The 144,179-nt window shown below is 40.6% G+C and overlaps 5 protein-coding genes and 1 long non-coding RNA gene across 12 annotated transcripts in view; 3 read left to right on the top strand and 3 right to left on the bottom strand.

Annotated features, from left to right (window-relative positions):
- Positions 1 to 5,075, top strand: part of LOC114550297 (NACHT, LRR and PYD domains-containing protein 12-like) — an 8,230-nt gene extending 3,155 nt beyond the window's left edge. The window contains exons 5-12 of one of the 4 annotated variants that reach the window (XR_003691672.1): positions 170 to 343; positions 447 to 620; positions 778 to 951; positions 1,565 to 1,735; positions 1,937 to 2,110; positions 2,458 to 2,504; positions 3,515 to 3,636; positions 3,854 to 3,929. Coding sequence is in view for 2 of the 4 variants with exons in the window: in XM_028570965.1 (XP_028426766.1) it covers positions 170 to 343; positions 447 to 620; positions 778 to 951; positions 1,565 to 1,735; positions 1,937 to 2,110; positions 2,458 to 2,504; positions 3,854 to 4,446 (1,507 nt within the window). In the remaining 2 variants the exon portion in view is untranslated. Of the gene's footprint in view, positions 1 to 169; positions 344 to 446; positions 621 to 777; positions 952 to 1,564; positions 1,736 to 1,936; positions 2,111 to 2,457; positions 2,505 to 3,514; positions 3,637 to 3,853 lie in introns of all 4 variants that reach the window. The other 3 variants (XR_003691673.1, XM_028570965.1, XM_028570966.1) reach the window with 3 other exon arrangements.
- Positions 5,076 to 10,706: 5,631 nt separating this feature from the next.
- On the top strand, positions 10,707 to 19,254 carry LOC114550300 (angiopoietin-related protein 5-like). Its single transcript, XM_028570970.1, has 7 exons — positions 10,707 to 10,813; positions 11,021 to 11,095; positions 11,269 to 11,296; positions 11,428 to 11,519; positions 11,951 to 12,068; positions 14,215 to 14,400; positions 18,430 to 19,254. The coding sequence occupies exons 2-7, from the start codon at positions 11,027 to 11,029 to the stop codon at positions 18,726 to 18,728; spliced, it is 792 nt and encodes a 263-aa protein (XP_028426771.1). The 5' UTR covers positions 10,707 to 10,813; positions 11,021 to 11,026; the 3' UTR covers positions 18,729 to 19,254.
- LOC114550301 (uncharacterized) lies at positions 15,699 to 19,203 on the bottom strand. Its single transcript, XR_003691674.1, has 4 exons — positions 18,406 to 19,203; positions 17,274 to 17,349; positions 15,992 to 16,062; positions 15,699 to 15,874 (listed from the first exon to the last, which is right to left on the bottom strand). It is a non-coding gene; the product is annotated as an uncharacterized LOC114550301 (long non-coding RNA).
- A 9,556-nt stretch (positions 19,255 to 28,810) lies between the features above and the next one.
- LOC114550526 (NXPE family member 3-like) lies at positions 28,811 to 40,069 on the bottom strand. The gene is made up of 7 exons (XM_028571336.1): positions 39,974 to 40,069; positions 33,972 to 34,418; positions 32,374 to 32,669; positions 30,250 to 30,320; positions 29,787 to 29,789; positions 29,486 to 29,680; positions 28,811 to 29,409 (listed from the first exon to the last, which is right to left on the bottom strand). The coding sequence occupies exons 1-7, from the start codon at positions 40,067 to 40,069 to the stop codon at positions 28,856 to 28,858; spliced, it is 1,662 nt and encodes a 553-aa protein (XP_028427137.1). The 3' UTR covers positions 28,811 to 28,855.
- An 11,706-nt stretch (positions 40,070 to 51,775) lies between these two features.
- On the bottom strand, positions 51,776 to 57,296 carry LOC114550525 (NXPE family member 3). Its single transcript, XM_028571335.1, has 6 exons — positions 57,255 to 57,296; positions 56,640 to 57,086; positions 55,672 to 55,967; positions 53,522 to 53,624; positions 52,800 to 52,977; positions 51,776 to 52,723 (listed from the first exon to the last, which is right to left on the bottom strand). The coding sequence occupies exons 1-6, from the start codon at positions 57,294 to 57,296 to the stop codon at positions 52,170 to 52,172; spliced, it is 1,620 nt and encodes a 539-aa protein (XP_028427136.1). The 3' UTR covers positions 51,776 to 52,169.
- A 9,264-nt stretch (positions 57,297 to 66,560) lies between these two features.
- Positions 66,561 to 131,076, top strand: LOC114550038 (anoctamin-4). 4 transcript variants are annotated; one of them, XM_028570478.1, is made up of 30 exons: positions 66,561 to 67,008; positions 71,133 to 71,207; positions 83,031 to 83,249; positions 93,234 to 93,434; positions 94,880 to 95,028; positions 95,308 to 95,457; positions 96,521 to 96,621; positions 98,175 to 98,219; positions 98,307 to 98,438; positions 98,651 to 98,757; positions 100,426 to 100,481; positions 100,680 to 100,801; positions 101,125 to 101,259; positions 101,784 to 101,880; positions 103,107 to 103,167; positions 110,491 to 110,573; positions 113,107 to 113,373; positions 113,562 to 113,702; positions 116,465 to 116,629; positions 117,606 to 117,642; positions 117,768 to 117,879; positions 118,917 to 118,974; positions 120,694 to 120,791; positions 120,940 to 121,082; positions 123,175 to 123,327; positions 123,434 to 123,581; positions 124,233 to 124,352; positions 125,577 to 125,682; positions 128,408 to 128,611; positions 129,787 to 131,076. In XM_028570478.1, exons 1-29 carry the CDS (start codon positions 66,783 to 66,785, stop codon positions 128,597 to 128,599), a joined length of 3,699 nt encoding a protein of 1,232 aa, XP_028426279.1. In that variant the 5' UTR covers positions 66,561 to 66,782; the 3' UTR covers positions 128,600 to 128,611; positions 129,787 to 131,076. The 4 variants fall into 4 exon arrangements, with proteins under 4 accessions (XP_028426279.1, XP_028426280.1, XP_028426278.1 ...); XM_028570479.1 differs by having other exon boundaries at positions 128,408 to 128,634; XM_028570477.1 differs by having other exon boundaries at positions 128,408 to 131,076.
- The last annotated feature ends 13,103 nt before the right edge of the window (positions 131,077 to 144,179 follow it).

Below are 144,179 nucleotides of genomic sequence, written 5' to 3'. Positions count from 1 at the left end.
ACAATACAACCCTGCCAAAATCAGCAACGACATCTTATGGTGAAAGACTTGTGGTTTATGTTTACTGCTTTTTTTGCGTTCACATTCTATTGGATTATATACAATCTTCTCGCTATTTGTTTTTAGGTCAGATTATTAAAAGAGCTTTTTTTCCCCCTCCTTTTTTCAGATTACATAAATGTAAACTGGAAGGAGACTGCTGTGAGGTACTGGCAGTTGCTCTCAGCACAGAGACTACCCAACTCAGAGAACTGGACCTGAGTGCTAATGACTTCCAGGAAGCAGGAGTCAAGGCTCTGTGCGCAGGACTCTGCAGCCACCACTGCAAACTACAAACATTGAGGTTAGACCTTATTCTTGCTGACAAACTTAAATCACTCACTTGCCATGGATTTAATCACATTTTTAAGTAAAAGAAATCCCATTTGATGTATATTCTTTTACAGGTTCAACCGGTGCAAGCTGAAAGAGAACTGCTGTGCCAATTTGGCTACAGTTTTGAGTTCAGGTGCATCGCACCTGAAATCTCTTGACCTGAGCAACAACGGCCTGAAGGATTCTGGTGTATCTCTGCTTACTGCTGGACTGAGGAGTCCACACTGTAGTCTGGAAACACTACGGTCAGTGCAATCCTTTCAAATAAAGATCATGACTGTGGTTGTCCTGGCTACACTATTATTACAGTATGAGTTTGTGGAGCGTGAACTGATCAGGTGTCATCACTATGCCACATGTAGTGTGCTGTACATTCATTTGAAATTTCCGTCCACCTGTCAGGCTCAGCTGGTGTGGCCTTACACAGAAATGCTGCAGTCACATTGGCTCTGCTCTGAGCTCTGACTCTACCTCCATCAGAGAGCTGGACCTGAGTGGAAACAACCTGCAGGGTCCAGGCATTCAGCTGCTGTGTGCTGGACTGAGAAGTCCACACTGTAAACTGGAAACACTAAGGTCAGGTCATGTAGGTTCAGTTGACAACAAATAATACAGTTGCTTACATCTGTGTAATGACACAGTTCTACATGCACTTTCAGTTTGTTTTCAAGCAACAGTACATGACATTTCAATTAGAAAAAAACTGTTTAATTCCTGCAAGGTTCAGATCATTTTAAACTTACCACCTTAGTAGAAGCCACTGGAACAAACTAGGAGCGTAAATCACACGTTTTATTACGATCAATATGTCAATTCTTTGGACAATGATACAATACTTACTGATATCACAAAGTTGAGACAATACATAAACCCATTTAACACAATCAGTTACATTTATATATATATATATATATATATATATATATATATAAATATAATATATATATATATATTTGAAAAGCAATATGATTTGACAATTACTAAAATCTTCAGACATTTATATTAAAAACTTAAACTTTTTAATAAAAAAATGTATATAAAGTGGGAATTTCAAAATAAGACATCCTAAAGATATATATCGATATTTTCACTTTGCATCGATAATATTGGATCGCTGAGGACTGAAGCGATATATCGATACATATTGATGTATTGACACCCCTAGCACAAACCATATCTTCACCTGCAGGTTAAATGAGTGCAATCTCCAGAAATGCTGTGCGGATTCGGCCTCAGTCCTCAGCTGCAACACCTCTCACCTGAAGGAGCTTGATCTGAGTGGGAACGACCTGCAGGACTCTGAAGTGAAGCGGCTCTCTTCTGGATTGGCGAGTCCGGCCTGTAAACTGGAGACGTTAAGGTAAACTGGCTTTACGTTCAAAGTGACATAATCTTTACTTCCTCAATCAACTCATTATTTTGCAAGTTATTATATAATTATACGACTTAAAAACTAGAAATTTAGTGTAGAAAAGTTGAGGGTTGGAGATTTTCAGGATTGTTTTTGGGAGGCAACTATTGTGTTTTTTGATGAATTTTGAATACCCTGCCTCCACACCAGGCTTTCGTTCTGCGGAGTCACAAAGAAAGGCTGTATGTATTTGGCTTCAGCGCTGAGCTCCAACCCTTCTCACCTGAAGCAGCTTGACCTCAGCTACAACTACATGCAGGACTCGGGAGTGAAGCTGATCTCTGTTCATTTGGACGACCCGCTGTGTAAACTCGAAAAATTCTGGTAAAACAAAACAATCTACTAAGGATTTAGTGTCTTTGGGGATTCCTTGTTTTTTCTTAGAATAAGAATAAGTCTTGTGGTTTAAAGTTTCATTTACTGATCAAGTTCCCTTTATAGGAGCTTCTATCGCCGCGTAATGCGGTCATCCGGCAAAGTTTGTTTCAGAGCAAAAGCACATGATGAACTGCAGGGAACAGAAAGCAACATGTTCACGTGGACTGCCCATGAAATCAAAATTCAAAACGCATGTCAAATATAGCCTATATTTTATGTAGAATTTGGTTACTTATCACTTATTCTAAAACATCATGTGTCGATTAATAATGAATATATCCTCTTGTCTACAGTGTGGACAATAATGCAGAGTGCTACCTGAAATCAACATTGAAAAACTGTAAGTGCAGTATTCTATTTATATTACTTCCATTGACTTAACTTCACCAAACCGCAACAATCTGTAATGTGGGCAGAAGACGATACTCAAAAACTTTTATTTGTAGTTGTTGGCAGGAGCAGGCTAAGATCAGTCTCTGAACCGGCAATGTCACTGCTGAATGCTTGCCAAATAGAATTGCAGTAACTGGACACTTAAACAAAACCTTACCTACCACAGTTCCTTTTTATCAAATAAATGATTCTAATAATTAAAATTAATGCATCAATTCCTGTTTCAACATGTGGTTAACCCTCACAAAGAGTCTTTGAATTGACAAAGTAAAACCTTTTTCTTAAAATGGTTACCTTTTTCCATCTGGGTTCAGTTGTAGTTTCAGTTATGTTATGACTGTGTGCACATAAACGTGACATGAATGCTGCCATCGTTCAGTCTTTCCACTTGTTTTTGGCTTGACATGTTATGTCACTTGTCCAACAGATGGCAGGATAGAGGTCTATTTACAACGGAGTGTGGGTTCTGTGATTTCTTTCCTTCTCTCTCTCTTCATTTCTTTCAGTGTCTATTTGTTAAGATTAGACAAAGTTCAGGCTTTGACCTCATCACGACCCCAGACCCTCAGGGGTCATGATGAGTTGAGGTTTGGAATTTGTGAGTATAATAATTTGAAAATGTGCTCGTTAACCCGATACGCAAAGCACATTATAACTGAAATGCTAGGGTTTTTCTGCATTATTCTATAGGATGTTGAGACCTAATTTTGTAGAGGCACCTTGAGTTAAAATCTGTGGCGGGCCGTGTATTTTACACCTGGGCCTTCAGTACTATTCTACAGCAATTAAACCACCTTTGAATGAACTCAACATGACAGTGAAAAATGCTGATGGGTGGCAAGGCCAGCTAGAAAGCTCTATCCTGTCAATGAATACGCCCGACAGGGCAAACTCGAAATTTGATTTGCTAAAGACCATGACAATCAACAACACTGTCCCTATTTGCTTTACCAACAGAGGGATTCACTGGAAATTCTGAAGGCCTCAGAGTAGATTTTTCACCCGGAGACAGGACAGGGAGAAATCTGACTGGATAAACCGAGGGAGAGAGTAGCACTGAAATTACAGTAATTGTACTTGTGAGAATGGATTTTGTAAAATACATATGAAATAAATAATATAAAGGCTATATATTTTAGACATACATATACACACATATATATATATATATATATATACACACATATATATATATATATATACACACACACATATACACATATATACATATATATACATTTTTTTTAATATTGATTAAAAAGAGAACACTGAAAAAGTCTTGTCTGTTTTGTACAGATGCATGTACACTCACGTTGGACACAAACACAGCTGCCAGATCTCTCTTTCTGTACGATGGAGGAAAGCAGGGGACGTGGGTCAGGGAGAGACAGCAGTACCCAGATCACCCAGAGAGGTTCGAGAGCGTCTCACAGGTGTTGTGTCACCAAGGCCTCACCAAACGCCACTACTGGGAGGTGGAGTGGCGAGGACGCTGGGTGGATGTTGCCGTGGCGACGAAGGGGATCCGTCGGAGGGCGAGCTCTAACCTCTGCGGTTTTGGCTACACAGATCAATCCTGGAGTCTGTTCTGCTCTGAGGATCACTACAGCGCTCACCACGACCACCAGCCTGTGGAAATACCAGCACCTCCGTCTCGCTCCCACAAGGTGGGAGTCTATCTGGACTGGCCGGGTGGCACCCTGTCCTTCTACAGCGTCTCCTTTGCGACGCTCAGCCACCTTCATACGTTCTACAGCAACTTCATTGAGCCTCTCTACCCAGGGTTTGGGATGGAGGAAGATGACTGCTCTGTAACTATTTCTACAGTGGAGGGCTTGCAAGAACTCATTTCTCGGTCAGCTAGTGCAGAAAGAATTGACGAATTCTGAGTGCAGGTCCATTTGGGCAATTGAAGGAAATTGTGTTTTTCTGAAAAAGAAAGATATGTGATAAACAAGGAAAAAAAAAAAAAAAAAAATCTGTATTCTCACTTAGGTTGTCCAAGTTATATTTAAAATCAAACATGAAGGACAAAATATATATTATGTGAAAACATGGACATCGGAAAAATAATGTGGATTGGTAGCATCTTTCATTAAAAAGGTTTCTGTTAAACAGCCAATTGTAAACTTCCATCTATAATCTTCCAACCTGCACATAGATGCACTAAACACAAAAGTATAGCTGAGTCTCATATGAGAGACAAAAGTCTGCACCAAATGTCACGGCAATCCATCCAATAGTTAAGATATTTTACTCAAAGATCCAGGGATCATCAAAGCCATTAGGATACATCTGGGGACCATGAATATCAAAACTTGGTGCCAATCCATTAAGCAGGTGAAGAGGTATATCCACGGGAAGGGTACGACATAAGCAATGGCCTGATGGCCCGGGGCCACTATGTTGGGCAAGTTGATCGGCCAGTTACTGGCCTGTTCGGGGCAGTGAAATTGTTTGTGACAATCAAAGTCTGTTATTTGTAATGTGATGCTAACATTAAAGGTGCTCTAAGTGATGCGTTTTTTAGGCTACAACATTTTTTGTCACATACAGCAAACATCTCCGCACAATGAACCATAACCAGGGCTCCAGACTAACTTTTAGCCTTGGTTGCACTGGTGCACCAGCTCAAAATTTAGGTGCACCCAAATTTTTCCTTGCGTTGCCATTAGTGCTGAATGGCGATACACGATATATAGCTCTGTATTTCTTTTTTCACAAAGTGGGCTAAATGTTCAGTTTTAAGTCAAAGCCACTTTTCACAAGCTCTTTTATTAAAACAGATTGTGATTAAAATAAAATGCAAAGACAGGGTTTCCTTTACCAGTTTTAAAATATACAGCTGCAACACATGTAAATGAAAGTTATCTGAAATAAATAGCCCTATCTATCTATCTATCTATCTATCTATCTATCTATCTATCTCTGAGAAAGCTCCTTCACTTGTTTTCAACAATAATGGACTGATTAAAAGAAAAAGAGGACACCCGGATAGCTCAGTTGGTAAATTTAGAGGTTTGTCTCTGACCTGCGGCCCTTTCCTACATGTCATTCCCCCCGCTCTCTCCCCTTTCACGTCTTCAGCTTTCCTATCAAAATAAAGGCCGAAATCTTTAATAAATAAAAAAAAAAAAAAAAGAGGGAGACAGAGGAAGAGAGGGGGAGTGCGATGGACTGAAGCGTATGCTACAGCGCGACGGCTGACTCATTATGAATGGGTCAAGCACAGGTCAAATGCGCTTTGACGGGTCAGCGGCATTACACCCGTCTTGTGTAGACTATGAAATGTCTGTATCGTCACTGTGCTGCATTTTTATGAACTATGATCCAGCAGGCTCCGTCTTAACCGCTATTACTCAACAAACTGAATTTAGTTGCATTTAATAACTTCTGTGTTTTTCGCTGTGGAGGACGCAATAACCAGTGGAAACACTGGTACCAATACAGGTTTCCCTCTCATACTTTAACAATATACAGCTGTGTTAACAATTAAAACAGTAGACAAATGTAAGCGGGTTTGGACCGGCAGCGATGTGTCTCTCCATGTTGCAGTGTGTGAGTGAATGGGGGCGGCGCTGCGCGGAGGAGAGATCCAAACACAGGCACGGCTTTCCAGAAGGAATGGATCATGTAACGCAACATTAAACCATAAAGATATAAACGACATTGCTTTGTTCGTTGAGAGGCAGTGGATGCGAGGACGTTAGGTGCACCGGTGTGACCTAGGAAAAATCTTAGTCGCACCCTTACAAATTTTGGTCGCACACTAGAGCCCTGATAACAAACAGTGTTCCAGCCAATAACCGACAAGGAGGAGTTGGTTGAGTCATGAATGCGCATTGTGGAAGTAGCCTACTGGCTAACCCCAGATTTCCATTGGATGCGTAATGGCTGCGTAACGGCGGCGGAGTCATTAGGTTTCCATTAAAGTCAGTGTGTGCATTTCCACTGACTGCATAATGGCTGCGTAACGGCGGCGGAGTCATTAGGTTTCCATTAAAGTCAGTGTGTGCATTTCCACTGACTGTATAATGGCTGCGTTCCGACTCCGGCACAGCTCCGACGGTCCGCAGCCATCCGGAGCAGATACGCAGAGCTTCTATTTTTGCCGGATGCCGGAGAGCTCCACAGCAATTCAGCACACAGCAAATAGTGTGGGACAGGAAGTCGAGCACAGAAGCAAAATAAAACATCCGGTTAATTTTCAAAGTAAAATACACCGTGCTCACGGCGGACCATATTTCCCTGCACTACACCTTGAAAACACAGCACAGAGTTGTTTCACCTCTACTCCTACGGATGGAAACTAACTGTTGTTGGTTTTGTGGTTCTATTCTACGTGAATTTGCGACTAAAGCTGTCAGTCATGGCCGCAGCCACGCCAAATCCGGACCTAGTGGATATTTGACGGACGGCAGAGCACGCAACAGACACACAGCGGAGCAGTTATACATCCTGTGGAAATCCCGAGTAATGCTGCTGTAGTGATGGCTCGACCAGCTCCTTCTTGTCGGTTATTAGCTGGAAAACGGTTTATGTTTGGTGGTTGTGGTGGAAGTTTCTATGTAGCAGAGTGAGTAAAGATGTCTTCAATAACAAAAGATGGAGGAAAATCAAACTGTCTGTTTTATTACTTTCAAGCAAAAACAACTTTCACAAAACAGAGTGCAATGTGGAAGAGTCATAAGTATTATTGCTTGAGAGTGGACAGCTGGTTTCACCGCACTGCTGCACAGTGCAGAGAAAGAGCTCTTCAAAAAACATGCAGAAAGTTGGCATCCTTTATACACAAAAAGAGGAACACTCCAAGAGAAATCACCCACATAGTCATAAGTTCAACCTTTAAAAACAGGAATCGTCTAAGTGTGCTTGTGTCTGGGATGTGATAATGTCTCACAGCCATCCTACTCTTACAGCCTGGACATGCCGTCTTCATGACCTTAGGTCAAACCACAGAACACATCTGTTACGCAGATGCTGACGCGATTAAATATAACAAATATTTCCGTTTGCTCTTAGTAACCTTTTTCAGTACAACAATGTTCTTGTTAAAATTTTCCATTACGGGGCGACCTCTAGCTCACCCAGTAAGAGCGTGCGCCCCATGTAGGCTGAGGCCTTTGCAACGGCCCGGGTTTGAATCCGACCATGTGGCCCTTTGCTGCGTGTCATCCCCCATCTCTCTCCCACCTTTCCTGCCTATCCACTGTCTCTCTGAAATAAAAAAGGAAAAAAGCTCCCAAAAACATAATCTTAAAAAAAATAATTTGGCGTTTGTGGATCCTGGGCTGTCTACAGAGACCATGTTTTTTTTTACAGTGTGTTCAGGGGGCAGGCAGCTCGCGGATTGGGAGGAGAGGTTTGCTGTATGTGACAAAAAAAATGTTGTAGCCTAAAAAAACGTGTCACCTCACTTAGAGCACCTTTAAGAGAAGCACTAACGTTCATTAGAAATGGAATTCACTAACCAACAAATGATCGCTGTCACCCACCACAAAGAGTCTAGACATGCTTTGGACCTTCACTTGCGGCCTTCAGCAACTCAAACCCAGCCAGACCGGAGCTGCTGCCCGCTCTCCTCCTTCGCCGGGAGCTAGCTAGTAATATTTGTGTTCGTCGCAGTCCCTCCACTGGACAGCCAGCCGCAACTTGACCCCAGTTCTGGCTGCTGTTTGCTCTCCTCCCGACGAAGTAGTCTCCTAGAGGCTGGGAGTCAGGCAGAGGGGCCGCAGGGTGAACTAATAATTACTAGCTAACGTTAGCTACCTGCAAATTAAGCTTCCCCAGTTACTACAATATAAACACGAAGAGGAAACACACTTGTTACCAGATGGGTGTTTAAATAAAATAAATTTACTCTAATCTGATATTTGCCTTACAAGCAACATGTCATCATGACTTTGCGTAAACATAAACACCACTTTCCTAAAGCATTTTCAGCTATTTGCGTGTATGTCTAACCTGTATACAGCTCTCCCGGGTGAAAGTCCTGTGTTTTACCCATCCGCGACCCCAACCAACCTCCTTATGCGGACCTACGTCCCTTTATACTACTCGCTATGGCGACAATACACTCGTAATGTAGGTCAATTGCGTTGATAAATACGCTAAAAAACGATTATGCGTCTTGACAACACGGCACAATGGCATACTGCTATAAGCATGTCTTCTCCTCTTCAAAACAATGTGGCAAATTAGCTATGTTGCATGATTTAAGAACAATGACAAATTGACAACCATATCACAAGTGTTATCAATGATTGCTCTTTTTTTTTTTTAAACCAAAATACACCATTTATTCATGATGACAATCATCGACGTTAGTTTACAAAGACTAAGCGAAGGCAGCATGGCCTTGACACAGTGAAACTATAGTCTCACTCTGGTATTTCTACATAAGTTAAAACAAACATTACTGTATAATAACTATGAACTATTAGAGTGCAAATCCAACTAAACTGCCTGAACTCATATTTGTAGCAGAATAGTTTTTTTTTTTTTGGTGTTGTTTGGATGAATCATTACAATGTATATTCGATTAGTAAATTATCAATTTGGAAAAGTGTCCCCCCCGGCCAGTAAAAATATACAAAGGCCAGTAAAACCCTGATCTACAGGCCTGGGGGGCCAGTGGGGATAAAATGTTATGTTGGACACTGACGGGTGAAAAAAGTTTAACCTGCTGGTGGCACTATATGAACTTTTAGGGGATCAAAAGTCATAAAAAGAGATTAATCGTCTGGGCACCACGAATATCTGTTCCATGGCAAACCAGCCATTAGTATTCAAGACATTTCCCTAAAAAAAGTTAACCTCCTGCTGACGCAAGAGTAAGGATGGTGTCCAAATGGTAACCCTGGATTTGCAAAACCTCTTGCGACAAACACTTTCTGACAACCAATACTAACCTCAACCATTCGAGGTCTATGACTAACCTTAACGGTCACAAAAGACTTTCGCAAATCCTGGGTTACCATCAAGACATGACAGAGTCAGAGTTAACAAAGTCAGTAGGAGTCATCCTCTGGGAAATGTCAAAATTTCAATGCAACTCCTGGCAAAAAATTCAAAGGAGGTGGTAAGTTTCAAATAAGCAGTTTTCTATCCCATGCTGTTAAACAGGCATGAGGAAAAGTGAGTACTTGGTAGGGCTGGGCGATATATCGATATTATATCGATATCGTGATATGAGACTAGATATCGTCTTAGATTTTGGATATCGTAATATCGTGATATGACATAAGTGTCTTTTCCTGGTTTTAAAGGCTGCATTACAGTGAAGTGATGTACTGTTCTGAACTTACCAGACTGTTCTAGCTGTTCTATTATTAATGATTATTTATCTAAAATCTAAGTGTGAAGATATTTTGCGAGAGCACCAACTGTCAACTCTAGAATATATCGCCGCAATATCGATATCGAGGTATTTGGTCAAGAATATCATGATATCTGATTTTCTCTATATCGCCCAGCCCTATATTAGAAAATATGGGACGTAGAAATAAGCGCTGAAAATGTGTAGAAGAAAAATTTAACAATTTAAAACGTTGGAAAAAACTAAAACAAACCTTATGGAGCTATGATTTCATAAAAGGTACTCCTGTTGTTATACAGTATTTGTTTACATTTTATTGTTATTTGAACAGCTGAGCATTGAACAAGGTGAAGAAACCTGTTTATTATTTATTCATTTGATTTTGCAACTGTTCACTGAAATTTTTTCTATGAAACTACATGGGACATGTCATATTTGACTTTGACTTGAACTGCTCTCACTTTGCGGAAAAAATATCGGGATATATATCGTATATCGATATTCAGCCAAAATATATCGGGATATGACTTTTGGTCCATATCGCCCAGCCCTAGTACTTGGCACTGTAGCAGGCTTCAACAACACAGCAGGTATTTCTGGTTTGACTCAGCCTCAGAATGTTGTTTGCCTTGAGAGGTGTAGCCAGATGGAAAAAGTCAGAGAAATGAGCCTGTAAACACTGCTGGGCATATTTTAGTGCAGCAGAGTTTAAATGTCAGTTGTGAAAGCTGTGTGACATACTTTGTAAAAAAAGAACAAGTTACTTCAGAGAAATAGGGGAAATAAGATCACTGGGTGTGTTGTACAGACTTTGCTCCCACGCGACTGGAAGTGACGACATTCATCGTAATCACTAAGGAGGTGTGGCAGTTTATTCAGTGTGAAAAAGGGCTGTTGTGGAATTTGAGCTGGCATTCAAGGTTCATCCAACGCAGGAGGTAAGTGTTAGAAAGAATGATTATATTAGTATTTGCTCTTACTGGTATTTTACCCTTAGTCTTGTGAAAGGGAATGAAGGCTGGAATGTCTGATTTCACATGTAACATTCAATGAATTAACACTGTTGTGCATGTTGATTAAAAGATTTCTTCATGACATGTTTTAAAAGATATCTATTAAGGCTGACATGTCACTTTCAAACTCAGGTCAAAATGAAGAGTTTGGTTGGGTATTGTGTGCTCATTTTGGCATTTCTTTTGAGCTGCACAGAACAGACTAAGGTAATAAAAACATCACTCTAATGTCTTCCCCCTCTATTCTCTTTAATATGTTTTAGACCAGAACAAATTAACTCTCTTCTCCAGCTCTGGCTGTAATGTCTGTATTTTTAAGAATTCATTTTAAAACTGTATTTTAAAATCTCACTTTAAAATGGTTTCTGTTGTATTTCTAGAAACGCCAGAAGGTGCTTTCTTCTCAAGGTACAGCCAATGTTGTTATTGCTTACAATATACTTACAATGTTGTGTAATGTACAAATTATGGAAGGTACAAGGCACCACATATTCAGATTTAATGTTGGTCATGTGTTTTTCTTGTTGTGCCAACCTCAGGAACAGACTGTACACAGATAAAGGTTCTCTTGCCACAAGCATCCAGTGGCGTTTATGTAATCCAGCCTCACGGAGTCAGCACCCCATTTAAGGTACAATAACAGACACTTCATGACATGTCATGTACAAAGTAACTGTTGCTTTTAATTGACCGCTCGCAAAGCCTCACCCTTTTAGTTACTGTTGCTACGCCTGTCTATTCTATAACTGAATCTTAAAATGTAGTACTTATTTGTTTGTTCTGTATGTTGTAAAATATAAAAAACTATAAAAAACAAATTGATCAAAAAATAATAATTTAGTACTTATGTTTTAAGTAATTTGACTTAAATCAATAAACAGTTCTATGACAGATTTTGGAAAGAAAAACAAAGTAGAGCGTGCAGTTGACTTGTTTAACACATAATGTTGTCTTCTCCAAAGCTCTGTAGAACATGTCTCAGTATTTAGGGAGCGTGTAAAAAAAAAAAAAAAAAAAAAAAAAAAAAGCCTGCCAGCTGGTTCTGTTATGTTTACTGCTCAGGTGTACTGTGAGATGAGGTCAGATGGAGGCTGGACAGTGTTTCAGAGGCGCAGTGGCGGAGCGGTTTCCTTCAACAGGAAATGGGCCGGATATAAAAAGGGTTTTGGAAACTTAACACGTAAGTAAATAATTTCTTTTGGTTGCGTTTGTTGATGGGTGTGAGGTAAAAATCTAATTTGTGATGACTGTGGCACACCTTACACACACAGTTAATATAAATATCCCAGAAAGGTCTCTGTTAACCTTGTGTTGTCTTCCTGTCAACCTTGAAAAAAACATTTATTTTTTTCAACGTTTTCGACGCCCTTTTCTCACAGTTTTTGCTTTTTCCAAACGTTTTAAATTGTATTTTGGGTGTCAACTAGAACATGTTTACATGCTTTAATGTTTCTCATATATATATATATATATATATATATATATATATATATATATATATATATATATATATATATATATATATATATTCACCCTCTACCTAAACGCTCCATTTTAGTGCCCATCTTCTTAAGCCCCCCCTCCAAAAAAGCCTAGTCTGCTCTGATTGGTCAGCATTTCAAGGTCTTCCACATCTGCACTCTGGGTCTCGACACTGTAATGGCACTGTAGCAACACTTTGTACCTATATATAAAATAGGTGTGACATCACAACCGTGCGGAAGTCCTGACCGTTTGTTTAAGGGCACAGTTTCTGAATACGGGCTGTGTGCATTTCTCTGTAGATTGTGCGTTTTGATACTTTCCCAGTATTTATATAGCACCTCAGCCTTATGATAAAAAAATACATGGAAATCTCGCTTTTAACAATAGCCGCTTTCCGACCAAGTAGTTACAGGAACGTAGTTATAGGAAAACTCCACTTCTAAGCAGCTCTACTAACTACTCTCCCCCAAAACCATTTTTTCCATTTGCATTCGCACTGGCCAAGTGGCCATAGGGACTATAGGAGGGGTAAGGGAGTAACGCAAGCACGGCACCGGTCTTTATAGCATTAAAATCAGAAAACAAATACACCAAAAAAAAGTATGAACTAAATACTAAATCTAATGTATATAGCATATTTGTCATAATTTAAAAGGTTCCATGACATGGTGCTCTTTGGATACTTTATATGGACCTTAGTGGTCCCCTAATACTGTATCTGAAGTCGCTTTCCCAAAATTCAGCCTTGGTGCAGAATTACAGCCACTAGAGCCAGTCCCACAATGAGCTTGCCTTAATATGTGCCATTTCTCTGTCTGTAAGTGTTGAGGAGGAGGGGGGGCAAGGTGGAGGGTAGGGTGTGGCCTTGACCAACTGCCACTTTGCTTGTTGGAAAGGCATGAGGTCTCTCTCTCATGGGTGGGCCAAATTCACTGCGCGGGCAAAGCAGAGAAAGGAGAGGTAACCTTGTTCCTTATGACCTCATAAGGAGAAGATTCCAGATCGGCCCATCTGAGCTTTCATTTTCTCAAAAGGCAGAGCAGGATACCCAGGGCTCGGTTTACACCTATCACCATTTCTAGCCACTGGGGGACCATAGGCAGGCTGGGGGAACTCTCAATGTTAAAAAACCTCATAAAGTGAAATTTTCATGCCATGGGACCTTTAAACAAGTCGCCCAAAGAGAAACGGGTATCTCTCTCTCCCCAGCCTCTGCCTGCTGTGCTGTGACCGTGTGTGTGTGTATGTGCCCAGAGTTTAACTCTGGAAAGACAGTTAACCACAGGTTCCCGTCAATCTTATGATGGACGTGTTGTGATATTTAAACAAACGAACCGTCAACGGCGAAATAAAAGCCTCTTATTTATGAGACCGGTCTGAGAGACCTCCAGCTTACAGCGGGGTCTCTGAGCAGGACTGACCGAGCGATGAGCTAGTGGCCCCGGCAGGCGCCTGCTGGCTATCGTCTCACTTCATGGCGCTTCTCAACTCCAAAAACGTTCCTTTTGCCACATGCTCTCCTCGAGAATGGCTGACAAAAAGCAGCTTTAGAACTAAATTAATATACACTCTGAGGGTAATATGCACATTTTCTACCACACAGAAATGTATGCAAATCAGCCTGTGGTGCCAACTACTCTTGGAGGAAAGCATTGTGTGAGCTAAAAGCAAGCCTAAACTTTCAGCTGTCCCAGAGTTCTTGCCCGACTCTGCAGGTGACCTAAAGGCCTGCATCCTGCAGCAGTGACTCAAACTAACAACTCAATACTCACTCAGTAACTCAAGGCAAAAAGAATCACAAATACCTAAATCCTGTGCTTGTGCTCTGTTGATTCCATCAGAGGACCACTGGCTCGGTCTGAAGAAGCTTTTCTCTCTGACCAAGTACAAGACCAAGAAGTGGACCATGAGGGTCGACCTGTGGGACCACGAAGAGGGCACTGCTTTCGCCGAGTACAGACACTTCAGATTGGGCAACGAAAAAGAAGCTTTTAAACTCCATGTTGGGACATACCAAGGAAATGCAGGTACTGCAGGCTTTTCTAACGGCTGCTTTTAAGCTTTTTCTCTCCGTCCATCTTCTCTTTCTGCTTTTTAGGGACCAACAAATGTTATCTCATTTGTATTACTTTCATTTATGCCGCTTTGAATACTGTAGGCCACTATTTTTACTTCATTTTAATAAATGTAGATGAAATCTGCTTAGTGCAGAAATTTCTAACAGAACATCAAGTGTTAGCACAACAAAATTATGGAAGTTTTATTGTTCATTGTTGTTACCTTGGCAACTACTACTCCTGGTGTCCACATTAAAAGGTCACTTTCACTTCTTCCACCATCTGCTTTCAGCACAAACTCTGTCTAAGCTCTGTTTTCTGTCAAACAGTTCCCTCTTTCTTTATTTTGGTGTGAAGCATCCAGCAGCTTCAAATCCAGCCTTGATACATAAGTGTGGAGTAGCAAGAGGCTGACTGTCTCCTCAGGAATGAACACATTTGTAATGTGTCTAGGTCAACGATGTGTTGAGCTACAAATAATAAAATGCTACACATTGGAGCTTTAAAGCGAGACAACACAACTTTTAAAAAAAAAAAAGTTTTCTTCTTTCAAATGAGAAGTCCATTCCATAATTAAGAAAAATACACCTTAATGTACTGCACTCAGGGTTTTACTACAGCTTTACTTTTGCCATGTCTCAATTTGGATACACTCCCATGTAGTACACTGTGTACTCACTTGTATAGTGTGTAAATTTCGACAGGGTAGTTTCTCAAATTACGCACGGTCCATGAAATTACTTTTTTTTTTTTAAATGGTAAAGACGAGCATTACCGCCACCTTTTGCTGCCAGCCAAAATATATACCGGCTTGTTTTCTCACTATCTGACTTCAGTATGGTTGGTAGCTACACTCTAAACAATTTCCTTGTTTATTTACAGTAAATTACAGGCAGCACGGTTGCCAGCAAGTTACTGTAAATCGATTTTACAGCAAACTACTGTAACTGTACTGTAATGCAATTTACAGTATATATAAACAATACTGTAAAAGTACAAAACAGTATTTTACTGTATTTTTATGGTATTTTGTAATTTGATGGTATTGTACTGTAATATGCAGTTTTATTAATATTGATATATTACTATATTATTGATTATTACTATTATAAATAATATATAATAATCTCCAGCTACTAATATTGTACTACTAATAAGGTATACTTCAGAATAACAAATACAAATCAAAAGGCAATCCAAACAATGTTCTTAATTTAAAAAATAATTTTATTTAAACATTTTTTTCTAATTTTCAACATTTTCCTGTCCTTGACAACATTCATATTTTCGCTGCGAGTTCAGCCCAGAGAGCTGCAGCAACTTTCAGTCAAATGTGATAGTGTTGATATCCTTCAACATGTTTCCACAAAGAGCAGCAGCAGGCATCAGCAAATGTTTCACTGCTGTCCAGCTCTCATGACGACAATTCCCTCAGTAGATCCACCTGAAAATAATAAAAACCTACAGTATTTTATTCTGAAATCAAACACATACTGTATATTATTACTATTTTGATGCACAAATAATGGGATTCCATTATAAAGGGATTGTATTTACTTACCATCATAATGAGGGTGGGGGTGTCTGTCTGGTCATCTGATGTGCCTCCATGTCTGCTTAGGCTGCAGTGATCTGCATCATGATAAAACAACATTAAGCAAAGAGTTGTTATAGTGTCCCAGGACAACATGAGTAGACTATAGTGATGAATGTGGGTTCCTTTTGGATGTCATTATTGGTTATTAGACGATGGGTACTGATGTTGTTACCAAGACAAAAAATACCTTTTCTTTATAATGTTACATGTTACAATGTTTGACTCTGTAAAACTCAGATTTAATAAAACAGTAGTAATATAAATGTGTAAACTGCGACGTTAAGCAGACGAACATTAATGTTACCTTGGAAACATCATTAATCACTTTACATGGAGTTAAAGTTAAAACCAAATTATGTGAAATCATGATGACCGAAAGAGTTAGTGAATGTTTATAAGTCGTAAGAAAACAAATGATCTTTAAGAAGGAGTAGATGTTTACTGGTAAAGCTCGGCTCGGTTTAATTTAATGATAGATTAATGGACGTTTGCCTCAGACAGTGAACGAGATGAAGATTTTATTTGCCTCGTTGTCAGTCATTTCTGTAAATGAACTAATCAAACAGACCTTTCATAATTCACTAAGTTATTCTGATAAAAATTGGCATCATGTTTCACGAAGCAGAACTCTAATTTAATGAAATAATAGCTAAGTTGTAAAAGCTCTGTACGGACATGCTGACTGGCGTTGTTTTGGGATGTCAAACAGTAACGTTAGCTAGCTTTATCATCTCACTTTAGTTTAAAGTTAATTTATAGAGTATCTGTTTAAGTAAAATGCAAGCCGAAATGAAAAGCCTTTCTTTAGGAGTTATACAAAGTCATACGTTATAAAATAGGAGTATTAGCTAGCTAGCTATATGTATAAAGGGGAACCCAGATCTTTTAAATTGAGCAATATGTTAACGGAGTCTGGAAAGTAATGGGCAGAACCCGTACTTACTAGCTAGATAGAGTAATGTTAATGTAACGTTAACAAGTAAGTTAGTATGAACAAATGTAAGGGTATTTTGTACAGAGAAAAAAATAAAAACCAATATGTTCAGAGGATAGCCACTTGCTATCCACACTAAAGTCACAAGTTTAGCTAGAAAATGACTGTGTGAGGATATCACAACGTTAGGATGCCCAGTGCACCCCACACTATAAAAAAGAACAATGTTGTGGTAACGTTACACTTGAGTGTATAATCATGAAACATTATGATAAAAGTTAGCATGAAATACATAAAATAAACCAAACTTACCAAAACTTTAAAACATCCTCCGCTAGCAAGGCTTCTCCTTCAGTATCTGGGGCCAGTTGGTGTTCTGTCTGAGTAACTGACATCAGGAGTCGTTTTTTACAGCAATGCTGTATTATTGCCATGGTATATTACAGCCATTGACATATGATTACAGCCAGGTTACAGGAAGCCTAAAATACACTGTAAAATATTCCCGCTTCACCAAAATTACTATTAAATTATTATTAAGTATTTTACTGTAATGAAAAAATATGGTATTGTACTGTAGGTTTTTACAGTACTGTGCTGCTAAATCTATAGCGAGTGTATTAAAAAAAAAACTGTATAAATTACATTAGTATACAGTAGTTTGGTGTTAACCACTTCAATCGCAACCGCTGCAGCATCCTCACCCGCCATTTTCACGTTTGAAAATACGTTGGTGGTCCTGTAGCTTCCGCTCCATAGCAAAAATGCGAGAGTGGAAAGTGTCCAGCGTTCCACACTCAACGTTTTGACCCTTTGAATGCAACATCTGGGTACTCGTAGTACACTGCACCTCATCAGTGTGAACACACTATGTACTCAAAATAGCAAGTGTACTGTACAGAAGTCCACAATTTGAGACACAGCCTTGGTCTGGTATGACCAGTAGCTTATGGTAGCTAACGTTAGCTAATGTTGGCAAACTTAAGCCAGATATATCTGTATAACTGACATTACTGAATAGGCTCTAGGGCTGCACAATTAGTCGCAATTTTATCGAAATATGGACTAGTGCAATATTCAAATCCCAGGGCACACACGGATATTTGGTTAAAAGACAAAATATGTGTCAAACCATTCTGAATTAAGTATTATGGTGCCGTTTGGTACAGAGCCTTGCTTAAAAATCACACTAATCATTTATAATTTATATATTTTTCATTGAAAAAGAGAATAATGATAAAAAAAGGATCACTCCCTCCAATATCATGAATCATGTCGCAATATCAGTCAAAATAATCGAAATTAGATATTTTCCTCATGTCGTGAAGCCCTAATAGGCTCACTGAATTCATGACTCGTTTAAAAATGCCGAACAGTGGCCACTGTTCGGCAAATGTTACATTTTAAAGACATCCCCTGAATTCTACATTCTAAACTTCCTTACATTGTTTTCCAATTTCGTCCAAAGGTGATGCCATCCGTGGTGCCTATTCGGGCATCGACCAGAATGGCTACGGCTTCAGCACCACCGATCGCGACAATGATGGCTGCTCCCCGTGCATCTTTGGTGACATCGCTGAAAATGAATGTACCAATTCAGACGGCGGCGGTTGGTGGTACAGCCGCTGTGGCTCTGCCAGTCTGAACAGCGACTGGCATGCTGCAGGTGATCACATCGGCTGGGCGTCAGGCCTCTACTGGCATACCTGGAAGAATCCTGCGCCTTACTCCTTGAAGGCCACCAGAATGATGATCAAGTCTGTGTGAGAGGAGCCACATTGCTAGCTTTTGTTGTAACACAGCATTACATTTTAGCCATTTCAAAAATGATTTTTTATATCATCATCATTTAAATCAATTTGTTTTTCGTTTTAGATACTGGTGGTACTAACACTTCCAGCGTGTGTCTGCCTTAGGAGATTGATTCTTCTTTATATTCTCCTAATTTCTTTATGCCAGGAGTCTGAGGTCACCATTGAGGTGTCCCCTTAAATAACAAAAACATTCAAATGAAAACTGATGGACGCCCATAATTTGATTTATAGGCATCCCTAAAAGTCTTGTATTCTTACAAATGGTTGCTACATTAATCAACCAAACATCTGAACTTTATAAAAATCTATTTTTAAAACTTATCATTTTACGGTTTTATTTTTGTTGTACATTTGCTGAGGATTTTGACAGAATTAATGAATGAAAGTCCACATTTTTAATGCACAGTTTGTACACCAGTTTGATTATGAAAAAATCAGAGTCTTAAATACATATTCATTAAATAGTTTTGTTTGCAGAACCCTTGTTTTGTTTTGTATTCCTGTTAATGGAGAAGGAGAACCCGGAATTGAATAGGGGGGAAATGAAACACTACCAAGCCAGGGCCAAACGGACCCAATCATCGTTGCGGTCTGCGTTGCCTCAACGTGTAGTTATATTTTTTGAGAGGTGCACTTCAGGCTACGGCGTTGAGTTGGTATCTCCACGTACCCACCCATGGTGTCGATTTAACGCTGGAGTGTTAATTGGCCTTAAAAAGGAGAATTCCGGCCGATTTCAACATGTAGCTCTGTTGTTTGTAAATTTGGAGTGCTGTCAGTAGTAGGGCTGGGCGATATGGAGAAAATCAAATATCACAATATTTTTGACCAAATACCTCAATATTGATACAGCAACGAAATTGTAGGGTTGACTGTTGGTGCTTTCACAAAATATTTTATTGATAAATAATTATCAGTAATGTGGATATAATGACTAAGTGGGTGAAGGCCAATAATAGAACAGCTAGAACAGTCTGGTAAGTTCAAAAAATGACATCACTTTACTGTAATGCAGCCTTTAAAACCAGGAAAAGACAACACTCATGCCATATTACGATATCCAAAATCTAAGACGATATCTAGTCTCATATCACGATATCCATATAATATTGATATATTGCCCAGCTCTAGTCAGTAGCGAGAAAAACGAAAACAACCGGTGTTGCCTACACTGTGTTATCCTCCTGCTTGCACCAAGGAGGCTGAAACCGGGCAAGTTTAGCCTCTTAACATGTTCGAGATGTAGGGTTGGGTATCGTTTGGTTTTTTTTTGATTCCGGTGCTAAATCGATACTTTTAAAACGGTGCCGGTGCCTAAACGGTGCCTGAATCGGTACTTTTCAATAAAGTAAAAAAAAAAAAAGAAGAAAAAAAAATAAGTGTAGTAAACAACAGTCAGTGACTTGTTTATTGCTAAGGCCATGGTCAAAATTAAAGATTTAATAATAATGTAATAACTATAACAATAACTTATTTCACCAGTAAATTGCTGTTGAACCCCAGATGGGAAAAGGCTATTTTACAATTACTGTGAATGCACCACAAGGCTACCTGTTTTAAGTGAATCTGTGTTGTTTAATTCCGACAATGGCAGCTGCAAGTGAACGCACCGTCTGTGTTGTTTAATTCCGACCATAGATATAAACATATATCTATGAATTGCGACAACGGCAGCTGCTGCGCTGCAGAGCAGACTGTTACATCCCGCTGTAGAAGTCCTCCACAGTGAAATACAGTCACACTTTACACTGTTTAACGTTAGCTGTCAGCATTTTAACAGCGATTAATCCAGCTGCTAGCTAAAGGTAGGCTAACTTTACATGCTGTCAGGTGTAGTGTAAAGTCGAGCACCGAAATGAGGCACCGAAACTTTTCGTTCTTATTCGGTCTCGTTACTACCGTTTACCCTATTGGCACCGAGTTTCGGTACCCAACCCTATCGAGATGTCATTACAAGTGCCTACCCACGTGAAGTGATTCCTCCCGAGTGAACACAGTGAATCTGACTGCAGTAAATGTGAAAGAATTGCATAAAAGTTGTGCTAATTCATACCTCTGTTAGGCCTGTCGCGATAGTCAATAAATCGAGTTATCGCATGATAAAAAAAAAAATGAGCTCAATAATTTTTCCGGCCACGATAATTTCCATTTGCATGCTTGTTTGTTTTCCTCGTCTCTCCCTCTCTCTCTACCAAAGAGACTGGAGGACCACTCTCGGTTCCTTAGCGTAACGAGGAGTGAACCCTCTTGTCAGTCGCATGGTCTTTGTGTGGGCGGGACTCCAGGCGGAGAGAGAGAGAGAGTTGGAGCAGGGTTTCCTGTAGCACTTTGCAGTTAAGGCGCCGTCAAAAAACAAAAAGTATATGATCGATATCCACCGTGTTACTCGGCGTCCCGTTTTCTTCCTTTCATTCCAAACCACACAGCTGACAACCCGCCGGTGGAGACTGTGGAGACGGGCTCGGACATACACGCCGCTGTGGACTCGTCAGTCTCGCAAGCGGTTTCAGGAAAGTGGCTGCATGTGTCCGACAATGCACAGAACATTAACGGTACAAGCCTACAGCTGTCCGCGGACACGGAGTGTGGAAAGTATGTCAGAGTTGGTGCCTGAGTGAGTGTGTGTGTGTGTGTGTGTGTGTGTGGCCCGCCCCCACGAAGCTCCAACCTGCAGAGGAGCAGAAGCCGCACCTTCGCCAAAATGAAGACTGAAAAACAGAACTATTTTGGTACATTTACTCGCCACGTGGCAGGTAGCCATACATATAGATTTTATTTATTAATTATATATTATTTAAATGTAATATTTAGTGTTAAATAATTGTAAAATGTAGTACAGAGTCTCTAGTCTGAGAACTTACGTGTCACAAACGGCAATTCCACAACTGTACATCAGCTTGAAAGACGACATACCAAAGGAGATCAAAGACATATTGTGGATATTTAAAATGTCTTCCAGTTCCAGTGTTAAATATTCTTTAGAAATAAAAGTATATTGATCTTTGAAAAGGTGTACCTTCTAGTATTATTATTATTATGACATTATCATTATATTAGATGCAAATGGTCTCGCGATGACAATATTATCGTTTATCGCAATAATTTCTGGGACAATTTATCGTCCAGCAAAATTTGTTATCGTGACAGGCCTAACCTCTATTTAGTTGCGGTGTTGATATGGCAAGAAGAGTGCTTCAGGACTAGGATTGGACATCGAGAACCGATTCCTACTTGGAATAGTTTCAAAAATTACGATTCCAGTAGAATCGTTTCTTCATTGGAACCGTTTGGAGGATTTGGTTTCAAATCTGATCATCACTTCCCAATTTAATATGCGCAAGTTTTGGTTTCCGAAGCGGCCAGGCGCTTGTTGGGTTGCAGTAAGGAGCGCTCTAGTGTGGCTTTATTTTACATTGAAAAAGCCCTGTAAAACTGAAAATAAGCATGTGACCCATTTCAACACCACCACTCAAAGAATCGGAATCGAAAGGAAGAATCGGAATTGGAATCAGAATCGTTAATATCCAAACAATGCCCAACCCTATTCAGGACCATCTACAAACTACAACAAAAAGAGATAGAAACATATTTTCAGAAATAGGCATATGCTTATTTTTTTTAAAGTAAGTGTTGTAGTACAACTAGCAGGAGACAAGTTATAATTCAACACAAAATTATTTTGACCACAGTTGATAAAACAATAGTTTGAAAGTTGTGTAACACTGAATTGGCAGTACCAAAATATTTCCGGCCACACACACACACACACATATATATATATATATATATATATATAAAAAACAGGTCTTAACTCACAAGTTGGGGTCAGTCCAGGAGAGACAGTTCAAGGTCCGAAACATGAAACCAGGCGGCAGCGACGGCAAAAATCCTCATTAGCAGGAACGTCTCCGGTCAGAAATGGCGTCTTCGGTTCAGCGACTCGCCGACGTTAGCTTTAGCTTAGCAGCACCGACACACGCGCACAAACTTTTGCCATATCCAAATGCTAAATGAACAAGAAATGTGCAGAATTGTTCTCCGCTACAGCTTCGTCGGTTCACTTCAAGCTTCCCCAAGCTATCTATCCTAGTGTTCGAGTTTCTCCCGCTCCGTGTGCTCTTATCTCTCTCCCCTTGACTCTGTCGCTGCTTTTCGTTGTACCTGCCCATGCGTTTGCACCCCGCACTCACTCGTTCTCTTCCGTACCTACAACCAATTACCACAGGGGGGGATGACTGATACCGAAAGTAACCAATCAAAATAAGACATCTCAAAATAAAGGCGCACTCTGTGTATTTGTTATTTAGGTTACACCATTGACATATGGGTTTCTCGGCAATGTCATCACTGCTTGCGCACGCAACCAGGGGGCAGAAAGAAGACGTGTTTTGTGTAGCTAGATAGCTAGCTAGTAGCAGCATCGCGTAAGTCAAAATGCCAAGGAGTTGTTGCGTAGTTAATTACAGTTGACGGGTAGGTTAACGTAGGCTACATTAGGTTAACGTAGGCTACATTACAGGTTTGACAGGCTCAAAATGTAGGCAAATCTATTACTTTTTCCACTTATTAAAAACCCTGATTATTATACCCCGATTGGCGCTGAAGCCTTCCGAATCTGCGTCCACCAACCCACCTAAATAAATATTGTTTTCTGATTTAGCTAGAGCCCAGCTCCTCTGATCTGTCCCCGTATATGTTACTTTTTAAATCATGTAACGTTGTTGTATTAATGTTGACTGTTAATTTGTATTATCAGATTCGCGGTCTAGGCTTATCAATACATAAATGTGGGACATTTATGTATTGGGATAATCAGTTTGTTGAAGGATTTAGCGACTGGAAACACTCAGAACGCATTGGGGATCATGAGAAGAGTGATGTGCACAGGAGCTGCATGCTATCTTTACATCAAAGATGTAAGGGCACCGCAACCATTGTCTCATCTTTACTAAAACAAATGGAAGGAGCAAGACAATACTGGAGAGAGGTCCTCAAAAGAGTCGTGGCGGTGATCAAGTTTCTCGGGGAGAGAGGACTTGCCTTTAGAGGTGATAATGAATTGCTGGGGTCACCTCTAAATGGAAATTACCTTGGCATTCTAGAACTGATAGCTCAGTTCGACCCATTCTTAGCTAGACATATTGATAAGTTTGGTTATGAAAGGCAGCGGGAATGTTTCTTATTTGTCATCCACAACGTGTGAGGAATTTATTGATGTGATGGGAGAAAAAACTAGGCTGACTGTTGCGGATGAAATTAGGGAAGCAAAATACTTTTTCTGTAGTTGTCGACTCAACCCCAGATCTGTCCCACGTTGATCAACTTACTTTTATTTTCAGATTTGTTGACAAGAAAGGGAAAGTTGTTGAGCGTTTTCTCGCTTTTGAGCCAATTGAAAGCCACACAGGTGAAAGTTTGGCAGAATGCGTTGTTGCCATGGTTGAGAGCTTAGGCTTGGAGCTGTCAAATTGCAGAGGCCAGTCATATGACAACGCCAGTAATATGTCTGGAAAGTATAATGGACTTCAAGCGCATCTAAAGAAGAGAAATCCTTTAATGCATTATGTACCCTGCGCAGCTCACTCCCTGAATTTAGTTGGAGTCAACACCATAGAGGCAAGCAGCCCAGAAGTTTGAAATTACTTCACCATGCTCCAGTCACTGTATACATTTTGTTCCTCCTCTACCAACCGATGGGGGAAAGTTTTCCGCAACACAGACGGGATAAGTTTGACACTGAAATCTCTGTCAGGTACACGATGGAGCTGTCGAGCAGATGCCACCAAAGCTCTATCGAAAAACTATGCAAAGATAAAGGAGGCACTTGCAAATATAGCCAGCTCAGATGAGGAAAAAAGAGACACCAGACATGAAGCAGGGGTGCTGTGCGCTAAGTTGAAATATCTAGAAACTGCATTTATGGCCTTTTTCTGGGATACAATCCTTGACAGATTTCAAGCAACAAGCATAATGCTACAAAAAAGTGACATCAACATTTTGACAGAAGTGGATCTACTTGAGTCATTGCGTGCGTTTGTTTCCACACAACGTGATCAGTTTGAGATGTATGAAAAAGCAGCTCTGAATGTAACAGGTGTGCTCCACACCTACAAGTGTGACCTACAACGAAGCAGAAAACAGAAAACCTTTGGAGATGAAGAGAGTGAGCCTAAAGAAGATCCAAGCAACCTACATGATGGGAGGAAGAAATTCCAAATAGGCACATTTTATGTAGTCATAGACAAACTGGTCAGCTGTCTTGATCATCGCTTGTCTGCCTACAAGGAATTGACGGATATCTTTGGAGTTTTGTTCATGCCAGAAACAACGAGCAACAGTGAGGTCACAAAACACGCCAATGCACTACTCCGTGCATATCCATCAGACCTAAACAGCAGCTTTGCCAACGAGCTCATACAATTCAGATCATTCATGTGTGAGCAAGACAAGTCGCCATCAAAGATGCTGAACACCGTGTTGGAACTTGGCCTGCAATCCGTCTTCCCTAATGTCTACTTGACCTTGAGGATGTTTCTCACTTTGCCAGTGACAAACTGTGAAGGGGAGCGCTCATTTTCCCACATGGCAAGAATCACTGAAGTCGTGGAGGAGTTTTCACGGAGAAAGGCCAGAAAAAAGACTGTTGCATAAGGTTCCAGGCAGTAAAGAGTCCCTCGTGCAGATAAACTGGTGGTTTTACACTTTAACTGCCAGTAAGGAGGGTGGCCAGGAGGGGAAGTGATGCAGCTGTACCCAGCCTAGTAGATTGTTGATCTGTGTAAACGTTAAAGCTTAAGTGTTCTGCTGCGATGTGGATCAATTTAGCCCGTGTTACGACAAGACATTTATTTGGAGAGAGAGAGAGAGAGAGAGAGACATATTATGGCATTGATAATATTGCTGTTGCTGTTTCTTATTGCATAGCTGATAGATGTGGAGATTGTTTAATATTACTTGTGCAGCCACATGTTGAAATTCAGGTTGTGTTTGCTAGCAACGTGCAATGCCATTAAACAGACTAGCGCTGTTGAGCCACGTGCTTAGCTAGTAAAGGTGTATTACACTGTTTGCTCCGTTATGGATATGTGTGTTGTAATAGATGGGGCTTATTCTCAGTTTGTGTTACTGAACAATAATATGTTACATTTATGTTAATTATTACATAGAAATTAATGTAATTCTTAGTATTTTTTCTTGTTATATGCTGGTGGCTATGCTATTTAGTTTTGGTAAATAATGTTCAGAGTAAGTCGGATGTTTACTAATGTGCATTATTATTTGCTTATATTTCAGAACCACATCTAACTTGTTTGAGTTGTAAATAAAGCTCAAAGTCAGACATCTCCGGTCCATTTCTTACCGGACACCCTACAGCCGGCCAGTGTTTTAGTTTTAGTAATTTTTTGCTTTATTGCAATAAATTCTGTTCTGTGATAATTTCCATTTTGTCTTTTTGTTTTATAGATATTTATAGATCTCCTTTGCTGTCACAGTTAACATCACAAGAAATGGAGTTGGAGAAAGTGGTTTTGTTTTAAACTAAAGAAAAACCCATAGCTTCCTTTTACTGTTTCTAAAAGTTAAGATACTGTGTGAGTTTGGGCCATGAATTCTGGCAGGGGGGCCTCCAAGATTTTGTGCCCAGGGGCCTCTGCTTTCTAAATCCGTGCCTGCTGTCAGGGCTGTGGTACTCAAGTCCGGACCATAGACAATTAAAGGTCCGGACTCAAGACAAGTTTAGACAGCTAGCTAAAGCTACGCCGATGTTTTGCTAACGTTAGCGCAACAGTGTTAGCCTAGCCTACTAGGTAAATATTACGACTGCCTTTGGAGTTCACGTTGCCAACATAGGACCTGTGGCGTTAGTGCTCATTTTGTACATAACTTTACTGAATGAAATATTAAGCTTCGCTCTTCTGAGATGGGTGGGTTTTTGTTACGTTACATACAAAGCTAACTGGCTATAGTTAGCCTACATTAGCTAGCGGACATTAGCTAACGTTGCCGAGACAGTGGCAGTAGAGCTTCGGCGAGCTAACCAAGACAGTGTTGTCGCCCTCTCGCCCACAATCAACCTCTGCTGCGAAAAACAATCAACCTGCAGTGATGTTTTGAAACTAACATATCGTACCTTTCCCCAGAAATCCTGGCCATTATTTTAAGACATAAACCAACCATAAGGGTACACTCAGGAGTAACCCTGCTGCTAACACGGGCTATTACATTAGCCTAAAATGATAATTATAGCCATACATATTGTAATGAGCTGAGTTAATGTGTCCCTGTTATTATGAGTTCATCAGTTATGCAGATGTTTACAGGTTTGTGTTATGCAATAATGTTACCAGCAGAGGTCAATGTGGTTATATCAGACCTATTGGGGTGGCGATTGTCTCGCGAGACAACCCGAGTTTTGCGGGATTTTGGGGGGTTGAGGAAAAGCCTGGGCGGGGGTTTGGTCTGTTGTTAGTGACTGAATGGACGGTGTGGTCATGGCCAACATTGACCTGAGTTAAGCTGTGTTACCTAAATAAATGCACCGAAGTTGCAAGCCAGTCATCGCCTCCTTATTCAACACTGCAGCACTGGGGTGCTCGTTACAATATATATCACAGTAACACTGCAAAATTAAAGACCGACAAACAGATCCAACTAAAATCATGTTTTATTGAGTCAGCAGTTATATACAAACAATAAGGACAGCTTAAAGGAATATGCCACCGGAATGCATGTCGAAATTCTAGCAGCGATGTTTCCCCATTGGAATGAATGGCAAACAGAGCTATAGCTAGCTTCTCATAACGAGAGCTCTCCAGCTCACAAAAAATGATTAAATTGTAATCGGTCAAAAACGTTAGCTTTGTAAGACCATAGAGTATGTATAAATACCATGATGAAATTCAAAGTGTAAATATATGCAAAGTATGTCGAAAGTCTAGCCTCGAGGTTTCCCCATTGGAATGAATGGCAAACAGAGCTATAGCTAGCTTCTCATGAAGTGAAGTGACTAAGACAATGTGCACTGAGACAAAAATGCGTTTGCATTATCGGACCAGCTCACCAATCTGGCTTTCTGCCCCTGGTATGCGCACGCACCCTGTAATGTTTGTAAACAGGAAACCCGTCTATAGTTACACCACTGTTTACCTTTTATTTTAAATTCGTAATTAACTATTTACATCCTGTTTTATTTAACTAAATTATCTTAATCTCTCAGTAAACCTTTTTTTTATTTCTTTATTAAACTAAATTACTATCAGTTTAATTGCCTCAATGACTTATTTTCACACAACTTTAATAGTAACATACTTGGTTTTACTCATTTTTTTTACACCAGCAGGTCTACATCTATCTCGCTATGTGTAACGGATGCGACTTGAAATGTAGTGAAGTAGCCTACGATACTTGTGATAAGAAGTAGCCTATAAGCAAAAGTAAAATGACATACTCAAAAAGTACAAGTACACAAAAAACGACTTTTAGAGAGTAAATGTAATTAGTTACTTCCACCATACTGACAGTATATAAAATTTAAAAAACAACTTGGAAGGATATAAAATTTCCCCACTTCACACCAACCCACAATCAAAAGCATAACTCAGTTAACATTTCATATAGTATTCATAATTGTATTACAGCACGTTATTTAATAGTAGTTTTAAATTTCATACAAAAAAATTGACATGTAAATACACTTTTTTTACATCATCAAAATAGTCTCTGTTCCTGATCTTTGGAGCCATTAAACCATTAACATCCCATGAGTAACATTTTTATAAATATGTGGCTATTTAAGTTAAGGCTTCTTAAAAAGTGAATCCACTTGCAGTTTTATCCTCCATTGACTGATTATAGAATGGAAAAAAACTCCCAGTTCAGTCATCAGTCATTCAGGAAGTCACTGTGCCCATTAAAGAAATAGTATACAGTGTTTTCTGCATTTCATGAAATGCTGCTCGACAATCCCAACACATGGGGCAAGTAATGAGGTTGTATCGTTTGTGTAAATTGTGATCATTCAGCAGTGGTTATTTGTAATACCCAACCCCCATATGGCTTCGAACTGCAATAAACATGCATCTATCCACCGTTTTTAGGGCATATGTAGGACAAGAGAAGGTCCATCATAGTCTTAATAATGGGAGGTTGTGGGTGGAGGTTGTGCGGCAGGTGGTGGGCAAGAACCATCTCCCAGGCATCGATCAGATGAACGTTGAGTCCTTTGAACATTGCTCTGAGCACCTTATCACGCTGCAGCGAGTACCAGTCACTGTTGGTTATTGTCTCATAAAGCGTCAAGGCTTTGGGGTTGGCGGTCCGGATGATGACCACCGTGCCTGGAGCCCTGTCCAGCAGCCGCACCACCGCCCTGCGGATGCTCTGTAGCCGCCGGATGTAGACCTCCATGGGAAAAGTGCTGAAATGAGACCAGATGCTGAAAACTACGACAGTATTGGTGCCTCCGGTTAAGCCATCAATTTCATTGGCAATGTAGCGAAGCTCGCTGGTTGGGACGTTGGAAAAACGGATAGGAGGACCGTGGCAGCGGAACGTCACCAAGATGTTGTTTGCATAGTCCAAGGCCATGAAAGGTCCAACTTGCTTCAGGCTGTGCAGGTTAAACTCTTTAAGATCTAAAAGTATTACAGAGGGAAAATATTTAGCTGCAGTGTCAACAAAATCAGCCAGAAATCCCTGTGAATCAGTTACCTGGCAGTGCTGCGTTGAGGTAACCAAACCACTGCCTGATGGTGGAGTCTCCATACATGTGGACCTCCTTGCCTTTCAGACACTGACTGATAGTGGAGTTGTTAAATTGGTGAATTGTGGTGCCACCTAGTGCTCGCCACACACCCTGGTAGTAATAGCCAGAGGGTCCAGACTTCACACTGCTGCTCTTCACCTCTGATTGGCCTGAGAGGAAGTAAAAGGTAAGGGTAGGTTTTTTGTTATCAACAAATCCAATGAAAAGACCAAAACCAAGATTGAAAGTGATTGTATGAGCATTTACTGACTATCCTTATTCCTGAGTGCCTTTATTTCAGATCGACAAAGAGATTTCGACAGCTTTTGAAAGGCGTTGAGCCACTTTATGCGAATGAGGAGCCGGCGACTCGACACCCAGCTTTTCCAAAGTCCCGCGACGCTACCAGAATGCATTGCACAGCTGCCATAGAAATGAATGGGAAGCTTTGAAATGACCCTGACAATGGAGACACACCATTTCCTCAGATTCATTAGTCATTTTTAAATGCTTTTCATGCTGAATGACTTTGTTTCCAAGAACGTATGAGCACATATCTCATAGGCTAATGATAAGATTTAAAGTGGAGCTTTTGTATGATTATTTGTGGAGAATTACTTTTAGAGATCTGTCGGAAAGAAAATAACTGGATTAGTCAAAAAGAATCCTCTACGTTTTACTTTCATTGTCTATAGCACATTCTTTAGTAATGGCAGTAGTAAAATTGTACCTTTCTTTGTTGGCAACACTGTGACATTGGCTGGTCCTGAAGCTTGTAGGTAGACTTTCAAGTTGACACGACTGAAGAAGAGCACACAATAATAATACATCTCTTATACACACACTACAACATCAACAACATACAGACAAGAAAGGAAGACAAACATTTGAAATCATGTCATGAAGGTAAAAAAATCAAGCACTAAAATGTGAAAAAACTGCCTTAAAGTTAATCTATCATTACAAAAAACTCTCTAGAAAAATACATTTTGTGAGTTAAAGCTGCACTTATTAATATTTTTCATTTAAGCAATGGGTTCAAAGACTATGTGTAATGTGTCACTCGCAGTGAGGAATCCACAGATAATGATCACCTGACTTTGCAGTTCCTCTCAGCTTTACAGAGTGCTGTAGCATCTTTCAGCTCATCGTTTTAGTTTTACGGCCGGCAACTTGACTGTTTTGGTCGAGTCTCCCCGCTAGAAGCAGCAGGTAGTTGTTTTTATCAAATAAGCTCTGATTTAACAATTGTGCACTATCTACCACCAAACAGCAGACAGACAAAGTAAGCAACTAGCAGGTGAACACAGCGGAGCATTTAGAAGCTAAAGAGTCAGATATGCCCCCAACCAAAAGTCCTACCAGACTTTTGTACATTTCATTTGTACAGAGAGTCTGGCCACTCTCCATTGACAAGTGTTAACTTCCTTGAAGGTGGGTACTCTGTTGAAGTTTAAAATGATTGGATCTGCCCAGAGCCACTCTGGTAGCCTGGCTCCGCCCTCCTACGTACTGTCAGGACCAGGCTAACAAGAGGGGATGACAACGACTATTGGCTTAGCATTGCTAGCGTTCGCCTTAGCCAACTCCTTCACCACTAACGGAGCGAGCTGGAAAATCAAACTTTTCCCCAACCCCGTGGGGAGGAGGGCCATAACATAATGGCCACCAACAAAACAAAACAAGCAAAGATTATCTTGCTCAGGCTTTAACTTCTGTATATTTGGCAGCGTTTCCACAACGGATGGCTTCGCTCGCATCTTTCTCCACCACCATTACGGAACTACAACTCAAGCTAGCGCCCGACCTCAACTTCATCGTTCTTACCCACTCCCGCTGTTCGCTGAATGGACCTCCAAAGATTTGGCCAGAGAAAACCCAAGAATATACCGCAAACCCAGACGATGTACTGAAGGAAAATGAAAATTGAGCGGAAGTACGTGGGGACGGGCGGAGCCAGGCTAATGGAACGTGTCCACTGTGGTGTTTTTTTTCATGGCAGGGATCGCCCCGCTTTCCAACATTGCAAGGTTAATAGGCTTTTTCACTAGCAATTATCATTCTCTTTGATGACCACTGACAAGCAAAGAAAACAGGCTCCACCCTCCTACAACCCCGATGGCTGCACCTGATTGGACAAACGCTTCACGTGGGGCTTGCTGCACCCAGATTTCAAAAACAGACCGACATGGCAGCTCATTTGGAAACATTTTCTTATTTTACAAACATAGTTCACCAAAATGTGTTTCTGAAAACATCTTATTGGAGAAATAAGCTATGCAGTTGCTGAAAGGTCAGCTTAAAAGATTTTCGTGAGTTTTTGAGAGGCGGCGAGTCAAGCTGGACGTCCCTGCCTGCATGAAACTTTATGCAAATGAGGAGCAGGCAAATCGATGCCACGCTTCTCTAAAGTCGCCACAATGCTACCAGAATGCATTGCGTGGCTGCTCACAATGAATGGGCAGCGTGGAAATGACGCTTGGCAGTGTACACGCACCACCATAAAAGGGTGAATGAATATTGTACTTGGTAGCCATTAACACAACTCCAAAGGAATACTTTGCTGCTCCACATCTACTGGATGTAAATAACCACTGTTTGCTAACGCTTTTGCCAACTTAATATTTCTCAAAAGACAAATCTCAAATAAGATGTATACGTTGACAATAAACCATATAATAAATGAATAACTGAAAAATGAAAATACTATCCAATGTTCTTAATGAAAGTCAACTAGTATGATTCAGACTGATTAGTTTGATTTGTCCTTGAAAACTTAAAAGCTCTTTAGATTTAATCTTAACTGCTGGTAATCACAAACTTCAAAGTCAGTCCTGTCTCTCTGCTCCCTCACCTTTGAAAGAGCTTCTCCTCGTTGGCCCTGAGGTTTTGTTTGTAGTTTCCCATTGCGTGGTTGATCCTGGCATCACAGCTCAGGTTCTTTGGCTTGTAGCAGAACCAAGGCTCGCCTGTACGGAGGTCAGTGTAGTTGCACAGCGGCTGCTTTGTTGGACGTAGGCAGACGTTACAGATTGTAGTTTCAGAGAGTGAGGCTGAGCGGAAGAGGCTCTTAAAGGAAATCCTGTCAGGCTGTTCACTGGTCAGCCTGTTCAGCACTGTGACAGCTTCACTAGAGTGAACCAGCGTCACCTGATTGAATAGAGAACCAGAGTTTTACAAAAAATCTACTGTTGGTGGCTGGAAATGAGACCCTGCTTTTGTCTGAAATGAAAAGTCCCACTGTTTCCAAAAGGTCTAAGAATTTTAAGTGGAAAACTGCCATAGTTATTATAAACTGCACATGTGCCGTGGGAATGCTATGAACGAAGTACACACAGCGATACATTCAGTGGTGGAGGAAGTACTGAATCTCAGTACAAATAACCAGAGACTTATTTACTTTAGTAAAAGTAGAAGTGCCACAATAACAAACCTACTTAAGCAAAAGTAAAAAGTACCTCATTTTAAATGTGCTTTAAGTATTAAAAGTAAAAGTACTTGCATAACGATTTATTCTCTTAATTTCTATATTCTAATAATTAAAAAAAACAGTATGGGTTGTGGCATTTTAATTAAATAGTTTTAGGTTAATGTAATTGTGCTTACCATCTGGCTTTTTTAGCTGTCTGTTTTTAAGATAAATATACGGGTTGTATATTAACCCTATATGAACGGATGCTTCACATAGGCTATGGCCAAGCAGAGTATCGGGAGCAGCAGCAGTAACGGGAGCAGCGGTAGTACTGGGAGCAGTACGCGTCTGGCCAATAAATGCTATTGAAGGGCGGGTTTTGGCGTGGCCATAGTGGGATTCGTAATATCACAAGTGGCACCCGGAGCTGGACCCAGTGGACGGACTGCAGCCGGTGCAGGAGCCGCTGCTGAAGGCTTTGCTGCGGACTGCAAACGTGTGACGGTCAGGAAGACGTTTTGGCAGGGGGAAAAAAACTGAAAAAACTGATCAGAAAATGCAACAAAAATGTAACGGAACGTTGTAGAAATGTAGTGGAGTAGAAAGTATAGATAATTGCTGCAAAATGTAACGAAGTAAAAGTCACGAGAAACGGGAAAAATGTACAGTAACAGTACAGTAACGAAGTATTTGTACTTCGTTACATTCCACCACTGGATACACTGGTGAGCCAATTACATTTAACCATGTATCCAGCTAATTTATATTGTGTTAATTATATAGCTCACATTATTGTGTTCAACAGTTAACCCTCCCCAGCTCCGCCCTTTTGTCCAAATATGGTCACTTCTGGCTCAAAAATACCAAATGGCAACACCCAAAAACTCCTGACTTTAAAACGGCAGTTCATAAACCAATGGGTGATGCCACCGATGCTACTTCCATTATTTTCACAGTCCATAGTTAAAGATAAAATAAAGAATAAAGATTAAATATGCCTACAATATAACCACATTTAAAATTATAGTTTTTAGCATTACCTCAACCTGCGCGTCTCCTTCCCAGAGTAAAGGGAATACAGCAGAGTAGCTGCCATTCAGATGATCCACCACTTGCCCAACCACACCTGCACCAAGCTTCTGGTTGTGCAGTCGGGCGAGTAAGAAGTCCCCTCCAGAGTTCTTGGGACGGCCCTGGAAATCAGACATATTGATCCTAACCTCCAGCTGATCCCCTATGTGCCACTGTCCTCCTCCCCTAACTGGGAGAATGGTGAAGGAGGTGTGAGCTGGATCACTGGTCTTCTCCAGGGAAAGAGGAGCTGGCAAAAGTGGAGTTTTAGGCCAAGCAATGGAGTCCAGTAGGAGGCGTTCCTCCAGGGCGTCATTAGGAGACAGTGGCTGGAAGGTGCAGAAGTCGGGATGCAAGTCAGGGACAGTGGAAACTCTCGGGACAATGATGGTGGCGGAGTTCACTTTATGCTGAATCTGGCAGGTGGTCGAGAGAGAGATGGTGACAAAGATGCATCAATCAAATTTGCCTCTCATGTACACACACATTCATACACTGATGGCAGCTCAACTGATGAGAGAATCCATGTAAAAGCCATTAAACCTCATAGTCATTGTTTCAGTACCCAGCTGTTTGGGGTGTCTCTTGGCTTTTATACATTTGTGACCCATTTATTAAAGGGGTGATAGAATGATTATATAGGGTATTTCACACTGTTCTTTAAGGTCTCCTAATGGGGTATTTAACATTGGTTGGGCTGAAAATGGCCCAGGTGCTATTTGTTTTGGCCCTTATTGCATCCCTGTGTAATGGCTCTATTTGGAACGACCAAGGGGGTAAGCTTCGCTTCAGAACTCGAACCTCCTATGGCGCCATTTTGATGCTACAAAGCGATCACCTCCCCTTAGCATTCCATTGACTGCCATTCATTTTGACGTCACTTTGACAGCGAATAACTTTACATCTGAAGCGTTTAAAGACTCTATTTGTCCATTGTTTATTTCTTAAGAAACACCACAATGTATAAAAGGCTCCATTACCTTGTACCTCACGTTATGGCTCCGTAGCAGACGTTTTTATAAAAATAGGCTAACGATTCAATTCAATTCAATTTTATTTATAGTATCAAATCATAACAGAGTTATCTCAAGACACTTTACAGATAGAGTAGGTCTAGACCACACTCTATAATATCCAAAGCCCCAACAATTACAGTAATTCCCACAAGAGCAAGCATTAGCAGTGGCTGTTGCGACAGTGGCGAGGAAAACTCCCTTTTAGGAAGAAACCTCGGACAGACACAGGCTCTTGGTAGGCGGTGTCTGACGGGGCCGGTTGGGGGTGTGATAAACAGTGGCATAATAGTCACATTAAAGATAATGGAACAGTGACTTTGAGGTAGTCCTGGAAGTTCATGTCATAGCAGGGCACATCGTGTCATACTGAGTAATGCAGTCTCCTATACCGGATCCTGACTACTCTGTGCGTATGAACATCACAGCAGGGCGTTGCGGGATGTAACGTGGCGCTGCAGAGCACGGGTGGGTGCAGCAGACGCAGCAGGACGCGGCCGGGCGTTGAAGTGAATCGGAGAGCTATGCTCTGCGAAGAAGAAACATAAGGACTCCGGCGAGTAAACTCCCCAGAGCTATGTTAGTAACAAGCAGTTCTGGGACAGGATGCATACAAAAGGAGACAAATTAAAACATTGATGAGAGGCTGTACTTACAATAGTCCAGCCTGGAAGTAACAAATGCATGGACTAGTTTTTCAACATCGTTTTGAGACAGGATATTCCTAATTTTGGCAATGTTACGAAGATGAAAAAAGGCTGTTCTCGATGTTTGTTTTAGATGGGCGTTAAAGGATATATCCTGATCAAAAATAATTCCTAGATTTCTGACAGTAGTGCAGGAGGCCAGGACAACACCATCCAGAGTAGCTATATCTTTAGATAATGAAGTTTTGAGGTGTTTAGGGCCCAGCACAATAACTTCAGTTTTGTTAGAGTTTAGCATCAGAAAATTGTAGGTCATCCAGGATTTTATATCTTTAATGCATGCTTGAAGTTTAGCTAACTGACTGGTTTCGTCTGGTTTGATTGACAAGTATAATTGGGTGTCATCCGCATAACAGTGATAGTTAATTGAGTGTTTCCTAATAATATTACCAAGAGGAATCATATTTAAGGAGAATAGAATTGGTCCAGCACTGAGCCTTGTGGAACGCCATGTTTAACTTTGGCGTACTTGGAGGATTTATCATTAATATTTACAAATTGAGATCAATCAGAGAAATAGGACTTAAACCAGCTTAGTGCGATTCCTTTAATGCCGACTAAGTGTTCCAATCTCTGTAACAGGATGGTATGGTCAATAGTGTCAAATGCAGCACTAAGATCTAGTAAAACAAGTATGGTGACAAGTCCTTTGTCTGCAGCAGTTAGAACGTCGTTAGTAATTTTCATCAGTGCCGTCTCTGTGCTATAATGCTTTCTAAATCCTGATTGAAAGTCTTCAAATAAACTGTTGCTATGGAGAAAATCACATAACTGATTAGCAACTACCTTCTCAAGGATCTTGGAGAGAAAGGGAAGGTTAGATATAGGTCTTTAGTTTGCTAAGACCTCAGGATCGAGGGTGGTTTTTTCAGAAGAGGTTTTATCACAGCTATTTTAAATGACTGCGGTACATAACCTGTTAATAGAGACATATTGATCATATCTAGTAATGAAGTGTTAACCATGGGTAACGCTTCTTTGAGTAGCCTCGTTGGGATGGGGTCTAAGAGACGGCTTAGCTGAAGATACCTTTACCATTAATTGTTGAAGGTCTATAGGATAAAAGTAGTCTAAGTATATCTCAGGTCTAGTCGTTCTTTCTAGCAGTCCTGCATTGAAAGGTGAACCGTTAGAAGTTGAGGGCAAAAGGTGATGGATTTTATCTCTAATCGTTATAATTTTATCATTAAAGAAGCTCATGAAATTGTCACGATTGTGTCGCACAGTAGAGGAATTACCATACAGTACAGGAGAAGCTTGCAGGCAGTTTCGACTTCCATGAGCTGTTTAGGATTAATTACTAATGTTAACTAGCATTTTAGTCAGCAATAATTAGCCTGTGCCCATGTTATCTCCTTACATATACCTACGCTCTCTGTCTCTGTAAGATTGGGAATGATTGAGATTTCTCTCGGCACAGCTACCAGAAGACTTAAAACTTTCAGACAGGTTGCTCACTTCACATTTACGTTGTCTCTCTCAGTTGGAGGCTGCGCAGTAACGCTCAGCGCTCATTGGAAAAGTGCTTCTAATATCCTTCACTGGTCTCCGTCCAGAGCAACGGGATCTGTTGGTCCATTATATACTGTCTATGGGAATTACAGCTTTTCTTCCAAATATGGTATGCTCATGAATATTTAGATGAGCTGCGTGCTGACTGGTTGAGGAACCACTCACACAATACATTGGAGACGATACAGCAGGTCTCATATTTCACACACACACACACACACACACACACACACACACACACACACACACACACACACACACACACACACACACACACTGCACACACAAACACACCGCTGCACAGCGCATACACAAACACCATAGACAGTATATAATGGACCAATAGACCCCGTTGCTCTGGACGGAGACCAGTGAAGGCTATTAGAAGCACTTTTCCGGTGATGGCCAGCTTTACTGCGCAGCCTCCAACTGAGAGAATGTGACGTGAGCAACGTGTCTGAAAGTTGGAAGTCTTCTGGTAGCTGTGCCGAGAGAAATCTCAATCATTCCCAATCTTACAGATACGGAGAGTGTAGGTGTATGTAAGGAGATAACATGGGCACAGGCTAATTATTGCTAACTAACATGCTAGTTAACATTAGTAATTAAACCTAAACAGCTCATGTAAGTCGAAACTGCCTGCGAGCTTCTCCTGTACTATACGGTAATTCCTCTACTATGCGACAGTAAGTCACTTGGTTATGACACAATCGTTAGCCTATTTTTACAAAAGCGTCTGCTACGGAGCCATAACGTGAGGTACAAGGTAATGAAGCCTTTTATACATTGTCGTGTTTCTTTGGAACTAAACAACGGACAAATAGAGTCTTCAAACATTTCTGATGTAAAGTTATTCGCAGTCAAGTGACGTAAAAAAAAATGGCGGTCAGCGGAATGCTAACAGGAGGTGATGGCCAGTTAGCAACAAAATGGCGCCATAGATGGCTCGAGTTCTGAAGCGAAGCTTACCCCCTTGACAAACACAGACACACTGTCTGTTACATGCCCAGACATGCCCAGGCGCGAGCTGCAGCGCTTAAAACAGCCGAGACAAAATAAAAGTTTCGACACTTTCATTATAACTAGTGTTGTTCTAACGTTACTCTTGCGACATACAAAAACTTCCACCAAAGAATCACAACTCACCTTGTAGCAACTCCCTCTCCATTGTCCAATATACTCGTTCTAAAAACCTTTCTCTAGGGCAGTAGACTATTCCGTTGTACAGTCTGGAACACTGCATTTACGACCATGGTTCATTTTCAATATCCTTGCAAAACCTCCAAACTTTCTTCTTTTCTAAAGTACACTGCGCAGCACGTGTGTGAGATTTTGACAGAGCTCCAGCTCAGCGGGTCTGTGAAGGGGGAGAGGCCGACAGGGAAGGCAGCAAACCCGGGCGGCAGCCACCGCCTGTCCCAGCAGAGTGTGGAGCTCCTAAAGTCCGACACTGTCTTACCAAATTTGCAATTAGCCATCAATTTTTATAAAACGGCCCATATTTGAGCTTTAGATAGTTGATTTCTCGCATAATTGAGCTTTAGATAGTTGATTTCTCGCATAAAAAAGTCTTAGAAGTGAATATTGTAATGGAGTAGATCAGTTAGTGGCCTATGTAAATTTTGGGGCGTTACAAAGATAGAAGGTAGAGCCAAATGAGGAGGAATTGAGAAGTTGATGTCAACTTTTAGCTTTGTTCAGATTCGCCCGTTTTCAGAGGCAGTTTCAATGGGATTGTGTTGAAGTTAAAAAGTTAAAACCCGGACTGTGTTTTGAAAACAATGTACTTGCTAGATCTAATCAAATAACTACACTGATTAGCATTAGTCTGGCTCACACGGTCTGTAGCTTCAAAAGAATTAATTAGGTCATGGCTGACATTTAGCATACTGTAGGAGACTCATTGTCCCCACAGGAAAGGTAACTGTTGAGCTAGCCGTGATTAGAACAAAGGAAATGCATATTACTATGGAATCAAAACTTCCATGATAATCAACCTTAGTCTGTGACCTGTAGTAAACCTAAATTCAGAGGTGTGTCCTTATCCTGAGAGACAGGAATAAATGTGGGAGCAGGAGAAAGATTCGGCACTTTGATCTGTGACCCCGACAGGGGAAGCACGTTGAAGTCCGCTGTTTACAGTGTATTGTTTGTCATGTCACATGACTGTTCTTCTGTAACTCCGCAAGGAGAAGCATGAGATCAGTCCGCTGTCAGCTGCAGTGTAACGTTTGTGTTTTGACTGTCGTTTTCATGTTGTTTTATTAAACCTTTTTGCTTAACTTTCAATTCGACCCCAGCCTCTCCTTCCTCCTCCAGAAATCAGAACGAACACGTCTTTTAGAGAATTCTTAACAATTGTGAGGTTCTATGTATGTCCTATTCACCCACTAAACTGTCATTTTTTCAACTATGACAAGGTAAAATCAGTTTTGCATTCTATCACCCCTTTAACATTTATGTCTTCAGTAAAAACATTTAGGAACCAGCATTTTTTTTTGGTAATGCATGGTTCTGTTTCATTGCTAGCAAAGCATTGACAAGTTTGTGAAAAGAGTGCCAGGTCAACGTGAGGATGAGCAGAGGATGAAGCCACACCAAAGAAAACATGTAGCGGTGACCACAATTCAATCTAAGGAGCCGAGGGGTCTGATGTTTGAGGGGGAAATGTAATATTAATATTAAACATTTCAAACAGGGTCCACCCTATAAACAGTCCCACCAAAACCAAGTTCTTACCTCCAGAACTTCCATTTTATGTAACACAATGATGGAGACAGCCACAGCCAGAAAGAAGAAGATGGCAATGTACTCCCTTCTGATACAAGAATTCATGGTTGTCTTCATCTATGGCTGCAGCATAGCATTGTGACCACTTCCTCTGGTACTGGATTAAAAAAAAACACCCACAAACAACAAATATTACATGCTAAATCTCAAACTCAGTTGTGAAATCATCTTTATATAAATAGTGTGACATGTGTGGCTTTCAATCATTAGGGCTAAACTAAATCCAGTCACCCAGGAAATTCCTTTGATTGATCAGCCATTAACCAAGGCCACAACCAAAGATAGCCTCTCAGAGGCTGTGTTCACTTTCATTACAGACGCAGAGTACGTATATCCAGCACAATCTTCACCTACTTCCAAGGTGCACTTAGAACAGGAAAAAGTCTTAAAATGAAAACTCCAGCAACACTTAGAGAATAATGTATTGTTAGCCCAACAGTTCTAACTTGTAGGCTTCATCACAGGGGTGTTGCACAAAACAAGGATAAGGGATTAAGCCGGGATATTCCAGTTATCCTGGTTTAGATTTAAGGCTTGACTTGGTTGCACAAAAGCAGAGGCAACTAAGTTACCATGGAGATTTATTCTGTGCAGTGTAATGGAAAATGTTCTGATTATGACATTTATTTATTAACACATGAACACTGTCGTATTGAAAATGGTTACTAAAAGCAAAAGGAAACTGTTTGTTTTCTTATCGCGCCAGTATCTGCATAACAGACACTGCAAAAAATCTTGAGTTCAAAATTGACCTTTGACCCTTGTTTGGCAGTTACTGTACTCTGCTTTTGTATCATGTGCCAAAAACAAGGAGTCATGCAAAGGCAAAAGGCAGTAACTGACATATAATCAATATTTGCTTGCTGTTCACCATACTTACATCCATTATAAGAACACCTAACCAAGGTCTAGTCATCAAGGGATTTGTTTTAAATTATATAGAAGACATTTGGTTGTTCCTATTTAGTGCTATTTGATCAGGATAGTGTGGCAACACTAACACAGTTGAACAGTATGACAGATAAGTTATTTTGCAGTATAGTATACAGTATGAATAAATACAAGAAATATTTTCTCAATAAAGATAATTTAATTATAATTGAATACATATGTATATTTATTGTTTAACAATAAATATATAATGTTTAACACTTTTGCAAGGCACTGTATCCATGTCATATTCTCATTAGGGGCTGAGCCCCCCTAAAGGTCTGATCCTAGAGCAGCCCCTGGTTAAGGGTTAAGGGCCACCAAACTGCTCAAGATGCACAGTCAACAAACTTGACTTGGATTACTACTTTTTAATTCTGAGATAACATTTAGGTTAGCATACTTTGTACGGACGTTAGCAATAACTAGCTCAGTGCTTTTATGGATTTGTGTAAGATTTGACATGAACACCTGCAAGAAGGAAATATGGCTCAAACACGTATGGATTGTTCTGGATACAGCAGATTACGTGCTTTGCTATGGATTATATTTTCCATGGATTATATCGGATTGCATGGAAAGGTAGGATGCCAGCTGTGTATTTAATGATTCGTTTTCGGCGTTTGATGTGAGGCTCCGCAAAGTGAGGAGGTGTGTCAGCATCACCGTTAGCGCTATAAAGTTAGCTAGCTCCGGGCTATGGAGTTAGAATCATGCCAAAACCTCACACACACACAAAACGTGTTTTACTCACGCCCAACGATTCACAAACAAACTCAGTGTGGTTTGTAAATACAAAACATCATTCACAAACTAATGCATTTTGTTCTGCAAATAAGAAACCTACCTATCAAACAAATACAGTATGTTTTACACATACAAAAACATATTTCTTCAATGACAAAAAAAGTACAAACTAAAATCTTTCAAGTAAATAAAAAAATCTTTCAAGTACAAAAAAAAATCCTTCAAGTACAAAAAAAAATCTTTCAAGTACAAAACAAATTCTACAAGTACGGAAAAAAAAAATCCTTCAGTACGTCTTGCTGATCCACACACAAATGCCCTCAGATCCACACACAAATGCAGGTAAATTTTCTAATAAATGTCCTGTAATTCGCACTCCACAGCAGCAGGTGGCGCTGTTAATTCAATTTAAGCCTACCAGGACCATAGATATATACACGCAGATTTTTTTAAACGTTATTATGGTGCATAACTTACTGGAACAAAAGTGAGCAACGTGTTGTTGTTGCTGATGACAAAACCACTGATTATATATATGTATATTGAAGCGATGCTGGCGTTAAAGACCCGCTGATCGTTGTCTGATTCTCTGAAATGAATGCCGGCATTGCATTGTGGGAAATCGGCTTTGCATGCGCCCAACTCTGATCATATCGTGTTCTGTCTTACAGCCTACTGTAATATTTCACCAGTATTAAGACCAAAATAATATTATTAAAGTAAAGAAATGCATACTATGATAATATCTACATATATGTTGCTAGATGTAGTATTATAGTTTAAAAAATATCAAAACAACAAAGCAGCTTCCCTGGCCGAAATAGACCGAAATAATAACATTAAAAGAAATACAATTAAACCATGATAAGATCTGGTGAATAAATGTTGATTAAAACAGCGGTTATTGGGCTAAAAATACCAATAACAGCAAAGCTGTATACAGCTTCTCTGTACAGAAAGAAACGTGCTGTGATCAGGGAATCTGTGCGTAGACCACGGATGATGATGTCATTGACCTACATGCATCGCATCCGTGGGCCCGTCACAGAATTTTCGGCGAATCTGTGAAACTGCCACAGTTTTTGAGTTAAGGGGCCGTGTTCATTTCATGGAACTCTGTAAGACCGGCAGCCTGTAGGCTACTACGAAGCAAGATCAACATGCTGGATTTCTTCAGTTACCCGGCTTCACCTAACCTAACAACCACAATACAGTCGCTGCTTCCTAAAACAGGAAGGAAAGTATTGAGTTAGAATCATGCCAAAACCTCACGCACACACAAAACGTGTTTTACTCACGCCCAACGATTCACAAACAAACTCAGTGTGCTTTGCAAATACAAAACATCATTCACAAACTAATGCATTTTGTCTCACAGAATTCTGCGAAATGAACATGGCCCCTTAAAGGTCCAATATGTAATATTTGTACTGTAATAAATCCAAAAATGACACCAATGCCTCATCAGATATTAAGGAAATATGTTAAACTGAAATACTATCTTTTCTGACAACAATGCTAATTTCAGTATTTTTTCTTTTTGAAATTTACATTCCGTGACGGAATTTATGTTTATGTTTTGATCTGTGTGTTGTTATCAATGGCCTATTTCCCTCTGGAATGTAGTGGAGCAGAAGTAGGAAGTAGCATAAAATAGACGAGTTCAAAGTAAAATACAACTACCTCTTTACGGTATACATTACATATACCGTAAATATTAGAAGTTAGCGGCAACATTTGGTTTTCATGATGTAATTAAACTTTTAATAGATTTTTTTAAGCGTATCATGTGTCTTACCTTGCTAGGTTGCAGTAAACGTTCTGTTTGTTTGACTTCCAGGAAATAAATGTAAGGGTAGTGGCCACGGCCAGCTGTCAAAATTTTTTTTATTTTCATTTGGCTGCTTCTTCTTTTTGTCACATGTATTTTTGCACTGTGTTTCTGTGTGTTCTTCAGAAGCTGCCGAGTAAAACTGAACTGGTGAGAACTTGATACTTTTTCTCTGTAACTTCCCTGCAATTAATTACATACAACTTTTGCAATATATCACTTTAACCATCTCTGTGTTCTCTGTGCTTTGGTGTTTGTATAAAGTACATCACTGGAGAAGGCAGAAAATGTCCATAACATTTTGGAGGTCCCACCGAGATGCTAAACCTGAAAGCTGCTCTTGTGATGCGTTGACCTTTGTACGACGAGACTAGCCTGGCAAATTCCATGCTCTGGGAAAACTCTGACTCCTCGTTTGATTAAAAGGGGTTTTTCTGAGACGCCCAGGAGGCATTCGCTCAGAAGAACTGACATCAGTAATTATTTTTATTTTTTTTTAAATAATTTTTACATTTTAAACATACAGAACAGACAAACACACTTGAACAAGAACAACCACTCTCTCCCACCCTCCTGTGATGCTGAGGTCATTAGGACTGATACTTGTGCTGCTGCACCTTTCCATAGGTCTATAGTCGATGACTTAGCTTTGTTAATCCTTGCTGTAAAAAGCTCCAGCATAACTATGTCCAGAAAATACGCTAACCACTGTTTTATACAAAGCAAGTGGGGGGGAGCCGGCATTGAGCTATCATTTTCTTGGTTGCGGTTGAGCCAAGCAGACTGTTTAGAGTAGTCATTAAGTAACAAAACAATCGGGTCAGTAGGAATACGACATCCTATCACATCAGATATTATTAATGTTGTTTTATTCCAAAACTCATGCACCTATTTACACTCACAGACCATGTGCAGGAAAGTTCCAGTTTGTTCAGGTTGGCGGAACGTGCAATAGGGAGTGGGAATTACTTTAGAGACGTATCTCTTCTGAGGAGTCCAATATGTCCTATGACATATGTTGAAGTGGATCTGCTGGTGATTTGGGTTTTTGGAACAGTGGGAAATGTTGTCCCAAACTGTCTCCCAATTAATTACGTTCCCCTCCGAGCTCCCCCACTAACCCAGAACATTTAGGGAACATTGGGGTTTCTGGTTCCCTAAAGGTTAGTTTGAATCAAACCAAACGTTCCCTCAGGGTTATAACGTTCCCTAAACGTTAAAGGGAACCAACCAACTGAAACGTTCTCCTGTGGTTGCACTGGGCCTCCACACAATGTTCCCGTTTAGTTGTTTCTAGTTGTTCTGAGTGAAAAAATGTGAAAATGTTTATTTATACCAGCTCCATTTAAGTTTTTGAAGTAGCATATAAAAGGTTTGTCACTTGATTTAGATTCACTCAAAAATGATTGGTCTTATAAAATCTAAGTAAGATAAACAACATAGAAAGAGAATATATTTATTTTTAGGCTGATAACAATTTTGTTAAAAACAATACTTTTGTGCGTGATTTCGTTTTTTTTAACTGTATTCAGGTCAGCGTACAGTACAGGCCAAAAGTTTGGACACACCTTCTCAGTCAATGTGTTTCTTTATTTTCATGACTATTTACATTGTAGATTCTCACTGAAGGCATCAAAACTATGAATGAACACATACGGAATTATGTATTTAACAAAAAAAGTGTGAAATAACTGAAAACGTCTTATATTTTAGATTCCTCAAAGTAGCCACCCTTTGCTTTTGATGATAACTCTGCAAACCCTTGGTGTTCTCTCAATGAGCTTCATGAGGTAGTCACCTGAAATGGTTTTCACTTCACAGGTGTGCTTTGTCAGGGTTAATTAGTGGAATTTTCCCCCTTATTAATAAAAAAGCAAAGGGTGGCTATTTTGAAGAATCTAAAATATAAGACATGTTTTCAGTTATTTCACACTTTTTTGTTAAGTACTTAATTCCATATGTGTTCATTCATAGTTTTGATGCCTTCAGTGAGAATCTACAATGTAAATAGTCATGAAAGTAAAAGGAAACGCATTTGAATGAGAAGGTGTGTCCAAACTTTTGGCCTGTACTGTATGTTACTGCCTCCACCACCTGCATGTAAGGTTTTTTTTTTTTTTTTTTTTTTAGCGATTGTCTAATGTAACAGCATAGGTTCATCTTTTGCAATGGCATGTGCAAGAAACTGCACCATAAATGAAGTGACCAATATTCATATCATATATTTTTAGATGAGTCACACAGGAAACCAGAGTTTTTTTTGTTGTTGCAGAACAGCACAACTCATCACACAGAGGGAGGCGACTCATCACACAGAAAAGTAAGAAGACTCACTTAAGTTGTTCACATATGCAGGTATATAATGTATAACAACTAAAACTATTAATTATTCCATAGCCACGAGGACATCCATTACCCGCATGGCACAGCGGATGGACACATTTGAGTTGGATGAGCTGCTCATGCTCTTAAGGAGCTACCAGTCACCTCCCTCTGCTCCTGTCGATGACGTGTTGCTGTCGCCCTGCTTGACAGTCACTGAGCTGCAGGAGTTAGACAGGAGTCTCGGTCAACAGGAGAGGAGGAAGAAAATGGTAATTAAGTGGCCCTACCCTGCCCTAAGATAACACTATATAATTGCATAAATTCAAATATCAAAATGAGATTGTACAAGCTCTCCACTTTGTTCTACATGTGTAATTTGTATGTCTATATGTTTTACAGCAACTTTTCCTGACAACTTTTGGAGGTTTGACCGGAGGTACTGCTATCCGTCGCATGCTACGGCGAGTGGCAACCAATGACGTTGTAAAACCGTATAGCCTGCAGGGCAGAAAGACAAAGAAGGACCTGACAATCTGCAAACAGGCAGGTGTTATTTTATTGTTCACATCAGTATTATGCTTAGCTTGGCTGATAAGGTTTTAATTTGACTTGTAACTTTGCTTCTACTTGCTACTCCCAGAAAAACTTCCCCACGCTGACTGTAGCAAACGTGGAGGACCCCACAGTGCTGCCCCCCCTCACAATATCCAACAGCCCAGTGTCAAAGGTGGACTCATTCAAGTTTCTGGGCTGCATCATTTCCCAGGACCTGAAGTGGGAGTCCAACATCCTTAAAAAGGCTCAGCAGAGGATGTACTTCCTACAACAACTGCGGAAGCATGGCCTACCACGAGAGCTATTGGCCATCTTCTACACTGCTGCCATCCTCCTGCCTCCTCCCCTCTGGCAGGCGCTACAGATCCCTGCACACAAAAACAACCAGACACGAGAACACTTTGGCCATTCACCTACACATTACATACTTTATCATTCCAATATGTAGGGCTGGTCCGAATACCATTTTTTGAGCTTCGAAGCTTCGGTAGTAATGAGCATCGAATATTCAAAGCTTCGGAACATATTATTATCTCTAATAAAGGCAGGAATCTCTATGTGTCTGTCTGTTTGTTTGCATTTTGATTATTTTGAGAACCTTTCATCCAAACGACTTCACAAGGGAGTGCAGTGTCGTATTTGGTGCAATATAGATAGACAGGCCAGACGCGTTCAGAATTAATAAACTTTTAACCTCTCCAGGATCACCGTCCCGTCAACGGGACACTTTGTGACTGGGGGCATCGCTGTAACCTCGATAAAACTTCCACTCATGAGCGTTTTTAGAACTTTAAAGCATTAAATCTTTAAAATATAAAGCCATGTACACAACTGTTACAAAGTAACAGAAAATAAAACAATTCAGCCGTAATCTGCGCAGCCGAGAGTGCATGCATACCTGTTTTCGTTGTCCTTTCAGCAACAAAGTGGTACAAAGTGGACCAAAACTTAAAGAGTCCAAGGAAATGTAATATCCAAGCTCTATATTCCAAAACAATCTCTTCGCCTCACAATGTTGAAGTTTCTGACCGAATCACGACGGAAAAACGCGAAACAGTTTTTTTTTTTTTTTTTTTTTTTTAAAGAGCTTTATTAAGTTTTTACAAATTACAATTTATACATTTAAACATACAGTAGGCTACCTGACATAAATATAAACCATAGAAGAATTAAACAAATATAACTAATAAAATAAAATGTGCAAAACCTAGCTTAAGTGTAAAGTGCCTAGAGCCTCTCATAAAGTGCATAGAGATATTTATAAAGTGCATGGAGTCTTTTTTATAAAGTGCATATAGAGTCTTTTTATAAAGTGCTGTAGTTTACAGGTTAAAAGTGTCCCAAGGATGGAGCTGTTTTTTGTCCATGGTTCTTCTTCTCCTGAGCTCAGCGAGCACTTGTTTGCACACATCGTCACTATTTATGATTATTTGTTGAATAACCATACAGCATCTTGTTTTCCAAAGCTTGATGCATACAATACATATGATTATTTGTAAAAGTTCCTTTTGTTTCTCTGATAGAGTCTCGTCAACAATACAGTACATGACAGATTTATATGAAAGTACAAAACACCATACACTTTTAATTTGTCCCAGACTTCTTTTGCCCTGTAGCAATCCATCAATAGATGCTGTTGGGTCTCGTCTTCACAGTTAATCATGGGACACTTTTTTGTTTTTACATAACAACTCCATGATACAACAGCTCCAACAGCGAGTCTATTCACCGACATCAGCCATCTCATATCGCGAATGCTCTCAGATAGGTTCTTATTTTTAAAAAATTTCAGGAACTGAGTTCCTTCGTTGTGCGTTAAATATTTATAATTTATATACCCACCGTATTTATAGTCATTCAATTGTTTAAAAATCATTTTACTTTGGAGGCCATTCCAATCAATTTTAAGACTGTCATATTCATACATAACATCCCCGTAGATAAGGTTGTACTCTGGACCTTGTCTGGCTCTCCCTCTCCTTTTCATCCACTTGGAGCGATCACCGGTCCAGAGAGCATTCCTGGAGATGGCTGCTGACACGTTTTTAACAAAAGCTATATATAATTTTAAACTCATATCTACTGCCCCTAACCCCCCATATTCTTTACTTTTATACAAACAGTTTTCCATTTCCGCACTTGTTATCTTCGCTAGCTTCTCCAGCTTGCTAAATGCTCGAAGTGGGCGTCATCCAAGGGGGTAAGCTTCGCTTCAGAACTTGAGCCATCTATGGCGCCATTTTGTTGCTAACTGGCCATCACCTCCTGTTAGCATTCCGCTGACCGCCATTTTTTTTTTACGTCACTTGACTGCGAATAACTTTACATCAGAAATGTTTGAAGACTCTATTTGTCCGTTGTTTAGTTCCAAAGAAACACGACAATGTATAAAAGGCTTCATTACCTTGTACCTCACGTTATGGCTCCGTAGCAGACGTTTTTGTAAAAATAGGCTAATGATTGGGTCATAACCAAGTGACTTACTGTCGCATAGTAGAGGAATTACTGTATAGTACAGGAGAAGCTCGCAGGCAGTTTCGACTTACATGAGATGTTTAGGTTTAATTACTAATGTTAACTAGCATGTTAGTTAGCAATAATTAGCCTGTGCCCATGTTATCTCCTTACATACACCTACACGCTTCGTATCTGTAAGATTGGGAATGATTGAGATTTCTCTCGGCACAGCTACCAGAAGACTTCCAACTTTCAGACACGTTGCTCACGTCACATTCTCTCAGTTGGAGGCTGCGCAGTAAAGCTGGCCATCACCGGAAAAGTGCTTCTAATAGCCTTCACTGGTCTCCGTCCAGAGCAACGGGGTCTATTGGTCCATTATATACTGTCTATGGTGTCATCGTGTACCGACAGGATCTTCTTCTTCTTCTTCTTTGTAGTTTATTGGCGGTTGGCAAACCAACTTAAATGTGCATTACCGCCACCAACTGGACTGGAGTGTGAACGAGAGATAAATGCAGAAAATAAATAAACCAAAATAAAAAATAAAAAAATAAAAAATATTAGAATGTCTAATTTGAAAATCGAATACCAACCCACCGAACGAATATTCAAATATTCGGGTCCAGCCCTACCAATATGCATCTTGCACACTACATTTGCACTATTACTTTGCACTCTACATCCCACTCCATGTGTACTTGTATTGATATTATGTCTTATTTGTATAGTTGTATTTTTTGTATTGTGTTTATGTGCCTATATGTTGTCTCTATTGTACAGTATGTGTCTATATGGCCAATAAAACTGATTCTGATTCTTATATATATTTTTTATTTTTTGGTACCATGGTTGCTAAAGTTTTTTAAATGTTAGGGGGAATGTAAAAAAGAATGTTAGGGGAACATTCCTTAAAGGTTACAACCTAAAGGTTACAACATTAGGGGAACGTTTGCTAAAGGTTGCAACGGTAGGGGAACGTTCTCTAAAGGTTGCACATTAGGGGACCAAAAATTGTTAGCTGGGTAGCTCCCAAGACGGCGGCCGCCTGTATACGAGAATGCGACTGTCTTTATAATCTATCTTTCTTCAATCTTTTTCTCAATTCTTCGGTTACTTTTCAAGCTACAAACACATTCGATTAGCATGAAAACATGTCCCAGAGAACGATTGAGTGGTACACATCTGTTATTATCCCCTAGGTTAGTTTTGCGCCGGAATTGTCTTTTATTTTACGTTCAAATATATGCATTATGAACAAAGAACTGTCATTATTTCCAAGCAATGCTGTGCTGAGTTAGCTAGCTAACATTAGCGTGTTCTTGCCTTAGAGCAAACGTAGCTAACTAGGTGTTTTTGTTAATCTTGTCGACATTTAGTTGTGAATGGGGCCTCCCACACTGCTTGATCCATGCCGGCATTTCTCCCCTTGGGTTTTAGGTTTCGGGAAGGGAACAGATTCCACCACCCCGTCCAAACTTTTAGGATACTGGGTATCGGATTTGTACAATGCATACGCACAACGCTTTGGCATGTTTCCCTCACTCGAAAGCTTGACAGACCTCCTGCACCTAGTTTCGGATGCTAAGCCACGATTGGCCTGTGGCGGTTTTAGGGCGTGGCTTAGCGAAGGGTCAGTTGGCAGTACCAAAATATTTGAACACACACACACACACACACACACACACACACACACACACACACACACACACACACACACACACACACACACACACACACACACACACAGTGTCTTAATCATAGACAAATAATGTATTAAACAGGTCTTAACTCACAAGTTGGGGTCAGTCGGAGAGACAGTTCAAGGTGCAAAACATGAAACCAGGTGACATTAGCATTAGGAACCTCTCCGGTCAGAAATGGTGTCTTCGGTTCAGCGACTCGCCGACCTTAGCTTTAGCTTAGCACCGACACACTCGCACAAACTTTTGCCATATTCAAATGCAAATAAACAAGAAATGTGCAGAATTGTCCACCGCTACAGCTTCGTCAGTTCACTTCAAGCTTCACCAAGCTATCTATCCTAGTGTTCGATTTTTCTCCCGCTCCATGTGTTCTTATCTCTCTCCCCTTGATTCTGTCACTGCTTTTCGTCGTACCTGCGCCCGTAGAAAGTATATAAGAAGCTTGCGCCATGCGTTTGTAATCCGCACTCGTTCTCTTCCGTACCTACAACCAGTCACCACAGGGGACACTGACTGATACCGAAAGTAAACAATCAAAATAAGACCTCTCAAAATAAAGGTGCACTCTGTGTATTTGTTATTTAGGTTACACCACTTTTTACCTTAAATATTATTATATTTAGAACTAATTATTTTAAATTCGTATTCAACTATTTACATCCTGTTTTATTTAACAAAATTATCTTAATCTCTCAGTAAACCATTTTTTTATTTCTTTATTAAACTAAATTACTTATTTTCACACAACTTTTATAGGCACTAACATTGTTTTTACTAATTTTTTACACCAGCAGCTACACCTATCTCACTATGTGTAACGGATGCGACTTGAAATGTAGTAAAGTAGCCTACGATACTTGTGATAAGAAGTAGCCTACTTAAGCAAAAGTAAAATGACAGATTTAAAAACATACTCAAAAAGTACAAGTACACAAAAAACGACTTTTAGAGAGTAAATGTAATAAGTTACTTTCACCATACTAACAGTATATAAAAATAAAAGAACAACTTGGAAGGATATAACATTTGCACACTTCACACCAACCCACAATCAAAAGCATAACTCAGTTAACATTTCATATAGTATTCATAATTGTATTACAGCAGCAACTTTTTTAAATTACATGTTATTTAATAGTAGTTTTAAATTTTATACAAAAAATTGACATGTAAATACTTTTTTTACATAATTAAAATAGTCTTTGTTCCTGATCTTTGGAGCCATTACACCATTAACATCCCATGAGGGACATTTTTATAAATATGTGGCTGTTTAAGTTAAGGCTTCTTAAAAAGTGAATCCACTTGCAGTTTTATCCTCCATTGACTGATTATAGAATGGAAAAAAACTCCCACTATGCTGGATAACAACAGTATCTCGTGTATAAACCATCCCGGAGTCATTCAGGAAGTCACTGTGCCCAGCAAAGAAATAGTATACAGTGTTTTCTGCATTTCCTGAAATGCTGCTTGACAATCCCAACACATGGGGCAAGTAATGAGGTTGTACAGTTTGTGTTAATTGTGATCATTCAGCAGTGGTTATTTGTAATACCCAACCCTAATATGGCTTGGAACTGCAACAAACACGCATCTAGCCACTGTTTTTAGGGCATATGTAGGACAAGAGAAGGTCCATCATAGTCTTAATAATGGGAGGTTGTGGGTGGAGGTTGTGCGGCAGGTGATGGGCAAGAACCATCTCCCAGGCATCGATCAGATGAACGTTGAGTCCTTTGAACATTGCTCTGAGCACCTTATCACGCTGCAGCGAGTACCAGTCACTGTTGGTTATTGTCTCATAAAGTGTCAAGGCTTTGGGGTTGGCGGTCCGGATGATGACCACCGTGCCTGGAGCCCTGTCCAGCAGCCGCACCACCGCCCTGCGGATGCTCTGCAGCCGCCGGATGTAGACCTCCATGGGAAAAGTGCTGAAATGAGACCAGATGCCGAAAACTACAACAGTATTGTTGCCTCCGGTTAAGCCATCAATTTCATTGGCAATGTAGCGAAGCTCGCTGGTTGGGACGTTGGAAAAACGGATAGGAGGACCGTGGCAGCGGTACGTCACCAAGATGTTGTTTGCATAGTCCAAGGCCATGAAAGGTCCAACTTGCTTCAGGCTGTGCAGGTTAAACTCTTTAAGATCTAAAAGTATTACAGAGGGAACAGATTCAGCTTCAGTGTCAACAAAATCAGCCAGAAATCCCTGTGAATCAGTTACCTGGCAGTGCTGCGTTGAGGTATTCAAACCACTGCCTGATGGTGGAGTCTCCATACATGTGGACCTCCTTGCCTTTCAGACACTGACTGATGGTGGAGTTGTTAAATTGGCGAATTGTGGTGCCACCTAGTGCTCGCCACACACCCTGGTAGTAATAGCCAGACTTCACACTGCTGCTCTTCAGCTGTGATTGGCCTGAGAGGAAGTTAAAGGGTAAGGGTAGGTTTTTTATCAGACAAATCCAATGAAAAGACCAAACCGAAGGTAGAAAGTGATTGTATGAGCATTTACTGACTATCCTTATTCCTGAGTGCCTTTATTTCAGATCGACAAAGAGATTTCGACAGCTTTTGAAAGGCGTTGAGCCACTTTATGCGAATGAGGAGCCGGCGACTCGACACCCAGCTTTTCCAAAGTCCCGCGACGCTACCAGAATGCATTGCACAGCTGCCATAGAAATGAATGGGAAGCTTTGAAATGACCCTGACAATGGAGACACACCATTTCCTCAGATTCATTAGTCATTTTTAAATGCTTTTCATGCTGAATGACTTTGTTTCCAAGAACGTATGAGCACATATCTCATAGGCTAATGATAAGATTTAAAGTGGAGCTTTTGTATGATTATTTGTGGAGAATTACTTTTAGAGATCTGTCGGAAAGAAAATAACTGGATTAGTCAAAAAGAATCCTCTACGTTTTACTTTCATTGTCTATAGCACATTCTTTAGTAATGGCAGTAGTAAAATTGTACCTTTCTTTGTTGGCAACACTGTGACATTGGCTGGTCCTGAAGCTTGTAGGTAGACTTTCAAGTTGACACGACTGAAGAAGAGCACACAATAATAATACATCTCTTATACACACACTACAACATCAACAACATACAGACAAGAAAGGAAGACAAACATTTGAAATCATGTCATGAAGGTAAAAAAAAAAGCACTAAAATGTGAAAAAACTGCCTTAAAGTTAATCTATCATTACAAAAAACTCTCTAGAAAAATACATTTTGTGAGTTAAAGCTGCACTTATTAATATTTTTCATTTAAGCAATGGGTTCAAAGACTATGTGTAATGTGTCACTCGCAGTGAGGAATCCACAGATAATGATCACCTGACTTTGCAGTTCCTCTCAGCTTTACAGAGTGCTGTAGCATCTTTCAGCTCATCGTTTTAGTTTTACGGCCGGCAACTTGACTGTTTTGGTCGAGTCTCCCCGCTAGAAGCAGCAGGTAGTTGTTTTTATCAAATAAGCTCTGATTTAACAATTGTGCACTATCTACCACCAAACAGCAGACAGACAAAGTAAGCAACTAGCAGGTGAACACAGCGGAGCATTTAGAAGCTAAAGAGTCAGATATGCCCCCAACCAAAAGTCCTACCAGACTTTTGTACATTTCATTTGTACAGAGAGTCTGGCCACTCTCCATTGACAAGTGTTAACTTCCTTGAAGGTGGGTACTCTGTTGAAGTTTAAAATGATTGGATCTGCCCAGAGCCACTCTGGTAGCCTGGCTCCGCCCTCCTACGTACTGTCAGGACCAGGCTAACAAGAGGGGAGATGACAACGACTATTGGCTTAGCATTGCTAGCGTTCGCCTTAGCCAACTCCTTCACCACTAACGGAGCGAGCTGGAAAATCAAACTTTTCCCCAACCCCGTGGGGAGGAGGGCCATAACATCATGGCCACCAACAAAACAAAACAAGCAAAGATTATCTTGCTCAGGCTTTAACTTCTGTATATTTGGCAGCGTTTCCACAACGGATGGCTTCGCTCGCATCTTTCTCCACCACCATTACGGAACTACAACTCAAGCTAGCGCCCGACCTCAACTTCATCGTTCTTACCCACTCCCGCTGTTCGCTGAATGGACCTCCAAAGATTTGGCCAGAGAAAACCCAAGAATATACCGCAAACCCAGACGATGTACTGAAGGAAAATGAAAATTGAGCGGAAGTACGTAGGACGGCGGAGCCAGGCTAATGGAACGTGTCCACTGTGGTGTTTTTTTTCATGGCAGGGATCGCCCCGCTTTCCAACATTGCAAGGTTAATAGGCTTTTTCACTAGCAATTATCATTCTCTTTGATGACCACTGACAAGCAAAGAAAACAGGCTCCACCCTCCTACAACCCCGATGGCTGCACCTGATTGGACAAACGCTTCACGTGGGGCTTGCTGCACCCAGATTTCAAAAACAGACCGACATGGCAGCTCATTTGGAAACATTTTCTTATTTTACAAACATAGTTCACCAAAATGTGTTTCTGAAAACATCTTATTGGAGAAATAAGCTATGCAGTTGCTGAAAGGTCAGCTTAAAAGATTTTCGTGAGTTTTTGAGAGGCGGCGAGTCAAGCTGGACGTCCCTGCCTGCATGAAACTTTATGCAAATGAGGAGCAGGCAAATCGATGCCACGCTTCTCTAAAGTCGCCACAATGCTACCAGAATGCATTGCGTGGCTGCTCACAATGAATGGGCAGCGTGGAAATGACGCTTGGCAGTGTACACGTACCATAAAAGGGTGAATGAATATTGTACTTGGTAGCCATTAACACAACTCCAAAGGAATACTTTGCTGCTCCACATCTACTGGATGTAAATAACCACTGTTTGCTAACGCTTTTGCCAACTTAATATTTCTCAAAAGACAAATCTCAAATAAGATGTATACGTTGACAATAAACCATAATAAATGAATAACTGAAAAATGAAAATACTATCCAATGTTCTTAATGAAAGTCAACTAGTATGATTCAGACTGATTAGTTTGATTTGTCCTTGAAAACTTAAAAGCTCTTTAGATTTAATCTTAACTGCTGGTAATCACAAACTTCAAAGTCAGTCCTGTCTCTCTGCTCCCTCACCTTTGAAAGAGCTTCTCCTCGTTGGCCCTGAGGTTTTGTTTGTAGTTTCCCATTGCGTGGTTGATCCTGGCATCACAGCTCAGGTTCTTTGGCTTGTAGCAGAACCAAGGCTCGCCTGTACGGAGGTCAGTGTAGTTGCACAGCGGCTGCTTTGTTGGACGTAGGCAGACGTTACAGATTGTAGTTTCAGAGAGTGAGGCTGAGCGGAAGAGGCTCTTAAAGGAAATCCTGTCAGGCTGTTCACTGGTCAGCCTGTTCAGCACTGTGACAGCTTCACTAGAGTGAACCAGCGTCACCTGATTGAATAGAGAACCAGAGTTTTACAAAAAATCTACTGTTGGTGGCTGGAAATTCTTTTGTCTGAAATGAAAAGTCCCACTGTTTCCAAAAGGTCTAAGAATTTTAAGTGGAAAACTGCCATAGTTATTACAAACTGCACATGTGCCGTGCTAGAAGTGAAAGTTAATAGGCGAGTGGGAAACAACAACAAACTTCCAGCTAGACGCTGAAAATGGCAAGTTTTGAAGAAACTTCGCTACAAGGCAGGCATGCTTGGTTATTTCAGTGAATGATTGTAAAGTTTTACACAGAATATGTTTACAACATGCACTCTCTAACTGGGACGTTTTGGGACCGATTGGTGGGATTGCTATGAACGAAGTACACACGGAAATACACTGGTGAGCCAATTACATTTAACCATGTATCTAGCTCACATTTTTGTGTTCAACAGTTAACCCTCCCCAGCTCCGCCCTTTTGTCCAAATATGGTCACTTCTGGCTCCAAAATCCCAAACGGCAACGGCCAAAAACTCCTGACTTTAAAACGGCAGTTCATAAACCAATGGGTGATGCCACCGATGCTACTTCCATTATTTTTACAGTCCATAGTTAAAGATAAAATAAAGAATAAATATGAAATACGTCTACAATATAACCACATTTAAAATAAAAGCTTTTAGCATTACCTCAACCTCCGCATCTCCTTCCCAGGGTAAAGGGAATACAGCAGAGTAGCTGCCATTCAGATGATCCACCACTTGCCCAACCACACCTGCACCAAGCTTCTGGTTGTGCAGTCGGGCGAGTAAGAAGTCCCCTCCAGACTTCTTGGGACAGCCGTCGAAATCAGAGATTTTGATCCTAACCTCCAGCTGATCCCCTACGTGCCACTGTCCTCCTCCTCTCCTTGGGAGAATGGTGAAGGAGCTGTGAGCTGGATCACTGGTCTTCTCCAGGCAAAGAGGAGCTGGCAATAGTGGAGTTTTAGGCCAAGCAATGGAGTCCAGTAGGAGGCGTTCCTCCAGGGCGTCATTAGGAGACAGTGGCTGGAAGGTGCAGAAGTCGTGATGCACGTCAGGGTTAGTGGAAACTCTCGGGACGATGATGGTGGCGGAGTTCACTTTATGCTGAATCTGGCAGGTGGTCGAGAGAGAGATGGTGACAAAGATGCATCCATCAAATGCACTGAAAGCAAATTAACTAAATGAAGCAAAAGGGCCAAGAAGGATGATTTTTTTTGTCCAAAAGCACTAAATGATTTTTATTTTATAAGAACTGTTGATCTGTTATGGAATTTCTACCTTTCCCAAACTTTCCCTGTGGCACGTCCCCTCTGTTAACATTGACGGACAAAATGCTAGGGAAAAAACACAAATCTTCAAATTCAAAGGCTTGTTGGTGTGCATTCTAGGGGTGTGAAACTTCACTAGTGTCACGATTCAATTACGATTATCCTGTCAACGATTCAGATGCATCATTGTTTTCATCAACAATTTCATTATATATATATATATATATATATATATATATATATATATATATATATATATATATATATATTGTATCTGCTTTTAAAATAGACACTTCCTGAATATAGCAAAGTCTGAACACATCATACAAAAGGCAGAAAAGGTAAAAACAGAGAGAAGCAGCAACCGGAAAATCAACAAGTAACATAGGCAATAATCGATTATGGTCAGTCACTGCATCGATGCAGAATCGTCTAGGCCAGCACCGCGATGCATCGATGCAATGATTAATTTCAACACCCCTAGTGCATCCTGGGATTCATGTTATGATACGTTACTTGGCCCAGAAGCACTATAGAAGCTGGTTCACACCTGATGGTTTGACATTACAGAGGAAGATTTTCATGGCTGAAAGATGCATAAAATTTTGACACTATACAAATTAGATTAAACCACACAGAGGCACAAAACATCAGTGACTCTCATGGTAAATGGACTGCATTTATATAGTGCTCATCTACCTTACTGGACAAAGTGTTTTACAATTTACCTCTAATTCGCCCAGTTACACACACATTAACATGGAGCTGCCACGCAAGGCCTGTCCATCTGGAGCATAGTCATCCCTTTAGCGCCCAACTGTTTTGGGGCATCTCTTGGTTATACATATGTGATTTGTTGAGATTTACTGTATGTCGTCAGTAAAAACGAACATTAAAGGTCCAATATGTAATATTTGTACTGTAATAAATCCAAAAATGACACCAATGCCTCATGAGATATTAAGGAAACATGTTAAACTGAAATACTATCTTTTCTGACAACAATGCTAATTTCAGTATTTTTTCTTTTTGAAATTTACATTCCGTGACGGAATTTATGTTTATGTTTTGATCTGTGTGTTGTTATCAACGGCCCAGTTTGACAGGCAGGCCGGGTAGCCAGATATACCTGTAAAAACGTAAACCCAGCACGCTACAGCTGTAACGGTAGTACAGCCATGAAAGCAGCAAACAAACGAACAGGATCAACGGAGATAGATTCTACATGACATAAAAAAAGAAAACAGCATGTTTCTAACAGTTGCGTGACGTAACAACCCCCTGGTAAATATTGGAGATGTATTTGAAAGATGGAGACAGCTTAGAGCCCAAAAGGACGCAGAGTTGGCTTATTTTCTCCTGAACCGGTAAGCATTAGCTTCATGCTAATTTATCACAGCTACTAGGGACGGGCATTTTTTGTCATTTCAACATTTGTGTACTCACATTGAATTATATAGCTAGAGTAACCGAGTTGGTTACTTGCAAAAACAATTGAGACATAACCAGTAAAGTGATCCCGACTGGTCCTGGCTAACGCCGCCATGCTAACCCTGCTAACGGTTAACGTTACCGGGCAGCCCATGGCTGTTTACAGCGTGTAGCCTCTTCAGCGGCTGGAGCCGACAACGGTGAGTTATTTTAAGCCACAAGAGGGGGGCTGTAAATCGGAAAGAGAGGACTGTGAGTTTGCAGTGCGTTTAGCGATTGTTGCCGTAATTCTAAGCCAATGAAGTGTGTTCCGTCGGCAAGGTAGTGGTAATTTTAGCGTTTCGTATTGTAATTCTAAGCCGAGGAAGTGTGCCTGACTGGCGTGTGGAGAAGACAGTGAGGTTGTTGTGTTTTTAGCGGTTCATACTGTAATTTTAAGCCGAAAAAGTGTGTCTGTCAGTTGGTTACAGAGCTCCGCGTGAGCACGGGCTTTTATGATTGTCAATATAGCCTGCATCTAACGTTAGCTACTCCGCTGTGCTGTGGAGTAACGTCTGGCTATGTGAGACTAGCATCTACCGTTAGCTACTCCGCTGTGCTGTGGAGTAACGTCTGGCTATGTGAGACTAGCATCTAATGTTAGCTACTCCGCTGTGCTGTGGAGTAATGTCTGGCTATGTGAGACTAGCATCTAACGTTAGCTACTCCGCTGTGCTGTGGAGTAATGTCTGGCTATGTGAGACTAGCATCTAACGTTAGCTACTCTGCTGTGCTGTGGAGTAATGTCTGGCTATGTGAGAAAAGCGTCCAGCTACATTGTTGTGAATGCTGCGGTCTCAGCCTGGCAACCCCCGTGAACTTCGAGTCTGGGCAGGCAGGGGCGGGGGAGAAGACTCTCCAGTATTTTGAATTGGTAGTGCAGTAACTATTTTAACCGCTAGCTGCCAGTATTACACACAATATTACATATTGCACCTTTAACACATTTTGATGGTTTTTGTCAAAAGTATAGAATATCGCCAGCCTTATTCTTTGACTAGAGGAGCTGCTGCTGTCAGCAAGTCAAGCTGCAGTATTGAGAGAGAAAATACTATTAACTGCATTTATTTGCAATGAAGAACATTACTGCTGCTGAGCCAGATTGTATTGGAAAACAATATCCTGAAACCGGATTAATATTAAACATTTCAAATAGGGTCGACCCTTCAAGCTAGAGGTACACCGATTTTCAGCTTGGCCGATTATCAACTTGGCCGATTATCAGGCGTTTTTTTGTCAGTTTGCAGATTTTCTGTATCAGCTTTTATTTGCCTGCTAACCGATAAAGTTAATTAATTAAGAAGTTCTACTTTGGCTCTGCTACAGCTCCGTGTCTGTCCCTCGGCTTCGGTTTCACTCACCACTGAGTCTGACTTAATGTCCCGCCCACAACACTATATGACTGTTACTGTGTATTATGAAAGTTTCTAATTTATTGCATAATCGCTTAAAGCATTTAAACATTTCGTGTTTGAGTAGGTTACATTCCAAAATCTTAATTTTGACGTAAAGATTTTCATTTTCACTGTAAATGCATATATCGGTTCCAAATATCAATCGTTTTTATTAACTTTGAATAATCGGTATCAGTCCTAAAAAAACCAAAACAACATTGGTCGATCCCTACTTCAAACAGTCCGACTTAAACGAAGTCCTTACCCACAGAATGTCCACTTTATATAAGACACAGATGGAGACAGCCACAGCCAGAAAGATGACAATGACACTGTATTCCCTTCTGATACAAGCTCTGGTATTCATGGTGGTCTATGGCTGCAGCATAGCACTGTGACCACTTCCTCTGGTACTGGATTAAAAAATAAAAACAAAACACAAAAGGGTTAATTGATTTAAGAATATTGTATGCTTAAACTCAATTTTGAAATCCTCTTAATATTAAGACTAAACTAAATCCAGTCACCCAGGAAATTCCCTTGATCAGCCATTAACCAAGGCCACAACCAAAGATAGCAGCCTCTCTCTCTCTCTCTAGCTTAACATGATTCTGTCCCAAATGACCTCATAATGTACACTTTGCAACATCATGTAAATATTTGAATACATTTGGACCCTGCAGTATTTTGCAACCCACACCAGACTTTGCAAAGTTACACTCACAACAAGTTGCAACTGCATTACAGAAAAGCAGCAAAATCCAGTCACAACTTCACCTACTTCCAAGGTGCATGGAGAAAAGGAAAGTCTGAAAGTTAAAAAGGTACACTGTGTAGTGTTTAAAGTATTTTATTAGCTAAAATCAATGTCTTCATTCATAAATATGTCCTCATTGGTTTAAAATGACCAATGATCTGACTTATCCTCGTTAGCGAAGAATTTCGTATCTGCATTTACGTTGGACGGGCAAGTCCAAGGAGGCTTCCATGTCGTTCCGCCATTTTGAAAACTATAATCGCTGAGAGGGACTTAAAGCACAAGCCTACCTGTCTCGCTAATCCACAACGCGTTTTCGTTCAGAGCCTTTCAAATTTGAAAGCCTGCACTGCACTTTAATTCATAATGGAGGATCAGACTCATGGCGAGCCACAAGAGAAGGAATCCTCGTCGCCAAAAAGGCAAAAATTGGAACTGAGGTTTATAGAAATGCCAATAAATCAGAGCACGTTTTTCTCCCATCCCGGAATGTTGGGACTAGCCAGACCTTCCTCCGCAGCCCTGTGGAGGTAGGTCTGGCTATGCGAGACCAGTCCCGGGTAAAACACAATGCTTTCACCCAGGAAACGTTATTAATGTTATTTAAGATTAATTTTTGGGCATTTCCGCCTTTAACCACTAAGACATAAGACACAAGTTTAGATATGAAAGGGGCGAAAGAGGGGGAAAATATGCAGGAAATCGCCACAGGTCGGACCCGAACCATGGGCCAATTAACCTCTACCTCTACATGTGGGCTTGCGCTCTACCAACCGAGCTACCCAGGCGCCCATTCCCTGGGAGTGCTTTAATCCAAACCACATGAATGTTTGCCAGATGTAAGCAAATCCAGTCCAGTCCAGTGCTTATAGTCAAATCACTGTAAGGTCTACTGAGGTTACAGGTTCATCTGATGGAGTAAGTATGTAATGGAGACAAAGTACAATATTTCCCTCTGAAATGTGGTGGAGCAGAAGTAGAAAGTAGCATAAAATGGAAGCAGTAAAAGTAAAATGCAAGTACCTCAAAAAGGTATACACGCTACTCGTATTGTACATATTAGAATGGTTGTAGACAACATTTGGTTTACATGATAAAATAAATATATTTTATTTAAGCGTATCATGTGTCTTACCTCAGATTCATTTGAAGGGAACACGGTGATCAAAATGATGAACCTGCACTTCTATCTTGAAACTTTGCTCTGTTTGCTTGGCTTGTAGATAATGACCCAACTGAGAGTTGTCCCTTCCCATCCCTCCCCCCCCGGTGCAAAAAATGCATTTTAAATAGAGAAACAATTTAAGTCACCCCTCCGTTGCCTCACGGTGGTTTGGTCCAATGCTTGGTTTTCTCCCTTTATGTTAGCAGTACACAGACCCCTTCAATAACTGCTCTTAAGAAATGTTATGTTTATTGTCCCTGCAATCTGTTTGATGAAATTTACGCCAATGCTTTTTACGCTGTCTGTCACTTGCATGTGTAAGTATAGAAGATTTAAAATGTCCAAATTAAAACAAATCAAACTAAGAAATAAAGTGATAAAGTGAGTACATCACACATTGCTATATGTGTATTTTTTTTTACGTATGTGTCATAATTACAAAAAAAATAATAATTCAACCCTAACCCATACAGAATAGCCTAGCTATGAAAAGCACTGTAATTGGTATGTATTCCACGTATTTATTGCTGTATGCACTGTAGTGGAAGTTTCCTTTGCAGCAGGGGGAAGAGTTTTCAGAGTTTAGTAAATTGAAACAAATAACACAGACTGAGACTAAAACCAAATTGGGTTTTTGTATTTTATTAGAAAAGATATATTTGCAAATATGGAGCAACATGATTTCACAAAAGGCCGCAGCCCAGTGTGGAGTCAGTTTCTCCAATGAGTGAACAGAACACTAGGCTTATATGCATCTTCAGAGTGACAACACACACACTTGGATTATTATGACGCTACAATTTTGACAGGCAATCTGATACACATGAAGACAATCAGAGAAATACAAGAGACATCTTGGAGTCATCTCACCTCCTCCTCCCTATACGACTTTCACCCCCCCGTTACATCTTAACTGGCATGGGAAAACATGAGAAAGTTTAAGGGTGACCTTGTATCTTTATCGGTTCAGGCTAACAGTGCTCACATAATGTTCCAGACTGGATGTCTCACAAAGTTAGAATCAAAATCTACATGTGGGAAATGAGATAAACTCTTTCAGCATTTGTGAGAGAAGTAAAGTACGAATTAAACATAAAATATAAGGAATTGTGCTTAAATGTAATTTTCCCATTACAGCACAATATTGACTGCTGCTGTAAGACCAGGGAGTGGAGTTTGTGTCCTGGGGAAAACGCAAGACTTTCACCCTGGAAATATGTGTCGTATCCTGGGAGTACTACTTAAGGGGACCATTTTTTTTAATCTAACTAGTCGATTTGGTGCCTAAACTTAAAATCACCTTTTGTTGGCTAATGTCAACTGCCACGGCCCCTGAAAGGACAGGCACCTCGCGGTGGCGGTACACGGCTTACAGTGACCTTTTCTCGGCTAAATTTAACTGTAAAGACACGAACCGTGGCCTCCTGGGTGAAAGTCCTGTGTTGTTTGACCCATGCAGGCTTCCAGCTAATTAAGGTGTTCACTAGTCTAGCATTTCCAGACGGACATCCAGTCAAAGTGAGGGACATCCGGCGGAATCTCCGGCAGTACCTGAACAATCATGGAAGTGAAACGTCATTGATATAGACCAGGTATTCACTAAAACTCTCCCTCACACACTCCCCCTACAAAAACACCCAAATCACTGCATAGCATAGGACTTTTTTCAGCTGAGTCTGGTCTACATCCTGCTTGTAAATGTGGAACGGTATGAAAGGATCTCTGCAGTAGCTGAGTTATTACTCGACAGATCTGGGCTATTTCCCTTGAGCCAAAGGCCTTCTTCAAATGAAGGCTCTTGGAGTACTGAGTGGTGTGCCAAGGCTGGAAAGCAGAGATACACTGTTTTTGGAGTCATAATGTTAGCTTTTACTTTCATTTGGTTCCAATTCTGCACTTTACAAGGTTGCCTTTTGTGGCAGACATCTCAATAAGGAATCAGTAGGAAAATCAATTGGTGCAGCAGCTTCATTAGTTTGTATTTGGTAAAGAACTGTTGTATGTGTGATTTCCAAAGCTTTGATCAAACTCAAGTTTGATTTCATACATTTTATTGACTTTTTATTTTGTAAATTTGAATAAAGACGTGGTGGTTTCTCATGTCTTTGTGTCATTAAAAAAAATATGTACATATGTCTTTTTTTTCAGAGCCATGTTTTTTCCACGGCTGGAATATTTATCATTGGGTCTGTTTTTTTTTTTTCATCTTTTCATCAAGTGATTTTGCAGTCACTCATCTCAACATTTATCATGTAAAACAGGCCTGTAGCACCTCGATGCCAACAAAGTTTTCTTTTATTATACATAAACAATAATTCAAAAATATAAACAAACAAACATACAGTGTATAGATATACAGTATCTACATACATCAACATACACGTTAAGTGTATATATCATTTAAACAATAAAAAAAGCTTTCTACCTCATTTCAGGTACCAAAATATGCATACGATAATAATTCTTGACAATAAAAATTGAAATCCTAATTCTTTTGTGGATTTAAAATATATAAATGTTGCCAAGAATTAAAATAATATGCAATAACATTCTTGGTCTTCTTGAAAATCCCAAATAATATTGCAAGGGGTTAAAGGTAACAGGATTGCCAGCAAATCTGCCACATGCTGCCAGAATCATACAACAACAGGAGAATACCAAAATAAATGCATTATGTCCTTCCTGTAAGCCAGCCGTCAGGACTTCTGTACAGTTGTGATACAGCCCAGTCTCATGGCAGTACGTGAAATGGTCACATATTTTTAATCTATTGAATCGTGGTCACGGGGACGTATTTGTCGTTTAATTCGTGGTGGCCAGGACGAAATGTAAAGTAATGTATTTAAATGGGAAGCATATGTCGTGGTCACAGCACGTCTGCGGTAGCGAGTAGTATTAAATGCCAAAAATCCGCGTAAGGAGGTTGGTTGGGGATCGCGTCCCGCGTGTGCCGTTTTGTTTCCCCGTTAACAGTCCCGTTATTGTTGCACGTTCCGTCCGGCCGTCTCCCGGCGTGTGACGCGTCCTTTCCCCGTAGTTTTTTTCATAAACCCTACCTCCGCCATCCCGTTATTGTCGCGCGTCACCCGCGGCCGTCTCCCGGCGTGTGAGGCGTCCTCCCCCGGGGTGTGGTTTTTGCTTTCCCCGTGACTCTCCCTATAGACCATTTCGTTCTGGCCACCATGAAATAAACAAAAACATCCCCGTTAACACGAATCAATAGATTTAAAAATACGTGACCATTTCAGGTACTGCCGTGAGACTGGGTTGTGTGATATCACAACTATACTATATATAGGTACAAAGTGCTGCTACAGTGCAGTTACAGTTATTCCCCGGCTGCAATGACGGTGCAGAGACTCCAAGAGCGCAGATGGGGAAGACCCGGAAACACTGACCAATCAGAGCAGACTGGGCTTTTTCAGGAGAGGCGCTAAAATGAAGCGTTTCAGACAGAGGGTGAATACAGGTATATTCAGACAGACCGTATGAGAAAAATAATGTGTTTTTTGAACATTAAAGCATGTAAACATGTTCTAGTAGAAACCCAATATACAAGTATGAACTTAAAAATTAGCATAATATGGGACCTTTAAAAGCTTTTTTCCCCCTTGTGACTTGTTTCTTGTGACTATACTCGGTAAGGATGTGACTTGAAACGAGCCAAGTAACTGTGTTAGGAAAAAGTACACTCTTATAGTAAATATTTTATTAGATAATGTTTTGTTAAGTTTACGTCTTGTAACGTGTGTCTTATAATCAATAAATCAGACAAATGTCGTTTTACTTTGGGATCCAGATATTTTACAGGTCCCACACATATATTAATTTCTTTCTAAGTAACATAAGTTTAGCAGGATTCACTATCAATCATGTTTCAATATGGGCGTTTATTCAATAAGCATTGGGTTCAGTTTTTAATTAAGTGTATGTGTTTAAGCACAAGCAGTCTCAGAGAGGAGACTTTTCTCTCTGTGTAAGAGAGACATGAAGGACAGGTTGTAAGCTATCTTTAGTTTGAACAATGATTAAGTTAGGTAGCTGTAAGTGAGCTAACGTAGAGCGTAGGAGTTAAAGGAGGAGACAAAGCTGAGATAGGGGTTTGTCCCCCCCCAATAATCAAAACTGGCCAGTGCAACCCACCCCAAAAACCTATAATTTCCTTTTCCATAAATAAAGACATTTGTACCATAACTGGATGCAGAGAAGGCACACAAATTGTTGCAGAAATATTTACCAGAATGCAGGAAATTAAATGTTTGACGCTCAAAATTTCAATTTTGCTGTCTCTATACCGTCTTCCAGCGAACTTCCAGCGACTCATAACGACTTGGTGGCGTTTTCATTAAATTGATATTACAGTAATAATCCATGTGGGACTTACAGGGTCCCATTGGTACTTAACCTTATTTAATGACTTCTTTATCTTGGTACCACTTAGCCTATATTCCCACAGGAACTTAACACTGCGACCCTAAGCAACCACGTGAAACGGCCACGCCTGCATTCGTGCGTAAAGACCGCAACATCAAAGCAGACACGAGCGTTGAGAGAGAGACATGATGGAGAGGAGGAGGTGAGCTAGTGCGGGCAGCAGCATTTGAAAAAAAAAAACACAACAGCGTTTGAATTCAAGTGCAGTGGGTGGAGTTTAAGGATGCTTTAGGGGTGCAGGAGAAGTTGTTGCCTTGACACGCCGAAGCCATGCGTTATGCCTGTGACTGAATGACCGCTGACCGGTGAGGACGGAGGATGCTGGAGCATGAGGCAGGAGCGGACATGCGACTGGTCCGTCAGATCAGCGCCGGGATGAAGATCCAGGCCGGGGGAGAGCACACAGGCTGCAGCAAGGTCGCGGACAATCCGGAGAACCAGGTCATCTGTTTGCAGTGTCAAGAGGAGCTGGTGCGGGTTTGTCCGGGGAGTCCGCGCAGTCCTCGCCGCGCCATCGCGCCGCGCTTCTCCACCGGATCCGCAGGTAACGGCGGCCCTATATGTAGCGTGCAGTAACATTACTTCTCATATTATGTGTCATCACTTGTGTGGTTGATATTGCATCATCAGTTTTTTCCCCCAATTTCGCTGTTGAGTGTGGGCTGACATGAGGGTGTGGTGCTCAAATATGCTCCAAATAACTGCTTGGGCACAACCCAAGACTTATGTATTCTCATATAAAGAATGAATGGAGCACCTGCCTTAATGAGTTATATGTCTATGTATATGTGTATATACAACATAAATAAACTACTTGTATGGCAGATGTAATCAAATTGGTTCATGGGGACCACAGGGTTCCTAAGCAAAATAGTTTAATTTAGTAATATTTAACTTTTAGGCCGGAGTTAAAGCCCCTTGGACAGTCATGTTAGTTTTCATGAGCTATTTCAAATGGGTGCACTGGGAATTTGAGTTATCCTTAATTTCCCATGACAACTTCTAATGCCACTATACGATAGAAGAGTCTGAAAAGACTCTGATAAGACTTTGAAAAGTCTCACTCCATCTCACATCTGAAGACAATCTGTCATGATGTCACTGAGTTTTTACTTTACAGACTATAAGATTTTACTACCAAGACTTAAAACTCAAAAGGATAATATCAAAACACGTTTGATTTTGTCGGAACGTCAAGACTGGACAAAGACCGACTTAAGACAGCTCGGACTGAGTTTTATGACCACCTTACACCAAACGATTGAGATGATTGGAGCGCGCCCCAACAAAAGATGTTTGGTGTAAGGTCGGCATAACTTGAAGGTTCTTCAGTGTGTGTTTGGGACACACACAAACACACGCACAAGTGCTCTTTCTTCTCAAATTACAACTGCTTATAGGTGAAAAGATCATTGAGAGGAACTGCTGCTGCATCATAGTATATTGCTTCTTACCTGCTGCTGCTCACGATAAAACAGCAGCCTATCTATCAACCAGCGAAGTTGCTGCAGTCATTTAAGATTGTGAATGAGCCTCATTGTGAATGAAATGAGTTTGTACCGCCTATGCTTTGTACACAAAGCTTAAATGATGTTAACATTTTTTAAAGCGCCATCTGATTAAAACACCACTGGAAGCTGCTCAGAGGCTGATATAGTTAGCCGAGTCTGTGTGCCGACTTCCCATAACTTTGGTTTATAAATGATACAGATGCAGGTTTATCTCTAAACATGGAAGCAAATGTGCAAGCTTTTGCTGAAAAGCCTCCCAGTCAGGGATGAATGTCTACGCTCGGCTGCATTTGCTTTTCTTTGACACGGCAGTAGGTGTTAGATTAGCGAATGAAGAAATTAGAGTTTTCTACAAAAGTTCTCTAAATTGCTAAGTGAGCAGAGGCATTTATATTCATTTCTGAGTCCAATGCAAAAGTGTTAGGCAGTACCTTGAAGAAGTGACTGCAGTGCCACAGAAAGTCATTTCCTCTGCTGAGGCAGATTAATCATTTAACCTCCATCTCCCTTGATAACTTGGTGTACCAAATTAGCTCTTTAGTTTCTTGCTATCACTGGAACCCAATGGCAAGCAGAGTTTCTCATTAAGTCATTCAAATAACTCGACTTTGTTTATTTACTGTACATTGCTGTCGAGTAACTAAGTTTTCATGATGGCAATGAACATGGCACACAAGTCTGTTTATATGCAGCTTGGTCTGACCTTATTTCAGATCTTAAAGCTGCACTTTTGAAAATGTCTATCTTAAAAATTGATCAAATGACAGTTTGTAATGTGAAAGGTGTCGCTTGTAACGTCAAACCCACAGAAAATGATCACTCAAATTTGCTTTTCCCCTCCGTTGGACGAATCATTTTAGTGTCTTTCAGCTCATTGTTTTGATTCAACGGATTGCTACGTTAATGCTTTGGTTCGGTTTCACCGCTCTTTTCAACCAGGTCTCCGGTCGCAACAGCAAACATCTTCTAAAAAACACAAATGTACGCTACGCTACCAGCCCAACACCAAACACCAAAGTTAACAACCAGCTGGTGAACATAGGGGAGCATTTAGCAGCTAAAGAGCCACATATGCCTCCTAAAGCGGGATTTATGCTTCTGCGTTAAATCTACGGTGTGGCTACGTACGTAGGTACGTGAAGACATGGACACTACGCCGTAGCCTGATGTGCACCTCTCGAAAAATGTAACTACACATCGCGGCGACACACAGTGCTCGGTTGTGGCTTGGTAGCGTTGCATTCCCCCACCCCCCGATTCATTTCCTAGTTCTCCTTCTCCATAAACAAAATGAAATCAAGGAGAGGGTTAACTTTTCCTGCTACAGGTTTCCCACCGTGGTCAGAAAGCACAGGTGAGACACTTTGTTTCTCTCACTATGACTCTGGAGTCGCTACTCTCTCTGAAGCTAATCGCCGTCACTCTCTCACTAGCTCTACCACACACGCCACATGCACACACACATGCCGGCCCTGCTATTCCCTTAAAGAGATCAACGCACAAGTATAAACTTCAGGCTACGTAGGCTACGGCGAAAGCTATACGTGCAGCCTCCGCAGAACCATAAATCAAGCTTAAGGAGTTGATGGAGATCAACAAAAACCTACAAGGAGAGTGAATATTGGACTTTGATTCACCAGGCGGTCAGAAACAACTCCAAATGTTGTTCCGCGTCTGTTATCTTACAGGTATCAACGTTCAAAATCAATGAATGCAGCTTTAAAGTTAACTTAGCAGTGGCTAGTAGTACAAATGCAACGATTAATTGATTAGATGATCGTCAGAAAATCAATCGGCAACTATTGTGAAAATCGATTAATTGTTTAAGCCATTTAAAAAAAAAGGCAAAACTGGTTAAAGTTCTTTGGTAGCAGTTTCTCTAAATTGGAACCAGGTCAGTAAGCGACAAACTAACTCTTGCATGGTTTGAGGCATCATTCCGTTAAGACTGCCAGGCTTAGTGAAGGGTTTTCTTTCTGTAAGTTTTCCAGGGTTAAAGGCTCATTCTCATAACATTGCTAGTGTTATGAATTTTATTCACGGTGGATAATTTAATTCCCATCATAAATTGGTAGATAATAGGCACTAAAGTTGCCAGACTTATGGATTTTATTCCCTTACCTCTGCCAAGGTCAAGAGTTTTTTTCCCCCTTGTGTAGCTCGATGTGTGGAGCAGGGCACTAACATTGCAGGATTAGAGGTTTCATTCCTGTAACACTGCAGGGTCATGGTTTTTCTTAAACCCCCAGGAACAGCACTAGGCTTCGTGGACACATTTGGAACCGAAGAATACTCTGGGACCCAGAAAAAAAACTTTTTTGCCATACACATCCATTCCAAAAGCAATGGCTGTAAAGGTTAATTTGTGTTACACATTCAACTTGATATGTCCATTTCAAATGATGTAACCCTTAGGGGTTTAACGATACATTGATCTGGATCGATATATCGGTTCAGTCCTCAACAATCCAATATTATTGACACAGTGAAAATATCAATACATATCTTGATCTTAAAGATGCGCCTTAAAGAATCAATGTAATATTGTATCGTAATAAAATGTGTGATTTACACCCCTAATGTCCGTAACTACCCACATACTTCTGTGCGTCCTTTACTTTGGCATGGATGTTAAGCAATACTCCACTCGAAGGCTCTAACAAATGGGTCTCACACGGACCTCCACTTTTCCTACGCTACTGTCCAACTTACATTTACTTCCTGTCCAGTCGCCAGCTAGCGCTTCTGCTGTTTGTCCCTGTGCCCGGGCGAAGTAAGTATAGATGTTTAACATTTCTGACCAACTCTCCTAGGTCCGCCATTTTTAATTTTTTTTATTTCTTTGCAGTGTGCTACGGTTGTGTCTCGCTTGAACTATTGGCTACACTGCCCCGACAATTTCTGGTGGTACTGCTCCGTTTCATTTATATCCATAAAGTCTCATAAAACGTGCACAAATATGGTCAAATGGAATGCAGAGTACGAACTGAAGATTTTTTCCGTATACAAATCTAACGTTGAGCATAAATGATCCTTAAAAGTTCTCAAACTATAGCGGTCACCTAAAAATCCATGTCTTTGTTGTAAGTTCTTTGGATAAAAGGAGTGTACCTGATGCCATACTATACCTTATGTATTATCTCTCCACCTGTCATAGACCGTGAGCCCAGCAGTAGCAGCTACAATGCCTCTTCAGGAACCTTCTACAGCTGTGTCAGTCAGATCACCATTGGTAAGTGCACTTTGTTCAAGACTGAGCGTTTTCTGTTTAAGAAGAAAATGCTTTGCATGTTTCGCTATTGTCTGATTTCATTTACTATTTTTACCATTGTAGTTCAATGTGGGTTGCACATTACGTTTTCCTAGCAGAATATCTGGAAAGGTTAGGCAAGGATTTGGTAATTCCTGTCAGAGGCAGCAATTTAACTTTCCAAACCAAAAGTGGCCACACAGCAGTGGACCTAGCTTCTCACTAAAAGACATAGCACTTTCAAACAGATTTACATAACATCAGTGACATTTGTGTGCCTGTCAGAGCACAGAAAAAGAGGCAAACATACCTTTATCAGCTCAGTCGAACAAGAGTTTATTTCCAGTTAAGACAGTTTAGGCTGGTACAGTGATAGAAAGGCCATTGACTAAATATACTGTACATATACTGTTTGCAACACCATTGAAAGATTTCTTTAAAATGATAACTGCTGCTAGAATTTTAACAGGAAAATCTTATATTCTGGGAGGTGTGGAGCAGGGGTGGAGCCAGATGTTGCAAACATTTGGGGCTCAGCCCATACCAAGGAGGGTCACAACCCCTAGGAGAGATTTTTTTCAACCATTGATGGCAGATATTAGCATTTCTTTTCAAGCCATTTGATAATAGAATGCCTAAAAATCTGTACAACACGATAGTTGCAGAGGAAAAACTGCATTTGATTGGGCGTGTCTGTAAAGGGATGACTCGTGGATACCCATAGAACCATTTTCATTCAGATATCTGGAGGTCAACGGACCCCTTTGAAAATTGGACATGAAAGGTTTTTACCCCTCAACAAAAACTTGACATACTTTGGAGCATTATTTAGCCCTCTTCCCAACAAGCTAGCATGACACGGTTGGAACCAAATGGATTGCTTATTTTCATATGATACCACTCAATCTTTTTTCTAGCTTTCAAAACGCAAGGCCGCTGCAGCCTCTGACTGATTTTTCAGGGGTTGTGACGCTCAAAGAAATGGGTCCACTGTTTTAGAGACCTCTCTTTCGCCATGCAAGTCTATGGCGAATAACCTGGCAGGTAATTCGATGAACAATCTGTCTCGTCACGGACGCCATTGTTGTTGCGGCCGTCACACACACCTAAACGACGCCCGTAGTGCCAGTAGCTCCTCACAAGATGCTAATTGGTCCAGTTAGCTGGTAGTTCAGACACAAACACATTACTTCAAGCTCGACAAGACGGATTTTCAGTTTCAGTTTCAGGGTCCTCTTATTGTTCATGTTGGCTCACTGTCATGACTTACTGGGACACTTAAACAGAACCAATGTGATATCATTAGTCACACCTGTGCTTTCCCTACGAGTCAAAATGTCCGCTGTGTGATATTATTTTACAGAACTTGCTGCAGTACAGTATGCTGCTGTATCAATTTCCGAGCTTACTGACAGCATGCCAGGGGGACTTAAATGTTGAATGGGCTAAGCAGTAGGAAAATTAAAGATTTCCCCTGACATGTAAACTTTGTTTGTACGTCAGGGGCCGTTGACAGGAAATAGTGCGTTGTTGACGAAGCTGTCTGAAATCATTTCCCCGTCTGTCACAAAACCGCAACCTCCTGCTATTTGCAATGTTCAGACCTTGCCTTTTGACATTTTTTCGATGAATATTACAGCCTGGTTAGTGCGAGAGGCTGTAAGCTGAATGCTCTGACAGTTGAGACTTTGGGTTCAGCTGAGGCTGTTGCTGCTGCATGCAGGTGTTCCTCTCTTCTCTCTGTGCTAAATAAAAAACTAACAAAAAACTAATGAAGTGCTGAGGGGAGAGCTTTGGACCGTTGAGACTCACGTCAAAAAGTTAGTGTGCCGCCTGTGATTTAACGGCCCTGGCCTTTGTTTGAGAGGGAAAATACCAGTCAGCATCGTGTAGGTTCTTAAAAATTTCGAAACTCCCACTAAATCCACCCTGCTTCATTGTCGCAGGAATTTACTGCGGTTGTGCAGCTGATAGACAGAGCTAATCTTCACCCCGAGGCAGAGTCAGTGAAGGATGACATGAAAAACAATCAAATGCACCATGCTGAAACTTTCACAATACGGACCGATCACTGGAACCGTTTCTGTGTGTCAGTACTCATGTTTCCATCAACGTATTTTGATGCGCATTTTGAAGTATCGCATTAGAAAAAGTTGATGGAAACGGCAAAATTCGAAAGAAAACTTACCTCAAATTCGCAAAAACGTTTTTTCGCTCGCTTGAGGTGGGTGTTTGCCTTTTTTCGAGAAAGATGGGAGAAAATGGGAGATGGAAACAGCTTTGCTGAACATGCGAACATGCAACTCACATGATTATAGTCCCGGTATGCTAGGCTATAGCGGTTCAACAGCTTGAATCGTCTGGCCCTGCCCACCACGTATTCACAGCGGTGTACGGTTGTCTCGCTGACACCAAATGTCTCTGCCCACTCACTCTCTCCATTTGTGCATGAATAGGTCCTGAGCATGTCTGTGTGTATTTCAGGCCTGTGTGTAGTGATTTCTAACAAACAAGAGTGTAAATTGTAATTTCCCCACTGGGGATCAATAAGAATATCGTGAGGTTTGATTTTCTTTACATCGCCCAGCCCTAATTGCAACTCCTGCATCAGCTGACAGAAGCACATTAAGTGTTGAAACACACTCCGACACAAGGAAAACATAAAATACTCTAGATTTCTTTTTTCCCCCCCATCACACCAGCCCTTCATCCACCTAAAGGTCTTCCACGGCAAATCTCTCTCCGATTATTGTAGACACTCAGCTGAAAACTTGTTATTGCACAGTGCAGCGTGTGGCCCAGATACCTGCACCTGCATTTATGGTCTTACCTCTGAAGGTGTCAGGAAGTGGAAGTGCTACATATCCGGGCCTCGCTCTCCTCAGAGAGCAACGCGGGCGCTTTTTTTCTGATGACTGCGACATACATATTGCTTAGAACACACTATGCCCGAAAAGGCTGCGTGCACAGTGAGTTTTGGAGGTTGTTCGGATACATGCCAGGTGTGGATTACCACCTCCTCCCCCTACCGCCAATTCAGGTGACTTTCATGGGATGTTGAGGACTGTTGTCTTAATGCAGTATTTAATGTCTTCTTTTGAATTGGGTTACACTATACGTACCTGGAACACGTTTCTGTACAGCCCATACATTTTAGAGTTCCAAAATCCCTCCGTCAACAGTCTGTCGGCCATTTCTGAAAGTCTGAAATCGTCTATGGTAGGTGTGAGATTAAATACAAATACAGCAATATATCGTAGTCCTTCTTCGTGCGATACGGGAATCGCTACGCTGGTGCCAAAAATCCATATTTTAATTTAAAAAAATAAGGCGCTCTGAATAGATTTCCCTCAACACATGAACAAGGGAAACTTGAACATAAGTTAACTAGCCGTAGAGGAAGAGGTTTTCAACGGGATGGCGGACAGCAGTTTGAGGAAATTAACAGATGCCCCAGCCCCGTTTAAGTCCAAAGTCTGGACCTATAGTTGCTCTATAGTTGTTTCATTTTAATTTACAGACTGAAAAACTTTTCTAACAGTTCGACTTGCAGTGACTAAAGAGAGAAAACCGGCACTTCACGGGCATTTTGTATTCATAGTTAGACTGATATCGTGATGTATCATTACAGGCAGGGTGCGATTCGTGAAAAAAAAAAGGGGGGGTATGTTTTTTGATCATGCACAACAACAAAAAAACATGCAAAAATGAAATTCCACTTTCAATACCATGGATATAGAGCCACTCGGCCAGGCGTGCCAAAACACTTATTAATGCACTTCAATATTCAATGGAAAATAATCTTAAAATGAATTAGCCCAACGTGGGTTTCAACATAAAACACAGCGCGTTCAAGCCGGAGAGTGGAGTTCACTTTGCAGCAAAAACAAAATACTTTCATCCAGAAAACGCTTGTATCATTCCTCGGGAGAGGTTTTAATCCAATCCACGATCTCCACGAATACATTTTCTGCTGAAAATAATTCAGCAGAGGCAGGCATATGTCTACCAGAAAAGGGGAAATCCCACACATCCCCCTCCCCCTGGCAAATTGCATCCTGATTATAGGATTGTCTAGCAATATATTGATTGTTGCAGAATTGCTGTATCGTGATATTATCGGTATCATGAGCCATGTATTGTGTATCGTATCGGCAGGTACCCTGGGATTCCCACTCCTAGTCTCTATGGTGCTGGAGGGTGTGGATGAGGGGCCCAAAATGTTGTGCCCCTGTCCTAACGACGGGCCTGTTTGCATTTAAAAGGCCCTGAAAACCTTTTTTTTTTCCATCTTCCAACTGTGAGTCATGGGCTCCTACCATAACAACGTTTTCTACCATGCAGTTTCAAGTATTTCACGTGAGAGAATTCTGCGTTTCAGTTTTTGTCTGTGCCCTTCTCACTAGGTTTAAGTGGGGAAGGCTCATTTGGGAAATTGTGATGTCACGTATTTCCATGCACCAATCAGGATTTGGCAGCATTTGAATACAAATGTAATAGCAGTTGTGGGGTTGTTTCTCTCAATGAAATCCGATCAAACCCACACAGCCCTCAGAGAGCAAATTAGCTCCATCAGGACTGCATCACAGTTTTTCATTGTTAAACTCTTCATAAATAATAATTTAAGAATGCTTTTTCCCCCCCAACCTTTGACTTTGATCGCTCATTATGTAGTCATGAGAATTTAGGAATATAGAGAAATGCATGCATTTCAAAAGTTTTCAGGGGCTTTAAGGCTAGTATATCGAATTAAAACAATAAAGTTCAAATTACCCTGATTTGACTATTATCTGTGATTTTGTGTCCTTTGTTGACTTGCATCTTATGTTAAGTTGTGCTACCATGATTTTCAACCTCGTAACATGAATCAAAGTAGCATTCTGAAGCCGGAGTTATGCTCGTAGGTGAAGCTGGAGTTATGCTCGTAGGTGAAGCTGGAGTTATGCTCGTAGGTGAAGCTGGAGTTATGCTCGTAGGTGAAGCCGCGAAAAGGTACAGTACACATTCTTTTATACTTTTAAGGATTGGGGGTATAACGTATGTGTCCATTTGGAAGCAGTGTCACAATTAGCAAACCACAATGTAAAGAAAATATAGAGGAAATTACAAGATGTAAAGAAATTAATATTACCTGGTGACAGTGTAAACAAACCAGAACTTTTGAATCACCCAATCAGCTTGCTTGAGCCTCGGGTCTGAACTACGGGTTGTTGAGATTTGGGAGGCCACCTACGGTTACCCATAACACTCTTCTATGCATAGGTTCACAAATATATTTATGTGTATTTCCGCAAAAGCATAATTTCATCTTCTGTAACATGTCATCCTAAAACAAGAACAAACTGGTATGTTTTAAAAAGGGGGAAAAGAATCTCAAAGATATACTACATTGACCAAGTCTCAGTTTTCAAATGTTTAGGTACACTGGTGTGCATCCTTAGCCTGGACAGTGAGGAGTATTGCATTTGCAATTTAAAGTAAGCTAAATATTACTGCATAATTTCCCGTACTCCGGTTTGCAAACTTATAACACACCAAAGAATATCCTCGTTCCTATAATTTCCAAGCAGCAGTCAGATTCTCCTTGCCAAAAGTTGTTGCACTAGATAAATCTCTCTCAGGGACTGTGCTCTAGTCGTTGCAAGTGCTGACTTCAGCACAAACATTATTTTTCGGGGACACCCGGCCTAATGCGGTCGACTCCATCGTGTGAAAAGCCCTTTATTCTTGTAGGGAAATTGAGGCTGTTAAATAGCTGAGATGAGATGTACAGCCTACATTTGCTTCAGAATGTATCCTCCAGCTAGATGTGCCGTGTGTGCGGAGCCAGCTGGGAGGCTCAGAGGCTGCCAGGCCGTCCACTACTCTGCTATTGATCGGCCTGTGTTTGTTCGTTGCTGATGTTCCTTCCAAATGTGCTGGGCTTTGTGTTTTACAGGAAACCAGGGGGTGGGGCTGGGGGAGTGAGTGCGTTCCCTAGTCCTACCTGACCCCGGTGTGTTACATAACGGCAGTGTGCAGAAAATCAGCAGAAGGAGGAAATCACAGCATATGTGCAGATAATGGAAATCCAGGGAACAGTGATGGAGCTCTCCAGTCCTGGACTCTGACTTGGACTCGCACACTGATGACATGGACTCGAGGATTTATGAAATCGGACATGAGCATTTATGAAATAGGACTCGGAAGTTGGATGGAGTTTCTTTTCACACTTCTATGTGTAATAGGTCATTAAGATTTTATATTAAATATTGATGTACAGTATATTTATTCTGTAACTGTTCCATGCAGGGGGCCAGTGATGGAGTACTCAAGTCCTGGACTCGAACTCAGGTTATAGTTACTCGACTCGGAATCGACTAGAACTCTTCTTTGGTGACTCGGACTTTGACTCCAACACGAACACTGGGGACTCAAGAGTTGACTCTGACTCAAACTTAAGCAATGGTGGACTTGGGCTCTTCTTTGGTGACTCGGACTCGAACATTGGGGACTCTAGACTTGACTCGGACTCGAAAGTTGTTGACTCGACACTCAACACTGCCAGGAAAGTTAAGAGAGATCAGTATAAGCGAATTAACCTCTAAACTTAATTTAAACTTTTAAGACAAGAGCCTGAAGTTTCCAAAGATGTTTTCAGAAATACATCTACCAGCACCTTTGAAGTTCACTTATTAATACTCAAACTACATTTCCCTTGTTTAATCTATACACAAACAGAAATGTACAGTAAAATGACAAGCTAGGCTAACTGCCAATCTTCTCATTTAACTCTCAGCAAGGAAACAAATAATCAGATTTTAAACCATTTATCTATGGGAAAATTTAAGGGAAAGATAAGAGTTCAAAGGGTTAAACATTTAGGAGTGTACTCTAAACTGAATTTACAGTTCCAGATTTCCCCTGATGCGTTTGGAGGAAGAAAAACAAAATGTATGGCCTTATTTGACCATGTCAACCTGCCAGAGACTCTGAGCTCAGACACCTGCCAGCCAGGAGCTAAACTGGGTTGCCAGTCTCGGAGGCCTCGTGAAACAGAGAGCCTTCTGAGGATTGAAGGCCGGAGGCGAGCCAAGCTGTTTCAGCAGTCTGCAGGGTCCTCGTGAAGCCGAGAAGGAAAGCTGCTCTTTGGTCTTCTTCTGTCAGAGGGATCCTGAGGACCTCTATGGCCTGTCATCTAATAACTGCTTTCCCAAGAGCAATTTTTGAAGGGGACACAAATAATGCGGCCAAAATTGTACCTGTATATGATATGTGTACACAGAGGAAAGCCTCACTACTCTTATTAATGTAGCATTTACTTGTTAAAGCTTCGTGCGTAACTTTTTGATGTTAATGAACGTCCGTTACATTCAAGCCATCGCCAAATAAGTTGATACAAAGCTAATTAAGACTATCAGCTCCACACATCACTCTCTGTATTTCTCAGTATAGCTGTGTTCAGAAGATTGTGGCGTCCGGCGTCTTTCGCGCGCAGAAACTCGAAGAAACTGAAGATAATGACCTCTTCTGAAAAATCCATCATGTTTTTTTAATACTCCGTGTCCTCCTGGGCTACTAGCAACTACGTGGAGGAGGGGTGGGGTTGGTGCGCGATCACTAAAGGCTTGTATCATGTGGACGCGCCGACAGTTTTGTTGTCATTACTTAGAATTCCTCACAGGGTTGACAGAGACTACGCACTATCCCTTTAAGGGGACTGTTGTTTTAATCCAAACCACAATCTTTTTACTAATCTTAACCCTTGTGTTGTTCCCGGGTCAAATTTAATTCAAGTATTTTATATCAGAAATATGGGCTTCTTTCAACCAAATTGGACCAAATAAGACTTGGATGCATGGATGTACGTTTTATGAAAGCCATACAACGTTCTTCGCAGGCAAAAAGAATGATTACTTCCATTGCATTTTTGGTGTTTTATTAAATCTTTATAGCATTTGAAAAAAAAAAATGTAATGGTTTCAAAACAGCATCCTACTAAACTTTGACATAAATCATTCTGTGATTCACTCAACATCATCTGATCTCAACCATTAGTCAAAATAATTCATAATTTTTTTAACTTAAAAAATTGGTATGTCATTTAAATTAGGTTTATTGACCATGAATAAAAAAAAAAAAAAAAAAAAAACATTGACAAAAGTGACAAAATGTTGGAAAAAGCGCCCAAAAAGTTCATTTTAAAATTTTAACCCGGAAGGACCACATGTTCATGGGAAGACAACACAAGGATTAACTAGTCGTTTTGGTGCCTAAACTTAACTGTTGTCGTGGCATGACCTTTTGTCGGCTAAAACTGCAATGGCCGCTGAAGGTGACATGAAGGGGGAAAGCACCCAGTGGACCAAACAACTGTGAGGCCAAAGAAGGGGGACTCAAAATGTTTTTAAACTTAAAATTAGAGCTTGGTTTATATGGAGGAAATCAAATATCACAATGTTTTTGACCAAATACCTTGATATCGATATTGTGGCGATATTGTAGGGTTGACTATTGGTACTTCCAAAATATTTACACAATTAAATTTTAGATAAATGATCATCAGTAACGTGGAAAAAATGACTAAGTGGGTAAAGGCAAATAATAGAACAGCTAGAACAGTCTGGGAAGTTCAGAAAAGACATCACTTTACTGTAATGCAGTTTTTTTTATTTTTTTTTGGGGGGTTTCCCTTTATTGACAGTGGATAGACCAGAAAGGGGAGAGAAATGGGGGATGACATGCAGCAAGGGGTAGCAGGTTGGATTTGAACCCTGTGCCACTGCTGGACTCAGCCAACATGGGGTGAATGCTCTTACTGGGTGAGCTAGAGGTTGCCCTCAATGATATCCAAAATTTAAGATGATATCTAGCCACAAATAGATATCAATATAATTATTGATATATTGCCCAGCCCTACTTAAAAATTTTTTTTTTTTGTCCCGTTGGCTTTGTGAATTATTGTACTACTTACAACTATTTTAAGTGTACATCATTATATTATGTGCAATACACAGCATGGTATTTAATTATATTTTTATGGGGGATCAACCCTCAGATGGGGGTAGGTCCTGACCCCTCTGACCCCCCTGCGAGTTCTGCCTATGCAACCACACTCACCATCAAACCCTAAAGAACTGACAATTGAAAAGCATAACTTGTTGTTGAAGGAGCAACTTTCAGACAATATATTTTTTCCCTTTCTTGTCCTTTGGAATGGGCCTTGATCGACGAGCTTAAACATAACTCAGAATCCACCGATTTCTTTCTTTTGGCACATTTCCCCCCTTTCTTTTTTTATCATTCAAACTTCATATTGATAAGTTTTCTTCTTTTCCACAAGCAAATAATGAACTGTCCTTACCAGATGGCGTACAAGGATTGACAGTAGAGCAAAAAAATAAAAGGTAAAAAAATTCACAATCGCTTAACTGTTCCGAGCGGGACTCAGTGGTCACAAAAACCGTATGGCTTCAAACCAAAGGAAGCCAAACTGGATGACAGCTCAGCTCTTATACACCAGCTGATGCAATTACTGCCTCAATCAGCTGATTGTCAAAAGGCTGTGACTATATGCCACGTACCAAGATCAGTTAACACAACTTGTTAGTTTATAATGAGTCTAGTTTCCTCTCAATATCAATGCTTTTATGCACAATTCATCAAAATAAAAGTTGATATCAAAATCAAAATGTTGGCTCCAACAGTTGTCCTTTAAGCCGTTCTTGTGTTTTTCTGTGTTACTGGCTGCTTAGACTGGTTACAGAATGTTCGGTTACAAGGTTACTTTGGTTCTCTGAGTGAAGAGACTATCTCTCCACAGAGTTACATATTCCATATGTACGGTGGGACTGCCCCAGTGGGTCACTTTATACAGTATATACATATGGAATATTTAACTCTGTGGAGAGTCTCGATGCAATAAAGAAACGCTGTTTTTGCACTGTGACCTGTGGCAGAGGAAGACATGGTTTTAGTTAAAGGTGCCCTGCCACACAAAGCCATTTTTACTTGTATTTTTTGAAATATGTTAGGTCCATATGTGTTTGTGTTATGTCGTGAATGTGACAATGAACTGCTACCTCCTCTGTCTAGCCACTGAAAAGAAATAAGCGGAGAAATCAGGCCAAGTACAAAAGCTGGTAAGTCTGACGTAGTGTTGCCTGACCTCATTACTATTCATGAGCTCGCCCAGTTGCGCTGGGTAAAGGATGCTGATAGCCAGTCTCTCATTGGCTAGCTGTTGGCCAATCAGAGTCAAGCAGCTTAGCTCGTTGAGTAACGGCTGAGTCTTCCTGCAGACTTTCTATACCACGCTAGAATGGCTTGAAACAAAGTAACCAATTTTTCCACAAAAAATGTTACAGAGTCCATGGTAGAACTTCAAACAAACAAAGTAAAGAAATATGTGTGGCAGGGCACCTTTAAGAATATCCTTTTTCTGTGTCAGTCTGTATATTTGATCATTTTAACATCAAAATATGATCATTATTACTTTGTAGAAGTTGTAAATATGAGTGACAGGACAGGTGCTGAGTTGTTGTCGGTAAACACATTTGCTTGCAGCTGAAACTCTCAGTAAAATGCTGTGTAATGCCTGATGACAGTGTTGTCATCAGGCTGTTTCCATGATGGTGTCAGCTTCTACCCACTAGAGGGCAACATAACTGAGGAGATTCACGGGATCCCTTGGACTGTTGTGGATCTGCCAGCATTACAAAGAGCCATAGAAGAGGTCAGAGGTCCCTGATAGTCAGTGGTGGAGAAGTATTCAGATCCTTTACTTAAGTAAAAAGTACTAACACCACACTGTAACAAATACTCAGTTAAATATAAGTATAAGTCCTGCATTGAAAATGTTACTTCAGTAAAAGTATGTAAGTATCATTTGGAAAATGTACTTTAAAGTAGAGATGGTCCGATACCATTTTTTGCTTCCCGATACCAATTCCGATTTTATTATGTTTTAACAACTGTATATCCCTGTATGGATGTGATATTATTTCTATCTTTGTTGTCTGTCTGGATCAGGTTAAACACTTTGTAAAACATGAACAAACACAAACAATGAATGCAACAGAACTTTCTTTTATTATGCAGTATGACAGTCAGTTATAACGGAAAAAGAACATAAATAAAATAATTTAACGTAGATTTTCTTTAGGGCTATCGGATCGGTGCATAAACTCCAGTACTTCCCGATACCGATACCAGCGTTTTAGGCAGTATCGGGCCATCTCTACTTTAAAGTATAAAAAGTAAAAGTACTCAATGCAGAAAAATCCTCACATTTTAGAAAATGGAAACGATCCAAACAGTTCTGTGTTTAATCATTTCAGCTGTAAGTGTAGGCCTATACACTGATGGGTAGTTACATTTATAATAAAAGTTTGTATTTTAAAATGTGTGTTTTGTGTGCAAAAATCTTAATTTGTCAAGTAATAATTTAAGCTGTCAGAGTAATGTAGTGAGAGTATATTTCTCTCTAAAATGTACCAGAGTAGAAGTAGAAAGTGGCATGAAAAGAAAATACTCTAGAAAAAGTTCAAGTACCTGAAATTTGTGCTTAAGTACAGTACTTGAGTAAATGTACTTAGTTACATTCCACCACTCCTGATAGTAGATGCAACAAAATCCCCCTACGATCATGTATGATTCAGTGTCACCTTTCATTGTGAAACCTGATAAATGATATATAATATAATGTTATATTCACAGTTGGAGGTTGGAGAAATTGTATGAGAAGAATAAAACAAAGTTGAAACAAAGTAAAAGTTTTAAATAAATGTCTCCCAATCAGTCTTCTGATTGTTATCCTTTGCACAGGGTTTGATCTCGGGGGTCAGGTGGCCATTGGCTTCTCCCACTGGAAGAGTCCCTTCCCAGCGAGTGGCCTCCCAAGTCCGGACTGCGTTCACTCTGAGGCCTCCACCGTCCCGCCCATCAGCGAGTATCTGGAGCCGGTGTCCTGCCCGGCATCGCTGTCCATCACCCCGCTGCCCACCTGCAGTGCCAGCCAGGAGACGCTCTGCGACAGCAGCACGAGTACGTAGACTGCTGTGCGGTACATGCTTTAAACTACCAGCCCTCAGTTTACTGGAGCAGCAAATAGACATTTAACCCGTTTAGGCCTAAAACGCCTGCTAAAAAAGGCCTTTTTTACCTAAGTACTTTTCTGTAACCCCCTCCCAAAACCTAAGGGTTTCCAGAAATATTTGTCAAAATTTGTCAAAGCCTACTAAAATCTTAATTTCTCAGGCTCTATAGCAGATAAAAAAAACATGGAATAAAAAGCATTTGAGAGCTTACTTCTTTGGCTTTCAACTTGACTTACTTGCTTGGCCATAATCTTCAAATGCATTTAAAAAAAATTCTATAAACAACAAAAATATCAAGAATTTTTTGAAAATCAGTACAGATCAGTTTTTATTTCATTATTTCATACTTTTGAGGTACCAAAGTGACAAGTGAACATCACTGATAAAAAAGTTATAGAAAAAAACCCAAAACAAAACAGAGGGTTACTTCTTCTTTACATAACAATTGCATATTCATTTATGTTAATTTTGTTTCTTGTATTATTTGGATCGAACTTTGGATAAAAGCGTCTAAGAAATCATAACAAAATCCCTATGCATCTCTGTCACTCACCCCAAGAATATTTCAGCCAATCACAGTACATATAACTGGCCATGTGCCTTGAAAAAGACAAACACCGCTCAAAATGACGCAGATGCGTGATCAGGTCTTAAAGGTAAACACACACAGATGTGTGATCCGGTTTGAATGGGATAAATGACTAAAATACTTTTCTGATCAGCTCTGACCTGGTCGATATGATTAATGTTGTCCGGGGAGCTCTTGGCAGAGACAGTATAGACATAGGTGTTTAAACAGTTTGGGAGCTGCACCAAGCAATAGAAAGAAAATATGACAGGTTGCAGCATTTTCTTTTTTTTTTATAATACTAATGATATTAATAAACTGCATTTATTAGGGGTGGTACGGTTCATGAAAAAACATCCGAACCGTTCGGTTCGCTTGTCTTGGTTCGGAACGTGGACGCATACGTAATGTGGCCTCGTGCCCGTCAGGTGCCCCATATGTGACCTCAGTGTGTTTCCCTTTCACGCGAAAAGAAGAGGTGTGGACGAGTTACCAACAAAAACGTACAGTGAAAGACCGCGCAAAACATTTCAGGCCGTCCTGCCAACCTGTATACGTTTTAACATCAATGTTTTCACTCTAAAGTCGCTGAAGCGGCTGCAGTTTAGATCCTGTCGGGTCTCTGCAGTGGGCGGGGCTGCTCAGTTCTCCCCGCGACTGACACGCACACACAAACACACACACACAAACACACACACACACGGTGGATGCAGGAAAAAACGGAGACGAGACGTTACAGGAGGACCTGACAGCTACGGGCGTTATTGTGTGCAATGATAAGTCCAATAAGTACTTTATCAAACCGTATGTGTGTCCCAGCCCAGGCCAGGATAGGAAATGAACTAACAATGTAAACTGTTTTAATAAATTCAATTTATTTCAATTGATATTCTGTAATATTTTAATCTTCATGTGCAAAAAAGGCACATGAATTCCTGTTGATGGCAATACACATTCTCCTTTTTTTGGCCAAATAAATGAAAAGCTTGTTGAAACCATGACAATGTCTTCCCTCTTGCTGTATCAAAATCTCAGCTAGCTTTCCTCAGAGATGGTCCCAATAATGTGCTTAAAGTCAAGTCAAATTCAGTTTGTGCATGATTAGGCTACATGATATAACTATATAATTATTTAATACTGTATCCTACATAGTGGATAATTAAGCTATATATCATATGCTGAAGTATATTTCTTCAGTTAAAGATTAAAAGAAAAAATCATACATACAAGCCTCATACATATTAGCTTTGGCTGAACTAAGGAATGCATTTTTCACAGGTCAGGTAGATTTAGTCCCCTTCACTTATAATTAAATGAATTTACAAATGGATCTCTTCAGGGCCAGCAGATTACAGTGACCAATAAATAGTTCAACCTAAGGCTGCTCGATTATGTAAAAAAATTATTATTATTCTGGTCAATATTGAAATCGCGATATAACACAATTACTCATTGGCTTTTGGAAAGATGTTGCATTTATTGAACTTAAAAAAACAGTGAAATAGTTAAACAAATCAACAGTGAAAACACCTTGAAACTGTGAAATTTCCCCTTAATACTTTTCCTGTTGGAACTTTGTGAATTCCCCCTCATAACACAAGACAAAAATAAGGGGTTTACTTGCTAAATGCAATGCGCAAAAAAGAACTGTTTTTCATAATCACATTTGTTTTTGTGATCGCTAGGAGCCAAAATTGAAATCGCTATTCAAATTCAATTAATTGCACAGCCCTATTTTAACTCACACGTGCCCAATTTTTGTATTGTTTTAGAGAAGACTTGAAAAAATATGAACATATCCTTTAATACCAACTTGTAAGTGTGCGGTGGGTGCCCTTGAGTCTCCATCAAAAAAGGTACAAACTGCGACTGTCATCGGTGCCAACTGTCAGTGTTTTGGGCTACAGCAACACTGACACAGCCAGCCCTTTTTTCTGATTGGCCGCTGACAGAGCAGTTTAACCTCTGATTGGCTGCCAGGGAAGACTGTAAAGAATGCCAATGAACAGCACGCGCCTCTCTCTCTCTCTCTCTCTCTCTCTCTCTCTCTCTCTGTCTCTCACTGTAAACATCCTGCTCATGCTTGTGTGTTTTTTTCCTCCAGAGAAGATCTTTGACAGGTTTTTTTTTTTTTTTTTGTAAGCACTGTCCGTAGCATCTACACTATGACAGATCCGTCTGTGTGGGAGAATGTGTGTGTGTGTTTGCGTGTATAGTGATGTCAGAGCAACCTATGCGGTGATGAGAAGGAAGGAGTAAGAAAAGTGGGGGATGCTGGTTTCCCTCGTGGGACGTCGTGTTTGTTTGCTTTCCTCAGCGAGGTCATTTGCATGCTGGGGCTGGCGAGGGGGAGGAGGGGTGACCGCTGTGTGTGTGTGTGTGCGTGTGTTTGCATGTGTGTGTGTGTGTATGGGGGGGGAAAAATCTTCTGGCTGCTTTGGCGTCTGCTGCGGCTCTGCTGGGAAGCCCCCCCTCTCTCCCTCTCTTCCCTTCTGAGGGGTGAAGCTGCCTCTCTACCTCTCTCCACCTTCACACGGTGAGTGTTGTCAAGTTGTCTTGAAGCAAAGGCAGCTTCTTCACCAGAGTGGATGCTGCTCTTTTTTTGTTGCTGCAGTGCTCTCTCTCTCTCTCTCATGTGTTGCTGTGCCCTACTCACACTCCTCTTCACGCTGCTTCATCTCGTTCCTGTGACCATGTGAGCATTTGACCTTCACACATACACACACACGCTCGTTTTCTCTCCGAGCTGTCCCCTGTTCTCTTTGGATCGTAAATGTAAATTTTTTCATACACCCTACTTTCTCGTCTTCTGTGCAGCATCAGTTGTAAGACACAGAAATGGGTCATGCCTCTGTGAGAAGTGTGTGTGTCTGTGTGTGTATGTGTGTGTGTGTGTCTGGCAGGTTGTCAGCCTGTGCAAATCTCCACTGCTTTCCGTCAGGGAGAACATACAGTACCCCCCCCACACACACACACACACACACACACACACACACACACACACACTCCCTGTCCGCCGTAGGGCATGATGGGAGCATCCAGGTGGAACGAACCATTCCTCCTCACAAATGACTGACACCCGATCCCCTCTGCAACACATCACACATCCCCGCCACCTCCCATTCTTCTTCCCTTTTCCTCCTGCAATCTTTTATTCTCTTCACAGTGTGAGCTGTCATCTCCCGGCTGGGTTGTATTACGCAAGGAACTATGTTGTGTGTGTGTGTGTTTTGTTTTTTTGTCTAAAAGGACAAAGATAACAATTAATGGGACATAAAGGTCCCATATAATGCTAATTTTCATCGTGATATTTGTATTTGGTTTTTCTCCTACAACATGTTTTCATGCTTTAATGTCCAAAAAAACACTTTATTTTTCTCATACTGTCTGTCTGAATATCCCAGTATTCACCATCGGTCTGAAAAGCGCCGTTTTAGCGACTGTCTCTTTAAGCCCCCCTCCTGAAAAAGCTAAGTCTGCTCTGATTGGTCAGTGTTTCCGGGTCTTCTACAGCAGTGCTCATTGAGTCTGCTCTATCATTGCCGCCGGGGAATGACTGTAACTGCACTGTTGCGGCACTTTCTACTTATACATAGTATAGTGATGACATCACTGTACGGAAGACCTGACACTTCATTTAAAGGAACAGTTTCTAATTCATGCTCTGTGCATTTCTCTGTGGATTGACCGAAGACATGGACATCTAATTTTTAACAACATGGGACCTTTAAATAAGCAAATCAAGTAGTTGTTCATACAAGCCACGTTGGTGTGGTTATGGTCCCATGTCTACTATAGGTTTAAGACAATGTCTAAACGCTCTTGGTCGGGACTATTGGCGTCACTTTTTGGCACTCTGGATCGGGACTATTGCCGTCACTTTTTGATGCTCTAAGTCGGGACATACGTTTAACTGACATGCGGCACAGAACTGGACAGTTAGGTTTAGGAAAAGATCGTGGGTGGGGTAACTAAATGTACATTTCGGTGATGTGCGAGACAAGTCTCCTGGGTGAAAGTCCTGTGTTGTTTGACCCATCCCAACCAAGTTCCTTACGCTGACATTACTGTATCGTTAACTATTTGTTAGCTTCCACTTCTAATTACACTTGAAGCACTGTTCGTGTACAGCTTTTAAGTTGTGCATATTTCCTGAAATCGTAGAGACTAGCCATGGTTTCAATTTTGTTGAGGAGATTGAATGGGGAAAAAAAGGCAATGTCATATCAAATAGCTAATGAAACACCTTAAGTTGTATTTACTATACCTAAGTTCTGAAGAGAAATAAAACTGTCCCATGTGCTGCCAAAGCCTCAGTACCATGTGAGCTGAGTTGTGGCTCGGGTTACAGACGTACCATAGGGCCATAAAGATTTGATGGTCACATTGTTTGACTGGCCGCTGTCTCGGCACAGCAGCATGGTGTAGTCTGAGATGTGGTGTGTCAGTCCTTTGAGAGCCAATATTTATAGTAAGCAATTCTCTCTCTTTTTAATGAGAGCGGCGTTGGAGTGCTGTGTGTGCTGAGGAAACGTGTCGGCGAGGTACAGGGAGATGAAGCTAACAAGTCAGGGCTGTTGATTCCCATAGTCATTGCATGTGTCATTCCATGAAACTTTGACATTTTTAGATTTTTTTCCCCAAAATGTATTACTTTTCTAGCCTGACAAGCCAGATCCACATCAAGATGTTGGGTCTGGGAACTCACCATTGACAGGGCTCAATCAGAGGGGGCGGGATAAATGGTTGTCTTTCAAATTCCCTCTGCACGCAGTAGGATAGCGCTACCACCAGGCTGAGCAAGGAAGAAGGTAGCGGAGCTAGTTGATAGATTAAACTTTTGCCGTATCCGGTCAGCAAAACTCTGAACACATCTTCCTTTTTTAAAGAATGACTTCTGTTCCGTTCTTTGTTCTTTTCTCAAAGAAAAGCTTAACTCCAAGTCTTCCAGAAGACCGCTGTTCCCAGCAGCAGCAGCAGCCATAAGCCCCGCCCACTGACTCTATTTGCAAGCCAACGGAGAGTGCCTAGACCCCCCTGGCTGCAAAATCATTTTGCTGCCACTATGGTGCGTCTAGATTTCTAGGCTATTACTTTTCTGAACACCGTACAACATTAGGGCATATTTATGTATATCATGAGACATGTTTCTTTGTCAAGGTTGTTGATGTGTTTTCATCTTTTGTACTATATGTGTAATTGTTGTCTAACTTTTTTCTTTTTTCCTTTTTTTTTGAGCGGAGCTGCTCGGGAACGCAAAATGAATTTCAGTGTTTTGTCTGATAAAAAAAGTTGTATGGTATGATATACAGTATAACTTCCAGAAAAACACATTTTCCCACCCCATACATCAAATCTACATCATTATTAGTCATTATCTTATGATATGGGCAATATTAGTCTTCAACCTCGTTATGGACACTAATGAAGCTCTCTGAATATGACTATAAAATGTATTTGTGATGAAATCAACATTATTCTATTAATCAGCTTGCATCATAATTGCAAATATAAAAATGACATAATATCTCACACTTTTGCTTTATGCTAAAACTGAAATGGGCACTGTATTTGTAACAGTGACCTCATCATTTTTGATCAAAGATGTGGTTGATTTTTTATTTATTTTTAAAAATGTAGGTGTAACAGGGTTGAGACTAGGTTAACGGGGTTGAAGATGATAACGTATACAGGGTTCCCCCCAGAAAAGTGGTTTAGCCCGGTGGTAAGTGTCTTTTTTTTACAAGGGCCCGGTTGGGGCCAGTCACAGAGCATTAATGTGGAGCCCTATAGTTTCTGTGATAACAGAATCATGGAACGAATCGTGAAATTGAGAATTAAAAAAAGCTATGAGACAGATTTTATAGGTGCCTACATTAAAAGGGGCAGAAAGTGATTCTGTGCAAAAATTGTTATTTGAACCCAACTGCAGAACAAATACAACCCCTCTACTCCAATTCAGAAGATCCATCCCCCAGATTCAGGGACAGAAAACTACTGGCCGGCCGGCACAATTACATGCTGCCCCCCCCCACCCCTACCAGCAACTGTCGCTGCCTGTTGCCGATTGGCTGGAAAAGTGTATTGTGGCTCGTGTATTTTTTTGTATTGTGATTGTTTTCCATTTACACACTGGATTTTTTTCCAACGCACACAGAAAATAGAGGGCTAGGTGACCATGAGGAGATATTTACTGAATTTGACAAAAAGTGTATTGTATTAACATCAATTACTATACCTTTAAGTCAGTGCTAAAAGCTAACTGGAAATGTGAAACTATGACTACGCTTGCAATACACTGGGGTAAACCCTGGTATATGTATACTGTACATGTATGTGTAAGAAGTGTTCTTTGAATAAGTCTTTTAATTGCCAGGCTTTGTCTCATTAACGTAGTACATTGCACCTTGAGGCTTTATTCAACTTTTGGAAACAAAAGAATTGCACTGGATGTGTTATCAACTTAATCTCTGGATAATTCAGACTCATTGGCCCTGTCTGACCACTGCAGCTCCTGTTTAGATAGCTGAAGTGCAGTGAAATGTTTACTACCACTGTGAGAGAAGAAACAGGACGCTGAGCACAGATTTTTCACTGGTTATGAAATTTATCACATTTCTATTAGCCGCATCCACGGGCTCCAATGTTCTCTAAAGCATCAGCGGCTGATTAAGAGCCGAGACGCTTCCCCAACCTTCTATCTCTGTCCCCGGTACTACGGCTCAGCAGAAAAATTAAGCTGAGTCACCTTTCATGTCACCAATGAAAATTCAGCATGCAGTAGACCTCTAAGACAGCCACCCACCTCTACTGAAGTCTTCCCGCTCCCCAGAGAACTGAGAAGTAAGAGGCTGTTTTGCTAAGCTTTGAATAATTTCTCCCCCCCCCCAAAGGAGAGAGTCTGGTTGACAGATAGACCCAATTAGCTTGTGTGTTCCTGTGGAGAGTGTTGTTTTTAAGTTCTTTAAAGGTTAGTCCTTATTAAGGAGATAAAAGTTACTGAGCTATGTTTTTTTTGTGGGTCTCCGATCTTTGACTTTCACACAGCTTTCCCTCTCGGGCTCTATTCCTCCTTCTTCATTTTTTCTACTTTAGTTTTTACACTGCAGCAACAACCCAGGGAAACATTTTGGGTAGTGTGAATGGCAGTCTCGCATTGCCAGACCTTCCTCCACGGCGCTGCGGAGGAGGGTCTGGCTAGTCCACACAGCATTCTGGGATGGGAGAAAAAACGTGCTCTGGTTTATTGGCATTTCTTTAAACCAATCACAATCGTCTTCACCGCACGGAGAAAGGGCGCCTCTGCAAAATAGCCTCGGGAAGGAACTTGTTTTGGTGGAACGTGTACGTTCAAAAGTAGTTTTAGTCGTGTAACAGAAAACTCCGATTGGACAGATAGTCTAGCTAGCTGTCTGGATTTACCCTGCAGAGATCTGAGGAGCAGTTAACCATAGTCGTCATAAATCCACCAGAGTTTAGAACGTCAACTCAAAGAAAGCGGAAGGTAACGGACATCCGGCCGAAATGAAAGACATCCTGGAGAATTACCGGCGGCATCGAAGCAATCCCAGAAGTGGAACGTCGTGGATATAGAGTATGTTAATGGTTATTGGCTTATATTTCTAAAATGGACTTTGACCCTAGCTAACAAAGAGTCAGACTTCTCCTGTCTGAGTTAATTTATTGCACAAAGCTTTCTAGTTATTAATAGTCAGGATCCGGTATAGCAGACTGCACTACTCAGTATGACACAATGTGCCCTGCTATGACATGAACTTCCACGATGACCTTCGAAGTCACTGTTCCACTATCTTTAATGTGACTATTATGCCACTGTTCATCATACCCCCAACTGGCCCCGTCAGACACCGTCTACCAAGAGTCTGGGTCTGCCGAGGTTTCTTCCAAAAAGGGAGTTTTTCCTCGCCACTGTCGCAGTAGCCACTGCTAATGCTTGATCTTGAGGGAATTGTTGTAATTGCTGGGGTTTTGGAATTTATAGAGTGTGGTCTAGACCTACTCTATCTGTAAAGTGTCTCGAGATAACTCTAACTAATAAAATTGAATTGAATTGAATTAAATTAATATTATTATCTTCAATGGAATTATTTTAGTAGGTGCTCGGGGCTAGCTGAGACATTTCCCAACAAAAAAACAATTGGCTGCCCATGCAAAATGTTTTGATACCGGTACTGATACCAATATCGTGACTTCGATACCAGTTCCAAAACGGTACTTTCTTCGATACCAATTTGATATAATCCATTTAAACAACAAGAAATTACAACATTACACATTACGGCACAAATATTTCTATTTATATTTCAGCTCAGAGTATTTCCTGCCAATCACAATCATCATCAGATCTTGGTAGAATCATGCTGCATGCTTATTGGCTCACTGACGCTGATGAGATTTTCCCCTTAGGTATTGAAATTTGGTATTTAATTTTTCGCTACTCAATACTAAGGAGGCAATTTGATCGGTGCGTAAAAAGTATTGAATTTGGTACCCATAACTTATTCAAATGAATGCTAATGTTGCTCTGTGTCTGCTGGATGTGTAAAAAAAACCTTTCTAAGGTAAACATCTGTCAATGTTGTCTACAGCTTGTTGTGTTGCCACCCAGTGTTCAAATAATCTTCTTTGTCGAAGCAGTTCCTGAGTTTAAAAAGTGACTCTTTACATTTGTAGGTGCATTTTAGTACAGTCAGAGAGGTTCAACAGGGGGGTCCTACGTGTTATTGTAGGTCCAGTTTTGTTACTGTATACAAAATATGTAGTGGGGCAGGGGGGGACAGACAGGTCCCTGCTCTGTCTGTCTTTCAGGTAAGGAGTCTTTGGCCTAAAAAGCATTGAAGACCCCTGCTCCAGGTCATAAATTCTGCTGTTGTCCTACCTGAAATGTTTGACCTACTTGTAGAACAGAAGTTTTTTACTCTAAAGAAGAAATCGATAAGGTGATAGGTTGCCGAAAATTTGGAACTATAGTTGGTGACAACCTAGAACCTACCCATGGCTAATGATATGCTTAGAGTAGTTGACAGTAAGTTTGTGTGTGAAAAGGGTTTAAAAGTACATTTTTACCGCTTAACCACACTGCCCTTACACAATGAAATGACCATGATACAACATGGTTGATAGGTTGGCTGATCAAGACAACAACTCTGATAATACAGAAAAAAATGTGCTGCTTTCAGAGCTCACTTTGTTCTTTCTATTCTGTACTTTTTTTGTGTCGTTACTATAAGAGCAAGAAATAGATCACAAAAGACAAATAGTACCAGAGGGTTACTTGATTTAGAAAGGCTTCGAAAACATGAAGAAACAAAGTGTCATGGAAAAGTTCTCTGTGTCCTCTAGGAGTGAGTTTGTCTCTACATGGGTCTGAGCCCCAGCGGCAGAGCCCCCACCGACGCAGAGTCCCGCCGCAGCCCTCGGCCTCAGGCTACCAGGCAGCGGACAGACCTCTCGCCTTCCCCTCCACTGGGAAGGCAGACATCATGGAGGAATCCTCGTCTCAAGCCGCGGACTCCAGCACTCAAGACGACGTGCCTCCCCTCGGTGAGACCCAGCACCGCTTTCACTTTCTGTACACGTACTATACCTTCATTTGTTTACATTTAACAATAGTGAGAGAAGTCAGTCAGGTTGTGGTACTGAAGCTTCCAGTTATACGTGTGTGTGTGTGTGTGTGTGTGTGTGTGTGTGTTTGTTTCTTGTTTAACTATATTCGTGGGGTCCAAAAACCATGAGTCCAGTATACTTGTGGGGTCCCGACAGCTTTGTGGGGCCAAAATGCTGGACCCCACAAGTTTAAAGGGCTGTTTGAGGGTTAAGACTTGGTTTTAGGATTAGGGATAGAATTAGGTTATGGTTAGGATGAGGGTAAGGGTTAAGGTTAGGCATTTAGTTGTGATGGTTAAGGTTAGGGTAAGGGTTAAGGTTAGGCATTTAGTTGTGATGGTTAAGGTTAGGGTAAGGGGCTAGGGAATGCATTATGTCAATGACAGGTCCCCACAAAGATAGTGCCACACACTTGTGCTTGTTAAGTGATATTGTGAAGACCTGCCGCATCCCACTGGTCCATGAGTTTGCGTATGTATTGTACTGCATTTGTAATATTTGTGTTCCTGTATAATTTTCTTCATGTGGACATAAATAAATGGTTAAAATGTGTGTGTGTGTGTGTGTGTGTGTGTGTGTGTTGAGAGAGAGAGAGACAGGGCAGTGTGTGATGTGAGCGCACCGTTTTTAACAGCGGTGTTGTGCTGGATGTGGTTGCAGGCTACGTCGGCAGCCATGATTACAATACATAAACTTGCTGAATATTTGGGTTAACATTACAAGTCTTTTTCCAATACAACTGATATTACCATGCCAAACATCTCTCTTTCGCTCCCTCTCTCACACGCACACACAGGCACTCTTCTCAGAAGTTTATCAAAGGAAAGGAAAATACGGTGTTCCGCAGTCACATTGGATTAATCCTGATTCCTATATACCCTGCATAATGAAACGACTGAAACATTCCTATTGAGGGATTTTAACCCACATTGTCAAATGTCGTGCCACCAATGTAAATTCATGACATCACCGCTAATGTTACAGCTCCCAGGTTAGCTGGTCATCTTCTGCTTAAAGGTCCCATGGCATGAACATTTCACTTTATGAGGTTTTTTAACATTAATATGCGTTCCCCCAGCCTGCCTATGGTCCCCCAGTGGCTAGAAATGGTGATAGGTGTAAACCGAGCCCTGGGTATCCTGCTCTGCCTTTGAGAAAATGAAAGCTCAGATGGGCCGATCTGGAATCTTCTCCTTATGAGGTCATAAGGAGCAAGGTTACCTCCCCTTTCTCTGCTTTGCCCGCCCAGAGAATTTGGCCCACCCATGAGAGAGAGACATCATGGCTTTCAAACAAGCAAAGTGGCAGTTGGTCAAGGCCACACCCCCCCCCTCCACCTTGCCCCCCCCCCATTACTTACACTCTGCTGATCTTTCCTCCAGCTGTGAAGGATGTCAATGTGCTGCTTGAGAGAGAAATGTCTGAGGGCATCAGCAGCCCATCCAGAGACAACGACTCCACCCTGCTGAACCTGGGAAACAACAGCAGCATCCTCGACGACAACACAAAGTCTGATTCTGGCCTCCCAGAGGTCAGTGGTGAAACTAAATCTCTGGGCTCCCTGAGGTCATTGCTGCTTTCATCCCAACTGAAGATATAAGCCAGTGTTGGACAAGAGTAGTTTATAGAGTGATATGTGTAAAGGTAACACCCATTTATTCATCCATCCGCGATAAACGATGGATGAGAAATGAGAAGTAATGTTTAAAAAAAAGGTAGTAGACTCTAACCTCTTAATGGCCAGTTACTATTCATTCCTGATTCTCTCTCTGTTATCTGTCTGTCTGTTATCTGTCTGTCTGTCTGACAGGGGAGGGGTAAGTCCAGCGGCCTGTGCTTCAGCGATGGAAAGAGTCGCATTGACTACATCCTGGTTTACAGAAAGTCCAGCTCGCAGTCCGAGAAGAGGGAGATATTTGAGCGGAACATGCGTGCAGAGGGCTTACAGATGGAAAAGGAGGTAAAGAACATTTACATTCACCACCCCGTGCCCCCCTTCTAGCCCCGCCGACAGAGATCGTTTTTGTCACAAAACGCCGCTTAAAAATGAAAAAAAAGGGTCTCGCTCAAGAGCACCTCAGCGGGGCAGAAGTTATAATCAAGTGGGCTCCGCCCAAAGATGTGTCTTTCTGATTACGACAGGCCTCTATCACTGTGTTGAGCTTCATTTTATTTTGCTCTCACTGCTCATTAAAGGGATTTTTCACTTTCTGGCCAAATTTCTGAGCAAAAATAGACACTGCTTGAAAAAAAAACAACTGATGACTGCAAATAAACACAAAGCTTGGTAGGTTCCTGTATTGACAGATTCTAAGCTTTGCTGTGGTTACAGCTGCATTCATAGTGTGCAACATGAGCAACATCAATAGCAATTTCTGTGAAGAAGCAATTTAATGCTCCGTCCCTTAATGCATGTAATCTCAATGGCCAGATTGCTGAATTTTAAAATGCCTGGAGCCTTTGTGCCCAGTCCGACAGCAGAGTGCTGTTATGGCGTTCATCGGTGAGCCACCACTTATAGAGCCAAAACAAATGTGCTGATGACAATTTTCTAACCCTGCTGCTCTCCTGCCTATTTAGCATTTCTCATTTCAAGTGTCACTTGAAAAAGTGGAAAATCTGGATGTATTGTGTGTGTGTGTGTGTGTGTGTGTGTGTGTGTGTGTGTGTAACTTGATGCAGTAGCATCAAGGTCATCCTTATCTAGAACATGCAGTTGAGGGGGGGGAATGGTTCTTGTCTCCTTCAACAGACTCACGTTTTTTTTTTTGCGTGAGTCATTTTGTTATTTTTAGGTCTCTTTCCAGTTAGCTCCTGATTTTTTTTTTTATATTTAGACTGACTCATAATCTATAAGGAAGTACAAACAGGTGAGGAAGAGCAGAACCTAGCAAACACATTGACGTTCAATAGATGTTGATGGAGCTGCTTGCACCGAGATGATATTTTGTAGTCCTCCCCTATTTTAACAATCTTATCTCTTTCTGCTAGAATTAAAAATTGCATGTCTGGTTTCTTTCCAGGCCTCCATAACAAACAGCGACGTTCTTTTTCTGAAGATCCACGCGCCGTGGGATGTTCTCTGTCGCTACGCTGAGCTCATGAACATTCGCATGCCTTTTAGGTGAGTCAACAAACCTAAGAGTGTCTTATAATGGGGGAAGAGCTCAAAAGGTAGTAAGAGTTTTCTTGTAAAGAAATTATTTTACATTCACTGGGCCTCAACAAAAGTCAGTTAAAAAACACAGCGTGATCTAGAAGAAATATGTAAAATGACCACAACCTCTTAATACCGTATTGCGTGTCTGTCCGTCTTTGTGGAAACAATGCCAATGTCAATTAGGATCCTTTGTTGTGGTGGTCACATGCAGGATTGGATTGGTGAAGAAAGCAGGGGGGGAAGAGGGGGTGTTTTAATAAATCCCCCTTCCAATATTATAGATAGAGCCACTCATCCAGGCATGCCAAAACACTTTTTTTTTATCAACTTCACTATTCAATGGAAAATAATCTCAGAATGAAATAGCACAACGTGGTGTCAACATAAAACACAGCGCTTTTAACCACAATCTTTTTTCTAACTTAACTAGTCGTCTTGTAATACTTCTATTTTAGGTATACAATTAATATATGCTCTAGGCTATTGGTGAAGTAAGTAAGTAAGTACAATTTATTTGTATAGCACATTTCACAGATAAAAATCACAAAGTGCTTCACAACAAATGGATGGATACACAACATTTATACATTACAGTACATAACAAAATAAGCACAAAAACACATAGAACCGGCATAACCACACTATGGTCTAATTAAACGCCTCTTTGAAAAGAAGAGTTTTCAACTCATTTCTAAAATTTGTAACTGAGTCCAAACAGCGTACGGAAGGAGGCAAAGTAGATGGGGGGGTGGTGCATTTTTTCCCCACCGGAGATAACAAATAATTCAGCAAAGGCTGGGATATGTAGAACAGAAAGGGGGGGGGAAATCCCACACATCCCCTCCCAGGTGTGTCCCTGGTCCAACACAGCCCTGTCTCAAAGTCCACGTAGGGAGGGAGGAGGTCAGGGTGGATGAATCAAACAAACACAAACTTTCCGCGCAAAGTCAGTGTTGACTTCCTTTCACTTATGCACGTACATTAAATACGGAACTTAACTTACGTCACGTATCGTACATACGTACAACCTAAATTGTTTCCATAGTGCCGGCACGTAACTTTAACACATTGCGCGCCGCCAGCCCGCCACCACCATGGAAGGTTGTAGTCATTTCACGTATTTCTGTGAGATCAGGTTGAAAAAAAACATGTAAAATACATTTCCTTCCTCATAAAATACTTTGTGATTATTTAAAATCCTTCGTTGTTTAGATGCAAGTTTGCTAGCTAGCGGTTTTCTTCTTCATGGCCTTTGTCGGTGCATTGCTGCGCTTCTTTGCGTGTTACTGTTTTCGCCATTGCACCGTAGCACTACCAGTGGTTGAAGAACTCCAGTGGCTACCTGAATGTTTGTATTATAAGAAGTATTAACATACTTATTATTAGCAGACAACAATAGTTATGGTAAAAAAAATAAAAAAAATAAAAACATGGTAAAAACTTAGACGTAGAACTGATACTTATATTATCCTCTGAAGTGTACTAAGTACTAAGGTAATTGTTCCTACATATTCCAGGAGGAAAATCTTTTACATGCACCGACGGCACAAGTTCATGAGCAGGTGAGTGTTCAGTCAAAGAGGCAGCACGAGATCAGCTGACGAGGCAAAACTCGGCTCTGGCAGCTTTAACAGAAACTTCACTTGCAGGATGGAAAAGCGCATCAACAAGTTTCGTGGCTGGCTTCCCCGCAAGCCCATGAAGTTTGACAGCGAAACTCTGCCTGACCTGGAGGAGAACGAGAGCTTCACCGCCCCCTTCAGTCGATCAAGAATACATCAGTGAGTTTTTTTTACGGAAGAGCCCTTTAAAATCTCATTCCTGAGAATTAGCCTTAAACTTTATCTAACACACGCACGCACGCACAAAGCACCACGCATGCATGCCCACCCACACACACACACACACACACACACAATACAACATCCACATTTTCCAAGAAAATATCCTTCACAGCAGACGGATTTGTAATAACTGGTTCGTTTCACTGTAGTTTCATCATCCACAACAAAGACTCTTTTTTCAACAACGCCACCAGAAGTCGCATCGTCCACCACATCCTTCAGCGGGTCAAATATGAGGAGGGCAAAAATAAGATGGGTGAGTTTTCCAACAGGCACTGTGACACATTCTAGAAATACTGTATTTGAAATGTGAGGAAAATGGTGGCAGGAGAGAGAGAGCGTATTCAGCGTGTGCAGACTCTGAACACGGTGAGCTGTCGTCGTAAAAAGTAAAATTTTTATATTTAAAAAAAGGCTCATGTAAATGAGCAAATATTAAGAAGCTCTGTTTAAATCAGGTTATCTATATTGTATTTTCTTTGCCTTCCTTTGTCCCACTTCACAACTTTTTGCTTCTAACCTTTTTTCCAATCTTTTGGTTCAATAAAGGGCTTGCTAATAGTCGTTGCCTGCTGGATCTGTCACTTTGTAAAAAAAAAAAAAAAGTTTCAATTTGAAGATGTCATTTGTCTGAATTCATTCAAGCGCAACCCACGTAGCCTTATCTTCAACTACTTTGTAGAATTAACATTGTTCTGTTCATTCACATCCAATGTCTCACTATAGTGACAAGCTAACGTTACTGGGGACAGTTCAGTTTTACAACATTCCCAAAGCAAACAGCTCTATAGTACTTTTAGCCATGATGTTAACATCTAGAGTATTGATTTCAAAATGGTTCCTCCCAATCTCATGATTATCTGTTCCGCACGGGTCGGTTGTTTTCTCCAATTTCTGTTAGCGAAGACAACAAAAGCATAGCTAACTGCTCAGGCAGAAGAACATACAGTACAATGGGTCCGATGTACAGTGCTTTTTACAGACATTTACAAAGCAAACAGCTTTATAGCACTTTTACAAATAATTTTCCGTTGGCAAAGAGTACAATAGCAGAGCTAACGGTAAAAACAAAAGAACATACAATGAGTCCGATGGACAGTGATTTTTTTACAGACAAAGCAAACAGCTTTATTGTAGGCTACGTTTATAAATAATTTTAACATCTAGAGTGTTAAATTCCAAATGGTTCCTCCCATTTTCTTGATTATCAGTTCAGCACGGTTCAGTCATTTTCTCCAATTTCTGTTTGCAAATACAACAATAGTATAGCTAACTGCTAAGGCAAAATAACATACAGTGGGTCTGATGGATAGTGCCTTTTACAGACATTTGCAAAGCAAACAGCTTTATAGTACTTTTATAAATGCTTTTAACATCTAGAGTGTTCAATTCGAAATGGTTTCTCACATTTTCATAATTATCTGTTCAGCACAGTTTGGTCGTTTTCTCCAATTTCCGTTAGCAAAGAGCACAATAGCATAGCTAACTGCTAAAGCAAAAGAACATACAATGGGTCAGATGGACAGTGCTTTTGAAAGACATTTACAAAGCAAACAGCTTTATCAGTAGGCTACTTCTATGAATGATTTGAACATCTAGAGTGTTAAATTCCAAATGGTTCCTCCCATTTTCTTGATTATCCGTTCAGCAAGGTTCGGTCATTTTCTCCATTTTCCGTTTGCAAATACAATAGCATAGCTAAGGTAAAACAACATACAATGGGATCAGATGGACAGTGCTTTTTACAAACATCCTGCGCATGGGTACAGGGCATGCTGTTGTGCTAATACACTGAGGATTTGAATTCAAAAAAGTTTGAACAGTAGTTTTAATTTTGAATAAAAAATAATAGAAACTACTATCTACACTGCTTGACTGATGGCATCAGGCTCCTGTTTCTCTTCTTGTCTGTGCTTGATTCCAGGGCTTAATCGTCTTTTGAGCAATAGTTCATATGAGGCAGCCTTCCCTCTTCATGAGGTAATTTGGCTGATCTCCATAAAGCCATTAATGAATGAATGAATGAATTCATTCATTAATTCTGTCACGTTTTTAAGTCATGACACTTTCTATGTCATGTATGGATGTCATGGATTACATTAACTGATATTACAGCATTGCCTGCATAGATTATGTTTCTCCATGTCTGTGTGTGTGTGTGTGTCGGGACTTTAACAGGGGAGCTACCACAGCAAAAACTCCATCAGAACACACGGAGCAGAGAACCATCGGCACCTGCTGTACGAATGTTGGGCCTGGTGGGGGGTTTGGTACAAGTACCAACCGCTGGACCTCATCAGGTAACTACATACAGACACTTTAGGGCCTGACCATGGTTTAGGTTTTTGTTACATTGCATAAATTAGATCCGGTCAGTTTTGGTTTCACATTGCAGTTATAAAAGCGCACTAAAGAGCTATACGTGACATAATTACGTCCTGTCGTCATCATATATATGAGCTAGATAGATTGGTTTGTAGATGGGCTCCTCCGTCCTCTTGTATCACGTACACACTAAGCACTGAGCTATTCCTTAAAAGGTTCTACGCATCTCTAATACCATGACGATAGCCTTGACGGTATACAGTATATTTTTACCAAAGTTTTTTTGTTGTTGCTTTAGGAGGTATTTTGGGGAGAAGATCGGTCTATACTTTGCCTGGCTCGGCTGGTACACGGGGATGCTGTTTCCTGCAGCTCTGGTCGGCCTCTTGGTATTCCTGTATGGCCTTTTCACTCTGGAGCACTGCCAGGTCAGGTAAACACACCTCCTCTCTTTTCTGGTAAATATAAGTGTCCCCAGAGCTCCTAGATGTATTGTATTTGAAGCAGTTTCTAGGGAAGAACAAGCCTCGGTTTATGCTGCACAAGTACTCAATAAGTACAGATCAGATAGACAATGTATTTAGTGAAGAAGTCAGGTAACTTTTTTCTTAATGCAAAACTAATTTGGTATTACAGATAAGGCTACGGAGTGTGAAATTGTCCCTGGCAACTTGAAGTATTGGATGCCCGTTAAATGAAATATAGGAAATTAAACTTATTCGGGGATTCTCTGGTTAAAGTTAAAAGATGTAAATGCAAATGTGCTCTTTATCACTTTATAAGACGGAAGTCTGAAACACTGTGCAGTGTCGCAGAATGAGAATGCGTGGACAAATTCTTTTTTTCAGAAAAACATAACTTTAACAACTCAGATAAAACAGAACAGTTGCCAAAATGTTGCTGGACATTGTAATACCAACTTCACCAGAGTTTGATGGGCTACATGTTGTTCTCCAGTAAAGAAATCTGCCAGGCCACTGACGTCATCATGTGCCCCATCTGTGACCAGTACTGCCCCTACCTGAGACTGTCAGACAGCTGCATCTACGCCAAGGTACTGTCACCAGATACCTGCACTTTGTCAGTGTACTCGTGGGAAATGTGTTAGGAGCCAACTCATCAATATGTAACTTTTACTATGATGATTGATGGTGATTGATGATTCAGCACACTTTCAGTGAAGGCCAACTCCGATCAGAAAACAAGAATCATGCTCGTCTGTTTGGTACTCCCGTATTTTGTGTGTGTGTCACAGCTATTTGGGAATATCCCCAATCTGACTGGATATTTCAAAGCTGACAAGCCCCGAGGTCGAGACGATTGAAAAACCCTCCAGCAGCACAGTAGCAGAGCCGGCAGGTTAAAAGACACCGACGTCATTACCACCTGCTTCCACAGAATATCCAGCAGGCTCGTAGTAGCTAGTTTCGCATAGCCAGACCTATCTCCACACTGCGCTTTTAGCGCTACGCCAGCTCTGGAAAAGTAGTAGTACATGTAGTTGTCATAGTAGTTAACTAACTAATGTTATTATTTGGATATTAATCAATCTTATCAAGGACTTTGCCACATGTTAAAGCAGGAGAAAGATGTTTTAAAGGTAGGAATGGACTTTAATACCTGCAGTTGTTGTTGTTGATTGATTCATGCAATATTCTTATATTTGCATCACTTGTGAGTGGACAGAAGGATGCATACACAGGCTTCACTTGTCAGTGTTGTAGGAGTTTTGTTTTTGGACTTTGGCGCTCTCTTTTATTGTGGCCATTTAGACCTGGCACTTGAACGTATAAGGCCCTCTTTCAACTGTGTGTGTGTGTGTGTGTGTGTTGTTGTACCTGCTTGTCTCTCTCTTCAGACACAAATGAATGTGTGGACCAAGTAGGCCTATGTAATTTAGACAGAATGTGCATTTGGTGTGAGAGAGATGCATATTGTATTGGCCTACAGTGAGCCGGCCTGTACGCAATTTCACTGCCATCGTTTGGTATAGCCTATGTATGCTGCACTATGGGCTTACGTATGACGATTATATGCCTTGTATTTGGTGCCATACAATCACACAATGAAACTGCAGTCATGAGTGATTGTCGATGCACTATTGTATATAAATAAAACTTGGCTGATGTCTGTGTAGGTTGGACGGGGCGATAGTTGAGACGTGATGGTGTCTGGGGGGAGGGCTTTGAAAAAGTGGTAGCCCCAGGGCCCATGGTTCTTTAATGCAGCATTGGTCATTCTGCAATCATATTAATTGTGATCTTCCTATCTTCTTCTCAGGTCACCCATCTCTTTGACAATGGCGCAACTGTTTTCTTTGCTGTATTCATGGCTGTTTGGGGTAAGTCGAAACACTTCACATTTCTGCACAAACTTTCAGGCGTTTCTCTTCCCAGAAATACACTTTAGATGCACTAATACTGCATTTTTGCCACTTGGGGGCAGCACAACAAGCACAAAATGTAAACACTGGCTAATCACACCCCTAGCAAACTTATCGGAGAACAAGGTCAACATACAGTTTATGGGTTTAACTGAATTTTCTTTAGCCCAGCTTTGCTAAAAACATCCCAATCTGTCAACAAGTTAGCATGTAGTTCACTATCGAGCCTGCCTGTAACTCAACAACGTTTCAACTGACTTTAGAAGTTTAGACTCTACTCGACTGTCCTGCTGTTACGGACATGAACTAACCACAGACAGTTTCCTCTTTCGCTGACTCACGGTGGTGCACCGCTGAATGAATTTCGGGAAACACAATGGATGTTTGGCAAATTATTTTTTTCGGCCTAGCTGGGGGTTCCGTACAATTATAGGGGGAAACACTTCTACGTTCTCTAGCTAGTCGCTAACTTTGTCTGCTGTTCGGTGCTGGGTAGTGTAGTGCTCAGTGGGTTTATCAGAGTTTTATTACTGAAAATAGGTGTCCTATCTGCAACTGGATTGACACTGATGAGAGCAGTGAGACTGATCCAAAACATTAGAGTTGCAGGCTGCAAAGATAATAACCAAAACAATGAGCTTAAAAACACTTAAAACATGCAGTAAAACTGAGGGGATTTTGCTGAATTGGGAAGTAATTATATGTGGATTCGTCCCTATGATCAACATCTTCCACATTACACATAGTCATTAGACCTATTTTCCATATAAAAAAAATATTGATAAGTGCAGCTTTAACTTTTAAAAAAAGTTTATTGAAATTTTGTGAACATTTTAAAAATTTCTCCAAAAACTTGTACCGCTACCTTTTAAAAAGTGACATATTATTGCATTGCATGTAGATTGCACCTCATTTTAAAAGGGATGCATTCACTATACAATACAGTATTTATCATGAATATTAAATCGCCACATTTTCATTTATTTTTGGTAAAAGCCAGGAGCATGAGGAGCCTGTCAGCGCTGAACAAGGTCCCAGGGTATGGAAGGTTGTAACAGAGAGTTTGTGTACGGTTCATATTCCTCAACAGCTGCAGACACAGCAGGTGACGAAGGAGCAGCACCATTATCATCACATAGCTTGTAGCTGGCCTGTTTGTAAATGTCTCGGCGGAAGGATGAGGGGGCTGAGGAATAGAAAAGAAAGGGAAAAAAATAAAATAAAATCACTCTGCTTAAGATCAAATCAACTTAACAAATGGACTGAGGAAGGCACTTTCAATTGAACCGTGGCAGGTGAGAAAGTTCTCACCCAGGAAGAGACAGCATTCACATTAATGCTGTTTCTCTCACTTTATTCCATGCCATTTAAACAGTATTTAACCTGAATAATTTGGGTACAGAATGTGCTACAAAATCAGACCTGGAGGCATGAAACACGTGATATGTATTTGTTAAAATTGGTTAAAGATGCAGTTAACTTCTGCAGGAGAGTTTTAAGAATATAAAAGAGTGATGAATATATCATATACATTCTTAAGTAAGTTGTTTCTCAAAAACACCACATGTAAAGTGTCATTATTTGCATTTCTTTTTAAATATTGACATTGAAACTGTTAATTTATAAAATGTGCATACCAACCTAAAACAACAACAACAACAACAACAAGCAGCAGACTGCAATAAATGCTCACCAATGAGTTTGCTAACATCCTCTGGGTGTTTGAGAGCCTCTCTTACTCTGTTGTCAAATCGCCAACATCTCAGCATGAAGAACAGAGCTAAACACAGCTGGAGGGCAAAGGTCAACATGGCCAGCACGATAACGGTGTTGTTAACTGTTGAGGGTAAAGAGGACACAAAGGGGTACAAGGATTTTAATGTGGTTTTGTACCTTAATGCAGAGACGTGACACAAACACCAATGCCAGGACATTTCCATTTAAACCAAAGGTGTATCATTGGCACTTTTTAAAGGAGACCTGTTATTCTTTTCTGGATTTCCTGTCATATCTATAATAATCAAGTGCTAGTGTTCATGTTAAACGTGGCCAAAGCGTCAACTAATGAGGTAAACGTATTTAAAAGAGCCAAAAACCTCAGATTTCCAACTGTTCTGAACGCTCCGGTTTCAACAGTTTTTTTTCTTTTCTAGTCTTGGTATGACATCATACCGAGCCGGGTTTCTATATACGGTCATCTTTTCCAGGCAGACACTTATGCAGTGTTCACGTTACATACACTGCTACATGTAGCCACATGCTATCCAAAATTTTGGGTCACATTCCTGCTGGAACATGTCCTGTTGGGTAGGATTTGGTTTAGAAGCCTTAATCTGCGTTTTTTGGTGGTAGAAAGTTCTGCTATACTCCATTACCATCGACCGCTAACTACATGTAGATACATGCTAACTCTAGGGAAAGCTGTAAACCTGGCTGCAAATGTTAACTTCTCCCATATTTCGGGTCACATTCCTTCTGGAACATGTCCGGTTGTGTAGAATTTCATTTAAAAGCCTTTATCGGTGATTTTTGACAGTAGAAAGTGGTGCTATATGCTAAGTACAGGGCCACCTCTAGCCCCGACAAAACGTAGCAACATGTTTTTTTAAACTGAAACGGGGGTGCGTTGAACACACTGCTGTGTGCGCAAGCGTTCTGCTTTTTTATTACCACGAGTTTACAGACAAGTCTCTGCTGATTGGTTATCAGCTGTGACACAGCCAATAAACGACAGACACGCCCACCAAACGAGAGAAAACTTAACTCAAAGCCATGGCATGCCGTTCCACACCGTTCCGAGTAGCAAAATGGTGCACACCGTGTTGAGGTTAAACATTCCCCAGATGTGGAAGATCCAGAGATCAAGGAAGGCTGACCAATCAGAGCAGACTGTGCTTTTTCAGGAGGGGGTGGGGGGAGGGGCTTAAAGAGACAGGCGCTCCAACAGAGTGTCTCTAACATAAGGTGAATACAGGTGCAGCAGCCATGGGCTGTATTTTTTTTAAACATTAAAAGCATGTATACATGTTATACTAGAAACAGAAAATAAAAGTATGAACCTGAAGACGGTACATAATAGGTCTCTTTTAAACTTGAATCCCAGCTGCCATCAGACACCACAAACCATATTCGAGTTTAAATGTAATGTATCTATGAGCTTAAATACATAATTCAAAAGTGAGGACACAAAGGTTAATGTTTAATTCATAGACACGAAGTGCTGTGGCTCTCACACTACAGTATACCTGCTAATGAAAGCAGCGCAGGCCCTGTTGCATAAATGTGTGTTAATAATTTAGACACTCGGACATATTTAGACAACATCCTCATCGCTGTGGAAACCCTATCGGTTTCACAGGTATAAATGTTTAATGGCAAATGACAGATATAAATGGGACTAGTCTAGCCAAAGTAGAGAAGAAGAAGAAGAAAAAACAGTTGCATGAAAAAGTTATACCACTTAGACAGAGTAGATCTCCTGTATTTTAAAGCTTTTACTAGTTAATTTCATTAGGGAAATATTACAGTACCAGCTGAAGATAGGTGTGCTGTTGACTCCCAGTGGGTGATCTCTGGCTCAGACAGGTTTTGGTTCTGGAGAAATTCCATTAGTCAGACCCCTTACTGCTCCAGGAGCGTCCCTGTGCAGCCGGCAGGGTGGGGAGGGGTTACTTACAAAAATGTACTCCGATACAATATCTAATGTACATGTACCTGTTAAAGAATTGAGTCAGTAACCTAATTCAAGTATCACAAACAACCTTCTTACAGTGAGCAAATGAAAATGAATGTTTTTTTCATATTTTGTTTATACTGAGTATATCAAATCAACCTGCCCTGGTAGATTAGATTTCTTGCATTTTATTACATCTGCTTCTACTCATTCAAGTGCTCAGAGCAAAATCTCTTTGATGTATTTACATGGTGCATTAATTAAGATGTCTAGTTTAGACAGAGCCCTTGCTTCACTTGTTTTAAACATGTTGTATTGAAATGTTTCCGGTCTGATATTGTGTGAAGGCTGGGACATCCAGTTAACTGAAATTGTGACAGAAGTGAAATAAATGATGCATTTGATGTGTATGGCAAAATGAAAATATTCAGGTTTTAGTATGCTATCTCGAAGACAATTTAATCACATCCACGTGATACAAAATGCTTTTCTTACTGGAGTGAAAAGGCCAAATGCGATCTCACTATCTCGTCTACAAACTAACTTTAACAACCTTTAATAAGTTACAGACCTCTTCACACTCATATAAAGTCATGCAGCCTATTGAAATGTAAGAAAAAAAGGATCTATATTTCAATAAGTGTTGAACAGCATCATACTAAGTTTAAGTTGTCATTTGTCAGTCACTGTAAAAGACTATAGAAAACATCTGAAGGGGAAGTTAATCACGGACAAGGGTATAAAAAGGATCAAACAGACAAAACAAAAACTGTATAACATTATAATAAAATGTAAATGACATAATACACACAGAGATCGACAATGTGACCAAAAGCATTACAAACATGATATTAAACATTAGTACAGGGAAGCAGGAAACCTGTAAAGAAAGTTAAGTTATGAAGAGCATAATGGAAGATAAAGCATGTTTTCACAGCTGCACAGACATGCCAGAGCCCAGTCTCCAAATACCTAACGTATTCCAGTTTAACTGTTTTTTTTTAAAAAAGTCTAAAAGAAAGTGCACTAATGGACTGACCTACCAGTTGCTGTTGCTGCTGTCCAAATGAATATGTTTTGGGGATCAACTGCAGCAGAGAAATCAGCTCAAATCCCTTCATTAATGTTCCTCAGAAGCGTGGTCCCCTGCTGGCTCCACGTGGGAAGCGGTGCCCTTCTCACACAGCTGAGCCTTCACATTTAAAACATTTTTGCTCTGTGTTCAATGGGGATGTGGACACGATAGAGGAATCCAACTACAAACATTTGTTTCGAAAGGCTGAAATTAAAAAAGCTTCAGTGTTCAGTGGAGAGGCAGGTATGTGTGTGTGTGTGTGTGTGTGTGTGTGTGTGTGTGTGTGTGTGTGTGCGCAATAAGTAAGCTATCCAAAGGACTTTGTTCAGCAATATTATGGAACGTACCCTCCGTGCCTGAACACTGTGTCTAAGAGTTATCTCTCTATGTGGCCTGTAACAGTTTAACCCCTTAACGCCGACTGTCGCTAATTTGCATCAAACCTCTTCCATTCCGACTGCAGGCGAGATAGCGTGTGTATTCCCCCCAATGCCGGTTTGTTTACACGCGATGCATACCTAGGAACCTTTTACATGCACTGGTTTCTCGTAGGACTGGTCGGAGTGGGAGATACATCCGGTTCACGTAAGCGAAATTAACCCTAATCCTACCCCTAACCCTACCCCTAAAGCTAATCCTACCCCAAAACCTAACCCTACCCCTAACCCTAAATAAACTACTGTCAATGTTAGGGAGTAGGAGAGTGTTTTCTTTCTTGCCGTTGTCAAGATCCATGTATTTGTCATTTACAGTTTAGAAGTTCTAACAACTTTGTGACATGAATGAAATCTACTATATGTTTAATTAATTTTACCATTTTGTAAAGAATTTTACCATAATGCCTGTTGTCGCTAATTTGCATCATACCTAAATTTATATCTATTCCATATGCTATAGACAAATTAACAATCTCAACTTAATTTAACATCAGCTTGGAGCCAGAAACACACATAATATTTTGTTTATATAATTGTGAATAAATTCAGGCGTCAAGGGGTTAAACACTGTCTCATTATCTTGGCATCAAACCAGCTGGTTATCACTAGTCAGTCAGCATTGTGTCTGTGTTGTTTTAGTTCCTCAAGTTGACAAAAATACCCGATGAGGCAGAGATGGTCCAATATGAAGTCAAAATAAATCTTTATTTCATGAACAAATACCTGAGTGAGCCTGCAGAGCAACTGAACTACACGCGCAAGCTGTCTCGGGGGCCAAGGCATAGTTATTGCAACACAATATTGGTCGGTTGTTATGGTAACCAATTAAGGACTAGACCGTCTGGTATATCCCAATCAAAGACTCTGTTTGCTACTATCTATTTTCCAGCAGGGGGCGAATCCACTGGTTGCAAAAGGAAGTCTATGAGAAAATGTCCCTACTTCTCACTTGATTTATTACCTCAGTAAACATTTCCACAATGACTTTATAGTCTCAATTGCTAGTTCATTCAATTCTTCAGTACAGCATGTTGCTCATTTTGTAAATTATGGTGCCACGTTTTTTTAAAATTGACGATATAATAGGGGATCTTTTAGGGGCATGGCTACAGGCCGACCTGTCAATCAGGACAGAGGCTTAGCAATGCTAACCATGGCGCTGTGTACATTAAAATAAACCTGAACTAGTTTTTGGGTGTTGTCTATGTTTTCATCCTAAACTGTGCCCCTCTCACTGTCTGTTTTCACTTCAACAAAGTTAATCGGAACATTTTGGTCACCTAGAAAATTTCTTTTTCTGTGTTCTGACAACCAAGCGTTAGCTGGTAGCTTGCTGATTTTCTGTATTCTGGCATACATGCGTTTACTTGCCGGTAAATCACCACTGGATGACTCGTTTCCAAAGAGTTTAAAATCGGCAACTTTCCCCCTTTAGCGTTTAGCTTGCACCATTGCAAGCATTAACACCACTGGCTTGTTCACGTCATTCTCCCCAGCGCCACCCTCTCGTCCAAAAATCGCCACGTCCGGTTTCAAAAAACCAAGATGGCGACGGCCATATTGTCAAACTCGAGGTTTCAAAACGGCAGTCAACAAACCAATGGGTGATGTCACTTCTGCTACGTCCATTATTTTTACAGTCTATGGGCTCATTGCACAATGCTCAGAGTACAACAGTTTATGCAGAGGTTGTGTTTTAACTAGAACATATACACTAGGGATTTCTACCACAGTTGAGCCAATCGCATGCAACGAGAACATTTGTCCATGACTTTAGCTTTTTCTTCACATGATAAACTGATACAACTTTACCAGTGTTGGCATCTTGCTTCAGTAGCATCTTACCGTAACTTAAAATGCTAAACAAAGTTTATTTCTCAACGATCCACAGTGCGACTTCAGTTACATATTCTGACCTTTTGTTCAGGGTGCAGCTATTGTGCCAGGTTAAAGCCGCACTAATCAATTATATTAACAATATAGACAACAAATAGACAAAACTGTGCAGAGGCCTTGCAATTACCCCAAATGCACACAACCAGTAGGATGCTAATCCCCTGTATGTAATCTAACACGGTTTGCTTCATGTGTTTCAGCAACGGTCTTCCTGGAGTTCTGGAAAAGGCGCAGAGCTGTCCTCGCATACGACTGGGACCTCATCGACTGGGAGGAAGAGGAGGTGAAGTACTTCATGTGGTCATTGTATTTCGGTATAGGCAGCTAATCTGCTCCCTTTTAGTTTTAGGACATCTTCACACCTATAGTTCGTTTGCTCTGGTCTGAATCAGTTGACGAGTTTCTAAACTTCCCTTTGGTTCGGTTTCGTTTCACACGGAGAAAAAATCCAAGCAAACTGAAATGCATCACTACAAACTATGCAAGAACGTTCCCTCCTCTTATTGGTCAGATGTGTCCGGGGGGGGGGGGCAATAAAGTAAATACAGGAAGACGATTCTGTGTTCTGGACTAGTGCATATTTCTCGCATCTACATGGTTAAACCAGGTCTTTTCATTTAAATCATTTGCCAGACATTGTTTCGCTAGTGACGTTACCACGTCTGCTCTGCGGGTGTCTGTCTCCAACTTTAGCGGTGGCCAGTTTGACTACAGAGACGCGAGTTATTGCTGTCTATTTTTGTGAGAGAAACACCGCAAGCTGCTACAGTTCGCATGCTCTGCCGCATCGCAGATTGAAAAGCACAACTGACTACGGGAGTCGTTTAGCTTAAACCTGCGGAATACGCTGGTAGTTGGGTCGGATTGAGGTCTGATCGCGTTCTCGCCACAAACGAACCACACCGAAGAGCACCAGAGGTTGTTTGTAACCAGATGGGGACCCGATTGTTTTAGTCCTCACCCGAGTGTGATTGCTGCGTTTACACGTGCTCAAACGAACTGCACCAAGGGGTTCAGAGCTTCAAGGTTCGATTCAACCGAACTAAACAAGGCTGGTGTGAAAATGATGCAGTGAGAATAAACCTAAAGAGTGAAAAACAAAGTCGCATTTTTATTTTTAATAGTCTGTAGTTCTTTCTCTCTAATTTAGCTAACTAGTTACTCTTTGGATATGCCCTAAGACGTTTCAACTCAAACATTGACAATATGTCTGCCTTCACAGTAGCTCTGCCCTTGAGAAATGTTTGCCTACTTTTTTTTAAGTCTATTCTAGCCTACAGGCATGTATTTACAGTAAAAAGGTGGGACTGTTATACTAAGGATTCTTTCTCGAATCATTTCATGATTCACTGAAGAATTTACTAATTTAACACTTTTATAATGAATGCTCTTACAAACTCAGACCCCTACACAGTTGGCATACTGCCATTTGGTTTTGTCAGAACGTTTAGTGGGTTTAAACGTTCATGCCTGTCTTGTGGATCCACTTCCAACCCTCGTCTGTCAATCATACCCAAAACTGGTAAACGGGTTCTTTGAAAGACTGCCGTTTGTGGGTGTAAAGTGACTCAGAGTCTCAGTCTGCTTTGTACAGAAAAGAAGATAATACAGCGATAATAAACTCTAATGATTCTGGGTTTTGAACCAGAAATTAAGCTATAGCATGAGATCAGTCAGGAAGACTATCATTATGCATCCTTAGGCCTGTAGTTTTATTTCTCATGCATCCTGCCATTTACTCCTCTCATGCATATGCTCATTATTTCTTTGCTGTCCTGTCTGGTCCATAGACTGTAAAAATAATGGACGAAGCTTCCGGGTTTGAAAAGTGAAGCAAATGCGGAAATGCCTTGAACCAGAATTCTATCTAACTTCCAGCAGGGGACGACTCCACTGGTTGCAAAAAGAAGTCGGTTTCAATAGAAGTCTATGGGAAAATGACTCTACTTCAGTAAACATTTTCATGAGTTTATGTCCTTAATTGCTAGTTTCAAGTCTTCTTCAATACAGCATGATGTTCATTTTGTAAATTATGGTCCCATTTTTTTTTAAATTGACGATAAAGCATGAGATGCTCTAGGGCATGTATACAAGCCGACCTGTCAATCATAACAGAGGCTTAGCAGCAATGCTGATTGGAACATTTTGGTTGTCTAAAAATGTCTTGGTCAGAGTTCTGCAAAACAAGCTAGCTAGCTACTGCTAGCGTTAGCTGGTAACTTAAGAGAAAATGATTAAAGGGGACATTTTGCCCATTTTCTGTTCTGCCGTACATGCAGATTAATGACGCCAGTACCCAGAGGCCTGTGTTTACCCTCCGGTAAATCTCCACTGGATGACTCGCTTCACAAGTGTTGAAAATCTGCAACTTTTCCCCTTTAGCATTTAACCTAGCGCAGCACCTTCGCGTATATAAATAACACTGGCTTGGTAACGCAATTCTCCCCATCTCCACCCTCTTGTCCAAAAATCGTCACATCCGGGAATCAAAAAAGCAATATGGCGACGGCCATATTGCAAAACTCGATGCTTCAAAACCGCAGTCAACAAACCAATGGGTGATGTCACTTCTGATATGTCCACTATTTTTACAGTCTATGGTCTGGGGCTGTCAATCATGATATCAGCTGTTCTTATTAGCTGATCTCATCTATCCAATAGCACAGCGACACACCTACATCGTTCGCCTATCCCCCTGCTGCTGACTCTTAAAAAGATGATTCTCTCTCTTCCTTAAGTACATTCATGCCGTGTAATGCGCGCGGTACGTTTGCGGCTGTTCCGCTATTGAAATCTGTTCTCTCTGTTGCTGTCAGCTGTTGTTTCAGTGCGAATCGTCGCAAATGGCAAAGCGCACCTCCATCTCCCCGTCATCGCCAGTCTTCGCCGATTCATCAGATTCATCATCAGATTCATCATCAGATTCATCATCAGATTCATCCGCTTCATCAGCTCCATCAGCTTCTTCAGCCTATGAGCCTCATCAGAATCATCAGCCACCACCGCCACCAGTGTCTGGACTCCATGGGGGGATTTATCGTGCTGCTGCTCAGGGCAGACGCCCCTCTCTTTCAAATTTCCCTGTAGAGTCTAAGCACCAAAGACTTTTCTGCCAAGACTTAAATATATCACATATCTCTTATAATAAATATTAATCTTTAATTCATTCACTTGTCTCTCCCGATTGAACTAGCTGATAGCCTAATCAGAGTTTGTGAAGCCCTTTCCATTCCCTGCTCACGTGTGTCTTGTCCTTGCCTGTGTCTTTCAGGACGAAATACGCCCCCAGTTTGAGGCCAAATACTCGAAGAAGGAGAGGATGAACCCCATATCTGGAAAGCCTGAACCTTACCAGGATTTCACTGACAAATACAGTCGCCTCATCGTCTCAGCATCCGGGATCTTCTTCATGGTGAGTTTCTGGGCTAAATAAATGGCAAGTAGCCGGTGTGCCACGCTCATCTTTTTATTTATTCCGTCTTAGACACTTAATTACTGTATGTTAGCCGTCACTAGGGACATTTGTGGCAGAGTTAATGCATGTGGTAGTCAAGTTTTTTTTTTTTAAGAATTTGGAAGGTCAACTTTAGCTCCTATAATAAACCTATAATAAACAGTGTAGTCAAAATACAAAAATGTCACCATTGAAACTCATTAAAACCACAATTGTTGATCCCACGGCCATTACAGCATAAAATTGTGCATTCTATTATATCAGGATTTCAATCTAGAGCCCTGGCTTCAAAGTTGTAGTTTTTATTATTTTCCACCAGATTGAGCCATTTTCTAATGTTTGCCTTATGGGACAAATACATATTTTCCTGGTTTCCACTCGGGGCATTGCTTTTGTATTATGAAGCCCTCAGGGTGCAATGCATCAAATCACTGTTGTTGTTAATCACTGACATAACCCAGACTGTGGGGAAAAACTCCCCCTAGTTGTTTTGGTGTCTAAACTTAACTGCCGTCGCTGCCTGACAGTCACCTTTTGTCGGCTAAACTCAACTGCAACAACGGCTGAAACAACTGACAGCTTACAGTGCTCTGTTTCCGGCTTTCAGTCATCTTTTATCGGCTAAGTGTAACTGTCATGTGACCGGTTGTCACATGACCAAGCGGTGGTTGGGCAATTTCGTAGGATATCATACAAGTTGGTGTGCATAAGTTATCATCATACGAACCCATTCAGGAAAATTAGTTGAGTATACACAAAATAATTAAATTCTGTGGCAGCAGCGTTATGTAAACAATCTGGCATTTAAAGGGTTACAATTCTGAAAAGGAATGAATATTTTATAGTGATGATCAGGACTGAAGTTGGTTAAAAACTCAGTGAAAGTGGAAAACAATATGAATAAATTGTTTAATGGCATTTTTTGTCCTCTCAGGGATGCACATGTGTTGATGAAAAGCCACATTTCTTGATTGTAGATTTTGCAAATTGCCTCCCTAGCAATCCATCATGTCAAACATCCATTTGTTTGCATAGGAGCCAGTTTAACAAACTCTGTATAAACAAACCCATTATTAAATTAAGTTAACCATTTTAAACTTATTTTATATTGTCTTTTCTATTTATGTTGATCTTCCATCATATTGATAGACTGCATTTGATGACAAATTGTTACAGTGCAAGTGCAATCTAGTGTTAATATTTATTGTTAATCTTCGTAGTGGTATTTTGGCATGTCACTATTGTTACTAGAGTGACAGTTTGGCTCTTGGCGTGTCTAGGGTGAGTTCATTCCCTAAAATAAAGTGTGCATTAGAAAGAAAAGGCTGGCTGGCAGGGAGTTGTGTGTGGGCTTACCTCCAGTCAGCAAAAGTTGCTAGCTACGAGCGGCTAGCCCAGACGGCGTCAGTTGACTGTTCTCAATTCAACCACTGTGGTGGTTGGTCCAATAAAGAAATATAGCTGGGTAGTAGGTGTTCAGTTCTCATAGCCAAAGTCAAGTCTCTCACTCTCAAGGGTGTAGCAGCCTTATAACACCTGAACCAAGCCCCACCCACTACCAGCCAGCCAAAAAGAAAGAAGTCTCTACCAATTAGGCCCCCAGGAACAGTGACCCAGAAAGGATTTTCCCCACAGGCCACCATTTTAAAAAAAGATGGTTGTAAAACTTTATATATGAAACAACTTCCTTCTAGCCGGAAAAAGCGATTTAAAAACTGGTGATGAAAAAAAATGTTTGCCACCATATAAAGTCTATAGACAGAGCGGGGATTTGCGGGTGGCACCAACGGGAAAAACACTACTGCGCATATTCAGTGGGTCGTATATGACGAAAGTAAACCTGGAAGCTTCAAGCTAGTGGTTCTCAACCTTTTCGATTCGCAACCCCCCAGAATAATGAGGATGAGAATAACGTCGACAACGAGAGAAAGAGAGCTGCAAACCGGTGTAAACAGCTGTTTCTAGACTTCCCCCGGGCTGATCCGCTTATCTGGTGTCGGGTCAGGGGGAGCAGCTCCAGCAGGGGACCCCAAACTTCCCTTTCCCGAGCCACATTAACCAGCTCTGACTGGGGGATCCCGAGGCGTTCCCAGGCCAGGTTGGAGATATAATCCCTCCACCTAGTCCTGGGTATTCCCCGAGGCCTCCTCCCAGCTGGACGTGCCTGGAACACCTCCCTCGGGAGGCGCCCTGGGGGCATCCTTACCAGATGCCCGAACCACCTCAACTGGCTCCTTTCAAATGATTAATACAGTACACAAATAATGCTTCGCTGTAATGACAGTTCGGTTTTAGTTTTAGCAGCTGGATACCAGCCTTGCCCAATGTGCTCCAGGCTCTGTGGATTTTTGATGCGTTTGTGACTTTCTCTCACCCTCACCCATCTTCAGCCCCCATTCTGTGTTACAGGATCTCCTGATTTAGAAATAACGCTCTAAATAAAGCACATGGAATATACCAAACTCACACAGTAATGTAAAAAGCCATTCCCCAGTCTAGAATACAGCATATTATTTCATTCTTTTTCTCCCCAACCATCTGGCGACCCCCAGAAATGATCTCTCGACCCGCAGGTTGAGAACCACTGCGCCACGCGAGCAACTCCATTGACATGAATGGCCGCCATTTTAGGATCCACGGCCCAGTCAATATAATACATCCATGCTACTAATATCAATACCAAAGCGCACACCGCTCAACCTAACACTCTGATGTCACAGATATTGGTGGTGATCGCCGCTGTGTTCGGCATCGTCATTTACCGCGTGATCACAGTCAGCACCTTCGCCGCCTTCGGCTGGGCTCTGATCAGGAACAACTCTCAGGTGGCGACCACGGGAACGGCAGTCTGCATCAACTTCTGCATGATCATGCTCCTCAACGTGGTGAGTGCGTGCTGCCCTTCAGCAGCAGTGGTGCAGGGGGGAAGCGGTATGTGAGAACTCGTCCCAACTAAGACACAAAAATACAGGATGTTGTTTTATGTAAAAACTACATTTATGTGCTTCCTATAGGCTGTTGTTAAAGAGCCCCTGTTATAATTTTTGGGATTTTTACTGTCTTTTAGTGTGTTATGTAGTTTTTTGTGTATGTAATATATGTATAAAGTACAAGAAAACCCAGACAGTACTTTTTCTCAAGTGCCTAAAACGCCTTGCCCACATTCCGGTTTGAAATTCCTCAGTTAGTGATGTTACTGATTGAGAATGCCAACCGAGTTTTTTCATATTTCATAGGTGCTGCTATCAGACTTTCAAAACTTGACTATTTACTTGAATAGTCGGTTACACTATACTTGAAGGTATCTACATAAGAGTGACTTGACACTGTCATGAACGTGTCAAAAACATTATAAACAAGTCAAACGTTTATGACATAACGCTTCTTTTAGTAAGTGTCATTCGGTTTTTGTCATGACAAGTTATGGTTAAGGGTAAAGTTAGGGTTAGGGTTCATGTGTCATGACTGTGTCATGTCACTCTTATGTAGATACCTTCAAGTAAAGTGTTACCCAATAGTTTCCCAATAGAAACCTATTCTAGTAGACCCCAGAGTACAAATATGACGCTGAAAATTAGATAAGATAGACTTTCATGGCTACAGCAGCAAAATATCAGACACAGCACACATACAGAATATACAAGAAATAATAAATAGGATAGAATACAAGAACAAATATTCAAAAAATAAAGGAAAGAATGTACAAACGCAATGTACAAAACAATGTAGAACTACTTAAACAATATTTATAAAGTAATGTTATAAAATGAGTATAATAGGGTCCCTTTAATCAATGACACATTTACAATCAATTTAATTTCCTCCCTCACTAATGGCCTCCAACATTGTATTTTGTTCCAGCTCTATGAAAAGGTTGCTCTTCTTCTCACTAATTTAGGTAAGTTGACTGCACCGGCAGAGCTAGGGTGATGCAGACTTGATTACTGTACATTGGTGCTGGCTCAGTACTGAACAATCCTCAGTTTACGTCACCGATCCTGCTTTCTGTCCGTGCCACCGCAGAACAGCCGAGGACAGAGTCAGAGTGGGAGAACAGCTTTACCCTCAAGATGTTCCTTTTTCAGTTCGTCAACCTCAACAGTTCAACTTTCTACATCGCCTTCTTCTTGGGAAGGTGAGAAAGTCCTGAAGAACTCACAAATACAGTACAACATGTAGGGTGACCAGACACCCAGAAACAATGTCAGAAAGTCCGGAATTACGAACAGTTGTCCTGAATTGGGAATCCGGTCCCGTTTTCCTGTTTTTGTTCGTATCTTAGCCTAGCCTAAAAGCAAAAACATGAATGGGGAGAGAAATACCCATGATCGTTGCTGCCTTTCGAGATCCAAACAAACCGTTTTGCAAAGTGGGGTTGGGTTAAGGGTGATGGAGGGTTAGGGGATGCAGACAACACTGTTACATACAACACCGTCATTGTGTTTCTCTTTCTTATGATGTTCATGAACAACAATGCATTTTAATGTTGAGTTTAGATTTTCACGCATATTGCCGTTTGTTGACACTGAATGTAATGGACTGGAACAGTATACAAGACTATGGGACATAATATAAGAACTCTGAAAAGCAATGTGTTTCTAAATGTAATTCCCTAAAAAAACCTAACTGAAGTCTTTGGATGAAATACAAATGTAGATGTGTGTGTCATCTGTGTAACAAGACACAATGTTTTTTAAATAGACAAATAGACAGAGCCTTGAGGCACACCACAAGAAATATTGACACAAACTATTCTCAGCTTTTACAGTTAACCAGTTATGTGCGTTAGAAAACTCCACACAGGAGTATAATCTCTCAATATGGAGATTAGAAAATCTAGAGTACATTGTTTTATGGCATCCAAGTCCAAGACATTTACAGTTTTAAGTCCATTCAGTGTTAAACAAACCTGATTTGAGATATGTTTGGGACAAAAAGCCTGATGTGTGGCAAGTTTGTCCACTATTTGATTTTTTTTGTGACACTGTATCTCCATTGTTTTTAATTAATGATTACAAAAAAACTCAGAAAATATCAATATGTCACAGTAGATATTAAACACATCTACATTGCAAGGTCTGCTGATGTTGCATGATATTTAATCTGCCATATGACATAAGAAAAACAAGTTTATTTTTTAAAAGCTACAGTTTTTTCCCCCCGGGTTGACAGATTTACAGGCCGGCCTGGTGCATATCTACGCCTCATCAATCGCTGGAAACTGGAAGAAGTGAGTAATTACTTTGCGTTCCCGCAGGGGAATAACAGCAAAGCATTATGGATCTAAGTTTTTTCTAAATTGGACATTAAGCTATTATTGCATGCCCAAGCACAGGCATTTAACCCCTCTCAGCAGTGAGCGTCACTGCCAGCAGTACTTATGGAAACATGCGGAGAACTAACACACTGAAGTGGTCTGAGGGGACAAAAGGCCTGAGCTGGCGCTTTTAGGTGCTGAGCTAATGTGTCCCCACTTGTTGTTTCCATGGCTGCTGAAATAGAAATGGAAAAAAAAAAAGTCTCTAATGTGACATCTACTGTACAAGTGCAGCCTCAGTCAGCCTTCTGGGGCCATGCAGAAACATGATGGTGCTCGAAGAGATTAGTGGCTTTTATGAACATTTGTGAGGCTGATAAAAGCTGCATGGATACGTGTGTGTTCTTGCTTACAACAAAACATTATATTATAAAGTCATGTTGATGTCGAAGACCTGCGCTTGCAATCTGCTTGCTTGCAAAAGTGCCAGTATAATGCTTTATAATAATGTTGGAAGGAAGAAAATTACAACATGTTTATTAGTTTAAAAAGGACCCTTAATCAGGATTGTAAAACAATTCCATTTTAAACTAGGAATCGAATACAAGACACACTTTAACATTTTCCAATGGAATATAGAAAGATGGAAATGACGACCAATAGATGCACAAAAGCACAGTGAGTTTTATACAAACTAATTTGAAGCAGGTCTAGAGTTTGTCGTGTGCTCACATCAGAAAAACAATATTAGATACTAAAAAAAACTTGATTTTTGGTTGTGTTGTTGATCAACACTATTCTCCCACAATGCAATGCAAAAAGGAAATGGAGAAGCTGCTCACAGATGCAAAACATTAAAACAAATTCTGTGCGTGTTCTGTAAAATTTCATATGACATACAGTATTAATTGTATACAGTAGAGGACTTTATTGGGATTGGGATCCCACGGGTCCCAGAGGGAGCGGGCATTTTAAACGTTACTGCAGGTGGGAGCGGGCCGCCCAAAATAGACTAATCGTAAAAAGAATCGTTAGATTAATCGATGACAAAAATAATTGCCCTGAAACAAACCACCGCCAACAACACGTTCTAAAATAATAAGTGAAATAAATTAATACAATGTCACTTTGCCCTTATTGCACTAGTATGAATGTAATTGTGCACTGGATCGTCATTTTGCTACTTATTACTGACAGGTATGGATATCTTTATTAATATTACATAGTGGAATAACCTGTTTTCCCTGCAGGACAGGAGAAGACTCAAGAAAATAACAGGAAATGATACAATATGTGTGCAGTTGGACGTCAATCAAAGTACATTTTTGGAATGTCTCTGCTAGTTAAAAATTCACAAAGAGAAAGCAAAAATTTATATACCTATTTTTGGGGTTTTCTAAGATCTTTCTTGAGCTGTTTCACCATCATTTGTAATGTATTGTAAGATGTTGCAGCTGTGCGTAGCACTGTGGGAGAATAGTGTATCAACAGCACACAAAATTCTTCAGTATACCCAATTTTGTCACTACTTTCTGTGTACCACACTACATACAAATTTGAGTCACAGTGAGCGATGCTTACAAAACCTGTCCGAAGAATGAGGAGTTTTTCTACAGCAATGCAGAGTGCCATTGTTAGCTAGGGCTACAGTTTGAGATCTCTATCTCTCTCTCTCTCTCTCTCTCTCTGTAGTGCCACCCCAGTGGCTGTCTCATTGACCTCTGTCTGCAGATGGGGATCATCATGGTGCTAAAACAGACCTGGAACAATTTTATGGAGCTCGGCTACCCGTGAGTTATTTAACAATGAAAAGAACTAAAGTAAATATCCTCAGTCAGATACAGTGCCAGTCGACTGTTCTCCTGACTCCTGAGTAATAGCAGATGAAATTAGATCCGCTTGTTTCTGTTGTGGTTTGTTCTGTTGTTGTATTGCTAGGCTGATCCAGAACTGGTGGACCCGGCGGAGGCTGAGGAGAGAGCACGGAGAGAAAGCCAAGGCCAGCTTCCCACAGTGGGAGAGGGATTACAACCTACAGCCAATGAATGCCTACGGACTCTTTGATGAATACTTAGAAATGAGTATGTTGAAGTGCAATTCATACATTTCCTTTACATGTTTAGCACACATAGTAAAAACTTTACCTATGTAAGTGCCCCAAACTTAGATATCAGGTGGAAGGTTATTCCATGCACTCCACGGTTTAATCTACCATACTAGTAAGTTTTTGAACAATACAACTTTTTTTTTTTTTCCCATTTGGTGACCCAGTAGCTGCAGTGCATGTTATGTAACCATGACACTGATTTGCTGTGGATTAAATTTAGGCTGGGAGCTTTTCCACACGCTCAAGGGCTGTACCGAATAGTCCGATGCTTCATTCATGACGTTGACATTTGAACTCTAAATCAACATTTGAATGCTGCGCAGCTTTTATTTTTTTGCATGTCTATTCATTCTGTTTCAACCCGGTATTTCTGCACAGTTGCATATACAGATTAGGCTGCACTAATAGTATTAGTGTTAGCCTATTTGTAGAGATTCCAGTGTCAGCTGTGTAGATTTGTTTCCGGCTTATACAAGCCAAACATTTCCAATAACTCCAGTGTTGTAAAGTCCAAAATGTATTGAGAAAAGATCGATGTTACCACAAAATATTCTGCATCAATCTATATTTGTTGGCTGCTGTAAGATGCATTGTAGCTAAGGATGATAAAACATCACGCCAGCAGGAAGGTTTGCTGGGAAAAAGTGGTAGACACAGAAAACACATAGGGTCCTCCTCTGTACCCTGCTCAAACAGTTGTGGTGCCACTCTTCCAGTCAATTCTCTCTCACTCTACTCACACATAAAGGATGAGAGCCCGCCTCTCCAGTTCAAACTGGCCAATCAGGTCAGTACTCAGGCCAGTAATCAGGTGTTGTACCTCATTCAATGATTATCATTCAGCCAAACAAATCAACTCTTTGTCTTTGTTAATTGATATAGGAACTATACATAAAGAAAATATAGAAAACATAGAGTAAGTAAATGTCTAGCTTTTTTAACAAAAAGTTGGTGTTCAGTCTTTCAAAACAACAACCAAAAACTCTCCTGCTTGCCCCACACAAAGGGAGGCAGCACCTGTATTAAAGGGGCAGCCTAGCAGCAATCTAATGGCACCATAACTACATATAGCCAAATTGAGGATTTAATTTGAGGATTTCAAAAAAGATTTTTTGGGTGATGACATCATAAATTTGTGACTGAGTGGGTTATACTAAAAAGTTAAAGCTGCACTAATGAATTTCTTCTTTTTTTTGGCATTGGAAAAAAGTCATCATGTGTAATGTGAAGGGGGTTGCTTGTAGTGACGAACCCCCACAGAATTATCACTCGACTGTGTATTTTCCTTCAGCATTTTAGCATCTTTTATCTTATTTTTCAGTTTTTCCCAACTCGTAACTTTACTGTTTTGCTTTACTGTCACTGCTATGTGTTTTCAGATGCAGCAGGCCACTGCTTTCAGCAAAACGGCTCTCACAAACTCCACTGTACACTACCTGCCCGGCACCAAACAACAGATAGACAAAGTTAGCGATTAGCTAGTTGCCATTTTAGAGCAATTAGCAGAACCAGATATTCCCCTCGGGAGTTTATGGAGCAAAAACACAGCTAAAAGGAGAGGGAATATTGGACTTACATTTATCAACTGGCCAGAAACATAGACTCACATTGCCACACCTTCCTCCACAGCACTGGAGAGAGGAGGGTCTGGCTAGTCCACACTAGTCTTTTCTGGGATGGGAGAAAAATGTGCTCTGGTTTATTGGCATTTCTTTAAACCAATTACAATCGTCTTGGGCGGCGCTAAGCTCCGGACAGAGCAACGGTTCTTCTGCTAAATAGCCTCGGGAAGGAACTTGTTTTGGTTGAACATGTGTACGTTCAAAAGTTGTTTTAGTCGTGCAACAGAAAACTCAGATTGGACAGATAGTCTAGCTAGCTGTCTGGATTTACCCTGCAGAGATCTGAGGAGCAGTTAACCATAGTCCTCACAAATCCACCAGAGTTTAGAACGCCAACACAAAGGAAGAGGAAGGTGAGGGACATCCGGCCGAAATGAGGGACATCCGGCGGAATTTCCGGCGGCATTGGAGCAATCCCAAAATTTGTTTTTGTGTTTGTTTCAGTTCTACAGTTTGGCTTCACCACCATCTTTGTGGCAGCATTCCCTCTGGCCCCTCTCTTAGCGCTGCTCAACAACGTCATCGAGATTCGTTTGGACGCCTACAAGTTTGTCACACAGTGGCGGCGACCTCTGCCCTCACAAGCCAAAGACATAGGTGAATTACTGTGAAGGACTGTGTTGTACTTTTTTTAAAGTGTCCCTCCCTGTTTTATATGGTTCTTAGGTACAATGCCATGCCTAATTGTGTGTGCTTGTGGCAGGGATCTGGTATGGCATTCTGGAGGGCATCGGCATCTTGTCCGTCATCACCAACGCCTTTGTCATCGCCGTTACCTCAGACTTCATTCCTCGCCTTGTTTACGCCTACAAGTATGGACCTTGTGCTGGTCAGGGTCGAGCAGGGGAGGGGTGAGTGATGATTTAACAGTCCATTTGTTTTATTGTAGTTAATGTTAGTCACCAACTAGAAGGGCTCTCGGACAGCGCAGACCTTCACCAAGGCCATGCCCCATATTGCAATCGGTGTTTCCCTCTAGTGTATTGCAAGCATGGTGGCCCACTGGGCCTAAGTTGCCCCCCACCAGGTCTAAGCCACTGGCGACATTTTTTATATATATATTTTAAGACTTCTTGAAATGATTGAAAACTTTTCAAATCTCCACTTGGCTCTGACTTAATGTAGGGCCCTATGGAATCTGTCTTATAGCTTTTTGAAATTCTTAATTTTGAAATTTCCGTCAATGATTCTGTTATCACAGAAACCAGCCGCTATCTTAATTAGCCACCAGGCTAAACAGCTTTTCTGGGGGAAACCCTTTTCATGTTCATAAAAAAATTATGAGTGTATCCGTGTAACCATGATTTGGTTTCGCTCCGAAATATACCAGCTAATCAAGTTTGATGGAAATCGGGCCAATATTTTTCCATAATCCTGCCGACGAACACACAGACAAACTGAACCGAAAAAATAACCTCCAAGCTGAACTCTTGACTTCTAGTTTTGTTCCTGTTTTCGATACTGCAAGTGTTGAATAAAATGATTTCTTATTTGTTCCTCAGGTGTATGATTGGTTACGTCAACGCCAGTCTTTCAGTATTCCGGGTGTCTGACTTTGAGAGAAGATCACAGTACAGGACTAATGGCTCCGAGCTTTTTGGACAAGCTGTCAAGTTTTGCAGGTAGGGGGTGTGAGTGTGTGTGTGTACGTGTGTACGTGTACAACAGCGTTCAGTGCTCATCAAACACAAACTGTCACCAAATCATATGTTTTTTCTGTTACCGAGCCACGATTACAGTTTTTATTTATATATATTTATAAGTGTCTGTTAAGCCTAAAAAAGAAACAGGATTTAACAGGATTTGGCTGCAAGCATTTGTGCAACCCAGGAAGGATTGCCTAAGCATGTGTGCGCGTGTGTGTGTGTGTTAATTTATCACTTAAACCAACACACAGACTCTTACTTAGCTCTACATAAAATTTTAATCACATTATACAGAAGACAACCTCAAGCTAAAAACATATTTTGTACACAAGTTATTTTGAAGCTTGAATTTACATTTAACACTTGTTTTTGCTTGTATGCGTACAGATGGTGTCAGCACCCTGAGCTAAACTGATTTCTCTGTTGACTCATGTCATATGAATTATGACATGAGTCGATTGCATGAGTGCTACCAGAGACGGTGTAGAATCCCAACTCGGAGTCACTTCCTGTATCGTTGTCGCGTGGGTTTCACCACTGCCACGCCTCTTTAGGAGACTAGCGGCAGGTCCTGAGTGTATTGATTCCAATGGGAGAAGTGAATGTGGACTCAGATTATGTGCAATTATTTCGCCCCACACTCACCAAAGTAAATATTGGACCTATTTTCTTAAAAACCACATATCTCCAGAACATTCTGACACAAAAATTTTTTTTTAGACAGACAAATCAGGAGCAAATTTACTTTGTTCGAGACCTGTTTTGTCTCAGGAACAAACTCTCGCATAATCTGGCAACATGGATAAGCTAACGTCAACTGACGTTCACGAACGCCTTAACAAAACTAATTTGTAATGCTAAATATGGCTTTAAGCTGCCTAAATATCTAATGTTAGCAAAAGAAAATATCAATAAATTATGCATCTTATTATGCAAATAACACCTTCCAAAGATGCCACCCCCATTTAGGCGTAGGGCTGCTTACCGAATTCTATACTTCTTAGGCACCGACCAAATTGCCTCCTTAGCATGGAGTATCAAAAAATGCCTTGGTATTCACCCAGCCCTGTTAAGGAGACCGGAAGTGTGTACCGTTATCATACCATTGGAACAGCGTGTAATGATGCGTCTTCTGTTATATAGAATCTTTTCTGTTGCTACTTTGGGATGACCTTTGAACTCATGTGTTGGACCCACCAGGTATCGTGACTACAGGGAGCCTCCAGACTTTGCCGAGCCCTACGCATACACTCTACAGTTCTGGCACGTCCTGGCGGCCCGGCTTGCATTCATCATTGTGTTCGAGGTCAGTGTTTTTAATCTGTGACAAATGACACGAAATGGATTCTTTTATATTGTTTTGTCAATGTTTTTTTTTTTACCTTTCTGTCTCCACCCATTACTGCCCATCTACATCTTCAATGACATTTTGCTTTAATTTGTTTACAGCTAATAAAAGAGGTCTGCCGGTGTTGACGTGACTTTATTTTCTCTGTCATTACTTTTGTACCAAAGATGGATTTTACTTGATCTATGTATTTAATGTTTCGCTTTTACATTACATTCTCCCTTATCTGACAGAACTATTATACACCCTCAGTGATTTAAGGATTTAGTAAAGAAAAACAATATGAGCTTTAGCTTTAGTTTTTTTAGTTTAAAATCACTTTTTAAATCACATTAACTCAAGTTGACTCTCTTAAAAAATTGTTTTGAGAAATCTTCTCTCCAGGTACACATCTTCGTTGCCGTCTTTGTGTAAATAACCCATCTTCTTCACCCTTGGATTTTTGTTTTCTTCCAGTAATTACACAGACATTTTGTACTAGGGAGCTGGCAGGGTAAAGTCCGTTTAATGTCCGGACCACCTGATTCAAACATTTTCGTTCTCAAAAACAGCTCCTCCGGGTAATGTCCAATTCATTTTAGAGCTGCAGTACATGTGTGAAAGGTTTAAATCCATGTCTGTCAGTAAGGACATGGATTATTAGAGCGGCAAAGATGAATCGATTAGTGATCAACTATTAAATTAATCGGCAACTATTTTCATCATCGAATAATTGGTTTGAGTAAATAATATTAATAATAATAATATTCTCTGATTTCAGCTTCTTAAATGTCAATATGTTCTAGTTTGTTCACTCCTTTGTTACAGTAAACTGAATATCTTTGAATTGTGGACAAAACAACACATTTGAGGACGTCATCTTGGGCTTTGGGAAACACTGATCAACATTTTTCTCAATTTTCTGCATAGTAATTGAGTAATATTAGACAGATTAATCAACAGTGACAATAATCTTTTGTTACAGCCCTCCAGATCAGTTAGATTATGAATACCAGTTGCTACCAATAGCAAGACAAATATTTCGACATGAGCAACTTCATTTTTTCATTTCAACTCATCAAAATGTCAACATGGTGAAATCAGTTCTTGAGACTAGGGAGTTTCTCATGTACAAAGAAAATGCAGTAGACCTCATTTCACCACATGCTGTTCACTTTAAGGTTTTTGATATTCTGTTTGTGGACATTTATGCCTCCCCTGTTTTGTCTATTTTTCCCCTGATTGCACCAAACTACATGATATCTGTGGCCTGCTTCAGCTTTTATCAGCAGCCTCAGTTCAGTGCCGTGTGCACACACTGCCATTAAGCAGCTACACAGTGGTTCAAATTCACCTTGTTTAGCCTAGTCCACATTCCCATTTAAAATGTGTTTCTGAAAACAATTAAACCTGTGCTTAATGATTTTAAATAACCATGTGTAATGTTGACGGGTTTCTCTTGTAGTGACAAAACCCACAGAAAATCTCTACATAGTGTTCTGTATATAGCATCTGTCAGCTCATTGCTTTGGTTTTAAAGCCTGCAACTTTACTGTTTTGGTTTAGGGTTAGCATTGTACTAATTACATCACCTGTGTCATCCTGAACTTCCTCTCTCTCTCAGACATGAGCATATGCTGCTGTTAAGGTCATTTTAAAGCATAACATTCTAGATGCATTGCTTTATTCTTCACCGTGGGATGGTGAGAAACGAACTTTCGATTCCTCTGCATGTCTATTATATGTGAAGAAATTGACAATAAAGCTGCCTTGACTTGACTTTTCATTATTGCGCTACTAACAACTCGCTTCAGCTTTACTGTCACATACTGTCGAGCCAAAGGACTACAAAAAACTGTTTTGTTGGGCATAAAATAATAAATATGAAACAGTACACTCGGGTAAACACAGGAACAGAAAAGAGGCATTTGCCATTTCATCAACCAAAAAATAGTCCTTATTCTGCTTTTTTTTATTGCTCAATAGATGGAAGTAGGGTTGGGTTTCAAAAAGTGTCTGGTGCCTAAATCGATACTTTAAAAATAGAAGAGCACAATACAACATTAAAGAACGGCTTGTTTATTGCTATGCTGAAATTTAAATGATTTATTTAAAATGTAATAATAATTTATCCCAACAGTCAATTGCTGTTAAACAACAAAAATAACCATTAGATGGCAGAAGGGTACTTTAAAACACCATGAGCTTATGAGGTGCAATTGAATGCACCATTAAATCCTGTCAGCGACAGTGGCCACGGTACCAGCTAGTCTATTCTGTGTCTTTAGCTACTGACTGTTGTATGTCCAAGTGTTGGAATACTTTGAGTGAAATAAAGCCAGACGTTAGACTGTTGCTGTCAGCATTTTAACTGTGTTTAAGCCAGCTACTAGCTAACGGCAGGCTAACGTTACCTGCTGCTGCTTGTAACGTCCATTTTGGAGCACCAGTGAGCAATGCAGGCATTCAGGTGCCCAACCCAAGATGGAAGCTCAAACAATATTCATATACTTTGTTAACCAATCAAACTCCCTTTCTAAGCTAGTTTATGACTAACCATTAACCGACTGTCTACATCTCACAGTGAGTGATTCAATTGGTATTGTTTGGTGTTTCCCCCTTTATCACTTTAGTATGTGTTTTGTTTTTATTGTGGAGGTAGGGCTCTGGCATTTGTAATAACGTACTACTACTGTTTTTCCAGCACATGGTCTTTACCATCAAAACCCTGATCGCGTACCTGATCCCCGACCTCCCCAAGGACCTGCGGGATAGAATGCGGCGAGAGAAATACCTGATCCAGGAGATGATGTATGAGGCCGAGTTGGAGAGACTGCAGAAGGAGAAAAACGAGAAGAAGAACAAAGACAGGGTCCAAAACAAGGAATGGCCCTGAATACACCAACTGGTACAGCCGGAGATTCAGAAACAGTTTGTACAGGAGATTATTCAGCTCTGTTCATGACTTGTGTGGGGTTTGATCTGCAGGATTTGCCCACTGAGCGGAAGTCGGTCCTGGAAGCTATCAGAGTTTAGGCTAACGTTAGCAGCTCTGTCCTGAACTTGATTGGATTTGGGGAAGTTACACTCCAGAAACCCCAGCTGCTGTTACCAAAGATAGCGTATTTTATCACCTCAATTAGTGCTCACCCAAAGCCTTTTCTCTTGTAAAATTAAAAATGAAAACATAGTGTTTAAAGATATGAATATGTTAAGCTCCTAGGGCTATTCGAACTAACTAGCTTCACACTACAATTCAAGAACAATTTAGTACAATTGACACAGGCTTATAACTTAATGACTTAATTTTTTCCTGGGACATGCAGATTTAGCCTCAGTCTGTTAGCTCTGTACAGTGCATATTTAAGACGTCTTTTACATAATGAATGATGATAAAAGTAAGCTGGAAAAATTGATCAGAGACAGGGTTTTCATTTGAATTTGTGGATACAACGTTAGCTTAATTTGCTAACTAGCTATAGAAAATCAAATCCAAGAGCGACAGCTGACACCGACGGCCAGTGGCTAGTAATGAGAAGTCTGCTTTTGTCTACCTCTGTCTGAAATCAAGGACCCATTTTTTTCAAAAACATTACTAAGAATTGTGCATTTTAAATCTGCCACTTTTATCATTATTTGTATGTGCCATGCAGGAGCAGAAAGCTTGAGGTGTAGCAACGAAAGCTAATGGTTAAGACTGAATGAGTACGTTTTAAGATGTGTACAGGTTAGGTTCATTAAAGAGAAGTTTTTGCATTCTGTTTTGGAACTCTTTTCAGCTTGAGTCCACACATTTTAAAAATTAAATCAAGGTATTTCACCTTGTAAAACATATCAAAGCTACTGAATTCATGCTAGAATAGTTTCAAACTATTTAAAATAGATTTTAAGATGCCGAAATCAAGTTGGAAGAAAGGAAAGCAAAAAACATGTTTAAAGGAAAATGTATATAGCTGTGCCTTTCAGAGTTGTTGCATCCTAAGACCTCAGCTGTGTAAAAATTCAAATGAAAACATTTCAAGTGTAACGCTGTATGTTTCCCAGTGTTAACAGGCCTTACCATATAGTTTCTCTTATTCCCAGGTTATCAGCTGGTGTTTGGTTTTCACTGCACAGTGGAGGAAGGAGAGGAGCGCTGGGTTTCCTGCATGATACTGGACCCTCATACCTTCCTCCTGCCATGTCAGACCAGCACCTGCTAGTGGACAGTAGATGAACTGCACCCAGCAGGGCCACACAGTGTACACAGGGCCCATTGTGTCTGCATTCATAACGGATGTCCTCTTGAACATTTGACAGTGGGTTTTGCTACGTTTTTTTTTTCTTTTTCTCTCTCCAGATAGTTTCTACCACTTTGGACTCTCAACAGCGTATGTCTTCAGATCCTGAATGTAGATTTCAAGCAAGACTAAAAGTTTTACGGATTTCTGGTTTTAGACGAGAGAAATAACTCTAACCGAGCTTACTGAATGACAAACCCTGTTTACATTTCTCCTCATTTGAGGAGTTCACATATTGCTTTATTGCAAATACAGATATTTAAATGAATGTCAGGCCATCTGCTCTGCTATAGTGTAGTGCAATAAAAAAGCTAGAGAATGCAATTTCTGGAGAGGTTGCGGTGGGATTGCTGGCTGCCGAAAACCTGACTGATGGACAGTCAGAAGCTAAACTGCATTGCTTGAAAAGCTGGGCTGCGTTGCTTCATGTATAGCAGGTAGCTGAACAGCATCGCTTAAAAAAAAAATGCCTGGATCGCTGGCTTAACTTTGTATAAAAGGAGCAGCTGAAGGAGTATGAAGAGTTGGAATAATAGAAAAGGGCAACATATAAAAGTAAGCAATGACATGTATTGAAATGAGAGTTACATGTGCAGACTTGTATGAGCTTAAATGTATGGAATGCAGGATTTTCCTTAAAAAAACAATGTACAGACTAATTCAAAAATAATCCCTCAATCGTGAGGGCTACACGGAATCTGCGGCGATCAAGTCTGAATTCGTTTGAGGTAAATAGCTCAATAAAATGTTTTTATATTAGCCTTTTTGTGTGCATGTGTGTGTGTGTGTGTGTGTCACCTCAGTTAAGAATCCAACATGCAGCCTCCATAGAGGTCAGAGAAGCAGTCTAATTAGCAAATCTCAATGAGCTGTGTGTCACCACCTGCAATTAGAGGTTGCCATGGTAATGGTACACCTGCTGAGTGGCTCATGGGTCTGACATTCTGTCTTGCCTTTAATAGACCTTTTTCGTGGCAGACATGTTGACATGGCATAGTAGGAAAAGTACAGATGTATTCCAAACCATTAATGATGGCTGCATTCCACTTAGGAGAGGCCCTGGTATTGTGCATGTTGACTCACTGAAATAGCTTACTGGGACACTTGATGGAATTGAGCCATCGTTAAAGTGATGGTTCAGAGTAATTTCACCCTCGGCTGCTTTGCACCTTGACCTCGAGCCAGACAACCCCCCAGAAGCTTTTTTCCCTTGTTATAACGTTGGTCGAGATAGCATTATCAGGTGGTTAGCTTAGTGCAGGCGCTAATGGATCCACGTTTGTATCTCGTAAATTACCCCACTAATAATTTGAAATGGCCCGATACCATTTTCTGCTTCCCGATACAGATTCTGATACCTGAACTTGCGTATCGGCCGATACCGAGTACCAATCTGATACCAGTGTGTCATATATTTTATTATGTTTTAACAACTGTATACTACTATCCCTGTATGGATGTGATAATATTTCTATCTTTGTTGTCGGTCTGACTCAGGTTAAACTCTTTGTGAAACATGAACAAACACAAACAATGAATGCCACAGAACTTTCTTTTATTATGCAGTTTGACAGTCAGTTATAACGGAAAAAGATCATAAATAAACTACTTTAACGTAGATTTTCTTTAGGTCTTAATTACGTGGTATCGGATCAGTGCATAAACTCCAGTACTTCCCGATACTAGCATTTTAGGCAGTATTGGAGCCGAACTGGTATTGGTATCGGAACATCTCTACTAATAATGCCCAGAATTATACCAAACTTCTACCGTAGTACAAATAGTTTCTGTAATTATAAAATGAGGCATTAGAAAGTTTGTAACTACACCAGAAGTATATTTAAATAACACTTGCCTGATGGATACTCCTCTCGGCTGCTACCGCGCTATCGCACGAGATCATGCTTTTAAACCGCAGCCGGAATATATACAACTGTGTGGCCTCTTGTCCTATTGCCTCACACTGCAGTAGCTGTTTCTGCTGTTCACTCGCTTCTTGATTCTTCTTTACCAGAAGTCTCTTCCGGCAATCGATGTTGTGCTATGTGCTTGATTTCGCGGGATCTTGCGTGGTAGCAGCCGAGAGGAGTGTTATTTAAATATACTTCTGGTGTAGTTACAAACTTTCTAATGCCTCGTTTTATAAGTACAGAAACTATTTGTACTACTTCAGAAGTTTGGTATAATTCCGGGCATTATTAGAGGAGTAATTTACGAGATACAAATGTGGATCCATTAGCGCCTGCACTAAGCTAACCAGCTGATAATGCTAACTTGACCAACGTTATAACAAGGGAAAAAAGCTTATGGGGGGGTTGTTTGGCTTGAGGCCAAGGTGCAAAGCAGCCTAGGGTGAAATTACTCCGAACCATCACTTTTATCAATTTCAGCTGTGCTTTTCCTACTATAATAAGTCAAAAATGTCTGCTGTGAAAATGGTCCATTAAGATATGAGAGGCATCTCTCAAACTCTGGCTTATTACTCACAGACTGTAATTCCTAATCTTCTAAATTTGTATCATGGGAGAGATAAGGAACATCTGCCAAACACGTCGCCATAAAATTTGTTTGTGGCGTTAAAAAATGTGGGAAATCTAGTGTGTTTAAAAAAAAAAAGTGTCTTTTCCTCTTTTGCTCCTAAAATTTCTCATCTCAGTTAACATTGGAGTCAATGGGGCAGTTCGGTGGCACTCTGTCACTTTGAGGATCATAGCGCAAAATGTGTAAGTCCGTTTTTTGTAGATAGTTAAATTGTTTGAAAGAGTGGCATTTTTTTATGCTAGGTTTTGAATGTAAAAAGGAAGAGTGAAAATTGTGGGGTTCGGGAGAAGCTGAAGTAAAATTGTTTAACGCTACGTGTGTATGTCACCCACTAACTTTAAACATTCCGTCCATTCATTCCAATGGGGGGAAAATCCAAGAAAAACTTGGAATATTTCATAAAGTATTAAAGATACAAATGTTAAAAGTAATTCCGATAATGTCCGCAATGAGCTGGACATTTTGAACTTTGAATGATTTGGAACAGTGTGAAGAAGAAGAATAAGGATTATAAAAGGAAACAGAGAAGAACATAGATGGGATTGCAGCTGTTGCCCAGCAATCCCTCCAATAAAGAGAAACTGAGAAGAACATAGATGGGACTGAATAACAGTTACTTAGAGATCTATTCTATAAAAGCTGTGGCAGTGTCCACAGTTGGCTTTAAATGGGAAATGCTTTCCATTTGAGTATAGATTCATAACTCCAGTAATAAACATTATTTATTGTAAAGAAATTGGACTATGTGTGTCTTTCTTCAGCATTGTCATTGTGGTTTATGGAGTGAAGTGGAGTTTGTACTTTGGGACAATTCTGCCAACCATTCCGGCCTCCCTACACTGTAAACCTTTGATGTAAATTTACAGCTAAAATCTCACAGTATCTTGCTGTTTTAAAGGAATACGCCACCGTTTGTTGAAATAGGGCTTATCACGGTCTCCCCTGGCTGTAGATAGGTGGGCCAACGCATTTTTTGTCTCCGTGCAAGTAATTAGGTTTTTTTTTTGTCTTTTGTTGGCTCACTTTTACTCACAACATGCTAACCGGCAACATAGGATTCCATTCACTATGCTAAGCTAACTAGCGGTGGCGCTGCCGGTGTTGCACCGGACCAAAACAATGCATGCACAAAAAATGCGTTGGCCCACCTATCTACAGCTAGGGGAGACCGTGATAAGCCCTATTTCAACAAACGGTGGCGTATCCCTTTAATGTTCTACACAGGATCATACTGTAAGTGGCAATGCATTCTGGGAGAAACTCTGGGAGAAAAGTCATAACTTACGGGCTAAAAATTGTGTCTGGAACGCAGCATAACACTGCAGCCAGTATATTACTGTAAATTCAAATAATACGGTTAGTAACTGTATGTCTAACAGTAAAATACCTTGACATTTAAAAAAGTATGCTTACTGTAAATAAACAGTAGTGTATTGGCAAAGCTTCTGCTAGTATATTACTGTAAATTAACGGTGAAAAGTTTTACAGTGTACAGATATTCAGTAGTCTGGTCATTTGGTCAATAACACCTAACAAAGCTAAAAGAAAGAACAGAAGATCACCTACATAAAACTGAGGTTAGCATTTATTGAGTGTAAAACCCAAATTTACAATTTACAACATGTTTAATTCATATCTATGTTCAATATGTTTGCTTATCTATGCACTAGTCTCACATCGCCAGACCTTCCTCCACAGTACTGGAGGGAGGAGGGTCTGGCTAGTCCACACAGCCTTTCCCAGGATGGGAGAAAAACATGGACGGAGCAACAGCGCCTCTGCAAAATAGCCTCTGGAAGGAACTTGTTTTGGTGGAACGTGTGTACGTTCAAAGGTTGTTTTAGTCGTGCAACAGAAAACTCTGATTGGACAGATAGTCTAGCTAGCTGTCTGGATTTACCCTGCAGAGATCTGAGGAGCAGTTAACCGTAGTCCTCAGAAATCAACCAGAGTTTAGAACGCAAACACAAAGGAAGAGGAAAGGGATGGACATCCAGCCAAAAATGAGGGACATCCGGCGGAATTTCCAGCGGCACCTGAACAATCCCAGAAATGAAAGCTTGGTCGATATTGACTATGTGTGCACCAAAACCAAGGCAAATCCTCGTTAGTGTAACTCACTTTGGCAATAAAAAAACAGTAATTCTCTATTAGGCCACCAGAGGGGGTCAGTGTGCTTGGTTAGGCTACACTTCAGCACACCTTAAATTTTCATCCCACCTCAGTGCAGATAAGCATTTTTTTTTTTTTTTTACAATCATCCTTATGTACTTCACGATTAAGCACAACACTGCCTTCACAATATCACAACAATGTAATTTCATGGGCTCCTCCACTAGTAAACAAATGAAATCAATTATGCTTTTAAAGCTTTTGCTTCACCTTATTTTATTTTGTCCGACAAAAAATAACCCCTGGGATTTGCATTGAGTTCCCTGCAGATGCATTTTTAATACCCAAACACATCTGTATAATTTTGAACATACAAATAATCATAGATTAGAGAGCAGGGGCTTGTCCTCCAGCATGGATTACTCCGGTGTGGGGGCCTTCTCGCTAACTCCATTTTGATTATTAAAAGCAGGGGACAGGGGAGGCAAACTGTTTTTGTTTCCTATTAAGGCAACTCTTCTCCTCTGTAAGAGGATTATCCCTGACACACGCTTAGGAGTTACATAAGGCTGTCAGAGGATAACATCTGACATTTCCTCATATCCCGCAATTTGGCAGCCCGGTGTAGCGGAGCTGAGGTGTGGTAGAGTGGAGAGGGACAGGGCATATGTGGACACATACTGTACATAGGGACTCACTTTGTCACCACTGGAAACTGATGGTGTCTTTTCTATGTAGAACGGACAAACCTCTCACCCAGTGGTGGAATGTAACTAAGTACATTTACTCCACTACTGTACTTAAGTAGTAGTAGTTATAGTTAAAGACTGCCGGGGGACTTCCTTCCTTCCTTTGACACACTGAGCTGCTCTCTCCTCTCCCTTTCTATTACCATTTGTGTGCATCCTGTCCCAGAAATGCTTGTTACTAATCCTAGCTTCTGGGGAGTTTACTCCCCAGAGTCCTTATGTTTTTTCCCCCAGCGTATTTCCTTGGAGAACGTTGGCACCAAGATCCTGGTTCCAGCTGTCGCCATGGTCCTGCTGCACTCCCTGCTGAGCTCAGTGGTGCCCTGCAATGTCATGCTGCTTCCTGCTGAACCCTGCTGCTTCGAAGTCAATGTTCCATTATTAATTTGACTATTATCGCCACTGTTCATCATATCCCCAACCGGGGTCAGACACCGCCTACCAAGAGCCTGGGTCTGTCCGAGGTTTCTTCCCAAAAGGGAGTTTTTCCTCGCCACTGTCGCACTGCTTGCTTTTGAGGGAATTACTGTAATTGTTGGAATTGTTGGGGCTTTGTAAATTATAGAGTGTGGTCTTGACCTACTCTATCTGTAAAGTGTCTCGAGATAACTCTTGTTATGATTTGATACTATAAATAAAACTGAATTGAATTGAAGTACTAATTTGAGGTGCTTGTACTTTGCTTGAGTCTCTTATTTTAATGGCACTTTCTACGTCTACTCCGCTACATTTCAGAGAGAAATATTGTACTTTTTAATCCACTACAATACTCTGACAGCTTTAGTTCTAGTTACTTTACAAGTAGTCTCGCATTGCCAAACCCTCCTCCACAGCGCTGCGGAGGAGGGTCTGGCTAGTCCACACAGCATTCCGTGAACAGGAGAAAAAAGTGCTCTGGTTTCTTGGCATTTCTTTTAGGGATACACCGAATCCAGATTTTTGGGGTTCGGCCGAATACCGAATCCACTGGTTAACCCTTGTGTTGTCCTTCGGGTCACCGGGACCCGAAGGACAACACAATTAAGATTCTGCCGAATCCAAAACCGAATCCTACTCCCATCCTCAGTCCATTAACACAGTAAAGTGGGTTAAAATATTTAGCTGTGACTGTCCTTCCTTTGCCGTACCTTAAGTTGCTGCATTTTGGCTGCTGTCTGTAAATTCCTTCATGCATAACTCGTATACTTTTCAGATGTTTCATACGCAAATGTTTTAACAGCGGCGATGTTGTGTATTGTTTAGGGTCCTCGCCACCACGAGACAAATCGGCATTGCAAATTGAACATGTAGCTGGACTTGAATCGCCTTCTTTTGGCTGAAAGTACTGCCAAACAACACGTTTTTTTCCCATTTTCACTTTCTAACAGCCTACTGCATTGAACGGTCCACCTACGTAAACACTTTTCCGTAATCAACGGCGGCGTCAATACGTCCACCAGCGTAGATCTTCAGAAGTTGGGATGGCACTACGCTGTACTTTCTAATCTTAAATTTGCCTCGCTCGAGATTTCATTAAATGCTTCTGTGTAAATTAAAGTCTTCTGAGCCTTCTTCACATACACAGTATATGTGAATATGACTTGTGCTGCTCATGAGTTTTTCCATAACACCCACTGTGCTCTACCTGCCTGTCAGACAAAGCAACATAGCGACTAGCTAGTGAAGACAGCAGAGCATTTAGCAGCTAAAGAGCTAAGCTATTTCCCTCAAGACCTGATGGAGACCAAAACAGAGCTAAAAGGAGAGCGAAATCAATGTCGTTAAAGCAATTCCCAGTTCAAAAAGCAGTACAAAAGTATAGTTTTCCCAAGGTACAGGGAGGAAGAAGGGTTTTGACCAGGTGTTCTCACAGATTAATTATTTGTTTATTTACATTGTTAATTGTCTATGGTGAACATACACGTGTAAATATGTATGTTTTCTTTTGTTTGTGGTGTGTATGTGTAAATATACATACGTAGGAAATTGTAAAGAATGTGTTAAAGGTATGCAGTATGATATAAATTTGAAGCCAATTATGATGATTATGATTATTATATAGTAGAGACTACTCTGTCGCAGACAGCTCAACTGTTTGGAACAGACTTCATTTCATTCGTCCACCGATGTGGCACCGCCCCAGGCTCTGAGTGACTAGCTCAATCAGCACTGTGCTGCCGTGGGAATGTCTTTTATAGACAATAGTATTTTACTTTAGGCAGCTGCTGGACTTGCACAAAGGGAAGAAGGAAAGGCAGCCATACCTTTGTGTGAAGTACTTAATCTTGTGCTTTGAAATGTATTTAGATCTTTATTTACACTTAAATTTTATTTTTCTTAATCGTTCATTTTTGTTGTTGTCTGTTAAATTCCAGGGTTTCCCTCCAAGCCCGTTGGCCCACCACGCCTAAGCCACTGAGAATTAGTCTATTAATGTATTTTTAAGTTGTTTTTTTAAACTACAGTTACAGTGGGGCAGCTCAGTTGGAAACTTAGAGGTAGTCCTATTTGATTTAAATTTCCATTTAGCTTTTAACACTGACTTAATAAGCATTAAACTTAACTGACACTGACTTTTTTTACATTATTAATTTAATTCCGTCCATGATTCTGTTATCACAGAAACTATTGGGCTCTACATTAATGCTGCCATCAGTCTGGAACTGGCCCCAGCCAAAAAAAGACACTTGTCACGGGGCTTATAAACTTTCTGGGGCAAACACTGAATTCTACGGAAGTGGATCAGGGTTACATGTGAAAAAATAATATTGAGATCTGATTTTAAAGTCAGAATTCTTAGAAAAAGTCAGAATTCTGACTTTAATCTCAGAACTCAAATACATTTTTCATATGTGGCCCTTATCCTCTTCCGTAGAATTCCCTATATAGTTTTATTTTATGTTTTTAGTTATTGTATCATATCGTCTCATCTCATGATGCATTCACCTTTATTTATTTTTTTAGGAGATATATCAAGACATTAAAAAAATAGAAAACAATTATTAAATAAATAAAATATTTATAGCTTTAAGTCAAACACGTGTAACTGTAATTCCTTCTCTCAGATACTGGTTCCTTCACAAATCCCTTTTTGATATGAAATATTTGCTAATCTAAGGCTTAAACAGAACTAACAGAAAGCTTAGTTGACCAGCATGTGTATTCTTCCCCTCGTAACCTACATGCAATCCAGATCAGATGATGTCTCCAGCTGACTGGCCCCAAATCTCAGATAATGAGCGCTGCTTGTAAGCTGCCTGGCCGATTGTTTGAACTCGCAGACATTAGAGATCAAGGCCCCGATGTCACATCCTGGATCATCAGTGCACGTTCCAGGAAAACAAGGCAAAACATGAAAATAAAACACCCCTGCTGTTTCCTGGCTGCGGTTGCCAGGGCAACGCAAGTGCCAAGTCCATCTCTGTTTCCCTCTTCTTTCGTTCCCCTCCTCTATCTGTTTCTCGCTCTTTCTTTCAGACGGACTGTGTCTTTCTATTTCCCTCTCAGGCTGTCTCTCCTCTGCTATTCTTTTACACACACACACACACACACACACACACACACACACACACACACACACACACATACTGATACACAGTTAGGATACATTCAACACATAGCCTGCTGATTACTACACTTGCAGTCTGTCACTTGTTGCATTCATTCCATAACTACCGAGAGGCAAAACACTCTCCTTCCGGTGGACCACTATGGGACCTTATTTCGGCAAACATATGTACTGTACAGTAGTGAACAGGGCGAGACAAATTCTTTTTTGATCCTGTTTGAATTGAGCCATGATTTACACATATGATTTTTGACAAATCAGCCAAATCTTTCTTTAGGAGTCATACAAAGTCATAAGCTATGTTTACGTTCTGATTTATACGTTATCTGTTCATTTGAGCAATATGTTAGCGGAGTCTGAAAAGTAGCGAGGCAAGCAGTCACTGATACTCCAACTCCAGAGTAGGGCTCGACCGATACTGGTTTTTCAGGGCCGATATTGATACCGATGATTAGTAGTTAATGCAACCGATAACGGATATTTGGAACCAATATGCATTTACAGTAAAAAATAAAAATCTTATAGTCAAAATTTACATTTTGGAATGTTACAAACATTGTCTGTTGATTAGTATTTATGCAGCTTATGGTTAGTTTAAATGGTTTTTCACTGAAAACAGCTGCCTGCTACGACCAGAAATGACATTTACAGCAGTATAAGACTGAACCAAAAGAGTAAACATTTCTGGCCTTAACGTAAGTTCTCAAACAACTCTGGAGCGATTTGTTTGTGGTGAGAACGTGATCCGACCTTGAACCGCGGCAACTCTATATACTCCACAAGTCTGAGCTAATGTCCCTGTGGTCAGCTGTGCTTAGCAGTCTGTGATGCGGCAGAGCAGCAAACTGTAGCAGCTTGCAGTGTTTCTCTCACAGAAATAGACCGTGGTCAAGCTCGCCGTCCATCACTCGCAACTCCGTTATGATGTTTGAATATTTACATGTCCAAACACATAGACACTAAAAGAAATGGACCAACAGATCCCGTTGCTCTGGACGGAGACCAGTGAAGGATATTAGAAGCACTTTTCCAATGAGTGCTGAGCGTAACTGCGCAGCCTCCAACTGAGAGAGACAACGTAGATGTGACGTGAGCAACCTGTCTGAAAGTGTGAAGTCTTCTGGTAGCTGTGCCAAGAGAAATCTCAATCATTCCCAATCTTGCAGAGACGGAGAGTGTAGGTATATGTAAGGAGATAATATAGGCACAGGTTAATTATAGCTAACTAAAATGATAGTTAACATTAGTAATTAATCCTAAACAGCTCATGTAAGTCGAAACTGCCTGCGAGCTTCTCCTGTACTGGACGGTAATTCCTCTACCATAAGTAAATAAGTTGCGTGGTTATGACACAATCATTAGCCTGCTACAGAGCCATAACATGAGATACAAGGTAATGGAGCCTTTTATACATTGTCGTGTTTCTATAGAAATAAACAATGGACAAATAGAGTCTTTAAACGTTTAAGATGTAAAGTTATTCGCTGTCAAAGTGGCGCCAAAATGAATGGCAGTCAATGGAATGCCAACGGGAGGTGATGGCTTGATAGCAACAAAATGGCTCCTTAGGAGCTACGCTTTGTGGATGCTCCCTCACCCCCTTGTCCAAACAGGACCTTCTTCCTGTATATGTACTTCCTTGCTCCCGCCCAGACACAACCGACCAATAAGAGGAGTGAACGTTCTTGCGTGATTTGTAATGGAGCATTTTGGTACGCTTGGATTTTCCCAGGTGTGAAAGCAAACCAAACCGAGGGGAACGTGCTCCAAGTTTACAAACTCATCAACTGATTCGGATCAAAGCAAACAAACTATAGGTGTGAAAACGCCATAACATACAAATAGTCATGTGATCCATTGTTACATAATCACTTTAACATCACCACAAGATACCTAATTCTAGAATTTGATATTTGTCTTAACCTTTGATTCAGATCCTAACCTCTCCTTAATCTTATTCCAACTGTAAAGCGGGGAAGTCCTTCAAACAAAGTACTTCATCTCATTTACTCTATGAGGTCATTTTGTGGTCATTTTGGTATTACAGGCACATACCCATTCCCAGTAAGCAACAGTGGACAGATAACAAGGCCTAATGACATGTTGAAGATATGGGTAGCAGTTTACATCCTGCCCAGACTGTGACCATACATCTGCACTGAATCTGAATCTGAATTATTTCATCAGGACATTTTTTAAGGGCAAAGCTGTCACCTCCTGCCTTGGAGACATAGGATATTACTTTGGAGATAAGATGCTCCTTTCACCTTCTTTCCTGTGGAATCTGGGTCAGCTTCAGCTGCCGTATTTGTCCCTTCAGTATTAAGGTTTCACATCTCCTACTGTCTCATCACAGTGAAGGAAGAGGGGATTGGATGCTGCACTTTACACCAGGCTGTCTTAGACTATCTGTTAATTGTCTCCTGAAGGTCAATGTGGCTTTCTTCCATACATAAGAATGTGCAGTCTACACAGCAGGAAGCATTTACTGTGAAAAAAAAACAAACAATAATGGTAAAATAGAAGATAAATGCTGGTCTACAGCATGTGGTCCATTGAAACTACAATCACCCTTAAAGTCAAGATGAAATTAAAAATGCCTTTTTAACCATTTTAGATCAAGTCCCCGGTCACATTGTGTACCTATTTAACAATATATGGCAAAAAAAAAATTACAAAAAAATCAATTTCTTTGTATTTTTTTATTGCCTTGATAGTGTTTGACTAACATTCTGACCCAATCTGTCCCTTGGCAATAACCCTACTGTACCTTCCTGGACGGAGTAAAGTATGGGGGGGAAGAGAGGTAACTGCTATGGTTATAACCAGAAACCTGACGTGAAATGAAGCTAGATTATTCGTGTCCTTGCCAGCTTCCTGTGCCTAAAATTCTGCAGAGTTCCTTTACACTTCATTACGCTGACATCATTAGCGTTTGATTGCAAATGATCTCGCTATCTTACTGGCAGTCATTAGCCCCAGTACATAACCTTTTTTTTCCCCATCAAGAGGAAATTGTCTGGTATTGTCACATTACCTTGATCATTGGAAAAACACACACCTCATACAACCTGGGTTTAGTTCTGCGTGACATCCTTAAATCACAAATGAAACATCAGCTTTAAAGGGGACATATTATACTTTTTTTGTATTTTCTGTCATATCTACAATGTTATAATGTTGGATTTTTTTAAATTTTGCCACAATAACTAAGCAAATAATGAGGTAAATTATCCCCAATTCCTGGTCACATTGCTCCTAAACATTCCCCGTTATGTAGTATTTGATTAAAAGCCTTTATCTGCAATTATTGACTGTAGGAAGTGCTACTATACTCTTTTAGTGTCCACTGCTAACTATATTAGCTACATGCTAACGGCAGTAGTCATCTTGGCTGCCAATTTGTTAAATTCTCCCCAATTTTGGGTCGCATTCCTGCTGAAACATGTCCGAATGGGTAGTGTTTGGTTCAGAAGCCTGTATCTGCGATCTTTGACGGTAGAAAGTGCTGCTTCGTTCCACTAAAATCTAACGTTAGCCCAGTAGCTGCATGCTAAATTGAGATAGCTGTAATCTTGGCGGCCAATGCTGGTCATTTCTCCCCAATTTCGGGGTCGAATCACTACTGGGACATGTCCAGTTGTGTAGTATTTTTTATTGCTCAAATTCCAGGAACACTCTGGCCAATCAGAGCAGACTGGGCTTTGTCGGGAGGGGGATTAAAGAGAGAGACTCAGCATATAAGAAAAATAAAGTTTTTTTTTTTTTTAAACAATTTATTTTGTATTTCTAGTACAAATACAACATGCGATATAATAGTTGCTCTTTGAAAAATCAATTTGCAGTCTTTTTTTCGGTTGAAGAAGATGAAACAGCTACTTTTAAATTTTTAGCATCGAGGCTTCCAAATGTGGCAGGTTTGGTGCACGTAGGTTTATATTGGTAATTTCACAGGTAATGTGCTGTGTATCCTGTTAATCCGTGTCCATTCCCCCAACACTGCCTGCAGCACACGGCTTAAATATTACACATTTTAATGAGGTATGAGCACATAATCATGAGCCACCTCGTCCCAACTCCTTTTTTGTGGCTTTGAAAAGATCATCCTACGGTTCACATCTACAACATCATCATCATCATCAGGATAGTCTGGCTCTAATCAGTCATAACATTACCATTCCTCCCTATCTATCTTATTGTGGGCTGAACACTCACCCCTTCACCAAATAGCTCACATCACTCTCTGAGCACTGAATCACATTCCCTCCTCTGTCTGCCTCCTCCACTCTAAACTAAAGCATGTTAGTTGATGAAACAGCCATTCTCTCTCCTGAGCTCTTACTGTTCCAGTCTCAAGCACATTATCATTCTAAGCTTGCAAAATTATGCTCAAGGGGGTGTTCAATTAGGACCTTTGCACTCAAAGCGCCAAAACGTCACTTACAGTATTGGTGTTAGAATTTGAATTTATAGAATTTTCCGTTGCATATATATATATATATATATATATATATATATATATATATATATATATATATATATATATACTGTCCTGATGCAGTCATATTACAATTTAATGGACAAGGCTGCTCTGGGATTTAAATGTGTTTAATCCTTAGATATGTCATTGAGTACGTTTACATGCACACTAATATTCCACTATTATTCAGAATATGACAATTTTCCGAATTTGATACGGGTCATGTCAACAGCATGTTCTGTTTGGATATTCAGAAAAAGGCCTTTTTCCTTAATTTAGAATTTTTCGATCAAGACCTGGGATATGCCGTTATTATTCGGGTTTTAGAAGCATTCTTTGGACGTATACAGCACATTCGGAATGTGTGTTCCAATTGGGGTTTTTACCGCAGTTAGGGACAGTTTACGGCCTCTCGCCTGTTTACAGTTCATGGTCAGCTCTGTGCATTGTGTGCTGCGGTAGAGATACACGCCCAAAAGAAAAGTCCACATCTCTCGTCTGAGGAAGAAACACACCGACTTTATGAACATTATGAAAGACGAGTGGTGATGCTAGTGACAACTGGAGTGCGGTTCACAGTAAATATTATATGTACCTGATATAAATAACTGATAAGGATGAAAGGATGAAATGCTTACGGGTCGGGTTTTTTTTCCCACTTCTACTGTAGGACATGAAGTTACAGATACAAAAATCTTTATTTTCTGAAACACTAGAAGGTATATAAAAAATGTTCAATGCAACATGCAAACACATTCTTGAGGAAT

Source organism: Perca flavescens, chromosome 23 (assembly GCF_004354835.1).
Source record: "Perca flavescens isolate YP-PL-M2 chromosome 23, PFLA_1.0, whole genome shotgun sequence".
NCBI lineage: Eukaryota > Metazoa > Chordata > Actinopteri > Perciformes > Percidae > Perca > Perca flavescens.
This window is presented reverse-complemented; position numbering and strand designations above follow the sequence as displayed.

Coding starts and splice junctions, on each gene's coding strand:
- LOC114550300 (XM_028570970.1), top strand. CDS start 11,027: ATGAAGAGTTTGGTTGGGTATTGTGTGCTCATTTTGGCATTTCTTTTG. Junction 11,297..11,427: donor GAAGGTGCTTTCTTCTCAAG/GTACAGCCAATG, acceptor TGCCAACCTCAG/GAACAGACTGTACACAGATA. Junction 14,401..18,429: donor GACATACCAAGGAAATGCAG/GTACTGCAGGCT, acceptor TTTCGTCCAAAG/GTGATGCCATCCGTGGTGCC.
- LOC114550526 (XM_028571336.1), bottom strand. CDS start 40,069: ATGAATTCTTGTATCAGAAGGGAGTACATTGCCATCTTCTTCTTTCTG. Junction 32,670..33,971: donor AAGGAGACGCGCAGGTTGAG/GTAATGCTAAAA, acceptor CTATTCAATCAG/GTGACGCTGGTTCACTCTAG. Junction 30,321..32,373: donor GAGGAGAAGCTCTTTCAAAG/GTGAGGGAGCAG, acceptor GCTCTTCTTCAG/TCGTGTCAACTTGAAAGTCT.
- LOC114550038 (XM_028570478.1), top strand. CDS start 66,783: ATGCTGGAGCATGAGGCAGGAGCGGACATGCGACTGGTCCGTCAGATC. Junction 93,435..94,879: donor AGACGACGTGCCTCCCCTCG/GTGAGACCCAGC, acceptor TCTTTCCTCCAG/CTGTGAAGGATGTCAATGTG. Junction 116,630..117,605: donor TGATCATGCTCCTCAACGTG/GTGAGTGCGTGC, acceptor ATTTTGTTCCAG/CTCTATGAAAAGGTTGCTCT.
- LOC114550525 (XM_028571335.1), bottom strand. CDS start 57,296: ATGTTAACAGAGGGGACGTGCCACAGGGAAAGTTTGGGAAAG. Junction 53,625..55,671: donor GAGGAGAAGCTCTTTCAAAG/GTGAGGGAGCAG, acceptor GCTCTTCTTCAG/TCGTGTCAACTTGAAAGTCT. Junction 52,724..52,799: donor CCTCAACGCAGCACTGCCAG/GTAACTGATTCA, acceptor TAATACTTTTAG/ATCTTAAAGAGTTTAACCTG.